Below are 144,179 nucleotides of genomic sequence, written 5' to 3' on the forward strand. Positions count from 1 at the left end.
ATGATTCAAATTAGCTGTAATTAGTGTTCAAGGAATTTTTGCACTCTCTTTTATTAGAACTAGAAAATGTTTATATGTGCACAGTGAACTGGCAAACCTAGGTTTGGAGCAACCTCTCCCACTAGCCAGCCTTGCGGGCTTGGACAAATCACACTCAGTATCTCTGAGCTTCCATTGTCCTTGCATTTCAGATGAGGGCACTTAGCCCACCTATATCACAAGTTGTTTCTTTCAGGCTCTGATAGTTCTAGTTCCAGGTTCTTTTAATTCCAAGATCAATGCATAAAATAACTTTCAGAGCTACTTTCTCAAGTTTCCAAACATTGCTGGAGAAAACGAGCTGACAAAACTCAAATTTATAAAAATTTGAAAAAGACAAAAACCACACCCATTGCTGAAGTAGGATAATCTCTAAAACAGACAGTTTAGTTGTGCCAAACAGGAGTCCCAAATAAACTTCTATAACTCTGAAGGGGAAAATACGGTGAGTCAGCTAGAAAGGAACACACACACACACACACACACACACACACACACACACAACAAGTGATTGGATTAAGTTAAAAGAAATCTATTCTTTCAGACTGAAATCCCCCTTATCCAAAATCTGTTTTTCAGGACAAGCAAATCTACTCCTTTCCACCAAAACCAATCTGATACTTCATAAACCAAAGTATAATTGTGAATGAGGAGAAGCTCAGTAATAATTTAGTCCTAAAACAAATAAACATTTTTGTTTTATAGGTGCTCCTTAATTTAGCAAAAAGCATATTCATGACTTTAGCATATATTCATGAATTTAACAAAGAGTATATCTATATATCTATATCTATATCTATGGCTAGGAATATTTACTTTTCCTTTATTTTTTCTTCAGAGAAACACAATTATTTATCAAATAACTACATGTCCATGATGCTTAACTTAAAAAGGGCTCAATTTTAACAGGTCAAGTGGGCTAAATGGAAAAACAGATTTCAACAAATTACACTCATGTACAAACGTTTAAGTTTCAGAAAGAATTTGCCTTTAAACACTGATGATCCTTGATATTTCTTTCTTTTTGAATGTTCATTGCATTTGCTGCCATAGAGGTTGAAATAAACCAAGATAAGTTAAAGAGGGAAACCATTTTCCCATTTCTCCCTGCTTTTGTTTAGATTATCATTCACATGTGTCACAAACTGAGAAAAGGATAGTGAAGAGTAGAAATGACCCAACAGGTTCCTTCACAGATACCCAAACAACTTACCTTCAGCAACACCCAAGTTTTTCCAGTTCTTCCACACTCTCCCATGTGCCTCCGGCAACTCCCATCAGCCCCTGGTCCTAATGACACCTCCTCTCTTGAAATAACCATCCTCAGGATATCCATTTGGCCAAGCAGGCTGGGGGAAAAGAGTCAGGTTTCCCTATATCTGGAAGTGTGCTTTTTCCTCTCCAGTTCAAACGTGTTAAGTAGAAGAAGGAAAGAAAAAAGAGAGAGGTGGAAGGCTTCAAATGGCAGGTTGGAATGTAATTAGTGTTTGTTGGTACAGATGTCTGTAGGTGTTACCACTTCAACAGTAAGTGGGATATGGGCATAGTGCCATCTTTAAGCACAGGGACAATGTTTATTATGGTGGAAAATGTGCCCTTCAAACAATGTATCCATTAAGAATCAATGTATCAAGTTCTAGTTTTATAAAAATCCTTTGAACCACAACATTTTCAAACTCATTAATGAACACATTTTGGAAAATGAGTTGGGTCTTGAGTATACACCAACATACATGAAATTTTGATGATAAACATAAATGAAGCGGATTTATTTTTTTCTTACTTGTCTTACTCCCTTGGAGAACATAAGACGGGTTCTACTATCATCGGTATGCTGATATCCCCTAACCTCTTTTTTCTGTGGCTTATTCAGGTAATTGCAGTACATTTTTCACTGAGTTGTAATGAATATTCAATGAGTCATTGTATGTAAAGCACTTCAAATATGAGTGTCATGAAGAAGACATTTGGTAAATGTAAACTCTTACTAATATTATAATCTTACCATCAATATAATTAAAACCAATATCCTTATTGTACAACCAAACTAGCTATTCTTTTGTAAGATCCTGTAAACAATTGCCACTATGCTTCCAAACTCTCAAGGCAAAAAAAAAAAGAAAGGAAAGGAAGAAAGAAAGAAAGAAAGAAAGACAACCTTCTTTCTTCATTAAGGTATTAATTTTTCTTTTTTATACTAGAAATATCCTATCTGTTCTATATTGCATAATTCGAAGCCACACATTTTGAAGGACATTTGTAAACTGGAAAGTGACCATGCACCCTGAAAAGTACATAATCTAGAGATCACATATTATAAAGCAAAGGCTGAAAAGTTGAGTAGATTTAGAGAAGAGAAGGGATGAAAAGGCACTTGATTATGGTCCATTGTAATTGAAGAACTACTACAGGAGGATAAATACATCCTGTGCTGTTTTGAAAAATCAGGCCAGGACCAATATGAAAAATGTATTTTAAAAGATAGCTATGTTCTCAGTATAGAGAGGGTGAGTTTGAAAGCTACATATGTTTATTTTGTGTGTGTTGATATTTTGAGGTACCTTTTGCCTTTGATTCTTGGCAAGTAATTTTAGCAAATGAATAATCCATCAGTTTATAAATAGATCAGGTTAAGTAGCAAAAAGAATAAATAACAAGGTAAACAAATTAGCATACATATATGCATTTTTTTCCTGCTTTGTTTTGCCTGTGGACATTCCATCATCCAGGTTGGTGTTTATTTGCTTTGAAACCAGAATCTTCTCTATCTCTCATCTGCTTGCCACCCACTGATAAAACATAGCCTTGTAAAGAGAAGAAGACTTGGTATAACCACATATCTGGTAAACGTGACCACATCTCCATATGGGTGTCTAGAGGAACAAGGAATTAGTATGCATTCAGAAGCATTGATCACATCCTGTAAGACTTCCTCAAATAGACGTCTTCTCTAAGCAAGTGTCCTGGAACCTCTCAGACAGCTCTTAGTGCCATTTGGACCAAGCCGTATTTTCTTGTTTACTTTCATAATCATCTCACTTCTTCTTGAACTCTGGAACTTCATGGTAATCTTTGAACTTTCTGGTGCAGCATATCAGACACAAAGAAGATGCTTATGGAGTGTCTGGGTGGCTCAGTCCAGTTAAGCATCCGACTTTTGGTTTTGGCTCAGGTCATGATCTCACTGTTGTAAGGTTGAGCCCCAAGTCAGGCTTGTGTTGAGCATGGAGCCTGCTTAAGATTCTCTCTCCCTCTCTCTCTCTCTCTCTCTCTCTCTCTCTCTCCCTTTCTGCCCTTCTCCCCCGCTCATGGTCTCTCTCTCTCACACACACACTAAACAAACAAACAAACAAACAAACAAACAAACAAATGTTTTTAAAAAGAAGATTAGTATTATTTGAATAAGTTTAACTGTGTATATAAGAACGAATAAAGAGAGCTATTTTCTGTATTTCATATTTTATTCTGCTTGTCATTGAACCCTCCGGTGCCTATTGCAGTGCCTGGTACTTAGAAGGGAATTGTTACACAGTCACTCTGTGTATGCGTGTGTATGTGTGTGTGCTTCCCCTTCATCCCAAGGCAATGAAGTCTTCTTTCTATCATCACATGTCACCTTCTACTAATGATGGGCTGATCGTTATGTGGAACAAGAAGGTCTACTTTTTCCACATAAATTCTACATTGTCCATGTAAGTTCTATTTCTCCCATGTAAGTTTAGAGTCCTGGAAAATAGTGTATGAAGAAAGTGAAATTCAGAGCACTGACACAATTTCTGAAAGCCAAATATGTGGTCATTGATGGAATCGTAATCAACACTGATGTACTCAGTCCATAATACCTTGTGCCTCTTTTCGCTTCCTTCCCTTTCCTATACATACTTCATGTCCTCAAATTTGGTGTGTTTCTTACTAAAAAGAAGTCATGTATTCCAAAGTAAAGTGAAGGTTCATAAAAATACCCAGTAAAGGTTTAGATTAAATGAGCCAAAATATCGAGGCACATTGTATCAAAACAGAAAATCCCAGAGAACAAATCAAGCAAGATGAGAATGGGAAGCCTGCAGAGCCTGGGAACTTTTATACTGCACTTAGAAAATGAATTGTATTAGTCAAAAAGTAAATGGTAGGATAGAAATGGCACAATGTACCAGATTATAGTATCTGTTAAAATCAATAATTGCATTAAAATTTCCCTCAGTAGACCAAGTTTACTAATTTAGTATCATAAAAACACTTTTTTTTTTTTTGCAAAAGGCTTGTGTAATTGGATGTCAGTTAAAATAGCACAGGTATGATTAGTTATACTTCCAATTTGTGGAGTGTTTTTCTCCTTTAAAAAAATTTTCAGAGCTTTCATGCAAACATAATTATCAAAGTGCCTATGTCACTGGTTCTGAACTTATTATCTAAAATTTCTGGAAGAAACAAGGAATTCTTTTCATCTGGATCCTGATTCAGCATGTTTATCTTATGTACTTTCAGTCACTGTGTTTCTGTTTACAGCATACGAGATACTCTCATCAGAACAAAGGTCCCAGCATTGATCAGTCAAGCCGCAGACTCTGGCAGCTGACTGAACAGCAGGAGCCAGAGTCCACTTGAATTGTTCACACTCTTAGAAGTCAAGTTCAGACTTGAGCCGCCTGAGGTTCCTTTTAACGCAGATTTGTCACAGCAGGCAGCTGACAGGATTTACCTGCAAGAACCAGAAACATGCACTGTGCCATCCAAAAGGCAGAAGTGGTGGATGGGGCTCACTTGTTGCAGCTCTTCTGGCATGACGGTGCGGAGTCTCTCTACCCTGCTGTATGGCTGAGGGACAATTGCCAGTGCCCCGATTGCTACCTGGATTCTGCAAAAGCACGGAAACTTCTCATCGAAGCTCTTGATGTGAACATTGGTATTAAAGGCTTGACGTTTGACAGAAAAAAGGTAATTATCTCTAAATTATCTCTCCTTTATCTCCCCAGTTCATTGAAGGGGCTACTGTCCAATAACTTAAAGAAGGGATTGTGTTTCATTTGATCATGTCTATAACTACACAGAGAACCATGTTTGTGTAGTGCTTGGGGCAAAGCAAGCATGCTCAGTAGATGGAAGCTTCTGTTATTGTTGTTCGTAGTTTTATCACTACTACTATTTTTAATAAAACTTACAGTATTGCTCATTATTCCTTCCGTGAAGGAATTTCGTGAACAGCCCTGAAGACACAATCAAACTATCTCTATAATAACAAGAGTGCTTCTGGGCCTCTGTTTATTCATCTGTAAAATAGGGAAACTGACAGAACTTGTTTGTAGAGATTACATGAGGATTCAGTGAGGTAATATGGGTAAAAATGTTTAACACAGTGTCCGGCATGCAGTGAACACTGAAAAACTTGTATCGATGACTGTAGTTTTAGTCAAATGAGTGAGTCGATATGCAAGGCTTGCTCTAGAACTCTGGAAAACAAGCCTCTCAAAACCACCAAGTAGATGTGACCACCAGCCTGTGTTTCTCTCTTCCAAAGTGACGAGGATAGTTCTCGGAAAAGCAAATGTGACAGCTAGCTCAAGGCTCTTCCCCCTCTTGTCTTTATCTGAACTGAAGGACTTTACTCCCAGGGTTCACCGCTTGCCAGCTGTGTGACCTTAGAAATATTTACTCAGACATTCCTCGCTTGGAAAATGTGAATAAGAGTAGTACCTTCTTTCTAGAGTTGTATGAGGACTAGAGGAGTTATGCCTGTAGTGTTCGTTACACAGGATGCACTCAGAGTGCTGTTGTCATTTATCATTATGATCTGCCTCCTCCTCATCATTTCCTCGTTCTGATACTCTTGGAAGGAATATTAAATTCAGTGATAGCTCACTTTAAGTCATCACAGAAATTTTGGAAACAACAGATTTAGGAGATACAGAACGAGAACTTCAGATCGAGTCACATTTTACTTTTTCTGTGATATTTAAGGGGCCTCAGAGCCCAGATGTATCACTTTGGCTTTCAGTTCTCCTGTCTTCCAAAAGAGTATTGTATGCATGTGAGTACATAAGTGAAAATAAAAATAAAGTAAAAAGTAAAAGAAGTAAGGGCTAGGTGGATCCCCTGCTTATCTTAAATTAACATTAAAAAACAGAGCAATAATGAACCAAAGTACATAGAAGCATAATATACATATAGGTGATATCTGCTTTCTGTGTTATAAGGTTTATATCACGTGGCCAAATGAGCATTACAGTGAATTTGAAGCTGACTGGCTGAAGAAAAGATGCTTTTCACAGCAGGCCAGAGAAAAACTCCAAAGAGAATTATTTTTGCCAGGTAACCTTGCCATGGTCTTCAATGTCTTTTAAAACTCCAATGGTAAGATATTTGCTCAGAAGCAAATATAAACCCTGGTGCCTTGGTTAAAACATTATTATAATTTAGGCAGGATGTTTAATGATTTACCAAACACAGATCATTTGGGTAGAGATGAAAGAAAATATAGAGGAGTTCTGGACATTCAAAAGAGGCAGAAAAAGGCAAAGTACAGAATACTGGTACCCTTGTCCTCTAATGTGAAACCTGGCACACGAGACATGAGACACTGAGTGTCCACGGCAAAGGAGAGGGATGAACCAAAGGCAGTCTCGCCCTTCTTAATTTTATCTAAAGCCAGAACAACACAAAACCAACCCAACAGGAACTCCTAACCTGGTATCCACAGATAAAATTATGTGATCCCGGAGCCCAGTGAAATTATGTGCACAGTGTTGAGTGTGCATGGGAGCATGTGTGTGTGTGCATGCATGTGCACAGCAAATCTGTGTGGGGAGAGTTCAATGGGTCTCAAGAGAATCTGTGACCACAAAAATGTTCCGAAAATCTGCAATAGTTGGAGTCGGTGGAAAAAGGCTTCATTCTTGAACTGAGAGACAGAATAAAAGAAGTACTTAATTCAGGTAGAAAGTTAATTATTTGCTCTCTGTATGTTTTGAATATTTGTATCATAAACTATGTGAGTCAAAGGCAGATTCTAAAAATATCATGATTCTTATATATTTAGTAGAACTTGACTTCTACAAATACACTAACAAGGCAATTATCCTTGAACTTTCTTTTCTACTGTTAACTAGATATATTGGACTGGCCCTGTTGAAATCTGTGACACCAAAACAGATTTCACCTGACTCCTTTCAGATCTGAAATTCTCAAACATGTATAATAGGTGGTTTTAAATGAGAGATTTGCAACAGTTTACTGGGTGTGGAGATGTTACTAATTAATTAGCTTGAACCACACAGTTTCACCTTGTTCTATGGTTATCAATAGTACATGAGGGCACCTGAATGGCTCAGTTGGTTAAGCGTCCAACTCTTGGTTTCCTTTCAGGTCATGGTCTTGTGGTTTCTTGAGTTCCAGCCCTGTGTCAGGCTCTGTGCTGGCAGCATGAAGCTGCTTAGGATTCTCTCTCTCTCTCTCTCTCTCTCTCTCTCTCTCTCTGCCCCTCCTCCACTTGCACTGTCTCTGCCTCTCTCAAATAAATAAACGAACTTAAAAAAAAAAATAGGGCATGATACTGTTCCCTTCCTGTTCAGGCATAGACCGGTGTTGTCAAGAACTAGGTTCCTCTGGGGCGCCTGGGTGGCTCAGTCGGTTAAGCATCCAACTCCGGCTCAGGTCATGATCTCACAGTCTGTGAGTTCAGCCCCGCGTCAGGCTCTGTGCTGACAGCTCGGAGCCCGGAGCCTGCTTCAGATTCTGTGTCTCCCTCTTTCTCTGCCGCTCCCCTGCTCATGCTCTCTCTCTGTCTCAAAAATAAATAAAACCATTAAAAAAAAAAAGAACTAGGTTCCTCCATGGCCTTATCTCATCATTCGGACAACTGTCAAGGTTTTGCTCTGGTGCTTTCTGTCTAAACCACCAGGAATTCACTGTCTTCTTTACGTAGGCCAGCTAGCTGGTGGAATCCAGATAGGTATCCAGAAAAAGATGTTTATCCTGCCTTTCCCCAGTGAGAGTACAGAGACTTCAAGGAGTCTCCAGTTACATAACCGAGTAGCAATTGTCTGGGTCAAACAGCAGTTTCACAAATGTATTATTATTTTTTATTTATTTTAGATTTCTTCTGGTACTCAAAATATTTTTCCTTCACTCTGCCCTAATTTTGTAATCCTGTTGGATTTTGCTTTCATTTCCTTCAAGTCCTTCTTTTGATTATTTCAGGGAATAAAAGCCAACTTTTTATTATTACAACTTAGGCTTTTAAGCATTGTAAAAAGACACAGCCACCCTCCTCCATTAATATTTCTTGATGAATGCATTTTTATAGCTTATATTTCTCAGTACTATCAGGCAGTAGCAAAGTGGAAATGATACTACACTCAGTTAAGTTGTGGAAAAACCCAGTCACACTGACAGCAGCAGTCATGAATAATATAAGGAGAACTGGCTGATATTTAGACACTGGAAAATACTTTAATGGTTTAAAACAAGATCAGATTTTTAAAATATATCCCCGAGCTGTGCAGTTGGTGGGGTAAAGGAGAAAGCAATGGGCCATTTTTGGAGTATTGCTTCTCTGGCTCTTTGCCTGTAGAATTTGACACCTTATTGAACTGCCATCACTTATTTTCAAACATTTATACTCCAGAACATGTAAACAAACTCTGTTACACTTGTGGAAAGATTTTGTTTTTCATCCTCAGTGGCCATGTTACCTCTTCTGCTCTTTCCTTAGAGTTAGAGAAGACTTTTAAAATCTGGCATCAAGATGCAAACCACTTTTCCTTGATCTTCCCTTGGCATTAGCTGTCAAATTCGAAAATGAAAAGACATGATGATCAGTCAGAAAAGACTCTTGTCAATGGACAGCCACAACTGGAAGGAAGATGTGGATAATAGTCATTCCATCATAAATTTTGATCCGGTTGCACATATATTGGGCATCTATTTTGTTCAGGAAGCTCCTTAAGGAAATACCAGGTTAAAAAAAAAAAAGACACCGATTCTGTCCTTGAGGATTTATCATGTCTAGGAAGGGGACCCTAGCCATGAAAAGAAATAAGTACAATCCATTATTTCAGTGCAAGAAAGCATGCAAAGAAGGTTAATCATAACACAGAGGAAGGAATCTGAAGAGACAAAAACAATCCTTGAAGCCAGCAATATGTGAGCTGGATTTTAAAGAATCAGTTTGTGAGGCAAAGACAGCAAGGAAATTCTTGACAGAGAAAAGGGCATGTAGAAAATCATGGAAGTGTGAAATAGCAGGGTAGCCTTAGGAAACACCAGTTAGTTTAATATTGGTGAAGTTAAAATCATTAAAGCCACAGGGAATAGGGAAGGTGCCTAACCATGAAGCGGCCTCAGTGCCCTACTAAGGAGCTCAGTCCAAAACCTTCCGCAAGGACATTTTCACAACATAGAAATCAGGTGTATTCCTTTCCATTCATTTCCCAGGCTGATTTTCTTCCTATACGGCCAGAGAAATGAGTTTAATATCTTTATAAGTTTAAGAAGTTTGCTTTATTTTCTTTCAGATGCATTTTACATATTCAGAGTTATATCCATTCTGATTTTGACCAAATGTATATAATTTCTCAAATGCTTACAAAGCTCGTGACTGTCTTCTTATCTTCCTCTTTCTGTGATTTTGCTTTCCCCTCCCCCAGTAGCCCCTTTGGTCCTTGGTTTCTATGTATCTTACAGAAGAGAGTGGAATGATTATATCTTTATCAGAAATGTTTGGTCATGGTCATCTGTATTGGGTAGACTGGAGTGGGGAGTGACAGGGAGGAGGGTAACCATAGCACAATCTAGAAATAGTCCTACAAAAAGCACTGAGAACTTAGCCTAGGGAAGTAGCAGAGATGATGGGGAAGAATTTGTATTTAAGAGAAACATATATTGACCTGTAGGACAAGAGGTTCCTGAACTTGTTCTCAATTCTCCACCAATTTAAAATCTGAAGCCTAGCGTGTAAATGTTTCCAGACAAATGCATGAACATTGAAAACTGTAATAAAACATTGGAAATATGAAGATTTTTATTAAGGTAATTGTATTTTAAGGGCTCTTGGATGGCTCCATTGGTTAAGCATCTTACTCTTGATTTTGGTTCAGGTCATGATCTCACAGTTCATGAGATGGAGCCCTGCATCAGGTTCTGCGCTGACAGTATTAAGCCTGCTTGAGATTCTCTCTCTCTGTCCCTCCCCAGCTGACACACAAGAGCAGGCTCTCTGTCTCTCCCTCTGTCTCAAAATAAATAAATAAACTAAAAAAATGTAATTGTATTTTAGCTTCCATGTCAAATTGAAATGATTATACATTAGGGGGCCTGGGTGGCTCAGTTGGTAAGCATCCAACTTCGGCTCAGGTCATGATCTCACAACTCGTGAGTTTGAGCCCTGCATTGGGCTCTGTGCTGACAGCTCAGAGCCTGGAGCCTGCTTCAGATTCTGTGTCTCCCTCTCTCTCTACCCTACTTGGCTTGAGCTCTGTCTTTCTCTCAAAAATAAATCAACATAAGAAAAAGAAATAATTATACACTAATTTTTGTGTTTAACTTCAAGATGCAAAATTCCCAGAATATAATTGATAAGACTGAAATGGGAAAAATCTATATATAGCATGACCTTTCATATATGAACCTAAATATTTGTTCTTTCCATTAACATTCAGTTTCAGAATGAGTACTCATTTTCCTACCTCTTTGAATTTGTACTGAAATATTTGTACACTATTCTCTGACTTTAATAATATTTGTTATTTCAAATTGAGGTTTAAAAGATTGTAATTTGAAGAAAATCTTTTTTTCAATGGAAGCAGGCCACTCACTTTTCTCAGCAGCCCAGGGACTGAGTACATTGCACAATCAGAAAAGAACATTTCCCCTCAATTTGATACAGCAGAGCAAGTCTTTACCTGTCTGTTTAACTAGTCCATAACTATCTGCCATCAGTCTATAGCCATCAGCCCCTCTTTTGTTTCAAAAGGAACATTCCACAAAAGGGAGTCAAAACTCTCTGTAACTGTCAGGACCCTGTAGAACCTCTATGCCTTTCACAAGGTGGGGGGGGGGAAGCAGAGCTCTCCTTTTCTTGTAGAAGGTCATGTGTTTCCTTGAAGATGAAGATTTTTTAAAAAATTTTTTTTTCAACGTTTATTTATTTTTTTGGGACAGAGAGAGACAGAGCACGAACGGGGGAGGGGCAGAGAGAGAGGGAGACACAGAATCGGAAACAGGCTCCAGGCTCTGAGCCATCAGCCCAGAGCCTGACGCGGGGCTCGAACTCGCCGACCGCGAGATCGTGACCTGGCTGAAGTCGGACGCTTAACCGACTGCGCCACCCAGGCGCCCCGATGAAGATTTTTATTATGGCACAAAGAACAGAGTAGGTCAGGTACAGAGGCTATTTTTACAGAGATTTGTCAAAAAAGCAAAGATCACTATTTTTTTACTCGGCAAGTAGTGAACACAATAAGTGTGTCTAACTCCCAACTGACAATTCACCCCGTCCCTAAATCTTGCCCCATAGTTTGGCTATTCCTGAACCCCCAGGGGTAGGAGTCTGCAGTGCAAGTCAGGGATGGAGTGAGGGTCTTTGCTTCATATATTACTTGGTAATTATAAAAAGGGCTGGGAGCTTGTTTCTTCAGGCTGCCTTAGAATGTCCCCACTGTATCTGGGCTGCCAGGTCAGTGGCTTCAGAACAGCTCTGTTAAAAAACAGCTGCATCAGAATGATCAGCCCACCACATCAGGTACCCAAATGCCTTTCCTTCCCAAAGAAAGACCTAGTCAACATTCCCTTCCTGCCCTTACCCAGGCTCACACTCTGACACACAGGTGGGAGACACACTCAAAGTCTTCATATGTTTAAGAAGAGTCTCTATTCTGTTTTGCCCATGGACCTACTGACTTTCAGAGAAATGTCTTTGGGATTTTTATAAAATGAATACAGGTGTCTTGAACGTCTGTGTACTTCACTTCATTTGTCCTCTGTGCCATATTGATGTCTTCCAATGTGTTCTCTGGATTACATACCATTTATTATCCCCCTTGATTTCTGCATTGTACCTGATAAATTTGGGCATCATGTCTAAAGTCCCTACATGGGATGGAGCTGCCCTTGTCCTGTCAGTGAGTACAAGACAGGAGCCTCCCTGCTTGAGAAGAGCCTGGTGCCCTAGACACAGCCAATGCCACTGGTCCGGACATTGTTCCCACAGTCTTCTGCCTAGTGTCAGTTTTCACTTCTGAACTTTAAGGTCTCCTTCCTTTCGCCTTTTCTTATCTCCATCCATACTTCCAGCAAGAAAACACATAATCACATCCTCAGAGATAAATATTCAAGATAAGTCTATTTTACAACTGGATATGTTACAGAACGTTTTTTAAAAGGCTGTATGTTCTTTTATGACTTTTAAAAATTCTTAGATAAGGGGTTCCTGGGTGGCTCAGTCGGTTAAGCATCCGATTTCGTCTCAGGTCATGATCTCACGGTTTGTTGGTTTGAGCCCCCAGTCGGGCTCTGTGCTGACAGCTCAGAGCCTGGAGCCTGCTTCGGATTCTGTGTCTCCTTCTATCTCTGCACACCCCGCACTCACCCTCTGTCTCTCTCTTGAAAATAGATAAATATAAAAAAAAATTCTTAGATAAAAAATACTAATTATATTCTTTTAAAAAAAAATCATTTTTTAGTTAGTTAACCACTTCGTAAAATGAAGCCTCCTTGCATCAGCTAATGTTAATGCTGAGGAGGACCTTAAAAAGCTGGTGTCTCAAAGCCTTGAAAAGGTCTGAGCATATATCTAAGAGCCTAAAGCAAATGCATCTTAAGAAAGAGTGATTACAGTCTATTTCCTTTTCATATTTTCTCCAAAATTAAGGAAAATATACTAATGTTTTTTACTCTTGGAAAAGGGATTTTCTGTTATTACACTAAAGTACATTTATTTCTTTTCTTCTTTTTTTTTTTCAAAGACAGTAAAAGTAGAGTGGACTTTCTTCAATAAGTGACAGCTTCAGTTTCTCACAAACTAGGCTTGTTTTTTTCTTATAGCCCAGGAGTGAATTTTATAACATATGGCAGTTGGACTGCAAATTTTGAATTTATAAATTTAGAAAATTCCAAATGGTGATAATTTCAAGAAGTGAAATTAGATTGCTTCATATGCCAGGCTCACTTTTGCCAAACCTACACATAAGTTATATACTTAACCTGTCCTCTTTGCTAGTGCCTACACATTGGAAGATTTGCCCATCAAAAAAAAAGATAGGGCAAATGACTAAAAAACTACTACTTCTCACTTCTGGTTCCACTTCGCTTCTTCAAGATGACAGAACGTTGAAACACAAAACATTAGTTTTGGGATAATAGATATCTTCATTATACTTAAATTTCTTCCTTGAAATATCATCACATTAAAAATCTATTAAATTATATTTAATTTCTCTATTAAATAAACATGAGAGCAATCACCTAGCATTCAGAATTTTAAAAATATTTTGAGAAATTAAATACCACACACAAAAAATTTCTTTTTTGAAATTCCAATCCCAAACTTTCAAATATGTCAGTGGAAAAAAATTTTATTGATGTTTTTTCAATTGTCTTATCCCTATAGGAAAAAAAAGATGTCAAAAAATGATGTTGCTATTTATACATTCTGTTAATTTGTCTAACTTCTAACTTAGTAAATTAAAAAATAATAATTTTTAAGCTCTACTCCATTCAGTGGATTCTTTAACTTTATTTATTTTGTCAAAATTTTGTATTTTTCTCAATCTGTAACTTTGGTCTTAATCAAAAGAGCAACATAGCACTAAAATATGAGTGCTCTTGACCCTATTAGGCCTTGTTAGGTCTGTGATTTTGAGCCACTTACTTTTCCATAGCCCCAAATCTTCATCTGTAGATAGAGATGGTACCTACTCACCTTCTTAAGTGGTGCCAGGTTGGGTGAAAAGCAATGTTGCACTTTATATATATACTCACTTCACCTTCACATTGTTCTCTCAAAAGCAGCTATAAATAACTAGAGAACATCCTTGAGAGGGGCTTGACCCTCTTGAACAGTACATCAGTTTACAAAAAGAAAGAAAAAGGAAAAGAAAAACAATGCAGAATTCTGTTATTGAAATTCTTTCTCCTTTTCTTCCACTGGCCATCAGGTTTCTATGCACATTGCCCACTTGCCCAGAGAAGACTGATACTCAACAGGTTATGGGGGAAGGAATTACATAGGTTGTCCCTCTTGCCAACAGCTTAGTTGGAGCTTTTTATTATCTCATGGCCTGCTTACTGAAACAACATGGCCTCTATTCACACCCACCTTTCACAGCCCTGCAAGGTGTTCTTCCTGATGCCTATCTTCATCTCCCTTCCCCCTTGCTCCAATGTCTCACTGCAGCACGATAAACTCTTAAGCCCACATCCCACAATCTGGTGCCCCTCCACATCCATGTAGATCCCTACTTTTGTCCAAGCTCTGACTGTTTCCTCCATCACTTATTCCATTCTTCCTGTCTGGACAGACTTCACCCATTCATTCTGCAAGACCCACCTCACATCCCAGTGAAGCCCTTTGCCAACAATTCCACCCTCTGTTTATATTATCCCTAAGCCAAATTACAAACTACAGATGAGAAGGAAAGCCCAGAAAATATACCTTATTTCCCCGGCAATACTAAAATGCAAGCCTGTAACATAACAATGGAAACCTACACATTTTTTAAAAACAGTTCTGTTAGAATTTGTCGAGACAGAAAATGAAGTGTGGTATGTTGAGACCACTCTTCACCTGTGAAACAACACTGTGTTACGTAATGAGAACTGGCTTTGGAGTCAGCAAAGCTGGCTTTGACTCTCTGCTGTATGACTTGACTTAGTTTCATAAATGACCTGAACTTCACTTTTTCCATATGTAAAAAACAAACAAACAAACAAACAAACAAACAAAAAACCATGGGCACCTGGTTGGTTCAGTTGGTTGTTCGTCTGACGTCGGCTCAGGTCATGTTCTCACGGTTGGTGGGTTCAGGCCCTGAATTGGGCTCTGTGCTGGCAGCTCAGAACCTGGAGCCTGCTTCCGAGTCTGTCTCTCCCTCTCTCTCTCTGCCCCTCCCCCACTTGCAGTCTGCCTCTCTCTCTCTCTCAAAATATAAATAAACATTTAAAAAATTTTAAACAAAACAAAACAAAAAGAAAGCAATAACTCTCAGTTTTGGAATGTGAAGAATAAATGATAAAATGTAAGTACTTGTTCCCTTTTTTCTCCAATTTAGTCAGCCATGAACATAGGAGCAGAGGTGTAGCAAAGAGTATTTGGGTAAGGACAGAAGGGGAAATAAACAATAGTGGCATGACAAAGTCTTATGCTTGAGTTCCCCTTACATAGAGAATAAGCATGTCTTATTCCTGACTAAACACATAAGAGTGGCTTGGAGGTGAACTGTTGCCATGAAAAGGATTTTAATCGCTCAGACATTGGTTTGAAGTCTGAGCCAAAATTTCATCTACCTGGCAGATAGTTTCATTTAAATAAATTTAAGGAAGACAGTGAAAAGACTGAGCAACTATCAACTTAATTCCAATCAGGGATGTAGAAATGTTTACTGAAGCTGAGGTGATCAGCGAAATTGGAAGAAAGTGGCTGTTATCTATTAGCTAAGGGTTGCTACAGATGAAAATGCCAGCCATTAGCAGATATATTATATTCCACGTACGACCTAGATCCTTTGATGAAAAAAAAAATCCCTGATCCAAACTAGCTACAATTTCATGACCATTGAAAAGTAGATAATCTCAAGGTGCCTGGGTGGCTCAGTCAGTTGAGCATCTGACTTTGGCTCAGGTCATGATCTCGTGGTTTGTGAGTTTGAGCCCCACGTCGGGCTCTGTGCTGACAGCTCAGAGCCTGGAGCCTGCTTCGGATTCTGTGTCTCCTTCTCTCTCTACCCCTTCCCCATTTGTGCTCTGTCTCTCTATCTCTCAAAAATAAATAAACATTAAAAAATTTTTTTAAATAAAAGTAGATAATCTCAGTAATGAAGATAAAGGGAAAGAATCTAAAGAGAACAATGTGTTCATACAGGAAAGAAGCACAGAATCTCTAAGCTCTATCTTCGATAGGACATAATAGGAGCTTCTAGCCCAGAATAAATTGATCAGGTCAAATAAACGATGGACAACCAAAAGGGAATTTATAAAGTGATTTCCTTGGAGCAATAAGGAAAAAATGAGGAAGCCAGCAGAAAGACAGCCCCCCTGATGGGAGCAGATGGTCTTACAGAATCCTGCTCCACTCTTTCCCATCTTAGTTGAGGCAACACCAGTTCTCTGGCAGCAGGATCACCCTTGACTCCTCTGTCTCTTTTACTACACACCCAATCTATCGAGAAAACCCATTAGCCCTATTATCAAAATAATCTAGAGTCCATCCACATCTCACTGCTTCCACTGCCAACCCTCTGTCTAAACCACCAACATCATACACCCTCTTCTTGCTCTATCTCTGCTCCTAGTCTTTCACCAATCTTCCTTCTTTACATTTTTAAAAGCACTGCTCTGTGTCAGGTGCTGAGCTCAGCACCTAATATTTATTGCTCTATTTAGTCCTAGCAACAACCTCACAAAGGCAGCATCATTATAACTATTTTACACAAGGGGAAAACGATAGAAATTAAATAGCTAGTCCAAAGTCAAAGAGACAATACATAGCGGAGTCAAGATTTGACTAAAGAGTATCTGTTCTATGAAATACCATTCTATCACTCTCACCTGTATGTATGGTGGCTGCGATTCAAGTGGGCTCCTATCTCTGTGTCACTGCAATTATTGCACTGAATGGTCATTATCTGTGTGTTTGACTCTCTTCCCCACTAGCCAGCTGGGGAATAACTAATCTTGGGAAATAACTAATATTAATAAAGATGTCATTTATTGAACACCTGCCATGTACTATGAATTCATTCAGCAAATATGTGTCTTCTATTTTTAGAACAGGTACTGTTCTAGGTGTTGGAGATGAAGTGGTGAACAAAACAGACAAAGACTCTGTCTATAGGGAGTTGACAGTCTGGTAGAGAAAGACAAGTTTACAAATATATATGTAATATATATGTATGTAATACACATTGGTAAATTTAAAAATATATCTACAACACATCACGTGCCATAAGGACATGGACACTGGCCGGTTGGTGCCTATGGTGGTGGAAATATTTGGAAGTTCTCTTCGGAGTTCTATTTTTCCACTGAAATAAAAGGCAAAGCTGACAGCTGAGCCTAAGTGGGAGGAGGGAGTGGAAGGTTTGAGGTTAGAGAATGTGAGAAATGATCAGCTGGTAAGAGAGTTAAGCAGACATTAGGGACATGCAACAAGATCAGTCATCGTGGTGTGTGTTCCTTCAGCCACGTTCACATCTGGCTGCTCTGGTTCGTGTGCAGATTTAATCAGGTACACCATGTTAAATTGTTCATAGATAGCATATCATTCAAATTTCATAAGAACCCTGCAGGTCATTTTCATCCTGTATTTTCCAGACGAAGTAATTGAGCTGAGAGAGTATATTACTTCCGTTTTTTTAAGTGTATTTACTTATTTTGACAGAGAGAGAGAGAGAGACAGGGCACAAGTGGGGGGGGGGGGAGCAGAGAGGGAGAGAGGGGATCAAAAGCAGGCTCTCATCAGCACAGAGCCTGACATGGGGCTTGAACCCATGAAATGTGAGACCATGACCCAAGCTGAAGTCGGATGCTTAACTGACTGAGCCACCCAAATGCCCTGAGAATGTATCACTTTCTGAAGTGCTTGCAGATGGGAAGTATCAGAATTCAGAATTGAATCCAGGTCTGTCACCTTCAGACCTCGAGCTATTAACTCTGATACAATGTCCCTATCAAATTAGACCTGTATCTTCATCTCTACATGTGCTTCACACATTCTCAGTGAGCTAGCTTCAGAAAATGAAGACATAACTGACAGACAATTTTTACACACTTGCGCTGACTGAAAAGTTGATTGGAGTTAACAGGGTTGAGACAGCCAAAAAGGATTCATTGAATTTGGGTCACATGAATCCAAATGTGGTAGTGAGCCCACCATGCAGATATGGGCCAGACCACATCTATAGTATTGCATCTGATTCAAGACACCAGTGCTGTTGGAGAGCATCAGCAAACTCAGAACACATCGTACATTGGAGAGCAGAGAGCCTAGGGGCAGGGCTCAGAAGCCATAAAACTTGAAAAACCTGGGGAATAAAAAAGCTATTTGGGCTTAGAAAAACTTAGCACAGTAGCTGTCTTTGTATGCATCTCCAAGACTGTCATATACTGTGTGATTATGGACCCCAGAATTAGCACCTAAAAGCAAGGTGACAAAGGTAGACTGTGCCTCAGCATAAAGAAGCAGCTTGTGACAGCTGGAGCCGTCTGGAACCAGTATGGGTTTCTCCACAGGAAGATACATGCAGTGTACATAATTGAAAGGGATCAAGATGGTTTTCCAGAACCTTTTCAGGCATGTCGGAGGGGACAGTCACAGCAAGAGTAGAGGGTAAAACTGAATTTTGGAATATCCGTAATCAAATTATTTGTGTGGCCTCCCAGCTCTGACATGTATGAGCTGTGAGATATTGCACAAATTATTGAAAATCCTTAGACCTGTCCCCTCATCAATAAAATGGGAATAATACTAGAACCTCTGTGATGGGGTTGTTGTAAGGATTATATGAATTAATCCATACAGAGTGCTTACGAGAGTGTCTGGAATCATAAGGGCTCGATAAACGTTAGCTCTATTTTCAAGTACTCTTCACACCCGGCCTTTTAGTGTCCCTGCCTGGTTTTATGTGTTCTTGGCTTCTCCAACTAGAAGGTCACTGTTGTCATAGGGCTGAGCATATAGAATATACCAGGTACCAGGTATCTAACGGTCCAAAACAAAAACGTATTTATCTCCTTTCAAGCAACATAAACTTGTGTAGAAGCATGTTTCATACATCCTTGGGGAGACTTTTCGAGTTTGGTGGGATTATCACCTAGGGAAAAGGTTTTATGGATTTCTCCATCTTTTAAAATTCTGAAGAGTACTCAGACACAGTCAACTTTCAGGGGTTGCTACCAGTCTCTAGTCCTCATTAGAAAACAAGCAAAAGGGAAAAAAAGGCAAAGGTTTGTTTAGGACACAGAACATATTAGTTTTCTGAAAATCTACTGGGTGCCAGCCTTGGGCTATATGCTGGGGCTGGGGGAGGGGAGAGAAGGGGGCAGTAGTGGTGAGGAAATAAACATATAGGACATGCTCTCTGTCCCTTGCAAGGAATTTGCAATCTAGTGAAAGAGAGAGAGAAGTCCTGCCTGACGGACCCTTGCTTACTTTTCCATTTAATCTGTTACCCTCCCCTTTGCTTGGGTTCTAGGCCCAGTAACTCTGAGCTCCCCCAACAAGATTAGAGATTCCCCCTCTTCCTACTGTCCCTCCCACTGGGATTCTTTTCTCCCTGCCCTTTGCATAACTGCCTTCTTTCACCCCCTGGGCTCTGACTTAAGTAACATCTCTTCTGTGAGACCTTCCTTAACTGCCAGGTCTAAAAATGCTCCCCATCCTGCTCCCAATAACTGTTTACCGGAAGACATTCACCCCGTTTGTTACCTCCATAGCACTTGCGACAATGTTTACTTTTAGGTGTTTGTTTGCTTCCTTGCTTAGCCACTTTTTCCCTCCCAAGGGCAGCAATCACATCTATTTTTATTCGCTAAATGTGATCTCTTTTGCATAGCTAGGCTTTCAACAAATATGTGTTGAATAAGTGGAAGCTTATTTCAGCATAATGTGGTAAGCACTGTGACTGAGGTGTGTTTTAATGCCAAGGGACCACAGAAGACAGACTTCGAGCCCATTCTTACAGACCCCAAAGGAGGGCATCGCAGAGTGCCCCGCCACAGACCCTCAGTGCTCTTATGCACGCCTGCCACCTTCTAGTGCACAACTGCCACCTTGACACTCTGCTAGAGGCCTTTCTCTGCCTGAGGAACATGCTTGGCTAACACACAGAGAAGGCCAGAAAGACCCAGAAGTGAATGCCTAGAGAAGCAGCCAATGAGGCGTGGCCATGGGTGGCCTGCACGCCCCAGCTTCCTTGCCCCTGGGTGGGACAACTGTGCAGTATCATCTACAGTATTGCCATGAGGGCCACCAGCTCCCTTAACCATTCATTGAAATGGTTTTCTGGGGCACCTGGGTGGTTCCTCAGTTGAGCGTTTGACTTGGGCTCAGGTCATGATCTCGTGGTTTGTGAGCCCAAGCCCCACGTCGGGTTCTGCACTGGTGATGTGGAGCCTGCTTGGGATATTCTCTCTTCCTCTTTGCTTCTCGCCTGCATGTTCTCTCTCTCTCTCTCTGTCTCCGTCTCTCTCAAAATAAATAAATACACTTAAAAATTTTTTTAGTGGTTTCCAGAGGCTTCCTTCTCTATCTTGCTTCCCCCTCTATTAGTTCTTCCACAGGATACCTCCTTAATACATTGCTTGCATTCAAATCCTCATCTCAGGTCAGCTTCTGGAAGATCTCAGTCTGAGAGGACAAGTGATCAGATTCTTGAGACCTGTCGAGTTCACCCGACAAGAAGTAAAATAATGTCTAAGGCGCAGGATCCCCTTAGCACAGAAAAGAGACTCGAAGTCCTAGTTCCACAGAGGTACTTTTCCTCTACTGGGGTCAGATTTTGGTTTTGGCTGGGCCCCTGACAGGTATTTACAGGAAAAGATAGTAAGAGTTTGACTGATCTTCAGCCTATTAGACGAGCTATTTCAGAGCCAAAAGCACAGGTCAGTGCAGGTGGACAGAAGGTTCTAAACTCCAAATAACACATTGCAACCCAGCATGCTGTACTCATGAATCTTTAACTAAAGAGCTTCTTTGTGTCTTTTCCTTTTTTTGAAATACAACTCAGGATCCAGGAATGCGATGCCTCCCTGTGAAAAGGAAACCTTGTACAAATGGTTCCTTGAAAGCCAGCATGGAGCTTGGTTCATAAATTTTATGATGTGTGAAGCACATGTTCAAGGAAGTATTTATTAGTAAGGCCATAAGTTAAATTAGAAAGGGTGGTTCATGCCTTAAATATTCCGTCATTTTCCATACCGTTTATGTATCCAGATCCAAGTGTGAAATTTAAATTTGCTTTTAATGTATTCACCTGACAAATGATTTACTCTAGTCAAACGTATTTTCTCCGGAGTCCCCTGTAGTTATGTTTTGTAGTTGGGAGAGACTGGGGAAACACTTTTAAACTGGGTTTTCAATGTTAAAGTTTCTGTGCAGATATCATGAAATGATTTTAGGTGGATTTATTGAAATGTGGTTCTCCCTGCAAAGTAGAGTATTTTATATCGTGGATGCTATGATGAATTTAGAAACTGGTTGGTCACCGTGTTATCTCTGAAAAATCACACTTAGCAGACTGAGTGTATGAGTGGCTCACAGTAGAACACAGGTTCTATAATGAGCTGTAGCCCCTGGTTGCTGATTTTTGTAAAGCACTTTCTAGGGCGTGCCAGGATGAGAGCTATAGTTGGAAAATTGTGAACTTTGCAGAACTTAAAAGGCATTGTAACCACCTTCTGATAGTCAACTCTTATAAATCTGAAATTGTGGAGGATATGCTATGCGTAGTCAGCCTTGCTTCCTACTGGAGTCCCAGTGTGAATATGGTTAATTTTATACATGTAAAGAGTAACAACATATTTACTGAAAGAACCTAAGTCATCCTGTGCTTTTAAAACAAAGAATAGTGTGTGTTTGCATGCGCAGCTGTGCATGTGTGTGGGTGATTCTGTAGTGGGAAAATGACTCCTGTAGAAACAAAAACTCATTAAAACATACTATAAATGTATAGAGATGTACATAGTGTGTGCCCTAAGGAGATCCTCCTTGAAACCACAAAGTAGTCAAAATGCGAACTCAAAGTTTTTAAAACATTTACATCTTGTGAAAATGTCTTTTTCAATCTCTATGTATTATATTTCCCTGATACACCATCACTGACATTCTCTGGAAAGTGATAATGGCCTTAAGTAAAAGCAAACCAGCATGGACCCCTGAAATGCACTGGCATACATTAAAGAAAGAAGCTAGCTGGTTTTTAATTCTTAGTTCATTTCACAAAAGATGGACAGCAATGTTGTAGTGTTGTGCCACAAAACCTACTCATCATGTTTTTTGCTGCATTTAAAATCGGGACTAGGAGCCAAAGTTTATCTTTAACTTTTTTTTTTTAATTCCAGCATAATTAGCACTCAGTGTTACATTCAGGGTTTACCTTTAAACACCAGTGCTTAAACAAGTTCAGACAACGTGGTCCTAATTGTAACATGCTTTCCTTTCTTTTTTATCTGGTAGATTTCCTTTATAAGGGACAGAATAAGCAATAGACATTCACACATCTGTTCTCTCATATGCGACAACAGCATTTTAAGGCATCACTTGTTTATTTTATGTGTAGTTGTTAAAATTACAGACTCTGGAATTCGTTGCCTGGATCTGACTAACCAGCTCTGCAAATCATTAGCTCTGCATGACTTGGATCTTTGCTCCCTCTTCTATAGTTTGGGAATGCTGAAAGCATCTATTGCATATTTATATTGTGGACATTAAAAGAAATAATATATGGGAAGCACCCAGCACTGTGCCCGCCATCTTGAAAGTACTCAGCAAATGTAGTAGCAGCACTGGTCTGCTATGTGCCAGGCACTGAACGAGGCTACTTGCATTATCTCACTGCGTGGTCAACAAATGACCTGCAAGGTAGATGTAACCATGGGCATTTTGTAACTCAAGAGGCGGCAGCTCAGAAAAGACACTAAGAAACTAGCTGGCAAGATGCAACCCAATGATGCAAACCCAGGCCCCTCTGCCTCTGTGTTCTTCCCCCTGTTCATGTCCTCTCTCACACGGTACCAGCTGCATGTGGGTGTTTAGCTGGTGGCTAACTAGCTGGTGGAAGTTCAGGAAGTGACCTCCTGAACCTGCTGGGACCTTTTCACTTGTAAAGTACCATGTGACTCCTAAGAAATCCCTGTGTCTGCAGAAACAGCCATGTTGACATCAAAGGGAGATGATTTCCAGTCTACAACTACTGCATGGGAACATTGACCCATTCCTCATTCTTCAGGTGGGGGCTTTGGGGTTGTTTTCTGTAATGTGCCATAGGTTCCCCCAGTTAGAAGATTGAGGCATTGCTCAGGATGATAATTGAGATAGTAAGATCTCATTCTGTCACTTGTTAGGAAGGTTTGCCTTCCTAAGGCAAACACTTTCTTCCAAAAATGAAGAAATCAAATGGATTAACTAGAGTTGGGTATTTCCTGAATGCAGTTGCTAATATCTGAGTTATTTCCCTTGGCAAAATGACATCTTTGCGTTCCGCCTCCTTTAGGAGAGCCTGGTTGCAAGCAAATTATTTTCTTCCCTTTGTTTTCCTTTCTGTTTCTTAAGTAAACATTTTTTATGAGCATTTGATCATGAGGGATTTGACTTTATCTGGTGTGGCATTATCATCAAAGGGTCTACATAAAATGCATCTTTTATGCATCCTATGACCACACCTTTCACTTTTTTGTCCCTATGGACTGTTTTTCTTGACTCCAAAGAATGATTTGGCCTCAGAGAAAGCTTCTTATCAAGTGAAGTAAGAGGAAGAAGTTGTACCTACCAAGGCAAACACTCCTCCCACCTCCAGAAATACGCATATGCTGTTCTAAGTCCATCATTCAGATTTTATCATTTATTTGGAGTTGAGCAATGCTACTTGGTGATTAAAACACACAATATTTCAGCATTATTTCCAAGCAGAGTCCAGGCAGAGAAGCCCTAAGGACATACAGATCAAGAGCTATCCACAAGTTAAACATTCCCTCAACACATGAGGTATAGTGAATACCTGTCATGGGTCAGGCAATGGTAGGCAGGAGGTATATAGTAGATTGGCATGTCTCCAGGGAAGAAAATCTGGTAGCCTGGGTATTCCTAATATGACTGAAATTCTGTAAATTCCATGATAAATCAAAGGTCAGCTCCAATGAACTAGCCCCTTCTCGGAGATTCTCATTTTATATAAACACAATGTAACCCCACCTGGTTTCTTTCTTTTCTTGTTCACAGAATGTCAGTACTGGGGCTCAGAGCTCCAGCTGCCTACACTGGATTTTGAAGATGTTTTAAAAAATGATGAACATGCATACAAGTGGCTCTCCAGCCTCAAGAAAGTAGGCATAGTACGACTCACAGGAGCATCTGACAAACGAGGAGAAGTTTTAAAACTTGGGAAAAGGATTGGTTTCCTTTACCTTACATTTTATGGGTGAGTCACCAAATAATCTGTATTCTGCCATTATATGTAAAGTTTGATATATTTCCCAGAAGGGGGACACTTTTGACTGGAGATACAAAATTTCCATAATGCCATGAACAGGAAGTCGGATGAGAAGGCGAATCTAAAAGTGGGATTTCCCTGAGAATAACTGAAATCTTAAGGGATCCTAAAAGCCCAAAGACATCAGACATCAAAGACAGGCTAGTGATGGATGGTGTGTTAGTTTGCTAGGGCTGCCCTAACAGAATACCATAGACTGGGTCGCTTAAACAACAGAAATTTATTTCCTCCCAGTTCTGAAAGCCAGAAGTCTAAGATCAAGGTGCTGGCAGGTTTGGTTTCCGTTGAGAGCTCTCTTTGTGAGTTGGAGATGGCCTTTCCTCTCTGTACCCGCATTGTTGGTGTCTCTTCCTTTTCTTATAAGGACACCAGTCCTGGTGAAGAAGAGCCCCAGCCTTACAACTTCATTTAACTTTATTCACCTCCTTAAAGGCTCTTTCTCCAAATACACTCATATTGGTGGTTAGGGCTTCACCATGGGATGTGGGGGAGGGCACAATTCATTTCACAGCAGGTGGGATGGAAGACTGTGTTTCTCCAAGATTTTTATAAATACTGAAAGTTCATTAAAGTTTTACCACCCAAGACTCAGTGCAAATTAAAGTAGGGCCCTGGGGAATTTAAAGCCGCCCACCAGATGTGTTAAAAAAAAAAAAAAAAAGATAAAAGTAACCTGCAGAAAATTAGGTCTATGCACTTCAGCAAGTAACAGGAAATGTAACTGACTTTAACTTTGAAACAAGAAGCTGTTTGCATAAGAATTACCTGGGAGGTAACATTAATTATGGATAAGAAACAACAGGAAACACTTAGGTGCAAGTGGGGATATTACTGTATTTCTAATCTGTAGGGTGAACCCTTCCTGTGATGTATACAATTACTCTTGGGCTCTGCTTGAGCAGAGCACATTGGGAGCGAAAAGAACCTTCAAAATCCAAAGGTTGCAAAACTGGTAGCACACAGACTGTATTCAGATATGTTTTATTTGGCCCACAGGATGTTGAAAGAAAATAGAATTTGTTGTCAACACTTAAAAACTGGGAGATTTTACATTAAATATGGATCTGACTTTTCTTGAAAAATCAAATCTGGCAACAACTGAGGCTAAATCCCTACATGGCAACCATCTGCTTGAAGGGAGCATGTTCTCACTCTCCAGTTGCACAAATTCCACCCCCCAACCCCACCCCCACCTCAGACGTACAAGGGCCCTGCCTGCCCTTGAGTTTGCCATCCCTAATCTAGAGTAAGATCCTCTTGCAAGACTCTACAGACACAGATAAACAGAGGATTCAAAAATATCCCACCACTTGCCCCCACTGATTTGATCAAGTTGATTCACAGCAGGGGAACCTGGGTTGCTCAGCTGGTCAAACGTCTGACTCTTGATTTCAGCTTAGGTCATGAACTCACAGGTTCATGAGTTTGAGCCCCATGTTGGGCTCTGTGCTGACAGCGTGGAGCCTGCTTGGGATTCTCTCCCTCCCTCTCTCTCTGTCCCTTCCCTGCTCTCTCTCTCTCTCTCTCTCTCTCTCAAAATAAATAAATAAACTTAAAAAAAAGTTGAATCATGGCAGAAGACTCTATCATGTTTAGGCTTAGAAGACCCAGCCTCCACCCCCACCCCAAGAATTTACTTCCACCATTAGCAAAATTACGTTAAGATTGTTCTCTCCCCTACATCTACAAGAATTTAAGTTGTTCTAGAGATTATATCAGTAACAAAATACAAAGGAAAGAGGTGGAAAAGCCTTGAAATTATTAAGAGCCTCAACCCAATATTTGTTCTTTTTTTAACGTTGATAATTTTCTGACACAGATATTATCCACCTGTACACCGATAAGGAAACTGAAGCTCAAAGAATTCAACTATAACCCAAGTTTTCACAGGTAGTAAAAAAAAAAAAAAACCAAAAAAACCAGAGTTATAACTGGGGTCTGTTTTATCCACAGGCTTCCTAATCCACCTCACTATTGATGATATAAAGCTAGAACATGCAAAGGATGCTTTTAGGCACCAGACATAAACAGAACACTTCAAACTAGATCTCTTCTATGTTCTTTTACTCAATTTTTATTTAGTGACAAGACACTTTTTGTATCTATGCAACCCATTTCATAATTGCACAACTGCAGCCAAATCGGGGGGGGGGGTGGTCTTTGTTATAGTTTTCTAATACTCACCCCCATCCCTCACATTTAGGGTCAGATTCTTTGTCCTGATTCATAACTTACATTTCGTTTTGTTTTGTTGTTACAAATCCTAAAAAGGCTTGATAATTTGGCCCCTGATCTAACATTGTGAAATTTATTGAAATAAATATTCAAAGTTGGTTGTCAAAAACAGATCAGACCTTCTGCTACTGTTACACTTTGTTTGTCCAAGACCTTTGCATCTAACCAGGCAGGGTTAGCCCTATTCCACCTCATCCTCTGTGCAGAGGTCACATCTGTCTCCTGAAGCTCTCAAGCTATACCACATGCTAAGAAATGCCTTTCTGCCCACCTCACTGCTACATCTACAACTGATTACCAAGATCTCTATTGTTGTTGTTGTTGTTGTTGTTGTTGTTGGTAATTTTTGATTCTTTACCTCAAGAACTTACAGAAGAGGACAGTTTTGCTATTGTTGCTTTGTTTGTATTTGTTTGCTTGTTTGCTTTTTATTAAGAGGATGAGAAAAGTAAGTGTTTTCCTCAAGTTATTTTCCTTTTCTGCTCCTTCCCACAATCATGTGGAAAGCGATATTAAAGTTTCTGTAACACGGGATTTAAAAGAAGGGATATTTAGAGCAATAATTCTCCACTGAGGTTGCACATTGGAATAACCAATTTAAAAAATGCTGACATTTGGGTCCAGTCTCCAGAGATTTTTCAAAACAGGATTTGATGTGATCTGAGTACCAGGACTTTTTAAAACTTTACAGGCGATTCTCATGTGTAGCAAAGGTGAAAACCTTTGGTTGAGAGCAGGGGTACTTTAAGAGAAGGCAGGTCTCTGTTGGCATAGAGTTTGGGTGCTTTCTATCCTCCCAACTCTCACAATTATGTACATGAAGTGGCATTTTTCATGTTCTTCTTTGTACTGTGGTAGTGCCTGGACATGACTTCTCTTTATAACAATCAGTAGTTGCCTTAAACATGGTCTCTCTTTTTCATAGCTTTGTTTCTCCACTGGCAAAGTGCCTTACTCTTGTTTGAAAAAGTAACTGGCAGGTGAGTGAGTGAATGGAATGAATAAATGAAGGCAATAAATAATGGAGAGAGGGGACTGCCAGAAATAGGAGAAGGATAGAGAAAGGAAAGCAGGGAGAGGAAGGTTAAAGGGCAACTTTGCATTCCGTGTAGATTTCTCAAAGATCCTGGTTTCTACTCTTGCTTAGATGCCAAAAATAATAATAGGGTGGTGCTACTTTAGACATGCCCTGCTTGGGAAATCCACCTAGCACTTTGCCATTCAAATAGGATTCCATCCAAATAGTTTAGAGAACTTGAATTGCATGGGTCTAAAGTAAGAATTATAAAATCTATTTTTCGTTCTTAGCTCTTCTCTCAATTGTTAAAGCGTTAGTGGGGTATATAAAAAAAACAGTAGATTCCAGCATTTTGCACAGTTTCAGCATATGGGAGGTAAGGAATAAATGCTTAATGATTGATGAACACCTGGATGTTTTAAAAAATACATATAGCAGCAGATAAATGCAATAATTATTCAGCACTTCATAATCCTAAAATTATGTTCAAATACTAAATCAAAATGGTAATAGCTTTGAGGTCAAAAGTATATGTCATTTCCACATCTATATTTTCTCAGATGCTTGTCATTATTTTGTTAGGTCAAATCCAAATCCTGTTTTTAAACCTTTAATTTGGATCAATATAGTTTTATAGAGTGGGGCCAAAAGCCTCATCTCATGTACCTGAACTTTCTCCCCAAATCAATAAAAATACCTTCCTGAATATTTTTTTCTAAATTTTTATTTAATCATTTAAAAAATTATGTATAATTAATATACAGTGTTATATTCATTTCAGGTGTGCAACATAAGCAATTCTATACATTACTCAATGTTCATCACAATAAGTGTACTCTTAATCCCCCTTATCTATTTCACGCTTCCCCACTCACCTCCCCTCTGGCAACCACCAGTTTTCCCTGAAAGGGCAAAATCATACTCCAAAAATATTCCTTTTCCAATTGGTGGAACAACGAAATAAATTGGCTAGGTCAGGGTTTTATTATTCACATCATATTTACATGTAATGGTGTGTGTGTGTGTGTGTGTGTGTGTGTGTGTGTGTGTGACACACACAAAGAAGGAAGGGATTCAGTGTCCATTTTTTAAAAATATTTACGACCAGTTTTGGGCACTAAGTAGGTATTCTGCTTGTAACTAGCAGCCAGGATAATCTTTGAAAATAAGGCTTGCATAGCTCATGGCCATTGTCACTGTCATTTTGAGCTCCTTGAAGGCTGAAATGGTGGCCTAATCACGGTTATATCTTCAGTACTAGCTCAGTGCCTGACATACAGTGATCACCCAGGAAATTTTAATAAAAGGGAAAGCATGCTAAGATATTGAGCAATTCATTTGGCCAAGATGACAAAAGTTCTTTCTTAGCATTGTCGGTATTTAGTTAGAAAATTAACCTTGTGAGCAATTCTGAGTGACCCTTCTTCATCAGGAAGTTAAGCAGAAGAGAATACAAATTTCAACCTTAGCTAACAAGACTGCCTTCTTTCCAGAATACAGTCCAGAAGTTTCAGCTTTTCTTCTTTCTAAGAATGCTTTATTTGCTGGCATAAGAAAGTTGCATTAACACATGTAGCAGGGATTAGACAAATAAGAATAATGAGGTGAAAATGAAAAATGTGTTTTTCTGAAACACCAACATAAGGAATAACATAGGCAGAGACAATGAAGAAAAGGGATAAAAGAAACTTAAGGATCTTGGTGGTAGTCAAATTTTATCTTGTGGAGACCAGCATGGAAGCTGCATAATTATTGAATAAAACTTATACAGTCACATGTTGTAGTGGAAATATTTAAATAAATACTTTGGAACACTTCATTCCAAAAATTAAGGGGAGAACTGAGGACTCAACACCCCACAGCATCTGTATTACATTACTGCCCAGAGAGCTGCCCATAGGACCAGTAGAGAATCAGAATTGAATCATGGCTCCATCACCGGCTATTTGTAGGGGAGAAGGTGATCTAAGCTTTTCATGTAATTTCCTGGAGCTCTATGATTCTCCTCTCCTGAGGACTTGCTTCTCTCTTACTACAGGACTATTTTAATACCTGGCATGCCCTTTGAAACCTTTAGATGAAAGTTTGCTGGAAAAATGTAAGAGGCTACAACTGCTGCCCAGTTCTTGCATACAGGCTTCATCAGATGAATAACATAATGTCAAGCCTAAAATGTTTCTAGTGGGATGTTTGTCAAATACACCAGCCAGGCCAGTTAAGAATTAACAATATTGAAATGGCCTCTGGGGAGTACAAGAATATATCCTTTCCAGCATTCACTGGATTTCTGCTAGCATTTCTGTAAGCCAGCCCAGCAGCATTTCACACATTCGGTTGTATTAAAGATTGAGGGTGTATGAGTGAAAAATATGATTACTCCTTGGCAGCTGGCCCCTTAGAAATCGCTCCTACCATTAGCACTCCCTCCAAACCTGACTTTGAAATAGCTACTTACTTGATACACATGTTACCAGAAAACATTTGTGAAGTGTGGGGACTAAACAGGGAAAGAAAACAAAACAAAACAAAACAAGTTTACCCATTTTGGTGAAGTTTCTAGCCAAGAAATTGCTGGAGAAAACCACATAGCCCTTCTTGAATTAAAATGGCTTCTGAGTTATGAAAAATCAACCTAAAAAGTAATTTAGACTTGGGAAGAAAACAAAGGAAACCTGTCTTAGTTCTGAAACTAGTTGTAGTGACTCCATCCTACTTGGTAAAAAATTCACACTGGGACTTCTTCGTGAGTTGTTTAGATTTAGTACTGACCATCATCGTGTTTAAGTAGAGGGGAGAGAACCTTTAAAATATGTATTCTTGTGAGCATTAGGGTTTCCCAAGCAAAGTAACAGTCTCTGTTCTCTGGGCCATTGTGAACCCCAGCTTATGTTATCAGCCAAGAGACAGTCCCTGGGGTTCCCTTTGTAATATTCAATTTCGCAGTAATTAAAGTTGCTGCCAACAAAACCACTTGAGTATGAGGTCATCTCATGAATGAAAGGAAAAATAATTTCTGTGTCTCATGCTCCCCTTGAAATCACTTGAGGAAATTTTGAGACCCTAACAAGCCACTTGCTTCTCCACAAGCACTGACCACCCCCCCCCCCCCCCCCCCCGGCCACATCCCTTACCTCCTTGGTTATCCCCTGAGTATCCAGGACAGGCAGCTAGTAATGGAACGGGGGAAAATAATTGTCTATGAAGCACCTTTTACATGCTAAGTATTGAACTCAATGCTTTAGAGTCATTATCTTGAATCTTTGCAATTCCAGTAAGAACCATTACTCCCATTTTAGAGATAAGGAAACTGAGACAGAAGAATCAGGCTTCAAACCCAGGTTTACCTGATTCAACACTCTGGAGTCTTTCCTTTGCACTGTACTCCTATGGCAGTTTACCCAGCATCCCCCCATAATTCCTAAGGCCGTAATAATGATTAACTAATTTCTAACTATCAAATGTGGCTTCTACTCATTTACAGCTCAGATGCAAGGGAATAATTTAACGGGGGTATATAGAAATTTGTCAAACTAAGTCATGACGACAGCACTGGAATATTTATTCCCATCCCCTCTATTAAAGTCCAATTATAGCCAACTGTTTATGCAAGGGGAAAGTGACAGTTAACAAGGAATCAGAGAACTTGTGGCAAGAAAAGATAAAGTTTATATTTTAATCTTTCACATCAAAAATTTAAACTAGCATCTAGATCTTGTTCTGATGAAATAAATTAAGCACAATTTGACCTAACACCCCCCCCCCCGCCAGAAAACCACTAAATGTGCTTAAGGTGGAATTCTCATAAACTTTTTTTTTTTTTGCAATGCATTGCATTCTTAGTTTTTCATGATGAAAGCCTTCAGAACCTTGGAGGAAATTGCTATAACGTTTTTCTCTATGTTTATAGAGGTACTTGTTACCTTTCTATCACTATCTGTCTTTATTTTTATTATTGGGAGTATTAACCTTTCAAAATAAATTAAAAATAAATTTCATTTCTCATGGTGAAATATAATACAGACATAGAAAAATCACACAAAACAAATGTATAGCTTAATAAAATTTTATAAGCCAAACACTCTTGAAACACCATGCAGGTCAAGAAATAGAACATTACCAGTCACTCCAGAACCCATCCACATACCCCAAAGGATCACAAACCCCTCTTTCTCCCCAAATTCTTTCCTGAAAAGTCTTTCCTGAAAGAAAAATTCTTTCCCCAAAAGCTCTCCTGAATTCTATGGTATTCACTATCTTGTTTTCCTGATAGAATATTATCACCAAAATGTGCAGTAGTTAACAATAGTTTCCCAATTTTTTAGATTTTTTTATATCTTTTTTTAAATTCTCTATTAGTTCTATTAGTAAATAAAATTTACTACTTAGCACCAGGGCCATGTGAACATATCTCTGTTCATTTGGGTTGTCTGAATCCCATTCTCTTGTAAATTCCTCAGGAAGGACCCATGAGAACAATATTCTCTAAATTCTTGCATGTTGACAGCAATTTAAGGTCTTTATACTTGAAAATCAGTTTGGCTAAATATGAAGTTCTTGGCTCACAGAATCTTTAATATGTCACTACGGTTTTATTGGTAATCTCATTTTCTTTTTCTTATGAATAATTTGATATTTTTACTTGGATGCCCAAAAGATTTTTCCCTTTAAAGACCAGTGATTTTACAGACTCTTTTAGTGTTGGTTGTTCTGGGACAACTCTTCCAGGCAATGTCTGGTTTGGTCTCTCAAAAAAAAAAAAAATTTTTTTTTTTTATTTCAAGATTTTTTTAAATCATAGCTCTTAATATTTGTCCTCTACTTTGTGTTTCTTCTTTTGAGGACTCTTATTATGTATATATTAAACCTTCTGTGCCTGTTCCTTTTAATGTATTACTTTCTCTCAAATCTTTATCTCTTGTCTTTTTTGATATTTATGTTTTTCTCCTTTTTATATTCTAATTATCCAAAGGTGTTATCTGTTGTGCTTATTCAATAGGGCATTTCTTCTAGCTTAGTTTTCATTTTTAATGATTTTTAAGACTTTTCCTTTCTGAATATATCATCCCATACTTGAGTTTCTATATCCGATTAGGTTACTTTTTCATACATTGTATCATTTCATCAATGTGTTCTGGACTCAACAGAAGTAGCTGTAAATAGAAAATAGAAATTAGAAATGGAAAAACTAGAATATTTTTTATCTTTGGAGGGCATGTCCTTCTGGTATGTATTATCTGTAGGTATGTTATTTTGCTACTCATTCTTTTCCTTTATTTAAAAAATTTCTTAATGTTTATTTTTGAGAGAGAGACAGAGAGAGAGCGCAAGCAGAGGAGGGGCAGAGAGAGAGGGAGACACAGAATCCAAAGCAGGCTCCAGGCTATGAGGTGTCAGCACAGAGCCGGATGTGGGGCTTGAACTCACGAGCAGGGAGATCATGACCTGAACCGAAGTCGGACACTTAACCGACTGAACCACCCAGGCACCCTTATGCATTCTTTTTCTTAAAATAACTTTATGACATTAAACCTTAATCATTTGATGTTGATAATTTTTATGTGAATTTTCCTTAATTATTAAAAGGAGATATGATTCAGAAACTTTTTGTTATGGTTTTAAGCTGTGTTTCTAAACTATGGCTAATAACATTCTAACATTCCCTGGTTTCTCTCCTTTACTTTTATCTGGAACTTCATTTTCCTTTGTCCTTACTGTCCCTGTACTGTTTAATTTGGAGTCTTTTTCTCAGAAGAAAGCTTTATGATTGGTGGCCAAATTATTCATAATTTAAATATACCTAAAACATATGACTTAGGTCAAGATTAAAGTTAATAGCCAGACAACCAGGAAAGTAACACAATTTACTGTTTTACAGTCCATGCCTTCATTCAACAAATATTTTTGGCAGTGGGTTAAATGCTATGAGATAAAGGGTATGTTTCAACTCAGTTCCCTAATGTAATGAGACTTTTTGTAAGACTTTACAGGACAACAAGGGAAGCAGAAATTTGAAGCAAAGCCAACAACAGCCACAGAGCAAACTCCATTCCAGCCCATATTGGACTTCTCTCACTTCCTCTGATAGGCCATGTTCTCTCCCTCCACTGGGCCTTTTCACATACTATTTCTTCCCCGCCCCCCCCCTTCCCACCCCACAATGATCTTTGCCCTTCTGGGTAAATCCTACTCAATCTTCAGGTCTCCACTTAATCTTCCCTTCTTTATTCTCATAAGACCTTGTACTTTAGCTTTGAAAGATAAATCACAATAATTTCCTTCCCCACAGACTGCACATTCCATGAGGTGCAGCAAGTACCATGTCTGTCCTTTTCACTCCCTCAATTCCTGGCCGTTGTGTGTATCTAACAAGTGATCGTGGAAAAATAAATATCTGAAGCTCTGCAGAGTGACTGCATCTGGGAAGTCATCTGTGCATGTGTCACAACTACAATTAGAAATATTACACAGTATATAATCTTTATTTGGATGACTATAAATTAGAAATTTAATTTTCTATGTTAAAACTTCAAAAAAAAATTAACGTGGGGCACCTGGGTGGCTCACTTGGTTAAGACACTGACTTTGGCTCAAGTCATGATCTCATGGTTTGTGGTGGGTTCAAGCCCCACATCAGGCTCTGTGCTGACAGCTCAGAGCATGGAGCCTGCTTTGGATTCTGTGTCTCCCTCTCTCTCTGCCCCTCCCCTGCTCGTGTTCTGTCTCTGTCTCTGTCTCTCTCTCTCAAAAATAAACATTTAAAAAATGAAAAAAAATTAACATATATGAGCATTATGTTTTAGATCCAACAGGACAAGTAATAATAATCAAAAGAAGGCATTCTTCTATTGCCTGAGGAGACCAGCTTGCAGTGGGTTGAGACTAGAGATTGTAGCTGTTGGTGATAATAAGTCCAGGTCGCACTGGTAGAGCATCTTTTCATATAAGTAGAACTTTAAAAAAGAAAAAGATTACTAATAAATCCAGCATGATATTCCAAGAGTGTGCCACTAACCAAAAGATTATAAAATCTGTCACCAATGCTATAAAGAACAAATCTAGCAAAAACAATATGTAAGCATTCTATACACACAAAAAGATTCAAATTTGTCATAAAACATGATGAAATATCATGAATATCTATGACTGGCCATCTAACTTGGATGGATCTAGTGAATTAGTATTCAAACCAAGCCCACAAAATAGTCTCGAAAAGTCACAATTTTAATGTTCAGAAGCTTCTGACAAAATCCTTAAATGGAAAATATAAAAGAAATTTCTTTTATCTGGAACTAAATTCCAGTATAGTTAACATGCAGTGCTATATGAGTTTCAGGTGTACAATATAGTGATTCAACAGTTCTATACATCACTCTGTGCTCATCCTGATAACTGTGTTCTTAATCCCCTTCACCTCTTTCACCCTCCCCCACTGGTAACCCCCAGTTTGTTCTCTGTAGTTAAGAGTCTGTGTTTGGTTTGTCCAATTCTGAGAATGACACAAGTAGCTCAGTGGAAATACATAGATTTGTTTAAAATAGAATCTCTGGCAAAAGCAGGATTGTGTGCATAGTTTCAATGACCTGTCCTTGCACAACACCAGGCAAGTCTATATCAATGGATTAAGATGCTATGCTGAGCCTACCTCTAGTTTTAGAGAAACCTGGTGCTTCATCTCTGCCTCAGTCATGATGGTTCCTGATAATCTGCTCGAGTTGTTTTACTTGGAAGAACACTGGAATCTATTTCTAATGAAAGATGCGTGTAAATACACCCTCATCTCACTAAGGTCCCACAAGTGAGCTTTTAAAACAGTTTCTCCACAGGCCAATGGGTCACATTTGCATTTATTTCTGCTGTGTTTTCCTTTGGATTTGAGAAGGATACATGAAAACTTAGGATCATAAACAATCAGCAGCAGCCTTCTTGGGCTGATTCATTTCTATACAGAGGTAGAAAGGTAGACCAAATGACATTTCTAGGATTTTTCCAGACTTATGCTATAACTATTATGAGAATGTTTTATGATTGGAATTGGCAAGCTCCTTTCCTGGGATTTATCATTACGTGCGCATATAGACTTTTAGGCTACACATCCCATACCGTGCCTAAGACACTTTAAGACTGAAAAATGTTTATCATCCTCTGCCAGTTAGCACAGAAGGCTGGAGAACAGCTTTGATGATGCCAAGTCACAGGCCCCATCCCTGTTCTACAGCCAGTTAATGTCAAACAAAGAAAAGATCTGTTCCCTGGCTAATGCGTTCACCTTGAATCTCAGCCAGCTCTTGGCTGCATGAATTTCAGTTAGTTTACCCCTGATCATAGGAGAAAACAGAAAAGGGAATGTAGGTGAATCAATGCAAAACCATCAACACTCTTGAAAAGAAAATCTAAATATAGTCATTTCCTACTCACAATGTCAAAAGCATCATCTTCTTAGAAGATATTATATATTCTACAATTTGATAAAACTCCTTTTTTAGCATCCTCAAGTCCTTTACTACATGTTGATTATTCTTGGAATGCTGATGGTGACAAGAGACAGAATCTATATTAGGTATGGGTCATAGAGTGACATGAATTCATAGAGAACATGTATTTCCTGGCTGTAGTCACTACAGTATAATGGATTGTCTGACTCATATTTGAAATGAATTGCAGCAGGCTATATATACTCCTCTTCTTTCACTGGGTCTCTTTCCAGCTTATGGCCACATATAGATGGTACTTTAAACTTTGCTGAAAGATTTACCAGCCTTTCCATTTTAAATTTTAATGGAAAAAATTAAAAAAAAAAAACCATGGAGCCAAATAGCTAGTTTCATCCTCAATCCCAGAACTTGGGGAAGAAATCCTACCTTTCACTTCACATTCCTCTTTCTAAAACACATCTCCCAGAAATTCACATTTCTTCTTTTCTTCGAGGTCTTCTGGAGCACCCCCCAAAGCATTATCCCTGCCATGATATTCTCCTGGCTCCCAATATCCTTACCTCTTTACCTTGCTTTATTTTCTTCATAGCACTCATCTCTGTTACTGCATTTGGTAATTACTTGTTTATTTGTCTCTCTTACTCCCTGTTTCCTGCTATATCTCTAATGCTAAAACTATGCCTAGAATAGAGTAGTTGTTCAACATATATTTATTGAAAAATGATTTGATAAATGTGAACATAAATTAATAAATAGACATTATAACAGCAATAAAATGATGTGCATATATAGTGACACAATTTTCACACCAGCTTTGGCTTATTTTAAAATACAGCTTGCTTCTAATTACACATGGCCTCAATCTTCCAAAGGAAAAGCCTTACAAAATATGAATATTGGTTTATTTTCTGGCCACAGAGTTGCAAGTAATCCTTAGTTCTTTTACTAACTGTCTTTTTAACTTTTAAGCCAATCTATTTTTTTTGTACTGGAGGTAAAATTGACATAACATAAAATTAACAATTTTAAAGTTAATTGACACAGTCCTGTGTCATTTAGTACATTGACAATGTTGTGAAGTCATTACCTCTATCTAGTTTTAATATATTTTCATCAATAGTATTATTTAAAAAAAAAAACTAATTATTCATCTTGGAGTGAGAGAAGACTAATCCATCACATTATAAAATGGTAAATAAAGTGAAGGAATCAAGTATTTACCTCATTATCGCTAAGTAAGCTATTACATAGAGTAACCAAATACTAGATGAAGGAAAGTAGATAGATCTTTTTAAGAGTATTCCAACTGATAAATAAAAAAGAAATTATTAATTTGGTATTTCACTATTTGAGACCCCCAATAACTTTAGTGGATCTAGCTACTGAGCATAAGTGTGTACAAACATCACAAAAAGAAAGACATCTCAAAATTCTGTATCTTGGAATAAAAGAGCACAATGTCATCTGTAGTTTCGCAAAAGAAAGAAAGTAGAGTTTGCCCAAGCCTCTGCACTTAATTGCCAATTTTCTAGAAACACAGAGGACAGGGAAACATGTTGAACTACACCATGATATGCAATCAGCAAAGACAAGACTGTGAGGAACTCTATAGGTCAAGTTCCCAAGTTCTTCAAACAATAAATTTTAAGAACAGGCTGGAGGGGAAACCTGACTAAGAGACTTGAAAGACTTAACAATTGTTGTTAATGGGAAATATTAAGCATAGTGTCTGATGGTGCATATGCAAGGGTAAAAATATACAGAAATGCAAAGAAATGATAAATACAGAAGTTATGGATGTAGTTACTTTGAAGAAGAGAGAGGAGAGATTCTGGTTGGAATAGGACATATAAGCTTAAAGTTATATTTCCTGATCTGAGTAATAGTTATCCGAGTGTAATTAAAAAGTTATAAAATAAAATAAAATAAAATAAAAATTAATTATGTTCCCTGTAGATCAGGAACAAGAGAAGAGTGCTGTTTTTCACCACTGCTATTCAATATTGTACTGGAAGTTTGGGGCAGGACAGTTAGGCAAGAAATAGAAATAAAGGTATACAAATGAGAAAGGAATAAGTATATTTATCTCTCTTCACAGATAGCATGATCCGATATATAGAAAACCCCATAGAATATGCATGCATATGTGCACACACACACACACACACACACACAAAGCTATTAGAGGTATTTAATGAATTCAGCAAGGTTTCAGAATATAAGACCAATACACAGAAATCAGTTGTGTTTATATACACTAGCAGTGAACAATCTGAGAAAGAAATTAAAAAAAATTTTCATTTACAATAACATCCAGAATAAAATACCTAGGAATCATTTTAACCAAGGAGGTGGAAGACTTGTAAAATGAAAGCTACAAAACACTGAAGGAAATTTAAAAAGACCTAATAAATTGAAAGACATCCCACATTCATGGACTGGAAGACAAAATATTAAGATGTGATTATTACCAAGGTAATCTACAGATTCAATGTAATGCTTACCAAAATTCCAGTAGCCTTCTTGTAGAAATGGAAAAGCAATGTTCAAATTCATATGAAATTGCAAGGGGCTCTGAATAGCCAAAACAATCCTAAAAAGACAAGAACAGGGGCGCCTGGGTGGCGCAGTCGGTTAAGCATCCGACTTCAGCCGGGTCACGATCTCGCGGTCCGGGAGTTCGAGCCCCGCGTCGGGCTCTGGGCTGATGGCTCGGAGCCTGGAGCCTGCTTCCGATTCTGTGTCTCCCTCTCTCTCTGCCCCTCCCCCTGTTCATGCTCTGTCTCTCTCTGTCCCAAAAATAAATAAACGTTGAAAAAAAAATTTAAAAAAAAAAAAAAAAAAAAAAAGAAAAAAAAAAACAAGAACAAAGTTGGAGGATTCATACTTCCTGATTTCAAAACTTACTACCAATCAAAAAAAAAACAATAAAAAACAAACAAACAAACAAAACTTACTACAAACCTACAGTAATCAAAATATTGTGGTGCGGAAATAAGAATAGACATATAGACTAATGGAACAGAACTGAGAGTCCAGAAGTAAGCCCACACATCCATGGCTAATTGATTTTTAACAAAGATGCTGAACCCTTTTAATGAGGAAAGAACAGTCCCTTCAAAAAATGGTGCTGAGACAACAGTATATGCACATGCAGAAGAATGAAGTTGGCCCCTTTTCTCACACACCATACAAAAATTAACTCAAAGAGATCAAGGACCTAGATATAAAACCATAAAATTCATTGAAGAAAACTTAGGATAAATATTCATGACCTTGGATTGGGAAATGGATTCTTAGAAACAACACCAAAAACACAACAACAAAAATAGATGAATTGGTCTTCATCAAAATTTAAAACTTTTGAGCATCAAATATCATTTCTAAGAAAGTAAAAAGACAATCTATAGAAGGGGTAAAAATAGTTGTAAATCATGTCTGTTAAGGGTCTCTAGTATCCAGGCTATATAAAGTACTCGTACAAATTTAAAAAAAAAAAAACAAAAACAAAACACAACACTCAATTAAAAAATGGGCAAAGGACTTGAACAAGCATTTCTCCAAAGTAAATATACAAACAGCCAACAAGCACATGAAAAGATGCTCAACATCATTAACCATTAGAAAATACACATCAAAACTATGAAATACCACTTTACACCTACTGAGATGGTTAAAAATAACAACAGAAGCAGCAAGAACAACAACAAAAACTAGAAAATGATAAGTGTTGATGAGGATGTGAAGAAATTGGAACCCTCACATACTGCTAGTGGGAAAGTAAAGTGGTCCAACCACTATGGAAAATAGTTTGGCAGCTCCCCAAAAACTTAAAGATAGATTTATGATATGGTGTTTGCCAGTGACTGAGAGAAGGGCAGAATGGAAAGAAAATTTGTAACGGGTAAGAGGTTTCAATGTGGAGTTATGGAAATGTTTTGAAACTAGATAAACAAAAGTAATGGTTACCAATGTTGTGAAATGTCCTAAGGGCCACTGAATTGTCCACTTTAATAGTTTATTTTGGGGTAGCTGCATGACTCAGTTGAGGATCTGACTCTTGATTTCAGCTCAGGTCATGATCTCACAGTTCATGGTATTAAGCCCCACTCCAGGCTCTGTGATGACAGCACGAAGCTGCTTGACATTCTCTCTCTCCATCTCTCTCTGCCCCCTCCCCTGCTCACTCAATCTCTCAAAATAAACTTAAAAAAAAACACACATAACATGGTTCATTTTATGTTCTGTGAATTTCACTTTAATAAATGCTTTTTAAATGCATTTAGCTATTAAAAAACATAACCTACAATAAACTCTGTGGGACAGACTAATGTGTAAATGTATTTTTCTTCGGAGAAGGGAAAAGAAGGGAGGAGATGCATATTCTGAAATGGTTACTTTGGACAAGGAAAGGTCGAGCTCTCTTCCTGGCTCACATCATTATGGTAATTATTTCATAAAATGAAAAGTTTCCATTTCCCCTATGTATCCAGTTCATTCTAACACATTTCCTCTGGCTTGGTGACAGCCTGTTTAAACATATGTTTCTTGTATTTTACAGACATACTTGGCAAGTGCAAGACAAAATTGACGCAAACAATGTGGCTTACACAACAGGGAAGCTAAGCTTTCACACTGATTATCCAGCCCTCCATCATCCACCTGGGGTAAGGTGAGCCTCAACATATTTTCCATAAGGGAGGCCAAGGACCAATATCCTTCTATATTTTGAGTCTACAAGTCCATATATTTCACTAACTAATCTGTCTTATGTAGATCTTCAAGCACAATCCAAACAAAATGTCTATACCTAAATCTTGAATAGCCTAACATTCCCAAGGGAGAGAAGATTTTCATGTATTTAAAAAAAATTTCTTTGTTTCTTTCTGGAAATAATTATTGGCACATTTTGCTTTGCCTAGACAAATTTTATGATAGCAGTGCATCTTGAGGTCTTTTTGCATATTTACTGTTCCCAGGAGACTTAAAAGAGAAAATAAAACCAGGGAATAAAATTGAGGGTTTTCCCATAAAGTCACATGGCCATCATTTGTATCAGTTAACGATTGCTGCATAAAAACCACTTCATAATTTAATGGCTTAAAAGAATAGCCATTTACTTAGCACATGTTTTTATAATTCAGGCTATGTCCAGCTGGACAGTTCTGCTGTTGGGCTGGCTAAGAACTGGTTGACCTGTGTGGAAAACCTAAGGTGTCTTGCCTCTGCTCTACTTAATCTGCTAGCCACCAGCAGGCTAGCCCAGGCTTATGCAAATTTTCAGAGAGCAAGCCAAAACATGAAGGCCTCTTGAGATCTACATTAGTCATCAGTGCAATGTCACCTCTGCCATGTTTTATTAATCTAAAGAAATCATAAGTTTAGCCTACCTTCAAAAGGTGAGGAAGTAAACCCCACCTTTTACGAGCTGCAAATACTCACTACAAAGGGATGGGAATACAAGAAGAATAACCATGGCTGTACAGTAAAACCTTGGATCGCAAGTAACTTGTTCTGCAACTGTTCTGCAAGATGAGCAAAGATTTCTAATAAATTTTAACTTGATAAACAAGCATGTCTTGCAATATGAGTAGTACGTGATGCCAAATGTCACATGACCACAAGTGAGCCAATGGTTCTTAAAATTCGCTTTGATATACAAGTGAGTTGGATTACAAGCATGTTTCTGGAATGAATTATGCTCGCAAACCAAGGTTTTACTGTATTTGGAAACCATCTACTCTCCCATGTATCGGATTGCTCCTCAAGGAGGGAGATGCTTAGCATGGAGCCACAAACCCTCCAGGACAATTTCTGGAAGGATGCTCTGCCACCGCATTTTTACAAAATTGCCATTCTACTAAACCAGCAACATATTTACAAAAGCATCATTTTGTTAAACCAAGATATAAATGGTCAGAATGATACCTTTGAAAGATATCTTGTTCCTATTTTTATAGCTAAATGAGATTAAATGAAATATCCACACAGAAATCTGTATCTTCAAAGGTAAGCAGAACTGGACATTTTGAGCAATTCTCTAGCCAGTGAAGGCAAAATGGGCCAAAATCAAAATTAATCTGTTTTTCTTCATCATGTTAACTGAACAAGTTTTCTCCGTGCCCTAGTTAACCCGTTTTCCTCGCCAGTGTTAACTAAGCTAGTTTTAGTATTTAATTTCACATGTTTTAAATTATTTTGTTGACTGTAAAACACCACATGATTTTTTTGGACAAAATGATGACAGTGATAGGAGTCCTATAGTCACCTTTTGGGTGGAGATGAGGGGCCAGTGAAGACACACAATGTGATTTGTTCTAAATGTTTCCCAGAGATTCGCTAAAACTTGGGATTAAAAGCCAAACTAATCAGCTCAGTTCATCAACCAAAGACAGGTTGGAGAAGTTGGATTACACTAGAAAACTAAAGATTCTATTTTAATTTTTAAATTATCTGCTAGTTTTTATGAGTTCAGGTTTTATTGCTGGGTTACAATTGAAAGCCTAAGGAAAGTCATTACATAATCACATTTTTAAGTGATTTACAAATATTCTTGAAGTATAATATAATGCTTGACATTTTCATAGCATTTTATACTTTTTCAAAGTATTTTTACTTATATTATTTTGATCCCTCCTAACATTCTATAAGGGAGATTATTATGCCTTTTTATGTTGGAATAATGAAATGAGGGTGAAATGACACACAGCAAGGTTAAATTATGCTTTCACAGGGTGACATCTGACTAATAGAACACTTGAAACTTAATCCAGGCCTCTGTATAGTTTTTCACCACACCATGCTGGTCTTGAGTTGGACTTTCTCATTACCATAATTGGTATAATGTGATGAGCATAGGCTTTGTCATACATTAAAAACTCGTCAAATACAGGAACTGAATCTTACACTTTTCTGTATCTTGAGATTAACCCAGCACCTTTCATGTAACAGAGACTTCATAGACAGGCTATAAAGAGGCAAAGAAACACTGCAGAGTTGTACCTGTCTCTGCCAGCAAGTGAAACATCCAAGGATAAAAGACCTGACAGAAGATTTTCAAATGAAAGATGATTCCTAAAATGTCTAGATTGTAGTACGGGAACAATTAGATTGTAGGCACCTGTTTGTGCTATTGTTCAAGTTTCCATTTTGAATCATTCAGGGGTCTTTGTACTAAAGTTTGAGGTTTTTTATGACATATAGAATAAGTCGCTTTTCTTTTCAGTGCAGATGAAATGATCTGAATAGTAAGTTACCTGTTGAAAGTGGAGTTTCATCAATTTGGATCATGTGGGGCAGAGATAAGGAGACACATCTTTAATGAAACGGATGTTCCTTTGCTCACTGTCTTTGGCCAAAAGTCACATGCTGCCATAAAGTAACATTTAGAAAGAAAATGTTTTTGGTCCTGAGTGACTTACATGAAATAAAATTGGATTTTATACACATCAGGCACCTATTCACCTTTTGAATTAGCCGTGGAAGTGTTGTCTGGCAGCATCAGTCATCTTTTTTCTTTCTTAAGATTGCATCTATGTAAAAGACATCGGTTGATCTGTTTTAAAGATTTATATTTGAAATATTCTGTGACTTCATATGGCGAAACCTAAGAGGATTGAAAGAACACTGATTCTCTCAAAGAGAGAGGTCTGTCATTATTTTGCCTTTTTAGAGTTTGGTAGACTTGAGGTTGGTGTCTTCATTTCTCCCTCGTTAATCATGCTGCTTGACCCTTCATAGCCCTGGTGATGAAATGGTTTTCTAAGATGACTTGGTCAGCTTATGTACATACTTTTTCAAGCCTACAGATTGGCATCAATTTAAAGGCAGAACCATTATTAATTTAGACTAGTGCTCCCCTAACATCAGAAAAAAAGGGCATTGTCAACCTGAAATGGGAATTTAAGTTTACAAAGCACATATATACACACACCACACAATACTGAATTATTAGGAGTCCTGTAAAGGGATTTCCTCTTTTATAGGAAAGGACTTGCTTTATGAAGATTTTGAAGCAAATAGATCAAGGTTTGAATGTCAGTGTTACCAGGTAGTAGCTACGTTCTTACTAGCTGCCCAGCTTTTTCACTTCTGGGTGTCAGTTTCTTCAACCATAAAATGGAGATGAAAGTATCAAATTCTAAAGACTGTTGTAAGGAATTGATAAACGTACAACTATAATTTGAGAACAAGTATGTATAAGATTTAAAATAGTGAGAAGATCTGTGCCTTTTGGGGAAAGAAAGCAGGATTTGTGTTCTGGATCTGCACTATCCCATACAGTAGTCACCAGCCATATGTGATCATTTAAATTTTAATTTATATTAAGATGAAATAAAATTTAAAATGCAGTTTCCTCAGTCACACTGACCACATTTCAAGTGCACAACAGCGATATGGGACTGGAGTCTACTGTATTGGGCAGTGCAGAAAGAACATTTCCATCACTGCGAAAGTTTGAATGGATAGCCCCGTTCTAGACCATCTATGGAAATAACCAAGCCAAATGGATATTTTTCCCACTCATGCTTCTCCTGGTCTTGATGTTTGATCATATTTGCCTCTTTCTTTCTACAAGAACTGTCAGACTTGATTTTTACTTTTATTTAAATTAGAATAAAGTTTTCACAGCTAAATAGTGTTCGTTTCTTTTAGCAGAAAAGCTGAGTCTAAATTAGGTATTCAAAATCACTCACATATGCTAACTTACCAAAAGGAGTCATATAAACTCCATTCAAAAAATGATATTTTAAAATTTTACTATTTTTTGCTTTTCAAAATAAATAATGTCAAACATTTCTCCCTAAATCTTAGTAAAAATAACTATCGTTTTGGTTTCTTATTCCCAGTGTTTCTTGGGGTTATTCATTCTCATAGCCCCACCTAACCTCCATTCTCTTTGTATCCTTATACCTGAACTGTCTCATTAAATTCTTAAGGAGTAACTTTCTCACTAACTCCCCCCTTTAAAAAAATTTATCCTACGTGCACCCCCAGACTAATATTCTTCAACTCAGTCTTGGCTACCTTACATCCATATTCACAAGCCTTTAACAATTCCCCTCTGTACCCAAGAGAAAGCCCAATATTCTTCATCTGACATTCAAGACGCCATGATGAGGGCTTCAGTTACCTTTTCAACTGGGTCTATTCTTTTCAGTCGTGACATTCTTTTCAGTCATGACCCCCTATTGCAGCCAAACATTTTGATATCCTGTTCAGCGTGCATTTTTGCATATCCATGATCACTGCATGTGATTTGCTTTCTCCATTCTGCTCTAGCTATCCAAAATCTTTTCAAAATTTTCTTTAATGTTTATTTTATTTTTGAGAGAGAGAGAGACAGAGCGCAAACAGGGGAGGAGCAGAGAGAGGGAGAAACAGTCTGAAGCAAGCTCCAGGCTCTGAGCTGTCAGCATAGAGCCCAACATGGGGCTTGAACCCACAAACTGTGAGATCATGACCTGAGCGGAAGTCAGGAGCCCAACCAACTGAGCCACCCAGGCGCCCCTCTAACTGTCCAAAATCTTATCCAGCCTCCTTTTCCCAGTTTAAATCCCACCACCTCTGTAAAGCCAATATGAAGTACATAAATATTCCAATATGAAGTGTTCACTCCCTGTAGCCATTATGATCTGTGCCTTTTGTTTACAAACGAAAATTATTATGCCTGTGTTCATGTCTCAAGCTGAAACAATGTTTGAACTATAGGGTGTTGATTAAAAGCAACTTTTTCTCTCCAATCCCTTTGCCTGCTGACACAAAAGAGATTTAAAAGTTTTGTTGACTTTAGTGCATTCGTATCTGTCTGAATCTTTAACAGTGTCAAAAAGTGTGTTTATCATTTTAAAAGACATTTCTCTATTTCTTTTCACAGGTTCAGCTTCTGCACTGCATAAAACAAACAGTCACGGGGGGTGATTCAGAAATTGTAGATGGGTTTAATGTATGCCGAAAGCTCAAGGAAAAAAATCCTCGAGCATTCCAGATTTTGTCTTCCACTTTCGTGGACTTTACAGACATTGGAGTGGATTACTGTGATTTCTCTGTACAATCCAAACACAAGATTATAGAGTAAGTACTATTTATACATTTCTCATAGCAGTTAAACAGCTGACTGCAAAAACTTCATTAACCTAAATGTAAAGCTTAAACAGAAGAGCTTTGATTAACTCCAGAGCTTTACTTTTTATTAACAGTTTAATCCAATTTTAGAGGGAAAAAGAAGAAAAAAGAATATTCTCATCATAAAAAAAATCTTGATCAAATTCCATGAAATCTCTTGCTAATTATATAAGAGAAATAACTAAGACTATATACACTTGATTTTTAAAAACATTTTTACATTTATTCATTTTGAGAGAGAGCAAGTGGGGGAGGGGCAGAGAGAGAGAGAGAGATTGAGAAAGAGAATCCCAAGCAGGCTCTGCACTGTCAGCACAGAGTCTGATGCGGGGCTCAAATGCATGAAATGCGAGACCATGACCTGAGCTGAAACCAAGTCAGATGCTTAACTGACTGAGCCACACAGGCGCCCCTACACTTGATTTTTTTATTTTAAATACAAGTCCTACAGAATTATAATCAGTTAGGATTGTACTAGTCAAAATCCTTTCAGCCAGAAGGGAAAGAATATAACTCAAATTAGGTAGATCCAACATCATCTGATGTTAAACAACATCATCTGATATTGATCTCTTTTTTCTTCATCTTATAGCTTTGCCGTCCTCTGTGTTGGCCTAATTTTCAAAGATGTCAATAGAAGCCCTACATTTTCATTGTTTTTAGAGCTGGTAATCACACACACAGAAAGTCCTCATTTCCCAATAGCTGTAACAAAACTACAACCCACTGCCCAATTTGTAATTAAGTCCATCCTTGAAGCAATCACCATGGCCAGGAAATCAGAAAATTCCAACTGGCCATTCTGGATTACGTGTTCATCTCTGGAGCAGAGTCAGTCTCACCTGAACCTCACGAGCTGATTAAAAAAACCAGCAATGTCTTCCTAAATCAATACCAACCAAAATCATATTTCCCTATATAGAAGATTTTGTTATTTTTTCATTTAACATTATTTCCTCATAATTTTTCCAAGGATTTACTTACAAAGGCCACAAATTTATCCTTTTATTTAAGAATTGTCTTACCTTGTGTTTCTAAGATAGGATTTATTTAATCAAATCTCAGTTCATGAATTTGGGGGTGTTTCCAATTTTAGAGTTGAGTCTGTGTTCTTTTAGGAGAAACAGACAAATAATATGACAGTTAAGTCACTGAATAACCAAATCCCCAATATCCTAACTCATCTCTCTTGTATAAACATGTGACCTTCATTTATTCATCCAACAAGTTTTTATTAAAGGCAGCCACTCTTCTTGGTAGTTGGGATACATCCGTGGACAAAACAAAGATTCCTGCCCTCATGTAGTTTCAAGTCTAATGGGGGAAGAGAAAATTAGAGATTTGAAAACAAACGAGTGAATTGCAATGATCATTAAAACATTTTTTAAGTACTTAAGAAAACAGGTGTAGTAGGGTAGAATAAGGGGAATCTGCAGAACCAAAGACTTAGGGATGATGGAACTTGCATAAATGTGGTGAGGAAAAGCTTTACTGAGTAGGTGATAGTTGAGCAAAAACTTAGAGGAGTAAAGGAGTTTGCTCAGAAGAGGAGCCGTTTCCAGAAACAGCTAGAGCAAATGTCCTAAAGACCTTAAGAACACATCTGATGTGTTCAAGGGACAGCAAGGAGGCCCGCATGGAGCAATGTTAAGAGAGGAGGTCAGATGGGAGCTAAGCTCATGTAGAGCCTTGTTATCCATTGTTTAAAAACATATTGCCTTTCCCTCTTAGTGAAATAGGGAGCTGCTGCAAGATTTTGACCAGAAGAGAGACACTTATACTTAGATAAATTTATGTATATTTTGAATGGATCACCCTGGCTGCTGTGCTGAATACAGTGGAGAAGGGCAAAGGCAGGAACAGGAAGACCAGTCAGGAAGCTGTTGCAGGACAGCAGGCTGGAGGTGAGGGTAACTTGAACATGAGTGACCATATGGTGGTAGTGGCAGTGTGGAGAAGTGTCTGCTTATGGATGTATTTTGCAGGTTGAAACAGCATATTTTCCTGACAGATTGGATGAAGGGTTTCAGAGAAAGACAGCCATCAAAAATAAATTGTAGTTCAGAATAACGTTCTCTGAGTGGTCTGGTCATCACAGTGGGAGAGAGAAGAAATGACTGTTGGAGTCTTAGTTTTTTTTTTTTTTAATTTTTTTTTCAACGTTTATTTATTTTTGGGACAGAGAGAGACAGAGCATGAACGGGGGAGGGGCAGAGAGAGAGGGAGACACAGAATCGGAAACAGGCTCCAGGCTCTGAGCCATCAGCCCAGAGCCTGACGGGGGGGCTCGAACTTATGGACCGCGAGATCGTGACCTGGCTGAAGTCAGACGCTTAACCGACTGCGCCACCCAGGCGCCCCTGGAGTCTTAGTTTTAACAGGTCGGTTTTAACTATTCAAAAATTGCCTTAAAAACCCATAACAGATTTTAGTTTTGTTGTGAATATAATTGCAGGCTAGAGAATGGAGGCAAAACAAACAAAAGAACAAATAACCCTTAGTAAGTAAGTGACGTTAGTTGAGTGTATGTCATCTGAATCGCAATTTGGCTTTGTTGTTTTTTATAGTAAAATTCCAGAATTTGGCCATTTTCAAGGTCTTGGGGATATCCCTTGGGAATATCAAGTGAATAACATTAATCCACTTAAAAATGTATTTTTAACAACAGGAGGTGAAACAAATAGGGTTTTCAATTAATTGAGGAACTTTGTCTATGGAGTGTTTGGATTAATTTAATTTTCCTCACGGTTAAATTTTTAACTCTTTCGAGATGTATATGTTCTATCTAGTACAAAAAGATCTCGGAGGCTGCTGGCAGAGTTAGGTGCAAGGCAATATAATAACAAATAAACAAATAAACTAGGAAAAAAATCATAAGGATCAGATTAAGCTACACCAGTGCATCCTAATGATTACAAGTTCAGTCGCATGAACACCATTCCCACTCCTTGGCTTGTTAGTGTGGTGATCATGCTCTAGTGACTTAGACTTGCTAAGCTGTCTCTTCTGGTAAAAAGGGAGTAATTTTAGTGCCTACCACACATAATCGAAGTGGGAATTATAGAGACAATGGATAGACTGCTTTATCACAGTGCCTGGCTCTGAAAAGGGCAGAATAAATTTTAGCTAGCCAAAATTCTAGAAAGTCCAACACATCTACTCATTGATAGATTTCAGTTTCAGCTGTGAGTTTCTATAGACCAAAGTAAGGAGGGAACATAAACAATTCCCAAGATTCAACATAGTTCTAAGTGAGAAATAAATTGTTCTTGCAGATCCTAATAAAATGTGATGTGGTGGGCAATACCACAATGACTTACCCACAACAAATTCAAAAAATTCCATCAAATATCACATCTGTCAATGAGACTGACTATTGTAACTAATGAGGAGTATTCATGGCACCACCTCTGAGTGCGGGAGATGATTCTCTGAGTCCTTTCACTGGGCTCTTTTATTGGCATCACTGATGACATTTTGCTTTTGCTGATCTGTAGTCGCCATGATGCTGGTTTACGTTTAAATGTTTACCTTTTACATATCGCTAGTCTATAGCCAGTTACTCCTCATCAATGGGGGCCTTTTACACTTCCTCAGCATGTAACCCTGAATTGGGACCTCCCTTTCATTCTGTGGTGGCATGCAGAATTTCCTGCTTACTGTGACATTTTAGGTTGATCTTCAAGATGTCAACCAATCATCTCCTCTAACATTGTTCAATCGTTAGAATAATGTCTTCTCTAGACTCATAATTAAGTTTGCTTTCTGTTTCCCCTCATGTCATTGCTAAAAATGCTAAATAATGAATTTGTGTCTTTTTTTAGACAGAGTAAACACCAGGCGAATGAAAAGAGACAGAGAGAAAGAGACAATATTGATTATTATTATCTATATATGTGAAATAAAGAAATGAAAGTGTAATACAATGGTCCATGGGCATACAGTTCTGATTTTTCTTAAATTAATGAGTCACAAAATTCCTTTCACTGATAGGTGAGGATACACACATGGACTCTAAAAGGGAGAGCCCATTGCTAGCACAACCATTTCCATCAAGGAATTACAGTGTTAGTGAAAAAGAAACAGATCACCAGACTGGCTTGGGTGGAAGACGTCCAAGAAGGTTCAAAGTTGTGACATCCTTTCAGTGACACAGAGGATGGCACAAAGGGTGTTATCATTGTATGTACCAAGAATAAAACTGGGAGAGAGGAGGGAAAGAGGATCAGGGGCAATTCTCAAAGATAGGAATAAAAGACAAAATGTTCTCAGAAACTTTGAAAGGGTCTGAAACACGCAATGTAAACTCGAACAGGGAAATTGAAAGGTCAAGAACTGCCCTTTGTGCCACTCAAACCTGGAGGTCTACAGTCTTCTGCTGATGGACCTTTTCCTTGATTCTCTGTTCATAAAGCTGCAACCTGCAAGCCACAGAATATTCTTTACCTGTGTGGAGAGGATGGGGGAAGGAAGAAGGTCTCTCCTTGCCTATTCAGTCATATCTGTTTTTTTTTTAATTTATTTATTTTAAAAAAAGTTTTTTAATGTTTATTCATTTTTGAGAGACAGAGAGAGCACGTTAGCGGGGGAGGGGCAGAGAGGGAGGGAGACACAGAATCCGAAGCAGGCTCCAGGCTCTGAGCTGTCAGCACACAGCCCAACGCGGGGCTCGATCTCATGAACTGAACTGTGAGATCGTGACCTGAGCTGTAGTAGGATGCCCAACTGACTGACCCACCCAGCACTCCTGTTTTTTAATCAGTATATGTAAATTCTCATTTTAAGAGCCCAAGAGCCTTACTGAAAACCAATTCCTTTCTTTCACTTTTTTCCCCAGTGTGGGTCCAATAGGTAATTTTCTATCACTATCAAAAAGCAAAGAGTTGCAGCTAATGACCCATTCTTAGAGTTTACCATTACAATTGCCTTTGGCTAAAAGGATTAAATATTAATCTGAGTCACAAAGCACAGGGACCCAGAGAGCTACAATTTGGATACTATAGGCAGTCACATTTTCCTCCTGTACCCTGATTTGTTGTTAACAGTTCACTCTGTGTGATTGGTCAGCTAAGTGTGATCTAGACCCCAAAGCAGTGTCACCAAGCTCTGGCACACATGCTAGTCTGTTTGGTTTGACCCATCAGGTCTGGGTCCCAGTTACATATAGGCTCATAGTACCACCTCCCGGGCTGGCCCAGGAACACCCCTCCATACTTGGCCACCTTCCTTGCCCACCTTCAGTTTTCATCCATCCTTCCTATTTCTATATAAACAAATGAGAGAGTTGGTCAATGCTTTAGGACTAGCTGAAAGTTCACCTTCCCAAAAAACTTAAAAAAAAATCTCTTCCTTTTGCTTCTGTGTCTAGACAATGCTCATGTTGTGCCAATTCTAACCAGAATAGCTTAAATGCAGAAATAATGGTATCGATTCTTATATCAAAAGTAGTATTATCTTACATTGTCATGATCATGATTCATATTCTAAGGAAGGATAGAGTGATCACAATATACTATCTCCAAAATACTAAAAAGACCTTGGTACTGTCCCAAGACACTTAAAAAATATAGAGAGTAGCATATGCAGTGAGTATTTATTAACTGCCTATTATGTCCAGGCTCGCTGAGAATACAACACTAAATGAGTTAGAGTATTGGTCTTCTAGAAGCCTATATACTATAAGCCTATATACTATATACTATATACTATATACTATATACTTCTATATACTAGAAGCCTATATACTATATACTATACTATACACTATAAGATAAATAGTGTATAGAGAGATACAAAGAACATATCTTAGGCTAGATTCTTCTTTTCACTGTGTCTTAGTTTCCCTATCTATAAACTAAGGATGGAGGGGCGCCTGCGTGGCTTGGTCTGTTAAGCGTCCGACTTCGGCTCAGGTCATGATCTCACAGTCCATGAGTTCGAGCCCCGCATCGGGCTCTGTGCTGACAGCTCAGAGCCTGGAGCCTGTTTCAGATTCTGTGTCTCCCTCTCTCTGCCCCTCCCCTGTTCATGCTCTGTCTCTCTCTGTCTCAAAAATAAACATTAAAAAAAATTTTAAAAAACTAAAAAAATAAAAAAAATAAACAAAGGATGGAATTAGAACAGTGCATTTCAAACTTTTAGAAAATAGATTTTTCTTCCCAGTCATGCTTCAATAAAATCATACTTAAAAACCTTTAAGTGGTTGACCCATGAACTTGTAACATAAAAATATTCTAATACATAAAAGCTACTATTTTAAAGAATGAAGAATGAATTCATTTTCCTAAACATAAAAAAAAACAACTTTTTAACTGGAATCTTTCAGTAACATTTATTTTAAATTAATTTGAAACATTCAGGCACTTATGTAGTAAGATTTCAAAAAACACCTGCTAAATGGATCTCCAAAATAAACAGATGCTCAACATCACTAATATTCAGGGAAATGCAAACCAGAACCACAGTGAGATGTTACATCACACCTGTCAGAATGGCTAAAATCAAAAGCATAAGATACGATAAGTGTTGGTGAGGATGTGGAGAAAAGGGAACCCTCATGCACTGTTGGTGGGAATGCAAACTGGTGCAGCCACTGTGAAAAACACCGTGAAGCTTCCTCAAAAAATTAAAAATAGAACTAACATATGATCCAGTAATTCCACTACTGAATATTTACCCAAAGAAATACAAAAACATTAATACACTGCATCCCAGTGTTTATTGCAGCATTACTTAAAATAGCCAAAATATGGAAGCAGCCCAGGTGTGATAAAGAGGTGATATATGTGTGTATATATAATGGAGTATTTCTCAGCCACAAAAAAGAATGCTATCTTGCCATTTGCAACATAGATAGAGCTAGAGAGAGCACAATGCTAAGCAAAATAAGTCAGAGAAAGACAAATACTATCTGATTTCACTCCTATGTAGAATTTAAGAAACAAAACAAAGGGGAAAAAAAAGAAAGACAAACCAAGAAACAGACTCTTGGCTATAAAGAACAAATTGCTATTACCAGAGGAGGGGTGAAATAAGTGAGGGGGTTTAAGAGCGTACATATTTTGAGGCACCTGCATGGCTCAGTTGGTTAAGCGTCTGACTTTGTATCGGGTCATGATCTCACAGTTCATGAGTTCAAGTCCCACATTGGGCTTTGTACTAACGTGCGGAGCCTGCATGGGATTCTCTCTCCCTCTCTCTCTGGCCCTCCCCTGCTTGTGCACACTCTCCCTCTCTCTTTCTCTCCCTCTCTCTCTCTCTCTCAGAGTGAATAAGTAAACTTAAAAAAAAAGAGTACACGTATCTTGATGAGCACTATGTACAGAAGTGTTGAATCACTATATCATACACCTGAAATTAATAGAACACTGTATAACTATACTGGATTTAAAATTAAAAGAAAAAAACTTAAATGAATGGATAAACAGCAAATGACTATACTGTACCACAGATAACCTCAATACCTTCTGTACATGTTTCTGGATTCATTAATACTGTATTTCAGACACATCTCCCAAGACAAATTGACCCTCAGAAATGTAAATAAATACTTCATGGCTTATATATTTTAACTTTTTTCTCTTTAAAAAATAGATTAGATGATAAAGACCAAGTGATCCGCATCAACTTCAATAATGCAACCAGAGACACTGTATTTGATGTACCTGTTGAAAGAGTTCAGCCTTTTTATGCTGCTCTGAAGGAGTTTGTTGACCTCATGAACTGTAAAGAATACAAGGTTACTTTCAAGATGAATCCAGGTCAGTGAACACATTTTCTCAAACTCAACACAGGGATTTTCTTCAACCTTAACCATTTAGAGCAAGATCTAGAGCAGTTTCTCTCATATATGGCATGTGGAACACTTATAACAATCTTTGCGAGAAGCCAGCTGGGTTAAATAGCAGACTCCTGGCCCCAACCACTGCTCTATTGCCTCTTCAGACTAAAAAATATTCTTTTCTTTTTCAAAATATTTATGTATTTTTGGGAGAGTGCAAGCGGGGGAGGGACAGAGAGAGGGGGACAGAGGATCCCAAGCCGGCTTTGCACTGGCAGGCTGACAGCAGCAAGCTGGATGTGGGGCTCAAACTCACGAAGCACGAGACCACGACCTAGGCCGAAGTCAGACATTCAACTGCCTGAGCCACCCAGGCTCCCCTAAAAATATTCATTTCTAGCAGACTCATAGGTAATCTTTAATCACACCAAAATTTAATAACCTCCAACCTAAAGAATAAATACATGAGAGAGAAGCTATAAACCAAATGAAATCTCACTTCTGATGTCAAGACTGATGACTTAGGTTTTCTATCCTGATAGCCCGTCAATACAAACTGAGTCTTAATTCTTCTATCCTGGAAAACAAATGAAATTATCCCTATGATTCTCTCTAAAGTAGAGGATTAATGTTTACTCATTTAGCTTATTTGCTCTGGCAGAGATAGTGCTACCTGAAATGAAGTGTACTTGAAGTAGTCCAGCCACGGACACCTGGGTGGCTCGGTCAGTTAAGCATCTGACTTCGGCTCAGGTCAGGATCTCACAGCTCCTGGGTTAGAGCTCTGTGCTGACACCTCAGAGCCTGGAGCCTGCTTCGGATTCTGTGTCTCCCTCTCTCTCTGCCCCTCCCCTGCTCATGATCTGTCTCTCTCTGTCTCTCAAAAATAAATAAACTTTAAAACAATTTTTTTGAAGTAGTCCGGCTACTTGAAATAAAGGAATAGAGAGCATGGTGTTTGTTCTGGACCACCTTGACTCAGTGAAGTGATCTCAAACTTGAGGCTTTTGATATCTATCATAAAAAACAGAATTTCTCTCTGCTGTTGATTTGGCTGAGGGGAAGATTCTAATCATAATTAGCTTTTTAATTGATCTTTGGCATAATAAAGTAATATTGGAAACCTCTATAAATCCACTGATAGGCAGTCACAACAGGTTGATTTTAAGAGCACTAACATATAAAATGGAAATATCATGAGAGAAAAATACCAAAAAATAGAAGTTGGAATTGAAGCTCTACCATTTAATGGCTGTGTAGTTTTAGGCAAATCCCTCAACTTCCTGGAGCCTCAGTTTTCTCAAATGAAAAGAAGGAACTAACACCCTTTTCAGTATTTTTATGAGGCTCAGAAATAATGTACACAAAATACTAGGAACATAGAAGACAGACCAAGTCACTATCCTTATAATTATCTGAAGCTGTTAAACTGGAAAGAAATATTTCTTTTTTTTTTCCCAATATATGAAATTTATTGTGAAATTGGTTTGGAAAGAAATATTTCTAAGTAAGAGCTAAATAACAACCACAAAGAGCAATTCAAAGTTTTACACAAAGATAATATTTTAGGGGCATCTGTGTGGCTCAGTCGGTTGAGTGTCTGACTCTTGATTTGGGCTCAGGTTCAAGATCTCAGGGTCGTGGAATTGATGGAGCCCCTCATCTGGCTCTGTGCTGACGGTGCAGACCCTGCTTGGGATTCTTTGTCTCTGCCCCTCCCCCGCTCATGTGTGCATGTGTGTGTGCACTCTCTCTCTCTCAAAATAAATAAATAAACATTTTTTTAAAGATAACATTTTAGGTAAAAATTATAAAAGTGTCTACAGAAGCCTGGACTATAAATGTCAAAAGGTCTAAAGCAGTTTGCATTCAATGATCTGATTGGGTGAAAAAATGAATGTACAATTTTCAGTCAGAGAAAGACAAATACCATATGATTTCACTTGTATGTGGAATTGAAGAAACAAAACAGAAGAACATAGGGGGAAAGAGAGAAGAAGACTCTCAACTAGAGAGAACAAAATGAGTGTTGCTGGAGGGGAGGTGGGTGGGGCGCCAGGTTAAGTAGGTGATGCAGATTAAGGAGGGCACTTGTGATGAGCACCAGGTATTATATGGAAGTGATGAATCACTAAATTCTATTCCTGAAACCAATATTATGATATATGTTAACTTTTTCATTTTTATTTAAATAAAAACTTGAAACAAATAAAACAAACATCAAAAACAACAGGAAAAAAAGAAACATACTATTTCTTAATGTGAACAAAGTATCTATGTTATTTTGCATTTTATATTTTCTAGCTCTGCAAATCATTGAAACACATGATTATTCATATTGAAAAAATGTTTTGTCTAGGTGATGTGATTACTTTTGATAACTGGCGCTTACTTCATGGCCGACGTAGCTATGAAGCAGGAACTGAGATATCCCGCCATCTGGAAGGAGCTTATGCCGACTGGGATGTAGTAATGTCAAGGCTTCGTATCTTAAGGCAGTGTATCCAGAACACAAACTGAATCTCCTGTCCACAATTTCAGTAAGATTCCAATGAGTGTATTTTGTAAGATATGTCAAGGTTGTCTTCACAGACTATGATCTATGTCATTTACATATTAATTTCTTTCATGAACATGCCCTCTTTATCAGAAGGGTTTTCCTTTTCTCATAATCATATACAATGCCAACATTTTAGATATTTTAGCAGTGTTTCTTCCTTTCCAAATAAAGCATTTCTTCTGCTCTATTGCATATATGATCTAATTTCTTTTGCCAGTATATGAGAGGCTCCAGAATGCCTACAAATAGTTTTGTATCAAATAAAACTTTTTCAAATAAATCCCTTTTTAAATAAAGCTTTTGTTTCAAATAAAGCTTGTGTTTCAAATAAAACTTGTCTCAAATAAAACATGTTCCTTCTCTGTTTTCTGTACAGTCTCAATTTTCATGACTGCATGTGACTGTCCTTAGCATGATTGGGGTAAGGCTTCATATTTTTGAAGATCTGTTTTATTCACTTTTATTATAGATTTCTGTTATCCAGGTTTTCAGACCTCAACAACCTCTGATCCAAACATTTTCTTTAACAACTAAATTATGACACCAAACCTAAACATGTCAAATGAAGGGGAAATCTAGTCTGCCTATGTTTCTCTTGCCCTGAGTCAGCACTCCTAAGGATTGCCAGTATAGCTTACACCTGTCTGTGAATCAGTTCTCATTCCTTGCCTTCAACTAATAACTAGGAAAGGTCTAACTAAAGTGCATGCAACACTCATACACAGATACAGTGTCTGCTAATCTCGGGACAGCTTCCCCTGCTGGTCTTGCCTTCCTGTATGGTCACTCCTTGTCCCCAGTGGTGGAACACAGATGTCATGGCTAGCCATGGAAATGCCACTTATGTTGAGACCAGTCCTTTCCCTACCGCTGCTGAAAGGGGAGCCTCAGCATTACCATTTGCTGAAATCAATACATAGATTTTTAGTCTATATTGTTGGGGACCTAACCAGGCTTCCTATTTGGAAAGTGTTAATGACTGTCAACACCATAGAACTCCACCTGTTGCATTAAGACCAAGTGAAAGAGGATACCTGGGTAGCTCAGTTGGTTGAGCATTGGACTTCAGATCAGGTCATGATCTCACAGTTCATGAGTTTGAGCCCCACATCGGGCTCATTGCTGTCAGTGAGAGCCTGCTTCAGATCCTCCGTCTCCCTCTCTCTCTCTCTCTCTGCCCCTCCTCCACTCACATGCACATACTCTCCCCCCCCATCTCTCCAAAATGAATAAACATTAGAAAAAAAAAAAAGAACAAGTGAAAGTACTACTTCCATCCATGTGTTCCTTCTACTTCACACTCACAGGGTGTCCACGGCACTGGAAGGCTAGATCACAGGTGCTGTGAGCCCTTGTCACAACTCCCCACTGGTTCTCCAAACTCTGGTTTTGAGTCCACATCAACAGCCTAGACTCCGCTTTCCCTGACAACACTGTCTTTTTCTGGGGCCTTCATTGTCTTTTCCTATCATGTGGTCTTGATCAGGGCTACAGTAATATATCACATATGATTAATGTCTTTGAACTTCAAAAGAAATGGGTTGGGTTTTCAATCCCATCTCTCTTAAGACACTCCTAGAATGAAAACAGTCGAGCTCAATAGAGCCATGGCCTGATTCTATGAATAATTCTAAATTATTCTGAAAATAATTTTCTGGAGTGACCCTGGCTTCATTCATTTACAGCATCTAAACCCCAGGTACTGCCAGGCTAATGTGATTTTTTTTAATGTTTGTTTGTTTGCTTGCTTGTTTATTATTTTGAGAGAGAAAGAGAGAAGGGAGAGAGAGAATCCCAAACAGACTCCATGCTGTCAGTGCAGAACCAGACGCAGGGCTTTATCTCACGAACTGTGAGATCATGACCTGAGCGGAAATCAAGAGTCAGACGTTTAACCTACTGAGCCACCCAGGAGCACCTAACATGACTTATTATACTTTAATTCATTCAGCTGATATTTATCACATACCTGCTATATATCATGCACTCTGCTAGAGTTAGGACACAGAAGGACTTGAGATGTGACTGTTTATAGTCTGGTAGGGAAACAGATAAGGATATAGATGATGAAGTGCTATATTAACAGAATGGTTCATAGGAAGGCAACAGAGCCAGACTGGGTTGATTAATCAAAGCTTCAGTCTGAGTTAAATGGGTATTAATCATAGTTTTTCAGGCAAAAAAGGGAGCATAACTCTCCAAGTCAAAGGGCAGAAGAGGCACAAAGAACTGAGAGTGAACAGAGCGCATGTATTGACTAAAAGTGAAAAATCATGGAATAGCAGTGGTGTAAATTCTGGGATTGGATGCCTAAATTCAAACTATAATGATGACAATCAGTTAACTATGTGTATGTGAACAAATAATATCTTCCCTTAAACCCTAGTTTTTCTATCTACAAATGACACTAGTAACGGTTCTTGTCCCATTAACTTTTTATGAGGATTAAATGAAAATTCATGTAAAGTATTTTCCCAAACTTCTCAAATGATAAGTCAGCATGGTGTGTATGTGTGTTTGTGTGTGTGTGTGTGTGTGTGTGTGTGTGTGTGTGTGTGTGTGTGTTTACCACATCTTTTCTGGCTTTTTAAGTTTTTATTGTAATTTCAGTTAACATATTAGTTATATTAGTTTCAGGTGTACAATACAGTGATTCAGCACTTCAATACATCACTCGCTGCTCATCACAACAAGTACTCTCTTTAATCCCCATCACCTATTCAACCCATCCGCCTGCCCACTTCCCCTATGGTATAGTTTGTTCTCTATGGTTAAGGGTCTGTTTCTTGATTTGTGTCTCTCTCTTTTTTCCTTTGATCATTTGTTTTGTTTCTTAAATTCCACATATGAATGAAATGATATGGTGTTTGTCTTTCTCTGACTGATGTATTTTGCTTAGCATTATACTCTCTAGCTCTATCCATGTCATTGCAACTGGCAAGATTTCACTCTTTTTTATGGCTGAATATATATATATATGTACATATATATATACACACACATATATACATATATATACATATATATACACATATATATGTACATATATACATATATATACACATATATATACACATATATATGTACATATGTATATATATATATCACATCTTCTTTGTATACTTATACTATGTATACTTAGGCTGCTTCCATACCTTGGCTATTGTAAATAATGCCATTATAAACATAGAGGTGCACATATCCCTCTGAATTAGTATTCTTGTATTATTTAGGTAAATACCCAATAGTGCGATTGGTGGATCATAGAGTGGTTCTATTTTTAACTTTTTGAGGACCCTCCATACTGTTTTCCGCAGTGGCTGTATTAGTTTACATTCCCACCAACAGTGCATGAGGGTTCCTTTTCCTCCACAACCTTGCTGACACCTGCTATTTCTTGTGTTTTTGATTTTAGCCATTGTGGCAGATGTGAGGTGATATCTCATTGAGGTTTTGATTTGAATTTCCCTGATGGTAAGTGATGTTGAGCATCTTTTCATGTGTCTGTTAGCCATCTGTATGTCTTCTTTGGAGAAATGTCTGTTCGTGTCTTTTGCCTTTTTTTAAAAATTGCATTATTTGGCTTTTGGGTGTTGAGTTTTGAGTTATTCATATATTTTGAATACTAGCCCTTTATCAGATATGTCATTTGTAAATACTTTTTCCCATCCAGTAGGTTGCCTTTTAGTTTTGCTAATTGTTTCCTTCTCTATGAAAAAGCTTTTTATTTTGGTGTAGTCCCAATAGTTTATTTTTGCTTTTGTTTCTTTTGCCTCAGGGAACATATCTAGAAAGAAGTTGCTATGGCTGATGTCAAAGGAGTTACTATCTATGTCTTCTGTTAGGATTTTTATGATTTCAGCTATCATATTTAGCCCTTTAATTTATTTTTAATTTATTTTTGTGTATGGTGTAAAAAATTATCCAGTTTATTTCTTTTGCATGTTGCTATCCAGTTTTTCCAACACCATTGTTGAAGAGACTTTTTCCCATTGCATAGTCTTTCCTGCTTTGTCAAAGATTAATTGACCATATAGTTGTGGGATTATTTCTGGGTCTTCTATTCTGTTCCATTGATCTATGTGTCTATTTTTGTGCCAGTACCATACTGTCTTGATCACGACAGCCTTGGAATATAACTTGCAGTCTGGAATTGCGATGCCTCCAGCTTTGTTTTTCTTTTTCAAGGTTGCTTTGGCCCTTTGGCCTTTAGTGATTCCATACAAATTTTAGAGTCGTTTGTTCTAGTTCTGTGAATGTGTGTGTGTGTTTTAATATAACTTCCTAGACTCATTCCTTAAATATCATAATTCAGCGGGTCTTGGATAAGGCCCAGGAACTGTTAGTTTTATCAAGGATCCGGGGTGATATGCCTCATCAGAGAAGTTTGAGAAATACTGATGTAAAGCATTTAGCATATTTTCTAACTGAAAGTAAGTATTCAACAGATGGTAACTATTATTAGTTAAAATAACAGAGGCTGTAGAAGAAGAGCATAGGTTAGGGTAAGAAGAGATATATGAAGCTGGATGCAGGGACAGGACCAAGTCATGAAATGTTGAAATGTATGTTGCAATAAAGATCTGATTTTTTTTTTAATTTTTTTTCAACATTTATTTATTTTTGGGACAGAGAGAGACAGAGCATGAACGGGGGTGGGGCAGAGAGAGAGGGAGACACAGAATCGGAAACAGGCTCCAGGCTCTGAGCCATCAGCCCAGAGCCTGACGCGGGGCTCGAACTCACGGACCGCGAGATCGTGACCTGGCTGAAATTGGACGCTTAACCAACTGCGCCACCCAGGTGCCCCAAGATCTGATATTTTATCTTGAAACCAGTGAGGAGCCATTTAAAGGTTTTTAAGCAATAAAGTGCCTTTATCAAATATTGATTAGTTAAAGATCCATTTGGCTACATTGTGGGGGGAATTGTAAATGAGCAAGACTAGAGGCCATAAATCCACTTATGAGGTTGTAAATCTACTTACTGCAAGAAGCCGGATGAGAAATTAGAAAGGATTGAATGAGGATTCTTGGAAGAGGGACAAGGAGAGGAGAGATATTAAGAAGCCAAATCTAGAAGACTGAGGAACTTTATGTGCCGTGGGATGCATCAAGGAGGGAGATGTCTAGGATGTCTCCTGGGTTGCTACTTGGGAGAGATACATTAACAGTGATTCCAAGTACAAGGAGAGAAAAACCACAACAGCAGAAGCAAGCTTGTGGACAAGAAAACAAATCCAGTTTTGAACGGACTGAATTTGAATTGCCCCTGAGTTAGTCCACTTGGCAGCTGAATGTATATATACACACACAGCTCAGGATAGACCCTGGGATTGGAGCGCTCCACTTGGAAAGTATATAGATGGTGGATGAAATCATCACTTGTTTTCCCGGAGACATTTAGCGATTGTGACCAAGGTCACAAGCCTCATGGTAGAATGATAAGCTAATGATACTGGCCTAGTTTGTGGAATCAGTTACACTCCAAACATAAAGAATCTGCAGTGGCTTATATTCAAACTCAGCTAGACCTCTTACATATCATATTTTGTTGCTAGAAGACAGCATTCCAAGGCAGCACCCCATGGCCTAGATGTTTCCTTCTCTGTCAAAAATCATTTCTGCCCTGGAAAGGAAGGACAGAAGGATTGGATGCGGTTGCAACAATTTCTGAAGTGTTATATAGGACATGACATATTATGGGCTACGGCAGCTGGTGCCGACTAAGGATGATTGGGTTTCCTGGATATAATAGTCTAAAGATTTGACTTTCCCCCAAACTCATAATAGATCTGAGGTAACTTGGATTGGAATTTACCCGTATTTGGCAGTGGGGATTCTTACTTTCTGTTCCATTGCTCTGATTTGACTTGGAGAATATTAGCTGCTTGGCTGGTTAATCGGAATAAGTTCACAGATCACTAGAATGACAGGTCACAAAGTATCTTCACTGGTCTCTCATTGCTCCCTCTAGCCAACCACTAAAAGGTGAGCAAGAGAATATTGGTACAGGGAATTTATGCAAAAGAAGGAATTCTATGGAGAAACTGATGGACGCTGAGGGTAATTTCACTGTTCAAGAATTTAAACTAAGAAATAATAGATATTTTATAGGCAAAAAAATATCCCTTTATGATAAATATTATTTTGAGGACAAATTTGAGCTGAAATCTCTTGCAATGAAAATGTGATTTGGTTGGACTGAATAGCTTGGAGCATACCTCTCTATCTCTACAGCTGCCTGGAATACTCTTCCCCACTGCCTTTTAAGTCTAGAAAATTCCTCCTCCTCCTTCAAACTTCAGGTTAAATTTCACCTTCCTTGTGAAATCTTTCCTGATTTCCTGCTTAAGCACCCTTTTCCTCCTGGCTCCCACTGAGGCTTACATACAAGTTTGTATATTTACCCACTCATTCTAGTGATATTCATGAGCATGATTATGCACCAGACATTAGTCAGTGCACTGGTAAGACAGGGGTGAGCAAGATGGACATAAGGGCTCTCTTAGAGCTGATGGTCTAGTGGGAATATCAGGCATTGATCAAATAATCACAGAAATAAATAATTTTGAATTACAGCAAATGCTAGAGGGGGGAAGTCCAAGAAGCTACAGGAGCATAAAATAAGAGGACAGGACTAATATGAAGAAAGTGTGACTCAGGGAAGGCTTCACTGAGGAAGCAGCTTTTGAGCTGTTTGATGAAAAATGATACGCAATGATGGTACTTTGGCCTCAATTAACAGAAACTCTAAATCCAGCAATAAGGAAATTTTTTATCTCACAAAACATGAAGTCCAGAAGCCCTCTCACATTTTATACCTCTAGTCCCACCTCTGTGTAGTTATCTTGGCTCTGTCTTCCTTCATATGTGTGCTTCATCCACTGGGAAAGCTGGTGGAATGACTACGGAAGTTCCAGGCCTTGTGTTCAGACATGACTTTTCTTACGTCTTTCTTGGAAGAATAGAAACCTTTCCTAGAACCCCTCTGACAGGCTTCTCCTCATGCCTTCTCAATAAGAATTAGGTCAAATACACTCTCCTAAACTAACTATTGGCAAAAGGAAATGGTATATCCATGACAATGGACCTTCCCTTGGGCTGGAGAAGTGGTTTCTATCACTGGTGCACATGGCTGTGTAGAGAAGGAGTGAATAACTAAAACCTCGGAATGGAGATGAAGGTTAAATGGTGTGTGGGCAACCACCAGTGTCTACAGTAGAGAGGTGAGACTTGTCTAGGTGAAGGGGTAAGGGAGAGTATGCCTCTCAGAGCAAATAGAGTAAGAACTCTCACATGGAAGGCAGCATGGTGCCCATGAAGAAATAAAGAGCCATGAGTCTAGAAGCTAGGTAGCCAACCAACAGTGTCCAATATATTGTAAACTCTTTAAGCAGAGACATTTTCATTTGTGTCTCCCCAGTGCCTAAATGTTTGTGGAATAAATGAGGGGAACTATGGTAGTTGCTTCTTTGAGTACTCTTCTTCACATCCTCGATGAAATCAGGTCACGTCCTCAAGATCTCAGTCACCCAAAAAAGTCTCAATTTTTTGTGTGAGGCAGGACCTCATTGCTTTCCCCTCCTCTACTGTGTAACACATTTTATCTAGGTACATACCAAATTTTAGCCTCAAAAGCTTTCCCAGCCTCTACCAGAATCAGTCTGTTCACCATTTAAAATACTCTGACAGGGAACTTCCAGTTTCTAGTCCAACATGGACTGGAAACTTCGAAGTCCTTGCTCCATCCTCACAGCAAGTAAAAAAGGTAAATAAACTGAAAACTCAACACCTCTTTTTAGATCCATCAGACAAGTGATGTCATAGAGGAAACCACTTCCCTGAAAAATGTACAGACAGAAGACAAATACAGAGAATCACAACTTGCCAGAGTAGAAACTTCCACAGGAACCAGTACCAAGATAGGAAGACCTGAACTATAACTGGCAAACTGCTGAAGGCTCAAGATGGACAAGCCTAAGAGATAAAACCACCAGGGACACCCAGTCATAGGAATGACCTGTTACTTTTGTGAGGTTTACCTCCAGGAGCCCTGCCTGGTCCACATAGTGAACACCAGAAAAAATAAATAAATTCCTCTTGTCCCCACAGGGTGAAGGAAAGTGAACTGTACTGAAATGTGCCAATGTATTCTGTTCTTCTGAAAAAGAACCACCTTCTAGATAAATTATTTTACCAGTGCTTAATCTGCTGGGACTATGTGAAAGCCTAAACCTACTTGGAAGATATAAATATACTACTCTAGACCTTCTCAGTCATCCTGGACCACCTAAAGAGGAGAACAAATTGGGAAGCAGTGAAGTTCACAGTCCATGGGCACAAGCTCACCAAACAACTGAGACCTAATCATGGAATTATAGAACACTTACCCTCCCGTTTATACTTTATCACTACCTTATTAAAGGCAAATTTACCACAGTTCTTTTTACCTCATAAATCATGTTCACCTTTCAACAAAAAATTACAAGACTTACTAAAAGAAAGAAAGAAAGAAAGAAAGAAAGAAAGAAAGAAAGAAAGAAAGAAAAACAGAGTTTGAAGAGACTGAACAAGTCTCAGAACTAGAGTCAGAGATGGCAGGTATGTTGGAATTATCAGACCAGGAATTCTAAAGAACTATGATTAACATGCTAAGATCTTTAATAGGAAAGTAGATAGCATGCAACAACAAATGGATAATATAAGAAGGAAGGGGGAAATTCTAAGCAAGAATAAAAAAGAAATGCTAGAGATCAAAAACAGCCGTAACAGAAATGAAGAATGTCATTGATGGGCTTATAAGTAGAGTGGATACACCTGAGGAAAAACTATCTGAGCTTGAGAATATGAAAATAGAAATTTCCAAAAATGAAAAGCAAAGAGAAAAAAGACTGAAAAAAAAATAGAACAGAATACCTAAGGACAATGAGACAGCTAGAACTTGAATGTAATACAAGTAGGTAGCACTGAGTGTTTTTCATGGGTTTTTTTCCCATGCTTTTCAGTATTAACATGCTGATATCATATGCCAGTAATTATAAATGCAAGGGGTCTTCCACTCTCTTTCATGGGCTCCTAGGTCCAGGGTTTTGACTTTAGGGATTTCATAAACACCCTGAAATTATATGTAAAAGTACATGCGTATTTGTGTGTGTGTGTGATATGTGTGTGCACATTTTCCTGAGTCAAAGGGTCAGAATCCCAACAGATTTTCATAAGTAATATGTATCCCCTAAAAAGAAAACAACTATTCTTTTATTTTTAAGTGGGAATGTAAATTGGCACCATCACTATAGAAAAGTGTCAAGGTTCCTCAAAATTTAAAAATAGAACTACCATAGGATTCAATAATTCCACTTCTGGGTATCTATGCAAAGAAAATAAAAACAGTATATCAAAGACATCTGCACTCCCATGGTCACTGCAGTACTATTTACAATAGCCAAAGTATGGAAACAACATAAGAGTCCATGAATGGATGAACAGATAAGGATGATCCACATATATCATATATATCCACATATATCATAATATATAATAATGTATAAAAACTATCATACAGGGGTTCCTGAGTGGCTCAGTCAGCTGAGTGTCTGACTCTTGATTTTGGCTCATGTCATGATCTCACAGTTTCATGGGTTTGAGCCCCATGTAAGGCTCTGAGCTGACAACTCAGAGATTCTCCCCCTCTCTCTGCCCCTCCCCTACTGGCACTCTGCCTTTCTCTCTCAAAATAAGTAAATAAGCTTAAAAAAATTTTTTTTAACCTATACTGTATATGGGGCACCTGGGTGGCTCAGTCAGTTGAGCATCCAACTTCAGCTCAGGTCATGATCTCACCATTCCTGAGTCTGAGCCCAGTGTTGGGCTCTGTGCTGACAGCTCAGAGCCTGGAGCCTGCTTCAGATTCTGTGTCTCCCTCTTTCTCTGCCCTTTCCCCACTCACACTCTCTTTCTTTCAAAAATAAACATTTAAAAATTGTTTTAAAAGCTATAAGGTATAATATTCTGTTGCATTTATATAGTATGTATAAACATGTATGTGTGTGTGTATATATATATATATATATATATATATGCACAACACAATATTATGTAGCCATGAGAAAGAAGGAAATCCTGCCACTTGTGATAGCATGAATGGATCTTGAGGGCCATGACTTGAAATAAGTCAGAAAAGAAAGACAAATACTGTGTGATCTCATTTATATGTGGAATCTAAAAAGACCAAATTCATAGAAATAGAAAGTGGTTACCAGGGGCCAGAGGATGGGGGAAATGGGGAGACATTGGTCAAAGGGTACAAACTTCCAGGTAGAAGATGAATAAGTTCTGGGGATCTCATGACTATCCTATGACTATACATAACAATATTGTATGATGTACTTGCAATTTACTGGGAGATCCTATCTTAAATATTCTTACCACAAAAAGAAATGGCAATTATGTGACATAATAAAAGTGTTAGTTAACACTATGATAGTAATCATCTTGCAATACATAAATCCATCAAATCAAAATACTGTATATCTTAAATTTATACAATAGTATATGTCAATTATATCTCAATAAAGCTGAGAAAAAACAATGTACAATAAGTATACTGTGAACAGATTTGGAATTTCATTTCTGTTAAAACTGTCATATTTTTTTCTAATTCCATTCTAGTTTTAATTATTTGAAAAAAAACAGATGGAGTTAGAAGATGTTATTAAGGAAGATATTTCTTGCTTAAATTCTATGTGCTTGTTGCAAGCATTTAATTAAATATTTGAGTAACATTAAATGTCATTTCTTTTGAGGAAAAAGGATCATTTTTTCCCTAGCTTTTATTATAGAATTTTTGCCTGATAATCACTGATGGTTGATTTTTCAGAAATTGCTTTATAAGTTTGAACTTTTTTTCTCCCAGAAATAATGAAATAATCATTTGCATGATATTACAATAAACACTTCGATTTATAAGACAGAGAAGTCTTTTATTTATTGAGTTTGAGAGAGAGAGAGAGAGAGAGAAGGAAAGAGAAAGAGAGAGAGAGAGAGAGCTTGTGAGCAAGGGAGAGGGGCAGAAGGAGAGAGAGAGAGAATCTTAAGCAGATTCCATGTTCAGTGCAGAGCCTGATGCAGGGCTCGAACCCATGAAAGTGTGAGATCGTGACCTGAGCCAAAATCAAGAGTCGGATGCTGGGATTATGACCAGAGCCAAAATCAAGAGTTGGACACTTAACCCACTGAGCCACCCAGGCACCCAGAGAAAATGGTCTTAAATAGTATTTAATTAACTGTTTCCCAAAGGATCATGACAATACCATTAATAGTGGGCAAAATTATTTTGGAGCTTCAGGAATAGACTTTTAAATTTTTTAATTGTTACATGTTTTATAGTTAGGACTTTCTAATTATAATAAGTGATGATTGGTTTTCCATTTATGGTAATGGTATAAAACTTTTTAAAAAATAAACCTTAACCTAAGAGAAAAATATTCCTAATAGTGTAGGTGATACTGTTTTTAAGGTGATACTCCATTGACCAAAGTTTGGAAAACGCTGATCATTTTATGAACAAGCAAACAGAATGGAGAAGAGAAATTACTTTCCATGACCATATATAGTGAGTGACAGAGCCAGAAGTCAAACACAAGTTTGGGTTTCTAGTTCAGTTCTCTTTCCACTTTTCTATGCTATGAATATTTCAATTTCAAGCGGAATTAGGTTGGCTACTTGCTATTTCCAAATGTTTGACCAATGGCTTTACTTTACACTTCAAGGGAAGTTATCCTAGAATTGATTCAGAAACAAAAGTGAAAAGACACAAAGGTCATTTGAGGATTTAATAAACATGAGAATCTAAATCGGTATAAGAGCTCTCAAATTATGGAGTGCGGGTGGGAAACAATCTGGAACCTTGTTTAATTAAAATGCTGACTCCTGATATACTTCCATTTGGTTCCAGTGGGCTAGATCTACAAATCTTTTTTTTTTCTTAATTTACATCCAAGTTAGTTAGCATATAGTGCAACAATGATTTCAGGAGTAGAGTTCTTAATGTCCCTTACCCATTTAGCCCATCCCCCCTCCCAGAACCCCTCCGGTAACCCTCTGTTTGTTCTCCATATTTAAGATTCTCTTATGTTTTGTCCCCCTCCCTGTTTTTATATTATTTTTGCTTCCCTTCCCTTGTGTTCATCTGTTCTGTGTCTTTAAAGTTCTCATACTAGTGAAGTTGTATGATATTTGTCTTTCTCTGTAGGTCTACAAATCTTGACATTTAACAAGCATCCCAGGGATGTGGCTGCAGGTGCCCCATGGACCACATTTGGAGGAACAATGTTCTGATCACCAAATGAAGTGTTCCAGTCCTGACAAAAAAGGCCTCAGGGACCTTTTACAGCCATGAACTGCTGCATTCTCCTTACTCAAGACTTCCTTTCTTTTCCTTTGGTACATCAGTAGCAAAAAGAGGCATCCTAGAGACGGTCTTCTTACTCTATTGTATATTACTAGGAGTCAGCAACTACAGAGTGCCATCAGCCCTGGGAAGTCATATTTCTTCCTCAGCTTGTTGCCCACCACACACTGTCCTTACAAACTTCCCTGGAAGCATTTACCATCATTATAATCAAAGGGTTTTCTGCATAATTAATTATCTGGGACCTTTTTTCTACCCTGGACATTGTTATATTCACAATACGCAGCATACTTGGGAGTCAGGAAATTCTCAATGAACAGTTATTGATTAAACAAGCAAAGTATCACCTTTGGGTATAGATTTTTTTTCTTTTGAAAATAATTCAAATTCCACATTTGGTAGGTAGAAGAGAAGAAGTTTTTTCCTTCTTTTTATATTTGGAGAAAGTGGTATTTCCAATGGTCATCCTGTGATGTGTCCAGGAAGATGCTGGTTATAAATGTTCTCAAATTGCTTAAATGAATATAATGAGAAAACATTTACAATGAGTGCAAAAAGGGTGCTTTTGGCTTATTTATGTATGAGGTAAGCAGTGGCCCTGCTTAAGCTTTACATTCTCAGGAAGCCATGTGGAAACAATCACTGTCAATGATGCTTGATGAACCCAAATACTGCTATGATTTCCCTCCAAGAAATATCAGAATGCTGACCCAGCTGCATAGTGTCCATTATATATTTAAAGAGATAAATCACAAGGTTTCCCCTTTAATACATTTATGCAAAATTACAGATCTTACCACCAGAGTTGTTCTGGGTTAAATCATACACAGAGAGACCTAATTCCTCAGCTGGTGGTGGGGAAAAGTGTAGAGAAGATGCAATGCATATAGATATGTGGTTTCATAGTAAGACATAAACCACAGCATTTTCATTTTAATACACTGGGGCAAAATTGCAGTCCTACTTTGTTTTGAGTTAAGTCATGCATAGAGAGACCTATTTCTTGGACCAGGTGGGGCAGGGCCAGATGGGAAAAAAAAGATGCAATGGATATAAATATGCACATAAAAAGAAAACTTATTTAGTGGTTTCTATTTTTCCCCTACAGAATTTGCTTTCAAATTTTAGGCAGTGTCTTTGAAATACTGGATTCAACAAGGATTCAAATGAAACTCTGATGAAAGCTAACATTTAACAACCCATGGAAAGTCCTGTATTCTTTTCTTGGATACAACCGAAAGTATTGGTGGTGATGAATAATGTACCTTCTTTCCCATGAACCAAAGGAAGACCTGATCTCAAGTCTGAAATCCACATCTGAAACCATCACCAAGCTGTTCCCTATTGGGATGATCTGCTGAAGAAATTGAACAAAGATCCAACTGGAAAATTCTTTTTCTTTCAATGTTTATTTATTTTTGAGAAAGAGAGAAAGAATGGGTGGAGGGGGCAGGAACAGAGAGAGAGAGAGAGAGAGAGAGAGAGAACAGGGTCCAAAGTGGGCCCTGCCCTGACAGCAGAGAGCCCAAAGGGGGCTCGAACTCACAAACCATGAGATCATGACCTGAGCTGAAGTTGGATGCTTAACTGACTGAGCCACCCGGGCGCCCCAACTGGAAACCTCTTAAGACTACCTAAGATGCCATTTGCTTTCCTTTGGCAGCAACCATCAATTATGTCGCCTTTTAAGATGATCTTTAAAAACAGTATGGTATTTAAAAAGGAAAATAGAAAAGAGTATGATTTACCTGTCTAATAAGCCAACCAAACCAGACTACTCTTACACTGGATGCTGATTTCTAGCAAATTTTACCTTTTATATTTTGGCATACACAAAAAGTGATTCGACAAGTATTTCCAATTAAGATAGGGAGCCATAGCCAGCACTGGTGACTCTGGATAGGTGTCTCATCCTCGGTGACAAAATGAATCCTGAGAGTAACGACAGCAGAACAGCTAGTGAACAAGAGCTTAACAACAAAGCCATTTGTTTAATGGCTTTAATCCATTGATTATGGTATTGGTGCTGAAATAGCCAAACAAATCAGTGAAATGAAATACAGAATCCAGAAATAAAACCTACCGTGTAAAAGAATTTATTGTATGACAAATATGGTATGTCAATTCTTAAGTAAAAGGATGAATTATTTATTATGTGATAATGACATAGTGGGCTATGCTTCTGAAAAAATAAAAATAGAAATCTCCCCATCCTAATCTTACACCATCCATAAAAATAAATTACAGACGCATGAATGACTTCCATTTTTTTAAAAGAATAAAATCCTGAAGATAAACTAGGAGACTGCATGTACAATCTGCACTAAAAACCCAAAAGTTATAAAATAGAAATTATAGCCATTTGACTATACAGAACAATTTTTGCAACGTTTTTGTCTGAGTACAAACCAGCAGGGGCTGCTGCTGGCTCCCTGCCAAATGTCAAACCTGATAAAACCACAGGCATAAGTGTGAAATATGGATTCCCAGAATCATCAAGAAAACATGAGAAACCCTAGAGAGAACAATGGCTGTCTTGACCAGGTTATGTAGGAAATGGGTAAATGCGACATGGGCCGGAAATGATCTGGAAAGCAGTGAAGAGATAAACTGAAGAAAATCTTTTTAATTCTCTTCTTGTCTTAGGCTTGTTAACCTTGGGGAAAGCATGTCCCATTCTTTTCAGCACCCAAATCAACAATGATAGCCAGAGCCATGGGAGTCAGCTAGGTAAAATCAAGGCGGTTCAAAAGGCTTAACAAGGTGAAGAATTGTAAAGAATGGATACCACTGCCCAGATCCTACCCTTCCACTTCCAAAATCCCCAGGATTGGCAATATTACAAGCTATAGCAATCACCTCCTCACCATGCTATTTTTTCCTAAGAGTTAAAAGAGAAGTTATCTGGCGGAGTGACAGTAAATGAGAATGATCAGCAGTAGTGCTGTGGTTTCTCCCCTCCTTAACACTTGCTGAGGTGGACAGAAACCAGGGCCTGGCCTTGGCCCTTAATTAATACTCATTTCCAGAGTAATGGTTACCTTTAGGGCAATGTGATCTCACACCACAAAATAACAAGTCACCTAAGGATACAACCACTATGAAAGAGAGGCAGCAGGTAAAGAACCAGCAAGAATGGAGGGGCCAATGATTTAAAATAAACATGAAAATGTATCATTAAGGAGATAAGGAAAGATAATAGTAATATGAGGCAATAATAAAAATTTATTAAAATTTTTATTACATATTTATTTAAATATTTATTTAAATATTAATTTTATTAAATTTATTTAAAAAGGAAGACAACAGATGTGAAAAACACAGTTGTTGAAATAGAATATAATATACGAGACAAACAGCCAGATGAATTCAGCTAAGAATGGATTAGGAAATTCATCATTAGGGAGATTAGATTAAGCAAAAAGACAATATAGTAAATTAAAAAAATAATAAAATAGGATGGCAAAAATCAGCCTCAATATAACCAAAATTCTAAAAATAAATGGGAGCCAGCTTGAAGGGATTCCATTGAGCAAATATGGAACAATTTGAGCATCAAATAAAAGACTTTAGCTACAGAATGTATAAAGAATAATTCCAGAGTCAATACTAATATAAAGAAGTAGATGGAGTTGAATGGAAATCTCCACCTTTCAGTAGAATAACTGTGAACAATGTAGAAGAGATAACGGAGTTAAACTGCTATGGTAGTAATGACTAATTCAGCTAAAAATCATTAATGAATATTGAAACTAGTGGGTGAAATTTGTTGAGGAACAGGATATTTACATAGTCTCAAGGTAGCTGCCCACCAAATACTTATTAATTACTTATTAATATAATTATTTATTAATGAATAAGTACAAAGTACTTATTAGTGAACTTTAATGTAGAGAAATCTTGCAGACACCATCTTAACCAACTAATAAAAGTCAACATCAAAAGTGGTGGTTCAAATAGACACCATCCACTTCCTTATAGGAAGAAGAACAACACAGCATCATTGTGCTATTCTTGCCAAAGGAAAAAAGTGTATAATATTTATCTAAACATGGAAAAGCATCAGATAACCCAAACTGAAGAACATGCTACAAAGTAACTTGCCAGTACCGCTCAAAAACATCAAGGTCATGAATGACAAAGAAAAAAAATGAGAAACTCTTCCTGGTTAAAGAAGACTAAAAAGATATGACAACTAAATGCAGCAGGTGATCCTAGATCCTAGAGAAAAAAAAAAATGGATGTGCTTACAAAGACTTTGTTGAGACAATGAACCAAAATTTAAGTGGGGTCTGGATTTGAATAGTAGTGTTATATTGATATTATTTGATTCTAACAATTGTCCAATGGTTTTGTAGGAGAGAGTTCTTCAAGTATTCAAGAGCAATAAGGCATTACACCTGCAATTTATTCTTTCTCTAAAGTTTGAGAAATAGCAATACAATAATAAAAATTATAGGTTAAATATGTGGAGGTGGAAGAAAGAAAAGGCAAATATAATAAATATATTTATTATAAATATACAATGTTAACTTTCAGAGAATCTGAGTTAAAATTATACAAAAATCCTTTTTACTATTGCAAATTTTCAGTAAGTTTGAAAGGAGAAAGGAAAGAATTTTTAAGATGGTGGTAATAATATCTACCTTGTGGATTTAGATAACATGTGTAAAGTGCTTAGTGCTGTAACTCATGCATAAAAGGTGCCCAATAAATGAGAAATATTCTACAACCTGGAACTCTCAAAATATACCTATGCAGTGGCTCTAATGGGCTTTAGAAAAAGTTTTCTGACGTTTTATTTTTCTTTAAGTTTCTTTTTTTAATTTTTATTTTTTTCTTTTTCTTTTTTTTTAAATATAATCTATTGTCAAGGTGGCTAACATTCAGTGTATACCGTGTGCTCTTGGTTTAGGGGGTAGATTCCCGTGATTCATCACTTATTTTTCTTTAACTTTCAAGGATATTGTAGCATGCAGGAATATTTCAATATCCAGGAATCTTCCAGAGCTTCTTAAATCCATAAAAGGTGTTGACTTTCACCTTTTATCCAAAGGTTTAGTAAAAGTAAGAATTCTACTGATCACCTACATCAATATAGAGGATATTCCCAAATTCCATCTCACTGGACACTTATAATGACTATGTATGAAGTTAAAAGTAATATTGCCATTTTACACATAAGAACTGAGAACAACAAAAGTGTTAAATGATTTATATATAATAAATAGTGGGACACAATCCCAATTGCGATTCTAAATCTAGCACTTTTTTCTACTTAGAATGAATGCTACCATATTATTCAGCATAACAGAATCCTATATGATTCAAACAAATCAGTTTCCCTGAGATCAATAAGATCTTGCCAAAACAAGATTGGCAATACCAATTAGAGGAAGCAATTTAAAAGAAAACTTAGGATGTATAAGAATAAATAAATCTAGCAACAAAGGTGAACAGTTCAGATAAAAAACAATGTTAACTCTACTATGGCACTTCAAAACACCTAAACAATGTAGAGATACCATGGTCCTGGGTAGAAAAGTTCAGTGTTATAAATATGTCATTTCTGGGGGCGCCTGGGTGGCGCAGTCGGTTAAGCGTCCGACTTCAGCCAGGTCACGATCTCGCGGTCCGTGAGTTCGAGCCCCGCGTCAGGCTCTGGGCTGATGGCTCAGAGCCTGGAGCCTGTTTCCGATTCTGTGTCTCCCTCTCTCTCTGCCCCTCCCCCGTTCATGCTCTGTCTCTCTCTGTCCCAAAAATAAATAAACGTTAAAAAAAAAAAATAAAAAAAATATGTCATTTCTGTTCCAGTTAATTAATTCATAATAAAATGAAACTAGGACCATAATTCCAACTGGATCATTTATGAACTATGACAAGATATTCTAAAATTTATGTAAAAGATAAAATATGTAATAATGGCAAAGAACATTAAAAACAGAGTAAAGAAAGAACAAGGACTGTCTACCCTATCAGATGTCAAAGCAAACTATGTTGTAGTAACAGAAACCATGGTATTGGCACAAGAATAGATGACTCTATCGTGATATAAGGTAGAGTCCAGAAACATATGATTTTATTTATTATAAAAGTGACATTTCATGTCAATAGGGAAAGATATTCTTTCCAATATTAGAAAACTATTGGACATCCATTTTGAAAGCATTAATTTCAGACTGTCCCCATCACAAGACCTCACTGTCTACATGAAAATGAACTTCAGATAGACTTTGGAGTTGGTAGAAATGCACAAAATATGAACATATAATAAGAACTATCAGAGAGCATTTTATAATTAGGGAGTAGGGAAGACTTCATTCACAAAATATGAAACCTAGAAGATAAAGGGAAGATTGGGTCTCACAAAAGTGTAAAACTTCTATACAACAAACATCAACATAAATGAAGACAAAAATCAGATGATGGACTGAAAGAAAATATTCACACAATATTTAACAAGTGATAATATATAGTAAACATATAAAACTACAAATTATTTTTTAAATAACAACTCAGCTTCAGAAAGCTGCTCCATTTCTTTTCCTACTGTAAGAGATGCTCCTTCATTGTTCCTCTGTGTAGCCCTCTGTCAAAAGTTATTTCACTTTGCATTGTATTTATCTTATATTTGTAATCTCCTTTAGATGATGGAGCTACCAAAAGTGAGAGAAACTAGCATAAACTGAGTACCTCCAATGTGAAAGTCACTGCTTAGCATTCCACATTCTGCTTTTCAATTATTTCTTAGCATGTAAAGAAACAGACAGTAAATATCTTGCCCACAGTCATTGAGTGACTAAGGTGGAGGGTCACTGTACTAACCCAGTCTTTCTACTCCAAAGTCTGTATTTCAGCTCCAATGTCTTGTGACTCAATGCTCCCAGAACCTGCTACAGGAGCTAGTAAACGCTTGAAAAAAAGAAATGAAAAACATAATGTAGTCAAATTGGAGGGAAGAGACATTTCTCTATGGTGGAGTAAGCCCTATAAAAAGATGGTTCTCTAAAAGATGACCATAAACATGGGTACACAGGAGGAAAAAAGAAAAGCTACTTGAGGTCTCTGGAGAGTGAAAAAGACAGGCAAATTTTGAAGGGATATCAAAGCCTGGGAGAAGAGATTGGAATAGGATGAGTTTTTCCATTTCTGCTTCTTTGGCCTGTGTACAAGTTGCAGTCACAATGTGATGCAGGGCAACTAACCTTCTGTTAGAAATGCCTCCATCCTGCTCACCTGATGATCTGAGTGGTGGACCCCAGAGAAACCCCAGGCACCAGAAAGTGAAGAAGCAATCTCAGATGGGAGAAGTCTAAAGAAGGAGGGGGGCCCAAATTATGCATAAGAACTCTGAATTACATGTGCTGGGCACATTCAAACAAGTCACCTAGAACTGAAAGAATTAAGTTGAGATTTAAACTTGCACCACAGTTAACACAGACTCTCCAGTTTGAGTTTCACCCAAGTCAGTTGCCTGCTAGAACAAAAATATCAACACTCTTTGGAGGATTAGAACAGTATGCAGGGTCCTGACACACAAATTGAGAATCCAAAATTATTCAAATGTGAAGAACTAGGAAATGTATAGCATATGGGTCATTTCAGTCCAAAAGGAGAAAAGAGAGAACGGAAAAATATATATATTTGAAGAAAGAATACTGAAAAATTCCTAAATATAGTGAAAGATACATATACTGATCCAGAGATCACAGCAAACACTAAACAGAAAAAAGTATGAATAAAAATCATATCTAGACATATCATAGTCAAACTGCTGAAACCAAAGATGAAGAGAAAACATTGAAAGCAACCATAGATAAACATATTACATAAAGGGACATGAGTTACTCAAATAATAAACTTCTTATCAAAAATTATGAGGACCAAAAAAGAACAGTAGAACCACATCTTTATGTTGCTAAAAGACACTGTCAACATAGAACTCTATATCCAATGAACATATCCTTCAAGAATGAAAGTGAAATAGTGCACTTTGATATAAAATAAACTAAGAGAATAGCTTGCCAGCGAATCCACATAAGAAATACTAAAAGACGTTCTTCAGTCTAAACAGATTTGATAGCATAGATAAACATAGGTGTTTAAGAATGAGCAAAAAATATCCAAAATTGTAAAAATAGTAAGTTAAAAAAAATAAGTTTTTCTTAATGTCTTTAAAAGAGACATACATGTTGAAGCAAATATTGTCATGATCATTAATTTTATGTGTCAGCTTGACTGAGCTCAGGGTGTCCAGACAACTAGTAAAATATTATTTCTGGTTGAGTCTGTGAAGGTATCTCTGGAAGAGAATTTTCAGGGCAGCAAAAGTTTTCTGTGTGATACTCCAGTGGCAGATTATACATTTGTCAAAACCCATAGAATATACAACACCAGGAGTGAGCCCTGATGTAAACTATGGACTTTGAATGATGATGAGTCCATGTCAGTTCATGGATTATAAGAAATGTACCACTTGTGGTATAGGAGGTTGCTCATGTGTAAGTATGGGGAATGGACAGTAATTCTTTGTACTCTCAGCTCCATTTTCCTGTTGAACCTGAAACTTCTCTAAAAACATTTAGTTTGTTAATTAGAAAAAACCAAAAATCAACTGTCTACAAGAGCACATTGACATGTTCAGCACATCTATTCTATGGCTATGGATCTAATGGAAAGACAAAGACAGAGGGCTCTAGTATTGCTCAATTACCAAAAGGATTTACTTTTGAATATTTTTTTCTCTCTGAAGAGATGCTAAGTTGAATCCAACTATTTAAATGAAAAAGAATTTGGACTGAATCAAAAACCAAATTGTACTTGGATATGTTTTTAACAGTTTCCATCATAAATGCAACCCTTAACCTCTCCTTATTTTCTATTTTGGGAATTCTAGGCAGAGAAGGGTATTTAGGCTACTGTATAGTCATCAGTGCTTACTCACATGAGAATAAGGAAGAGGAGGAAGAGAAGGAAGTGGGGGAGGAGGAGGAGAAAGGATGGGGAAGAGGGAGAACTGAGGGAGGAGAAAACACTTTTACATATTCTCTTTTTATAACTGTGCCTTCTGCTTCTATGGCAGATTATACTTTGATAGTCTAAAAATGACCATTTTACTGCTATCAGATCCTGTCCTTATGGGAGAGGGATTATTCATGGTATTTGGGGTTAGAACGAAATAGAGGCCAAATGTCAATTTTGCCATGTGCCTTATCGACATTGCCCTGTCAGGAAATCTCTTTGTGCAGAATCACAGTAAATGAAACCAGTATGTGTTGCATTTTACAGGGTTTGCAAAATTCATTTTGAAGAAAGAAAGAAAGAAAGAAAGAAAGAAAGAAAGAAAGAAAGAAAGAACAGAAGGAAGGAAGGAAGGAAGGAAGGAAGGAAGGAAGGAAGGAAACATAACTCTTAATAGAATCAGAATGTAAAAGGGTTTTGTGTGTGTGTGTGGTTTTATGTGATCTTAAATGCCACAGAGAACTATCTGGACCTAAAATAGAGGAGAAAGATATCAGACTAGAGGACTCCACATTTAATACATATTTAATACATATTTAATATTTATACATATTTAATACATATTTAATACATACAGAAATGCTGGCAGTATGACCAAAAAAATGACTTAGTACATATTTACATCCCCCTTTCAAGCCCCCTGGGCTGGACTTGCATAAAACAAAATGGTTCCCTTGATACAGAGATGCCTGCCAGTCCTGCTAAAGGGGTCTTCTCTTTCCTGGGATGCCTAAGTCATTTACTAGGCAATTAAAAGAAGGTTCCAGACATAAGCCAGAAGGTATGATCCCCAGCCAAGTTAATTTCACATCTTCTCCCCTCTCCACACTTGCTTCTCTACCTTGTCTCCTAACTGAGTGAAGAGTTCCATCAGCCACCCCCTCACCCAAGCCCCATGAGAAATCCATGCCTTTCCCTCTCCTTCAGTGTCAGCATCTATCATTCACCTAATCCCTTTGCTTCCACATCTAAAATCAAGTTGGATTATGTGCACTGGCCCTCCATTCCCATTGCAACTCTCCAACTAGAGGCCTCCTCATCTCTTTCCTACACTAATGTAGTACTCTCCTCCTTAGCCTCCCTCTAATCTTAGAGGGACGTGTCCTGTCTACTCTGCCCTTGACAGCTAGATCAACTTCCAATACACAAATCCAGCTGATTCTCAGCCGCTATGTACCCATATTGCCATGACAGTTATTGGAGTGGTTATTACCTACACCACTTGTTAAATATTGAGTGTCATCCCCATTCTAATCCTGTCACTTTCCTCCTTAAAACAATTCTCTTTTGATTATCTTTAAAATTTATTGCCTTCAGAATATAGTCCAACTGCTTAGCAATGCAAGTAAGGTAAGATAATTTCCTAAAATATCAATATTTGTTATCACCATCTCCACATAATACCTTTTCTAAACTAGTAACCAAACTTTGTGATTTCTTGCCTTAGGGATTCTGATGAGAAAAAAATTAGAAGTGTTAAGTGTTTTGTAAATATCTAAACCTTTTGAAGACAATAGATTATGTTAGACTGTCTGGAAGATAAGGGAAAGAGAGAAGTTATGAGGTCATAGGAAACAATTGTAAGACATTGCAGGGAAGGAAGACATTTGTTAACAGTAGAGACCCAAGCCCTGCCTCAACAGTACAGCAGGAAGATGGAGAGATGTTGGATGGGAAGGCAGATTGGCCTCTCCAGGGAATCTAGGTCCTAAACACTAGAGTTGCCACCTCAACAAAAATTCTCATGAGTGATCAAAATGGCAAACCTGCAGAGACCATGAAGACAATGGGTTCTTCATGACAACCACTATGGACAGATGACTGATACTGTAAAGGGCCTCTCTAAAAACATGACCTTGGGAACATGAGACCTTCCAAGAATAACCAAAGGCATCTTATATTTCCTATGACACATCTTATTATAGTCAAAGTAGTTACCATTTTTTTAGCTGTCAGCCCAGAGGATGGCAAACTTTCTCTGTAGAGGGCCAGATAGTAAATATTTTAGCCCCAAATTGCAACCTATTCAGTCTGTTGTAGCCACTCAACTCCACCGTTGTAGCACAAAATGGCCAAGGACAATATGTGAGTAAATGGATATGGCAGTATTTCACTAAAATTTTATTTACAGGGATGCCTAGGTGCCTCAATCAGTTGAGCGTCTGACTTCAGCCCAGGTCATGATCTCACGGTTCATGAGTTCAAGCCCTGCATCGGACTTGCTGATTGTCAGTGCAGAACCCACTTTGGATCCTCTGTCCATCCTCCCCTTCTGCCCCTCCCCTACTGATGCTCTCTCTCTCTCTCAAAAATGAATAAACATTTTTAAAAAATTAAAACAAAAATAAAAAAACTTTATTTACCAACATAAGTAGTGGATGAGACTTGGCCTAAGGGGCAGAATTTGCCAGGCTCTTGTCCATCATATTGAACTAGTCACTAAGGTCAAAACCGCATCTTTCCAAATTCAGCAAAACTTTGTTGAGAAGTTACCATCCTCACCTCAGAAAATTGGCATCAGCATTGAGTAGTAAATAATACAAAATCTGAGCTCTAAGGTAGCTTAGATTCTAGCATGTGGGGAGACGATAAATAAACATACTCAGTAAAATCTGGGAGTAATCAGTCTTATTCACCAATGAGGTCCTATTCCCCAGCCTAGTGTTCAGTACTCAATAAGTACTGAGTATACAATCACTCAACGAGCATGTCTGGTACTAAAAGTTTTATAGTCAACCTTCAGCTCTGTTCTTCTCAAGTAACCAGAGGCCTAAGTTGCCGAGAACTGCAAGAGAAAGTGGAAGTCCCATGGTTGGCCCTAAAGCAACTGGCTCAATCACTCATTCTTTAATGAAGTCTCGAGGCAGTGCCTGCCTTCAGCTCCCAGCAGGAGAGGTGAGGACCAGGAGCTGAAGAGCAGGCATTTTCAATGTGGGTGCTTCTGCGAGACACTGTGCCTTGCCATCTCCTGACATGACAGGGGATAGAAGCTTGTGGTAATGACCCCCCCAAAGATGTTATTCATTTTTGAGAGAGAGACACAGAGCATGAGCAGGGGGAGGGGCAGAGAGAGAGAGGGAGACACAGAATCCAAAGCAAGGTCCGGGCTCCGAGCTGCCAGCACAGAGCCTAACAAGGGGCTCGACCCCACGAACCACGAGATCATGACCTGAGCCAGTCGGACTCTTAACCAACTGAGCCACCCTGGTGCCCCAAGATGTCCACGTCTTATTCCCCCGAATCTGTGAATGTGTTAGCTTGCGTGACAAACGAGATTTTGCAGCTCTGATTAATTTAAGGATTTTGAGATGAGATTATCCTGGATTGTCCAAGTGGACCCCGTGTAATCACAAAGGCTCCTATAAGAGCAAAGCAGGAGGGTTAGAAGAGAAAGTTCTCATGGGAAATAGAAATGGAAAAGGGGGAGATTTGGAGACACTACCTTGCTGGAAGATGGAGAAACCAGAAACCAAAAAAGGCAGGGACATCCCAGAAGCTAGAAAAGACAAGAAATGTACTCTCCCCTAGAAGCTCCAAAAGGAATTCACCCTGCCAATACGTTGATTTTAGCCCCATACGATTCATTTCAGGCTTCTGACCTCCAGAACTGTAAGATCATAAATCTGTGTTGTTTTAAGCCACTCAGTTTGTGGAGATTTGTTGCAGCAGCAATAGGAAATGACTACAATCCCTCACTCCAGAACTGGCAGGAGTGAAGAGGCCTGAAGGCCCCTGGGTCTTACTACAGATGCCCTGACCCGCAGCCAGCTCTGTGCTTGGGCCCCTTTTCTGGGGACAGCTTTTCCTAGCACCACCTGAGAGGCTGAGAGCATGGTCTACTCTACAACGTTCTTCCCCCTTTTGGAGTTTTCTCCATCTGCTCCAGCCACGGGTTCTGCAGGTCTCTTCTCCCCTCCCCTCCTCTGCATCAGCCTTGAGTCACCCCAGGCCAACAGGGCTTCCTGTGTCCTTGATGAGAAACCACTGTTCTTGGACACATCTCAGCTGTGCAGTTTAGCTCGCTGCAACCGAACTAGTCAGCGCAGGGAATGGATCCCAAGTGAGCCAACTGATCATCAGGCACATCAGGCAAACTTGTGTCAATTCCCAAATTTCAGGTGCAAGCAAAAGGATTGTTTAAGAAGGTGCCGAAGGTAGGATCTTTAATTGGACAGTCTTCCTAATCAGACAGCATTGCCAAAAAAGGTCCCTATGCCTCCATCTAATCCACCCCCATCACTGAAATTATAGTGTTTACTTCAGCATAGGCTCTAGTTCGCAAAACTATACAAAGGAGAATGGACTAGATTGTCCTTCTCAGGAACCAACTACTGTACCATGATCTGTGATCTAAATAGGCCTCAGAAAAGGGTTCTCTTCATAGATTTAAGCTGCATTCTGGCATTAATCCCGTAGAACCGAAGGCCCTCTGCCCTAGAGTTCTTTCCGGAGTCCAGCGAGCCTCTAGAATTTACAGGTCTGGCTTAGCCAGTAAGACCAAGATTATTTTCGCATGACAGGGCGAGACAAAGAACTCTTAATGCTGCCAAGCCTTCATCCAATCTTCAGCTGATTTAGTTTTTATAAATCAAACCTGTACTTACTTTCATCTCTTTTTAGCTTGATTTATTCTTTGAATCTTTTATTCCTTTCATTTTTACTCTTTTGTTGTATTTACTCTGTATTTTTATTATTCATACTGCTTTCTTGTCTTCTTTCTCTTTAGGGATTTATCACTATTTAATTTTATTTGATTATTTTATCCTGTTTTTATAATTTTTGTTGTTTTAATATTCTTTTTTGTTTTCTACTCAGGTTATTTTTTGTTGTTGTTGTTGTTTTATCTGTTCTGCTTATCTAACTTACATCGTTGGAAAGAGTAAGGACATTATCTGCAGGAGTAACACACAGTCCAAGCAAGAAAGTGTACAATGTTTTCTCCTCCAGGGACCTACCAGTTTGTTCTACGGGTAATTTCTGAAATGTTAGTAAGAGTTACTAGCAGTCTACTTCTCAGGGAGAATTAACATGAAGTACAATATAGAGTCTCACTGAGAACTAGGGGCTTAAGTTCTCCTACTGGGGAGACAAAGTGTCTACAAGGACGTACTAAAGGGAGTAAGAGGTGAGAGGCTCCGTCTTCCCCTCAGAGGCACTGCTGGGAAGCTGATTCCACAAAGAACACTCTGAGTCTGACTGTTCCAAGGACTTTCTTTGGAAAAGCACATCTGATTATTTGTTTTTAGCACTTATCATGGGGCATCAGGGTGGCTCAGTCAGTTAAGCATCCAACTCTTGATTTCAGCTCAGGTCATGATCTCATGGTTCATGGGATCGAACCCCACATCAGGCTCTGCTCTGACAATATGGAGACTGCTTGCGATTCTCTCTCTCTCCCTCTCTCTCTCTCTGCCCCTCCCCAACTTACACTCTCTCTCTTAAAATAAATAACAACAAACTTAATAATAATAAACTAAACTATTAGTTTAGTTTATATAAAAATAATACTTATTTAAAATATAAAAGATATTAAAATATATTTATATTTATATATTTATATATTTAAATGTTTAAATATTTATATTTATATTTAAAATATAAAAAAATACTTATTTACTGATCAACAAACTAGTTCTATTGTATTACTGGATCTACAAAATAGATTTCATTTTAAAACAATTTTTAATTTGCTTTAAAAAGTTAAAATGACATATGTCTGTGTACATTGAACAGCTCTTAACTCTTCTTTAAATGAACATTAAAAAAAATGAACAGTGGGCACCTGGGTGGTTCAGTCAGTTAAGCATCTGACTCTTGATTTCAGCTTAGGTCATGATCTCACGGTTCTTGAGTTTGAGTGCCCCCTTAGGCTCTGCCCCTCCCCTGCTCGCTCTCTTTCTCTGAAAATAAATAAGTAAAACATTAAAAAAAAAAAAAAAAAGAAAATGAGCAGAGTATTTTTGGAACATATACCTGTGTCTAGTCCTGTGTCACTGGTATGCTACTGAATGCTTTGTTTTATGTAATATTATCTTTAAGTTTTTCATAAAATTGTCTGCAAACTTCAAAATTACATTTTTATGGTTAATAACTTGATACCTTTAACTGACTCGTCTTAGTAGACTATTATATATTTAATTTAAAAACACCTTCTCAGGGTGTCTGGGTGGCTCAGTTGGTTAAGTGTCCAACTTCGGCTCAGGTCACGATCTCACAGTTTGTGGGTTCAAGCCCCATGTCAGGCTCTGTGCTGACAGCTCAGAGCCTGGAACCTGCTTTGGATTCTGTGTTTCCCTCTCTTGGTGCTCCTCCCCCACTCATTCTCTGTCGCTCTCTCAAAAAATAATAAACATAAAAACAATTTAAGGGGCACCTGGGTGGCTCAGTGGGTTAAGCATCAGACTTTGGCTCAGGTCATGATCTCAAATCTCATGGGTTTGAGCCCCATGTGGGGCTCTGTGCTAACATCTCAGAACCTGGAGCCTGCTTCAGATTCTGTGTGTGTGTCTCTCTCTCTGCCCCTCCCCTGCACACTCTGTCTCTCTCTCAAAAATAAATAAACATTAAAAAAAAAAATACCTTTTCTGCAGGTGCTGAGTTTCTTAGAAAACTGCGAGCAAGATCTGCTAAATAGAAGATATTAGCTTTTTTCTATATTTTCTTGGATTTAAGTGTATAAAAATTCAGCCCAAATGTGCCCAAAGATATTCTCTTTTGGCTTTTATTTAAAATATCTTTATTTAGCTCAACGTCACTCCTTATCAGGGAAATACAAATCAAAACCACACTCAGGTATCACCTCACGCCAGTCAGAGTGGCCAAAATGAACAAATCAGGAGACTATAGATGCTGGAGAGGATGTGGAGAAATGGGAACCCTCTTGCACTGTTGGTGGGAATGCAAATTGGTGCAGCCACTCTGGAAAACAGTGTGGAGCTTCCTCAGAAAATTAAAAATAGATCTACCCTATGACCCAGCAGTAGCACTGCTAGGAATTTACCCAAGGGATACAGGAGTGCTGATGCATAGGGGCACTTCTACCCCAATGTTTATAGCAGCACTCTCAACAATAGCCAAATTACAGAAAGAGCCTAAATGTCCATCAACTGATGAATGGATAAAGAAATTGTGGTTTATATACACAATGGAGTACTACATGGCAAAGAGAAAGGATGAAATATGGCCCTTTGTAGCAACGTGGATGGAACTGGAGAGTGTGATGCTAAGTGAAATAAGCCATACAGAGAAAGACAGATACCATATGGTTTCACTCTTATGTGGATCCTGAGAAACTTAACAGAAACCCATGGGGGAGGGGAAGGAAAAAAAAAAGAGGTTAGAGTGGGAGAGAGCCAAAGCATAAGAGACTCTTAAAAACTGAGAACAAACTGAGGGTTGATGGGGGGTGGGAGGGAAGGGAGGGTGGGTGATGGGTATTGAGGAGGGCACCTTTTGGGATGAGCACTGGGTGTTGTATGGTAACCAATTTGACAATAAATTTCATATATTGAAAAAATAATAATAAAAAAATAAAACTCTAAAAAAATAAAATAAAATATCTTTATTTAATAAGTATTTTATTATAAGGCAACAGTTATCCAAAAAATTATATAATTATTTTAAATATGTCACAAAATTTGGATGCTAAAAATTGTAGGCCTTCTTGTTTTCATCCCATTTTGGAATAGAATATAAACATACCTAAGTAAAATCAGAAGCCCCATCAAAAGACTCTTCCCTATGAAAGAGATATTCCAAGCATTATTTACTCCCTCCCATACTTTGTCTTTTATTTGAAGTGTTCAGTCCTCAGCAGGCCCTGACTTCCTACTTTTACCTCCCAGCAACTTAAGACCATCAGCAACTCTGCTTCTCCTTCATCCTCTTAGATACACCTTCCTATTGCCTTCTCCCTCACCTGGCCCCTCTCCTCCTCTCTACTCTCTCCATGCTGGTTTCCTCCCTTTTAGCAAAAACAGAAACATAGCAGGAAACCACAGCTCTAGCTCCATAGGACTTCCTGGCTACAATACTCAAAAGCAACTGACAGTAGTTTCCATAGCCCATCCTAATTCCTGGAAGAAAACACTGGATTGGTCTTACTTGGTGAGATGTTCCCCTGTTGTACTTTTCCTGGACACATTTGCCCTTTCTCTGCTTTGCTCCATACCCAGGGGCCTGGCCCCTATAGGAAGTATTTCCCAGGGTCCCTGTCAGCTGGCTTCTGGTGAATTTGGCCAATGGAAGGCATTATTGAAAGACTGGAGAGAGTCAGTGAAGGGGAAAGCAGGGGTACCTCCCCCTGTTGCTCTGCAAGGGTGGTGTCTCAGGGAGGGAATGCGTCTTTCCCGTGGCTCCAGTTCCTGCTGTCAGGGCTTCTCTGGTTCCAGGCTCTGCTGGGTGATCCTGGCCGCTGGGTTCAGGTCAAACCACCTTCTCCCTTGTCTCTCCAAGCCCAGAGGTAGTAAGGGCTTCTTGCTATTGTTAGTCCTGGGTTGCCTTCTTGCCCTCTTGAGCTTTGCAGCTCTTCCATCACTTGTATAACCAATTACCTGTATTAAATTTCCTGTGTTTTGAATACTAAAAAATAGTTTAGGCTATCCTGGGATATCCCGCTGGAATCACCTGGTCTAGTCATCTGGGATGGTAGGCCAATGTTGTACTCTTCCTCATCTTGACCAAGGGGTAGAAGCAAGCAGGCAAAGTGATAAACATGGACCCTGCTACTGACTGTAATAAATGCAGAGCTAAAGGGGGAGCTAACAGAGCATCAAAGACCCTGGAAAGAAACAAAGGTCTTCAGCCCCCAATTTTCTTTCAGCCACTTGACCTTGGTCAACCTAGCCAAGAGGGATTCAGAGGCTACTTGGTATCCAGATTTCCCAAGGCTAACATTGGTGTAACCTAATTCTCCATCTGGCTTAGCTAGGAACAAATCATTCTTTGTCAAGTGCAAAGTTGCTGCTTCTTTACACACAAAGGGAAACAGGCAAACCCTGTGAATTGTCAGTTCACTCATAAATCTCAAGCGTGAAGCTTTTTGTTGGCAAAAATGTCAAATATTTGTGAGTTCATAGCTCATTAAATCGATCTATCATATGTTTAAATTAATGGAGTTTTATTTGCAGAATAAATGCACACTTGCTTCTAGTAATCCTTGTAATAAAAATAAAATCTGTCCCAAGTTCCTTAGCTATGGGGTAATTGGTATCAGTCAGAAAAACTCAACCCCCAGAAAGAGAAGTTAGCTAGCTCCAGATTTGTCAAGGTTTATTTATTGCCCTCTTTGCACTCCAAACCCATACTGGGAGAATTACCTGTATTTGCAAGGTTTTCTTTCAAGGAACAAAAAGCTCTTCACAGGACAGGCAGGACTTAAAGTTCATGAAATGGAAAAAAAAAAAAAGACAACAACACGGGCTGTTCAGGCATTCAAAGGGAAAGAATCATTGGAAAAGTAAACACTCCTATAGTGGTCAAGGCGTAATAAACCATGTGGCACCAAATGACCCGTATTTGGGGCAATTCCTGAGTAAGAAAATGGAGAAAGCAGTTTGAAAGTGTGTTCCACAAGAAGACAAGATTGTAAAGGCTTTTAGATAAACTGGGGGTTCACCTGGCGCCCCCCCAGCACACATTTTCATCTAGAGGAGAAAACGAGTGCAAACTGGAGTGCCCGATCCCAGTGTGTTCTTTAGGCAGGAACTCCATCTAGTGGTTTTCACTAGAAATTACCCCACAGTCTTTACACACACCATTTCCTTTCACAGACTTGATGAAGATAGAGAAACAATTTCCTCTTGTTGCTGGCAAGGTTTGCTCTGAGCCCACTGAACCTGGTCCCTCTGTCACCAAGAACTGTAGATTTCTTAGCCTCCAGATTTTGCTGTGTCTTCTCCAATCATGGAGGTCTCATATACAATTTATTTCATTGCACATAGAAGAAAAGGAAAAATGATTCCTAATGACCAAGAGAAACAAAGGTGTGTGTGTGTGTGTGTGTGTGTGTGTGTGTGCGTGTGCGCGCGCGCATGTGTGTATGTGTGTCAGGTTTCAGGTATGCTGAGAAAGCCCAGTTGTAGAATAGAGTGGGCGATGGCATTTGCCAAAGGAGGGGATATAGGATACATCTCAGTAAGAACAACAGGAGAATGAATGGATGGACAATGAGAAAAGCTGATGCACACACAGGCTTGCAAGCATGGTGCGTCACAGGACTGGGAGGAAGAGTATGACCAAAATGAGACAAATATCAATCAGGATATTTAGTTCCTGGCCCTCAACGAGTGACCTCAGGTGGCCAGAGCTCCCTGCTCCTATCAGCATGTGACTTTGATTAAGTACTTCCCCATATGAGCTTCTGACATTCGTTATCAGTGTATTTTAAAGTTCCTTTGACCACATATACCTTTGTGGTTCTGATAAGTGCTATGGACCTTCTTCTCCCATTTTATATGTAATTTTTCACACAATTTTGATGGTTTAAGGATGTCTCCAAAACCCATCACCAACCTCTAGGTTCACTATCCCATCAATACCAGGCTTGTGACAATTCTTAGTACTGGTAGTCTTCCCCATTCTTTAAAATTTCCTTACATTCACTCATCAATGTTTTCTAGTCCGTTCTTTCCATGCTTTTGCACATCACACAATACCACTGACTCTGCTTCCCCATGACTGTGGTTCCCTTTTGTGTTTCCCATTATTCATTTGTGTCATTTCTCTCTACGTGCTTCTTTTATCTGACACGTTTCCTTTCAGCTACACTGAGAGCAAACAGCGTTTTTAAAGGAAATCTTTATGCCCCTCAAGGGAGAATCAGAAAACATGACCCAGGAAAGCAGACGAATGATAGTGAGTAGCAAAGGAGTTCTAAAAATCCATGAGCATGTGAAAATTAATGGAGAGAGATTCAGAAAATTACCAGTTAAAGGCCTGTCAGTTTTAAGGCAACAGATTCCTACTTTTATGAGCTTACTATTTTCAAATGCTAGAAATCTTAGCAGCATAGCTGTGGTGATTGTGTGTGGCAGGATTTTTTTTTCCCCAAAGAAGACCAAAACAATAGCTCTCATGCCAGAGACTCTTGCTAAATGTAACATTGGCTCTCTTCCCATTGAAAGGCGAGTCTATGTCCCTTTTCCTTGAATCTGAGTGGTCTAGGACTTACTTAGCACCAATAGAATGGAGTGGAAGTAAATTCCAAAGCTAGGTCAGAAAGGGTGAGGTTCCTTCTTCTTTGTTCACTGAAGTGTCTGCCCTGGGACCCTCAGTTACCCTGTAAGCAGTCCACCGATTCTGAGGCTGCCATGCTATGAAGGAACCAAACTAGGTCACATGGAGAAGCCCTGAGGCTATACAAAGAGAGATATCCGGCTGGTCCCCAGATGCTATAGACACCTACTGCTCTAGTACAGCCACTAATTGACTAAAATTGAATGAATGACTCTGGAGCCATCCATCAGAACTTTTCCCCAAATCATTAATTCACAGAAACCAAGAGAGATAATAAAATAATTGTCCTTTTGGACCACTAAATTTTGGAGGAATTTCTCACACAGCAGTAGACAGTGTAACAGAATGAAAGACTTAAAGCAATACCGAACAAGGCAGGAATCATTCACATGGGAGCACTACTGTGGGATCACCCCGCATCATGCTGTACATAAACACGTGCTCAGATCTTCTGCTGGTTCCCCTAAGCAGGGTTCCTTCTGGAGTATTCTCAAGCTCTAGTAAACACTCTCTTTTCATTGACCCTGGCTTGATATTATGATACTATGCCCTGACCTATAGGGCCTCCCTAACCAACTCAATTCTGTTTCATTTAACAGATATGAACATAGCAGAAGTATTTGAATCAAAATCTAATGGCTCACCTATCACCCCCACCTTGGTTTCCTCTTTTTTTATATACTTCTCTTCTCAAATTTTCTATTAAAGTTAATGTAGTCATATGGCTTACACAAGTTGTAACAAAACAGAAGCTAATTATCTTAATTTACTATTTTTACACTTTCGACATTTTATCATTTATTATTTTATTTTGATATTTATTATTTATTATGACCATTTTTGACATATTTTATGAGTATAGTTGACAATAGTACATTAGTTTCAGATGTACAACTTAGTGATTTGACAAGTTATACATTCTGCTATGTTCACCACAAAGATAGCTACCCTTTGTCTCATTACATTGCTATTACAACATTGTTGATTGTATTCCTTATGCTCTGCTTTTTATTCCCGTGACTTACTTATCCCATAACTGAAAGCCTGTATCTCTCTCTTCCCTTCATCCGTTTTGCCCAACACCTCACTCCCTCTCCTCTGGCAACCATCAGTTTGTTCTCTGTATTTATAGTTTGGATTCTGCTTTTTGTTTACTCATTTTTAAGATTCCATTTATGAATGGAATCTAGTATTTGTCTTCCTCAGTCTTATTTATTTCAATTCCACTTAGCATAATACCCTTTAGGTCCATCCATGTTGTCCCAAAGACACTATCTCAACCTTTTTTATGACTGTGTAATTTTATACACACACATACACATTTTTTTTTATCTACTCCTCTATTGATGGAAATTTAGGTTGCTTCCATGTCTTTGGATATTGTAAGCAATACTACAATAAACACAGAGGTGCATGTATCGTCTCAAGTTAGTGCTTTCATTTTCCCTGGGTAAAAACAGAATAGGAAATTGTTGGATCATATGATATTTCTATTTTTAATTTTTTTTCGAAACCTCCATACTGTTGTCCACAAGGGCTACACCAAGTTACATTCCTATCAAGAGTGCACAGTCATCCTTTTCTCCACATCCTCACCAACATTTGTTGTTTCTTGTCTTCTTGATTTTAGCCATTCTGATGGGTGTGAGGTAATATCTCGTTGTTTTGATGTGCATTTCCCTGTTGATGAGTGATGCTGAGCATCTCTTCATGTATCTGTTGACCATTTGTAGGTCTTCTTTGGAGAAATGTTTATTGGTTTCTAGTACCATTCTTCAATAAAAGAAACTAGGGCTCCTTGGTGAAATGGACAATTCCAGAGCTAGTGCAGGGAAAATACAAAGTGAATCTGGAGAATCTTGCAATGCCAAAAAGTAAAGAAGTGCTCACAAAACAAAATAATAGAGGCACACCAAAGGTAAACAGGAGTCAACTTGAAAAAGTTCCCAGTGGAGAAGGAACAGTTTGAGGAACAAAGTAACATAATGCAGTAACCTCATTTTACCGCCCTGCACTTCTGTGTTTCACAGCCCATTGACTTTTTTACAAATTGAAGCTGTGTGTCACCCCTGAGTTAAGCAAGTCTATCAGCACCATGTTTCCAACAGCATGTTCACTCTATGTCTCTGTGTCACATTTTGGTAATTCTTGCAATATTTCAAACTTTTTCATTATTACATTTGTTATGGTCCTCTGTGATCAGTGATTATAACTCACTGAAAGCTCAGATGATGGCTATCATTTTTTAGCAATAATTTTTTAACTTAAGGTACATACATAGTTTTTAAAAGACAATGCTGTGCATATTTAATAAACTACACTATAGAATAAACATAACTTTTATATACACTGAGAAACCAAAAAGTTGATTTGACTTGATTTATTGCAATATTTGCTTTACTGTGGTAGTCTGGAATCGAACCCTCAATATCTTTGAGATATGCCTGTATCCGATTATTATCCAAAGTACAAAATAAATATTTATGAATCCCCCTTTATATATGATAGTTATATCATCTGTAATATACATAATAATTGCTTGCATATAGTACTTACTATGTCATAGGTCCTGTTCTAAACATTTTATAAATATTAACTATTGTCATCCTTATAGCATTCTGTGGGGTAGATACTAATGTTATAATCATTTTACAGACAAAAAACTCGAAGTTCGTCATATTAAGGCACAAATAGAAAAGGATACTATTTATACAGCACATTTTAGGCATTGGCAACCATAAGAAATCATCTTTGGGGGACCAATCACCATAGGCTCTGTCTAGCCACCAAAGAGGTAGGGACATTAGTGTACCCTTCCAAGGCACAACAAGAGGCTCAGCTGTCATTTCCTCTGTGTCCCACAACCTGGGCCTTAAACCTAGATCTAATACTCCACAATCTCTGTTCTCTGCCTTACAGTCCAAATAGTAAATGCCAGCACTACCATAACAATTGTGCTGAGGTTATATTAAGATTGTACAATTATACCAAGATTCAACGTAAAGTCTCAAAAGTTGCACGAAGTCTCTACGGGCCCTAAGGAAAATGTAGTTGCTAACCTATTAAGTAAAAAATAAGTAAGGTATTTGCCCGAACAAGAGATCTGGAACAACCTGCTCAATGGAGAGGCACAGAAAAACCTCTCAAGCAGAACCCATTAACCTGAACTCTCTGTTCCCAGAATTTTAGCTGAGTTCCACTTCTAGGGAAAGAAACACACAAGGGACAAGCTGAATATTTGTTCTTTTGAACTGAAAGAAAAATCTCAACATCTAGGGGTTTCCTGGGGTCATAACAAATTCAAGGTCCATCCTCCCCCCGCCCGCCCCCCACGTTATTAAAACAAAGAATAATGGCACTATGGGACAGAGTGCAGACAACACAGTGCAGAGGGGGTAGCATATTAGCCACAAAGCACCTGCTGTGTGCTAAGAACTGTGCTGCGCACCATCCCTTTATTGTTTTTCATAGCAATCTTTTGGAGAAAAGTATTATTAATGCCATTTCACATATGTAAGTGATGAGTCACTAAATTCTACTCCTGAAAGCAAGATTACACTATATGTCAACTAAAATTTAAATAAAAATTTTTAAAAATATATCATTTTGCATGGGAACACAAGGTTCACAGAGGTGAAATAGTTTGCCTACTGTCACACAGCTAATAAGGGATGAATATTGTATTTGGATCCAACTGTGACTGGTCCCAAAGCCCTTGTCTCTGTTTGTAAAACCACAATCAAGGAAGGGTAGTTAAAGGTATTGGCAGACCCCTGAGCTCTGGAGAAGTTTAGTCCTTAAAACCAGAGAGCCAGAAAGGACCTCATGGCTCTATGACAGAATGTGGTTCCCAAACTCCATGCATGTAAGTGGGACCAATCCCAAACTGAAAGTGGGTGGCCATCCCCCTAAGTAGTGATGGTAGCTCATCAGAAAATAGCTAAGTAGAGAGATGTCAGAGAATCCATCATAGATTACTAGATTATAGACACAGGCTTCCTATCTCAAGGAAAGTAGAGAGTTTCATTGACATTCCCCCACTCTCCCCTAACTATAACCTAACGTTTATACGTTGCTTACTGTGAGCAAGGCACTTTCCTGCTTTTTCCCATTTAATTCTCACACCATCCCTATGAGGGAGATAACCACTATTATCTCCAATTCATAATGAGAATGAGAACTAAATTGCTTAAGTAACTAACATAATATCAGAAACTCAGGGTAGAACCAGACACTCAGATTCTAGAACACAAGTTCTTAACTGCTAAGAGAAAAAGAACAAATTTCAAATATTGAGGTTCAACCCATATTATTCAGGCTATTTAGAATATTAAGTTTTATTGCCATTATAATACTGAATTTTTGTTTTACTCTGATGATGAATTTCATCAGCATTGAGTTCCACTGCCATATTTTTGAAGTTTAGTGTAACTACAATACTTGACTGGTCATTAATACTATATTGTATGTGGAGGACCTGGGTGGCTCAGTTGGCTAAGTGTCCAACTTCGGTGCAGGTCATGAGCTCACAGTTCATGAGTTCAAGCCCCACATTGGGCTCTGTGCTGACAGCTCAGAACCTGGAGCCTGCTTCAGATTCTGTGTCTCCCTCTCTCTCTGCCCCTCCCCTGCTCATGCTCTGTCTTTCTCTGTCTCTCAAAAAATGAATAAATGTTTAAAAATTAATACTATATTGTACATATTTTTAATAATGGATTTTATTATTATTATTATTTTATAATGATATTATTATGTATAATTATCATTATTACAGTTCTAGGTTTTATCATTGCTGCCATGTTTCATGTTTTCATAATAGTTTAACGGCCTGGGTAGAGATGGAAAAAAAGTGACAATCATGATTTTAAAACAATCTCATGTTTGCAAATGCCAAATTAAGAATGAGTAAATGTAGCATGCTGTGGCTAATGCTGCAAATTGGTTTACTCAACACCTGTTCAAAAACTCTTTTTGTGTGCCTTCTGTACTAGAACTTCTAGAAAATGGGAAAAACTACATTTCCCAGAATCATTTGCAGCTGGGATATTCATGACTTACACTCTGTGAAAAAACACATCCTCTCAATCCCAGGAAAGCACACATGACACAAGATGACAAGATGACACAAGACACCACATGATGTACACTCCACAAGACAGGGTCTTCTGGGGCACTCAGCTCTTCTGGGTAGCTATGAGTAAGTTTCTGGCATCACAGGTGATAAGAGCTGGACATCTCTGACAATAGGATTTCTTCTAGTTGACTTTATATATCAGTTGGGGGTTTCCACTTGCCATAGTCTTCTAGCTGCATAGCATCAAAACATGTTCCCTGGCCCTCACTTAAGTTTAATAAACTTATTCATGTCCCATAATAAATCCCTTTCCTAGAGTGGATTTTGTTATTTATAATTAAGAATGTTGACTAATACACACCCTTCTGCTACCTGACAGATCTGTGAAGTAGGAGAGAATATTTATAGGTTATTGAGTTTGAACTATCTCCTAATGTGAGAGAACTTTTTTACAGTAATTTTGACATTCAGCCTCCTTTTTATTCCTTCTAGGGAAAGGGGGTTCATTTTTGCCACTTAAAATCCTTTGCAGTTTATGATGCCTTCATCTGGCATTCCCTAAAGGCTCTTTTGCAGGAAAGTTTTTGCATGCACACATTTAGGATTCTGTGACTGAATAAATTTGAGGAATAAATGCTGGGCTAAATAAAGTTACATAGATACTGGAGAATTTCTCAAAGCTTTTCATTTATTAAGGTTCATAGATAATCTTCAAGAAGTAGATAAACTGTGCAATTGTTTCCCATACATTTTACCAAATGTTTTTCTTTCGTGGTTGATCTCCAAGAATTGCTGTTACACAAGATATCTTTTATGGTAGTTGCCTTAAATTAATGAATTACCAGAAGAATTTCAGCTTCAAGATAGACAAATGGAGAGGTTGTTTGGAAGTCAAAGGTCATTCATCCCCCTCAGATAACATCACAGAAAAAGACACCAGCTCCTCAGTCTTGAGATCAGTCCTTTTTTTCTATCAATCTCAACTTAAGAGGAACTCTGTGGGGATTATCTGAGCTGCTGCCTCTGTTCTGATGTTCCAGGTATCTACTGATGCCTTACGCATCACTCTGAAAATTTGTGTAACAAAAATAGTATGGAGAGTTCCTATATACCCATTATCTGGTTCCACTAACGTTAACTTCCTACACATCCTTATTACATCATCGAGGCTAACATGGTATGATACTATTAACTAAATGGCAGACATTATCGAACTTCACCAGGTGATCTACTAATGATATTTTTCTATCCCAAGATCCTAGCCAGGATTCCACATTGTGTTTAGTTGTTTCCTCTTATTCTCTTCTAGCCTATAAGAGTTCATCAGCCCTGTCTTTCATGGTCTTGACACTTTGGAGAAGTACTAGTCAGTTATTTAGTAGAACACTTTTCAATTTGGTTCTAAGTGGTGTTTTCTCCAGTTCTATAATTGGAATGAGGTTATAGTCAAACTACTCACATGGTATCTGGCTTCTAAGAAGGAAGAGAAGAAGCTGCTTGTCCTCTGAAAGACTGCAGAACAACACTTCAGATTCTATTGGTCAAAGCGAGGCAGAGAGCCAGCAAGATTCAAGGGGAAGGGCAAGAGATTCCACCTCTGGATATGAGAGGCAGATTGACCTACAAGAATAGAAGTAATAGATGGTGGTCATCTTTGAAGACCATCTACCACGCCAGGGTTTTCAAAAATACTTTACAAATATCCTCAACAAGACAACCAGGAATCCTCAGAATCTGTCACTATCATACTGAACATGTTTAACTATCTGAAACTTCTTTAAAATAGGGTTAATGGTACATAATTTGCCTGCTTCATAGGTTGTGGTAGCCATGGACGATTGCTGCGAAGATCTCTCTTACTAAAGAGGAAAACTGCCAGGAGGACAGTTAGCTAGCAGCTTCCAGATGCCACATTTTGACCATCTATGATAGCATTTATGCCAGGACCACACCCTCTCCAGGCTGCTCCTAGCCAGTGACTGAGTATGGTAGTGGAACTAGAACTACACATTTTCTGCTTTGTCACAGGATTTTTCTAGCAAGCACTCTGTTCAGGAGCTCCCCATCAGCCCAGTAGAGACATACCCAGAGCTATATTGCAGTCTGAGCCTCTTCCCACCTGTCTCCTTCCTCCTCTGGTTCTTCCAGGGATGTCAGACCTATATTGTACATGAAGGCTCTCCCTGACTATCCCTGTTCTCTTTCCCCTTCATCGTTCACATGCATGTCCCTCAGTAAATCTCTCACGCTTCTAATTTCATCTTGCCATCTGCTCCCAGGAGGACCTGACTTGACACACAGAATGCTGTGAGGATCAGTGAGATTCATGGATGCAAACAGCCTTCGAAAACGATAGCAAGAAGAAGAAGTCTTAGGTGTTATCATTGGGAAAACATACAGGGGAAAATTGCTTTATACAACTCAATAGCCTTTTAGAACTCATGACATTGCTACTCCATTCATTAATTAATATTGATATTCTTTTTGTTGTTGTTCAAAGAATATTGGTATCCTTAATGATAGCACTCAGTTGAAAAAGATTAGATTATATTTTTAGGCCCCGGAATAAAGATGTCTAAATTTATATTGAATTGAAAGAGTTTCTCATCTAAAAGAGAATTCAGTTCCTAAAGGGATCAGTTTCAGTTAGCTGGAATATTCATTCAAGGTCAAAAGCTAAGGGTCTTTCTGTGTTTGAACTTCTCCCTGGGACACAACTTTTTCCTGGGGAATTGGGGAAGAGCTGGCCATCCTGGATTAGCAGTCTCTGTGGCTGAAGCCCCCACCAAAAGTTGCCAAGTTCTCCCACGTAGCAGGAGCCAGAGTCCTCTACAGCCTCTTCCTTGGATCTGCTCCTGTCCAATCTATTTTACGCTTGGCAGCAAAGGTTATCATTCTTCTGCTTGATATCCTTATTAGCTTAACTGAGACTAAGATAAAGTCAAAATGCCTTAAGATGTTTGGACTGGCCACAAGCTATCACTTGCTCACCTCACCCTGCTCCCTGCAACACACAACTCTCTCTCTCTCTCTCTCTCTCTCTCTCTCTCTCTCTCTCTCTCTGCTTCAGCCATATTTCACCATCCTTAGAGATGCACATTTCACATCACAGCAGCCCCCAAGATTGGGATATATCTGAAAATCATTGTAGAACAGGCAACAGTTGTTAACTAATGGTTCTGGCCTTGCATGCACAAACATGAAAAGCACCAGCTTCAAAACCATCTGAACTTGTGTTCGCTTGGAAGAAAATCCCAGAAGCAACAGTGGACCACCTTTTAACTCCTAGGTACCAAGTGTTATGAGAAGGTTGTGGGTGAGGTGGTGAATCTGAAGCATTTAGCAACATCACCCAAGGAGACTCGAAAGTAGGCTACTTCCAGATATGCAATCCCAACCTAAGACCCCACCCCCAGTGCCTCTCAGTTCTTCCATGAATTCTTTTAAGAAATGCTGCATCACCAATGGTCTTGACCTTATTGTGTGGAAATGCTTCACATCAATACATCTGATTTAAAAATACCTTTCAAGGGACGCCTGGGTGGCTCAGTGGGTTAAGCGTCCAACTTGAGCTCAAATCATGAACTTGTGGTTGGTGCCCACCCGCGTTGGGCACTATGCTGACAGCTCAGAGCCTGGAGCCTGTTTCAGATTCTGTGTCTCCCTCTCTCTTTGCCCCTCCCCATTCACACTCTGTATCTCTCTCTCTCAAAAATAAATAAACATTAAAAAAATACCTTTCAAAAGAATCTGACTCTAAAAGTTTTAGGAAGACTGGAAGTAAATTATTTTACATATATATTATTTTGCTCTATTTGATAGAGTGCTATTTGATAAAATATATGTCCAGTTAAGAATTTTAAAAATGCAGAGCCTGGGAAGATGGCAGAGTAGAAGGGTCCTAAGAATTTTTTTAAAAGTCTCTTTCAAATAGTATTTAAACCCTAAGTTATAAGAAAACCTTATGCCATATTTAACTGGTAGGTTTTTCTTGTTCTCGGGAGTATATAAAATAAGGGCTTATCTTAAAATCAACGGGTCTCCAAGTAGATGAGATACAGTAGAGCCACTTTATTCTCTTGCTGTCTCTGATCTCTGGGCATTCACGTGTTCTGCTCTCACTCTCTAGAACACTCTTTCTCTCTTTGCCTGGTTAACTCCTATTCCTCCCCTGGGTTTTAGCTTATTATCATTTCTAAGAAGTCTTCCTTAACCCCTTCCACCCTCAAACTATTGAGTTACCCCTGCTGTACACACCCCCAGTAGCCCATATGCAAATCTAGTAATTATCATCCTTATTGTGACTGTATAATTTTCTGTGTCCTCCACAGGCTAAAAACTTCTTGAAAACAGGGAACTCCTTTGTCTTGCTCACTTTACCTGCCATAGTTGGCACTACATGAATATTCATCAGTGAATAAATTAGCAAATGAGTGTCTATATTGCTCAGCATGTAAGTAAATTCATTCAATTTGGAATGGCAAAGCAACAAGAATTTTATCTCACAGATGGGTAAACTGAGGCACAGAGAGTAAGAGGCTGGTTAGTGACCTAACCAAAACTTAAATTTCCTAAGCCCTCATGAAATAGTGACACCTAATATTTATTGGGCATTTACTATGTGCCCAGCAACTGTTCTGACCTCAGTATATGTATAGTCTCACCTGACTCTGTCAATAACTCTGTTAGGTGGGTGTTACTAGCAGCCTCATTTTATGGAGAGGGAAATTGAGAGGCAGAGTGGTCAATACAATTTCCTAAGATAACAGAGCGAGTATGTGGCACAGCCCAGATACAAACCCAAGCAGACTCCAGAGGACTTTCCAAAGCATTAGAAGTGGTGGTAAAATGAAGCAGAATATTTAGCAACAGTAAAAACTATTAATTCCTAGCAGATCAATGTTTAAGAATGTGTTTGCAAGCTGACCCAAGACAAATAGCTTTATTTCAGTGGCTACTGATACCAACAAAAATGGTTAGGTCTAACATAGTTGCAAAGGCACTCTAACACAAGATAGGAGCCCCTCAGTTTGACACAGCCAACTCTTCGTGTAGCTATAAAGTCCTGGGTGAAGAAATTAATCCGTTTCTTCACTAGTTAAAAAAGGGTGATGCAAAGCAAATGAATGCTTAAAATCCTCTGATAGGGTCTGTCACTTTATCTCAAAGCAATTAACCGCTACACCAAGTGGGAGAAATCACCAACGATTACTATCCTATGCCAAATATTGAATTCGAGGATGTAACTTAAACTCCAGTGTTTGTTCTACAAAATTCAAATAATGTTTGGCAAGGTGAAGGGCTCTTGATCCTCCTCCTAAAAGCACAGAGTTTTAATTCCAGCCATGGGCTTTTTTTCCCTTCCTGCTCTTGTCAATGTTTGCCTTCGTGGGGAGAGGGAAGCCCAGACTTGTGTTGACCGAGTTTGATGGGTGGGGAAAAGTACATACCCGGAGGGGGGAATAGTGCTTAACAAGAAACAGGGCATCAGACTGACTCATTCTAAACTAGGCCTCCCTCACTGGTGCTTTGTTTCAACACTAGATCAGAGGCGCGTGCAGAGACTTGCTGAAGTTAAACACTATCAGAAAAGCTCCAGCCCGCCTGTGTTGGGGAGGAAAACAAGATCCTCGCCAGGAGGGTGTGAGCGCCATGGGCTACTGAGACAAGCTGGAGACGATGCCCGGGCTCCAGGGAGTAACCAGCCCTCACTCTTCAGGGTCACAGGGCTGCTAAAACTATTCATATTCATCCACACTTTTGGGAAATACTTTTCTAATAGGCAGTGGTACCCATTTTCTTTTTCTTTTTCTTTTTCTTTTTTTTTTTTTGTAGGGAGTGAAAGTCATTTTCAAGCTGTGGCTCCAAAGCTGTATTTCTATTCCAAGGTATCCAATATTTTCAGGCTTCATGATTGCCCTTTGAGCTAGATAAATTTGGGTGAATCTCTCAACCTCATGAAGGCTGAGTTCCCTCGCCTATAAAACGAAAATAATAATGTCCACATGTGAGGATTTGAGATAACAATAATGCTTAGCATACAGTATGCTCAATGAGACACAGCTCTTTTGTGACTCCTTTCATGAAGAGCAGCCTCAGGTCAATCATTTTTTGATCCTCTAAAACCAATCAAACTTGGGGAGGAAGCTCTTCTACTAAAAGATTTTCTAAAAGATAGTTTTCCTGTGGCTTAGGAAATACCTCTTGTTCACACAATTATGACCAAAAAAGAAATTTTTTAATAGGTGGACAGAGATACAGAGAAATTTCATTCCCAATTAAGATGTATTCATTCAATAAATATTTAAAGACACCAGACTTCGAATAGGGTAATACTTCCTCTTAAAGCACTTTTGGGACACCTGCATGGCTCAGTTGGTCAAGTGTCCAACTTCAGCTGAGGTCATGATCTCAAGGTCTGTGAGTTCAAACCCCACGTTAGGCTCTGTGCTGACAGCTTGGAACCTGGAGCCTGCTTCAGTTTTGTGTTTCCCTCTCTCTCTGCCCCTCCCCCACTCCTACTCTGTCTCTTTCTCTCAAAAATAAATAAACATTAAAAAATATTTTTAATAAATAAAATAAAGCACTTATAGTTCACTTTGTTTTCTTCACCCAGATTCATCCATTTGATCCTTGGCCATACTCTGTGGGGATAGACAGGGAACCTTATTTACCTGTTATAGGTGGGAGTGAAAGACATACAGAGTGGTAGCATGAGTCCTGTAAGATCAGAGTCCTTGATATCAGACAGACCTGGGTTTGAGGCCTGGGTTTGGCACCAGCTATGTATCTCTTTGAGCAAGTTACCTTTCTGCATCTCACTTTCCTCAACTGTGAAATTGGAATAATATTCCTATGGCACAGAATTATTGTGAGGATTCAGTGAAGGAGAACAGGTAAGGTACTTATGACATACAGTCCCTAACCCACAGCTTAGCCCATTCTCAGTTAGTGACCATCCGGTCATTATTATAGTTTTTATTATTGTTCAAAGCCATCAAGCTGAAATAGCAGAATTGGGACGAAAACCCTTGTTTGCTGAATTAATTCCAATCCAATATTTGTTGCCATGCCAATAGTTTCCAAACATTGCAAAGCATGGAAATCCCTCTTTGGGAAAAACAGCATTTAATGCATCACACGAGTATGTGATATGGCAGAAGAGCTCTTGTGAGAGCTGGAGGACGGGGCTGAAGTCTCTACCTCCCACTGCCATAGACAAGGTCTCTCCAAACCCCCCACTCCATTACTACCAAGTTGACTACCTGCAGTCATCATTGCTTGAGTTCACCAGGGACGTGATCTCAAAATGCTAACAGAGCATTTGGGCAACACTGTTTCCATGTGCTTTGTTGTTAATATCATTTGTGCCTTCTCCTACTTGTCTTGCCCTGCTCCTCATTTCCTATCAATCCCTTGGTCCTCTAACCATCACCTGTTTTCTGGCTCATGCACTCCATCAATTTTACCAGTTCCTGACTGTTTGCTAGGACCAGAGCCCTCCCATTTTGCTCTGCCAACCAGAACCTGTGTCCTCCTGGTTCATGGAGCTTCATCCACTTCCCCGCCTGTAGAAGAAGGATTGTTCCCGCCCCTTTCCTCATACCATGCAAACCTCTGTCACCCCTTTCTAGCTACTTCCCTCACCTTTCAAGAGAGGAAGAGTTACTAATCTTACTGATCAAAATTCTAGGTCATTTTTTTTTTAATTTTTTTTTTCAACGTTTATTTATTTTTGGGACAGAGAGAGACAGAGCATGAACGGGGGAGGGGCAGAGACAGAGGGAGACACAGAATCGGAAACAGGCTCCAGGCTCTGAGCCATCAGCCCAGAGCCCGACGCGGGGCTCGAACTCACGGACCGCGAGTTCGTGACCTGGCTGAAGTCGGACGCTTAACCGACTGCGCCACCCAGGCGCCCCTCTAGGTCATTTTTCATGTCACATTTTCTGTGGGATCAGATTACTGTATGTTAAAGGTACAAACCCATTACCTTCTCCGTGTGGTTGGGAGACTGTATCTCCATATGCATGCCTAAGCATGCTGGCCTTTGTCATTCTATATAATAGAGCTGGTCAGAAGGATTCAGACTCAACTCTTTGAGACTTAAAGCCCAACTTAGGCTTCAAGCTAAAGTCAGCACTTTCCCCAGAACTCCACATGGAGGATTATTGGGTACTTTCAGGGCTAATTAGATTCCCATTTAGCTGTAATTCCTCCTTGACTCTATTTCCACTGGAAAATCGATTGGGAGGAGGAATGACTGGTAGAGCAGATCTAAATTTTTCCAGGTCCCTGGACATAAAACTATTAAACATCCCACCTCAGGGAACCTGGGCAGCTCAGTCAGTTAAGCATCTGACTATTGGTTTCAGCTCAGGTCACAATCTCACGGTTCTTGAGTTCAAGCCCCACATTGGGCTCTACGCGGACAGTGCGGAGCCTGCTTGGGATTCTCTCTCTCCCCTCTCCCTCTGCCCCTCCCCACCTGGCTCTCTCTGTCTTTCTCTCAAAAATAAAAAAATAAAAATAAAAACATAAAAAAAATTAAAAATCCCACCTCAATTTATAACCCTTTTTTATGCCTGGTCCCTTTCCTCTGCTTCTAGCCATTCACAGATCCTTCACCTTACACTCATCCTCTGGTGAAACAGAACTTTGTGGACATCCCAGCTTATGCTCCCCTGAGCCCTGAGCCCAGAATGCCTTTCCTGCCTTTTTTCTGTCTCAATCCTACTGTCCTTCAAAGCCGACCACAAATCCCTTCTCTACCTGAAGTCTTCCATTATCCTATTGGAAAAAGTTCTCCCTCTGGCTCATATAGCACTTAATGTTTCATTCAGTTATAGCTCTTACTTCATTCTGCCTCATATTTCAAAAAGTTGTTTGCAACAGTTCAGACTTTCCCACAAGACTGGAAGCAAGTCAAAAGCAAGGAGCCTGGTTTAGTCATTTCTGATACCCTTTAACCTCTACCACTGTGCTTTGCAAACCGTGGCTGCACATATTACAGTTTGGGAGCCCTATAATGTCCCAACAGACCTGAGCAGAAGAACCATTTATATTACCATATATATAATTAGTATAATGATACATATTAGAATAGTGCATCTGTTGTTTGCAAAGGACAATTGTGTGTGTATCCATGTGCTGCTTGACCAGTACATGGACTAGTGGTCAGGTCGAATTGTTAAAGAACCCAGTATTAGAAATTCTAGCAGCAATGGACATCTCGCGGGCCTCATAAATGGAAAACGCTCTGCCAGGAGCAAGAAGGAACTCATCAGGAAGGAACTCATCTTTGGCCTGCTTGTGAGTTCACTTATTTTCCTGTTTTCTTCTCTTTTTTAATTACAAACAAGCTGCCTCACATGTTTTTCCCTTTTCTGTTACTGGAACGCACAGTCCGTGAGCTCTGAGTGTTGGTCCGAACACTGACACAGGAAGTGCTGGCCATCAAGGCTGGGCCTGGGTTCCCGAGGCAGGCTGAGGGATTCCAACCCCTCAGGCCAACAGTCAGACTTCATTATGAGTTGCTGCCTCTCTCAGAAGATCTGGCAGGGCTTCTAGGAGGCAGTGGAAAGGGCACAGAGTGTGGAGACTAAAGATTCCATTCTAGTTTTAGCCCAGTCACTGGCTTCTTACACAACCTTGTGCAAGTTGCTTAACTTCTCCAAACCTCAGTTTCTTCATCGGTAAACTGGGACTGGTGAGGCTTAAATGGGTTCTTCTGAAAAGGCAGGTATGGAAGTATTTTGTACACTCTGGCTCTCTGGAGAATAAGGTGCTGTCGTTCTCATATGTCAAACAACTTTGTCTGCTAAAGGGACAAGGGTGTCTCTTCCACAGATAAAGTTGTCATAGCCCAGTTTGGGGTGAAAGGTAAGTAATCACTACTAACAGAACTGGGAAGAAGAGGTCAGTATTGAAGTCCCCTCTTGGGGGATTCACTAAAAATAAAAGCTTAATGACTGGAAAATATTCCCTTTTGTAAATAAGCTGTTGCTCTTTCCCCCCTCTTCTCCAAGACTCTCTTTCATCATTAGATTGTCTCTAAGGATAGAAACTCCAAGCAAAAAGAGCCCTGCCTCTGGGTACCTCTGGAGAGACTGGTATGTTGCTGTTGGCTCCCCTGCCAAGGATCTTCTGTCAAGTTCAGTTAAGGAGGCCCAGGACAATGAAGTCATGTTACCACCTGACATTGCCTTACTTGCTGTACACAGGCAGGTCTGTGGAGCCAGCAGCCCACAGCTGTGTTTACAACCCCACATCAGCCTTGTTAATTAAGGAATTCTGAGCTGCTGCTCACACTGGATAGGCTTCTGCAGCATGACATGGTGACAGGTTATCCTGCAGGAGTGGCCCATGGCATCTGGGCACTGTTAATTAAAGGTATAGCAGAGAATGTTGTGGGGATGGGTAGAAAGGTGGCTGAGAGAATAGAGGGCAAGATATAGGCATGAGGGCTAATCATTGGCTGCTTCCATTCTGGTACTCACTAATCAAGTTCAAAGAGGCCCTCAGCTTTGGTTTCTGTGACTCAGAAAAAACTGGCTCCCAAATTACAGATGTACAGCACATTTTAGATTAAATGCCATACAAAGTGTCCCTGAAGATGTGAGCTAAAATTATAGCCACTTCCACTGAAATATTCATTTCCTGGATTGTAAGGTGTCCCAATAAACCTGATCAGAAAGGTGTCAAGAGGCAGCTACCAAATCCCATGGCAGTTCTAAGGGAGAAAAGAAGGTATCTCATTTTCTAAGAAATTTTGCTTCATAAGGCTCCGTCCTTGGAAGCTCTAAAATGGGAAGCAGGAGAATTGAACTAGAAAATGACTTCGGTCTTCCTAGTTTTACTCTCTGGAAATAGAAGTGTCTACTTGTGTGATTGTAATTGCAAAGGAATTACATCCTCAAACCAGATTGCTCTGTGTGGCTAGAATCTAACAAAACATGATGGAATAGAATCACTATCAAAATATTCATGAAGTTTTAGAAGATTACCATAAACAAAAAACTTTCATTGTCATAAGAGAAGAGATTGCTCCTGTTTGGGGCATGTAATTGATCTAACGAGGTTTTTGTGAGTACCTAATAGAACAAAAGCCTGCAATACCAGATGCCTCATGAGCATGGAAGAACCCAAAGTTCTGGATTCTGATTCTGGCTCCAGCCCAGCCAGCTGTGTAACCTTGGACTACTCCCCTGCCTGTCCAGTCTTCTTCACCTTCTTCATCTGCACAAAGATAGTAACAACACCCGGTCTGACTTCTTCCAGGGCTGGTGATTTCTAACAAAGGATGGATGGGAGACTCATTTGCCAGCATGAAGCATGAGTATGATGGAGAATATTCCATTCTAGGGAAGAGTTTCAAAAGTTTCACCGTTGTTGTCATTGTTGTGTTTCTCCTTATAAGGAGAAGCCTTTAGAGCCCTTTGTTTCAAAACATACTTTGTTTCAAAACATGGTTTTTAAAACATATTGTTTGATTTTGTTCCCTTTTATAATGTCTGGTGGGATGGGGCAGATAGATACTAAAGAGTTCCATCCAAAATGTGATTTACAAAGACAGTTAAGGAATACCATTCTTTAAAAATGTTATTTTAAAAAGAAAAATGAAGGAAATGTTAGCCTCATAAAGGGAATATGAGTAAGCATTACATGAGGTAGAGCACATACCAAGTGATAATTTAACTCAAGACATCAGATTCAGTGTCTAGGAAGTAAGCTCAGTACACAGTATCACACTTGAAAGAGCATAGACATGAATATATTTATATATTCCTAGAGTAATTGAGAATCTTAACATTTATATGAGAAATTGCCTTTTCTATGGACTCACAGAATTTAATATTGTCTTTACAGCTGGGAAACAAAGAAAGAAAAAAAGCTACTAAAACCCAATTATGAAAGGCACACCGAATGAAAGAAACCAGTCTCAAAAGTGACACACAGTATGGTTCCATTTATGTGACATTCCCAAAAACACAAACTACAGACCTTCCTTGACTCAGGATGGGGTTACTTCCTGATAAACCCACTGTAAGTTGAACATATCGTAGCTCAAAAATGCACTTTAATGCACCTACCCTACCAAACATCATAGCTTCGACTAGTCTAATTTAACGTGTTCGGAACACTTAAGTTAGCCTATAGTTGGGTGCGGTCATCTAGTACAAAGCCTATTTTATAATAAAGTGTGGAATATCTCAGGTAATTTATTGAATACTATACTTAAAGTGAAAAACAGAAAAGTTGTATGGGTACTGGATGGTTGTAACTAAATTGATGGTCACGTGGCTGACCAGTTGCTGAGGCTCACGGCCCAGCCCAGCATCACCAGAGAGGATCGTACCCCATACAACTAGCCCAGCAAAAGATCCAAATTGAAAATTCAAAGTACAGTTTCCACTGAATGTGTTGCTTTCTCATCATCATAAGGTTAAAAATTCATAAATCAAAGCATCATAAATTGGGAACCATCTAGAAGGTGACAGAGAATACATCAGTGATCACCAGGGATTCAGGATTAGGGGCAGAGTGTGCCTGTAGAGAAACAGCATGAGAAAGTTTTTTATGATGATTGAATGGTATTGCATCCTGTGATGATAGTTCATAAATCTGTACATGTGTTAAAATTCATAGGACTGTACAGCAAAAATAAGTCCATTTTACTGTATGATCATTTGAAAATACAATTTTTAAAAGGGAGAAAAGAAACACATAATGTCATGGAATCAATGCAGCAGAATGCAGGCCCTGTCACCTGAAATGCCACATTTACAAATGTTTGTGTAAACAAGCTTTATAGCAGCATACAAGTTACCTCAGGCTTTGATTATGATGAAGATTCTCATTCAATAGGTCTGGAATGGGGCCTGAGTTTCTGCGTTTCTATAAAACTCCCAAGTGATGCCCTTGCTTCTGTGACTGCAGACAATACTGTAGAACGTGTAAGCTTTGTAGAATTTAGCTCATTTGGAGCAATTATGGCAATTATGTGACGTCACATCAACTGCCCCCATCCCTTACCCATAGCAGAGATCACTAGTTGTTCAGACACATATTCCTCCTGAGTTGAGATACAACCATGGGATGTAGCACTATGCAGGGCAGATGCTACTCCACAGGAATAATTATGTGACCTGACACCTGTTGGTCACCCTTGAGCTTAAGTGCCAATGTGAGTCCCATCCATCAACATTACAAAGAAATCCACTGAGAAAACCCACCTCCTGTCTCAGGCCTTAGTGTCCTAGCTGCAAAACTCTGTGTCCTAGACAAATTAGCCACAGCTAATTATAGATGTATCTTTCCTTCCAGCACAGATAAGCAAGCTTGTCTTTCTACCTAGGCTGTAAATGGCTTGAGGGAAGAGATGTATCATTTACTTCTTTTAGTAACACCTTAATATCCTTTGAGCCTCAGTTTCCTCATCTACACAATAAGGATAATTATATGATCTCATAAGGTTGTTGTGAGAATTAATAAGAAATAAATGGGACGCACTTAGAATAGTGCTCCGCAAAGAGTAAGGCTCAGTAATTGAACACTGTTATCATTATCCCCAATAATGCCCAACACAGTGTCATGCCCATGACAAATGTTCAAAAACTACTGCTATAGGGAACACAAGAAGCAGAGTTGTACAAGCACTGAACTGGGAGTCAGAAGATAGAGGCTATGATACAGACCTGTCCCTTTATCTCTTGAACTTAATTTCTTAGGTGTAATGAAAACTTGGATAAATTATTTTTATGATTAATTTCAGTTATGATATTCTGGCTATTGATAACATTACAATAACACTCTTCCACAGCATTATAGCATTTTTGAAAAATCTGTGTAGAATCCTAAGTATCCAGTTGAGACCAAAAGAAAAGCCTTGTGTAATACTTCCAAAATCTATTTTAAGCAAAAATTCAGGTCTCCGTTTTCACTGAGTTATTGGTCTTCTACCACTGGAGGGCGTGCAGTGTTTGGTTGTAAAATATCCTCCTGGGTTTTTGGCTCTCTGGCTCACCACTTCAATTTCAATCAAATTGGAATCAGAGAATTAAGGAAACCATCTCCTTTGTTTGATAGAGTTAACAGATGAAGTGCAGCTCCAAGAGATTATATGAATTGGCAAAGTCAACAGAGAATTTTACTTACTCAGCCTGAGGCTATTTCTATTATCTTTTCCCCCCTTTAATATTAGCCCCACTCACACCACAACCTCTCAGCTCAGTTTTGAACCCATCTCTTCTCCTATTCCTGCACATGGCTTCTCCAACTTCGTCTTTTTCACAAATCTCCAGCAGAAACTACAGGCTGGTCCTTTTGAATGTGACCTAGTATGTTGAGTGGATTTAGTTCATCAACAGCCAGAATCCATTTACTGGGCTCTAAATGATCTGCTTCTTTCTTGATCTGGGATATGAATGGTGCAAAAGATGGAAGAACGATGCTTTCCAGCCATCCAGTTTTTACTGAAACTCTAGTGTCCGCTAAACACAAGGTATAGGGGAGTACCAGGGAAATGAGACATAGTCCCATCCTTTAAAGAGCTCCCAAACTAATTAGGGTGACTAAATATGGAATGGGAGGGAAGGGACACAGAGAATGACAAACAATGAAGGAACTTTCAAAATAAAATATTAAAAGTAGAGATTTCCTCTCTATTGCTACATGTGGCCAATTGATGACAGTTATATTGAAAGCAATTGGGAGGTCTCTTCCTAACTTAAAATGAGTGTTGTGATCAATTATTCATGTTTTCCATGGGCACAGAATGGAATAAGATATATAGGTACTCACCAACTCTGATTTGCAATCCAGTCCTCACTTTTTTTTTCTCTTTGGGGAAACTAAAGCTGAGAGAAGGAAGAGGACCTGGTCAAAGTCATTCAGCTAAGTGACAAGGAGTAAGTTTTCAGATCATGGAAGCCTTGAGACAAATCAATCCAGCAGTGGTGAGTGGACAGAAGACAAGCATGTGCATGCTTTGTGTTCTGAAAGCTGTGGCTGGTTCCCCTACCTGGTTGGTTCTCCCGGCTGGTTCAGCTAGATATTCTGGCACACTAGGTCTCTCCTTCTAAAAATATCCCATGATTTCTTCTTTTTTCAGTTTGTTCTTGTGCACTTATTGCTACCTATAAAAGAATATATGCAATACACACAATTAGCAATGCTTAAAATATGATACACATCCATAATCTACCCCTAATTTAAGAAACAGAAGTTACTTGTGTGCCCTCTCTCATGATGCCTCTCTCTTTCCCTGCCGAGAATAATCTACTATCTTCAATTTTGCTTTTTCCCTCATTCCCTTTGTTTCTCTTCAGAGCTTTACTGTATATGTATATATCCTTGGACATTGCATTTTTTTGTTGTTGTTTCACTTGTTTTTAAGTGCCATGCAAATGGAATCATCAGTTTTTATTCTTCTGCAGTTTGATTTTTTCACCCCAAATTATATTTTAATGATTTCCAAAGTTGTAGTCCACTCATCTTCACCACTATACAGTATTCCATTGTGTGGATGTACCACAATTATTTATCCATTCTATTGTTGATTAATAATAATCTCAAGATATTCATTTCATTGAATAATTTCATTATTGTTGTTGACAATAATTCCACCATGAACATTTTTTGCATATTTCCTGCTACAAGCATACAACAATTTCTCTAGAGTGGTAATTCTCAATCAGGGCAAATTTGCCCCTTAGGTGACATTTGTCAATCTCTGGATACCTTTTTTTGTTGTTGTCACAACCAGGGGAATGGGTAGGAGACAGAAAGCTGATACTGGCTAGTGGATAGGAGTTAAAAATGCCAATAAACAGCCTAAAATGCACAGTAAAGCTCTGAACAAAAATAAAAATCATCCGGCCCCAAATGTTATTAATACCAAAGTTGAAAAAAAACCTGTTCTAGAGGGTATACTTAAAGTGAAGTTGCTGAATTATAAATATGCTTATCTTTAAGTTTCAAGATAGCATCAGATTGTTCACTAAAGCAATTGCACCAATTTCTCCACCAATCAGCAGTTTTTATGTCTCATTAGTCCACTTTTATTTAAGAAAGAGAGCACAAGTAGGGGAGAGGGGAACAGGGAGAGAGAGACAGACAGACAGACAGACAGACAGAGACAGAGAGAGAGAGAGAGAGAGAGAGAGAATCTTAAGCAGGCTCCACACTCAGTGCAGAGCCCAACACAGGGCTCGATCCCACAACCCTGGGATCATGACCTGAGCTGAAATCAAGAGTCTGATGTTCAACTCACTGAGCCACCCAGGCACCCCTCACTACTCCACACCTTATGCAACACTTGGTAGTCACATTTTTTTAAATATTGGCCAATCTAGTTGGAATACAATAGATAGCATACAATATTGACTATTAATGAGATTGAGTATGACTGTTGGTCATTTGTTTCCTCTTCTATGAATTGCTTGTTCATGTAATTTGCCCATTTCTCTTTTAACTGTTTGTTTGCATTTGTGATATAGCTTTGCAGAGGTTATTTTCTGTATGAATCCTTTGATAGTTTGCTATGTCGCAAATATCTTTTCCCAATTAGAAATCTGTCTTTTTTTAATGGGTCCTTTGAAGAACGTAAGTTAATTTTAATGTGGTAGAATGTATCTCTTTTCTTTTACCTTAAGTACTTTTTGAATCTTATTTATTTAAGAAATCCTTTTCTCCCCTATGTCCTATGTTTTCTTGTAAACATTTGAAGGTTTTGCTTTTTTACATTTAATGTCATCTGGAATTTATTTGGTCTCTGGTATAGGTGTTATGGAATCTTTCAGAACTGTCCTATAGCCTCCTTTTTCCAAGGCACTCAAAAATGCCTTCCCTTAGGACAGGGAAAGTCTTTTAACCATGGGCTTTACCTGAGGACTTTAGGGTAAGAAGAATTTAAGTAGCCTCCTCCCTCCCCTACTCAGTTGGAGGCCTCATTAAATCAGCATACTGTGAGGAATGAGAACACTGATTCCAGACCATCTCTGGAACTTTCCCATGACCTTTTTAGTTCTTTGGTTCCTCTCTACACCCTTCAAGTTCAGCATCTCTCTCCATTCTGGCAAATATGCTCCTGCCAAAGTGCTAGAGACTTACCACTCAAAATCTAAGAAATCCTGCTTTCTTAGAGGACTCTAGGAAGAGAAGGAAAAATTTATTTATAAATGTCAGAACCCTAGGCATGGATGGAGACACTGGGGATATGTCAAGAGGGTTCAGCCAGACCCACCTCAGAAAAAGTAGAGGCTGCTGCCTACTTGTAAGGAGGGAGGCCCAGCTCTCCACATGTCTTGTGACTGCAGAAGAGGCTGTGACAATTGAGCCTACAGCTCCAGCTGTCAGTTCTCAGTGGTTTGCAGTAGAAGCCAGAAGCAGAGATGGAATTGAGGAAAGTGCTGAGTGGTATGCTGGAGTCAGTAGCACAGGCTCCCAAGAGCTAACTTTGCACAACTTTTCCCCACTTGCATTCAGTGACATTACCTTGGCAGCATGAAATTGACCACTGTGGGAGAATTTGCAGCACACAATTGGTAAACACTAAACTCCAGGCTTCTCCCTCCCACCCAGAGCCAAGTGTTAATCGTTTACCAACACACCGCTGAAAGCACTGCAACTCTACTCAGTTGTGACCCTGGGTTACCAAATCTCCAGTGATTATCTCTGTCCCTGGGACAACCCCAAGTCCAAGGCAGTGTATGGGTTTCTAGCCAACCTTTGTTCCTTCAGGGAACAAAAGAGAGCCATATTTTTCCCTTGAGAAAGTAGCACCCAGCTTTCAAGCCCTGTGTTTTCTGTGTGTCTACTTATAAGGAGGGGCCTTACTATAGAATTCTTCCCTGGACTTTGCTTCCTTTAGCTCTGTTAGTACCATGATGAATTATGCTTAGGAGCTTGGGGTTATTACCTCAGAAGAGGAGGTGGTTATTTGTGAAATTCCTATACTCTTCTCAAAATAAATCTGGGCCATACTCCAATAGTGGTGTGTTTGTTTGTTTGTTTTGAAGGGAGCTTATTCAAACGTCTGTATGTTAGCAGGAAGAATATCTAGCACAGAGGAGATTCTCTAGCTTAGACACTAACTCCATGTACAACCTTGGGGAAGTCACTTTCTGTCTCCAAGCCTCAATTTTCTCAGCTTCAATTTTCTCAGCTTTCAGGTGTGATTAGACTAAATTAGATTAACGATTTCCCAATTATTTTTGGCATTGAAACCCTTTTAAGTAATATGCAACCTTGGGTCCAATTCCAATATATAAGAGAGATGAGTGTGGGGGGGGGGGGTACCATGGCTAACGGTAAAATTGAATTAAAGGGTTTTCCATTTGAGGGGAGGAAAAAGAATCTAAAAGGATGATTGTAAACACTAGAAATGTAACCAGATGCAAAAACTGTTTTCCAGAATTCTTTCTGGCAATACAGCATGTTATTGGAAAAAACAATATGGAAAACACAAGAGATGGGAGTGAGACCTCCCTCCCCACCACAAGGTGTACTTCCCTTAAATTAAGGGTTTCAACACAAAAATAAATTCAAAATGGATGGAAGACCTAAATGCGAGACAGGAAACTATTGAAATCCTAGAGGAGAACACAGGCAGCAACCTCTTTGACCTTGGCTGGAGCAACTTCTTACTAGACACGTCACTAGAGGCAAGGGAAACGATAGCAAAAATGAACTTTTGGGACTTCATCAAGATAAAGGCTTCTGCACAGCAAAGGAATCAATCAACAAAGCTAAAAGGCAGCCTAGAGAATGAGAGAAGATATTTGCAAGTGACATATCTGTTAAAGGATTAGTATCAAAAATCTATAAAGAACTTATCAGACTCAACACCCAAAAAACAAATAATCCAGTTAAGAAATGAGCAGAAGACATGAATAGACACTTTTCCAAAGAAGATATCCAGATGGCTAACAGATGCATAAAAATATGCTCAATATTACTCATCATCAGGGAAATACAAATCAAAACCACATTGAGATAGCACTTCACACCTGTTAGAATGGCTAAAATTAACAACACAAGAAACAATAGGTGTTGGTGAGGATGCAGAGAAAGGGAAGCCCTCTTGCACTGTTGGTGGGAATGCAATCTGGCGTAGCCACTCTGAGAAACAGTGTGGAGTTTCCTCAAAAAGTGAAAAATAAACTACTCTATGATCCAGCAATTGTACTACTAGGTATTTACCAAAAGATACAAAAATACAGATTCAAAGGGGTATATGCACCCCAATGTTTATAGCAGCATTATCAACAATAGCCAAACTATGGAGAGAAACCAAATGTTCATCAACTGATGAATGGATAAAGGAAATGTGGTAAATATATACAATGGAATATTACCCAGCCATCCAAAAAGAATGAAATCTTGTCATTTGCAATGACATGAATGGAGCTAGAGTGTATTATGCTAAGCAAAATCAGTTAGACAAATACCATATGATTTCACTCATATGTGGAATTTAAGAAACAAAACAGATGAACATATGGGAAGGGAAAAAGAGAGAGAGAGAGGAAAACAAACCATAAGAGACTCTTGATGATAGAGAACAAACTGAGGGTTGATGGAGGAAAGTGGGTGGGAAGTGGGTTAAATGGGTGATGGGCATTAAGGAGGACATTTGTGTTGAGCACTGGATGCTATATGTAAGCGATGAGTAACTAAATTCTGCTCCTGAAAACAATATTACACTATATGTTAGCTACCTAGAAGTTAAATAAAAATTTGAAAAATAAAAAAATAAAATTGATTAGCTTATAAAATTAATTAATTAACTAATTAATTAATTAAGGGTTTAAAAGTGCTAAACTACTTCCTAAACTGTATAGGGCCTGTGACATTGGGTTTTATTTGACTAGCCACTTAGTAAGTTTGGGGTCAGAGCTGTATTTCTTGTAACAATAGAAGAGAGGCTAACTATCATTACCTCCTATATTACCCAAAAGGCAAGGCTCTCTTTCACCTCTAAATGGTGAACAAAAATGTAAAGATACTCTCTTTAAAGGAATGCAACATTATCAGCCTGTCCAGGATGTCCCAGACCTTGATCAAGACCTGGTTGAAAGGAAGGCCAGAGAGGTATAGATTTCCACCTGTCCAGTCCTCTGTTGTCTCTGACCAGCCCTTCTCTCCTTCATCTGAACTCTATGGCTTTATACATTCTATGTTGAAAAGACTGGACACTAAGCCTTTGCCAGATCAGATGCTCTATTTCAGCTCCTCCCTAGTTCAAGCTACCATACCTTCTTTCTTGCCTGGATCTCTACAGCAATAGCTTCCTAATAGAGTTCCATGTCCTTGCTCTGTGTACCTCAATCCATTCTCCTCATTCTCCTCAGTATGTTCTTTTAATATAAACCATGATACTCCTTTGCTCTAACCCCTCAATGGCTTCCCATTGCACTTAGAACAAAATCTAAGACCTTTATCATTGGCCTTCAAGCCTCTGATCAATCTATTCCCTGCTTATTTCTCTAAACATGTTGTCTACCATGTTCTCTTTTCCCTCACTAAGCTCCAGCCACATGGACTTTCTTTTCCTTCCTCAAACTTGCTGAGGTCTTTGTAGTTGCAGCTTTGTGAGCCTGGTATGTCCCCTTCCCAGATCTGTATGGTTGCCTCCTTCTTATCTCACTACAAATATCATCTTCTCAGAGAGATCTTTTTTGATTGCACAGTAAAATTCCATCCATTCCAAATACAGGCATTCTTCCCTGACAAGGCATTCTCTATCACAGAATTCTGCTATGTTTTTCTTCCCATCTCTTATCACTAACTGAAATTATATCATTTTCTGTTTGCTTGTTCATTTTCTGTGCTTTCTTCTAGGAAGTATACGCAATGAGGTCAGGGACTCTGTCTGCTTCACTCTAACCTGTGTCTCTAGCATTCAGCATAATGCCTGGCATATGGTAGACACTCAATAAAGATTTGTTGAACAAATGAATTAATTTAGTGTTGTTGAATGTCTTGATGTAAATGGTGGCACCAGAATCCAACATCCAGGCCTGTCTTGGATGCTCATAAAAGCTACATTTTCTTATTTTCTTATGTTGCAATGGAAGGGTTCTGATTGGTACTTATACTCTTATCTCCTGAGGGAGATGTTAACTTCACCCTGAACTGACGAGAAGTTCTCTTTGAATGCTCTGCACAACAAGTAAAACCACCCACGTCCTTAACTCTTTTCCTTCCCATGTGTCTTATTTTCTTGACTTGAAGGATGCTGGGGAAAAGTCTGGGACCTAATCAGAGAAACTATGTTGTCCTCCATAAATAAAGCTACTCTACAGGGAAAGTTCCAGCATGTGGTCTCATTCACTTAACTCCAGTGCTATGCTCTCTCTCTCTCTCTGTGAGCTGTCCCCTATTCTCTCTGTCTCTCCAACTCCAACATGCATTCCTCTGATGTGCTGCAGTGATTGCCAAAGATCTCTTAATCTCCTTTGGATAGAATCTCCTGTTCTATTTCAGTCTTCAGATTTTTTTTTTCAACCTCAAAGAAAGCCTAAATTGGGTAAAGCAGGTTTGCTCAGCCTATTTTCAAATTCACCTGAAGGGAAATCTTGGTATCAATCACATAAGAAGATGATACTCTCCTTCCCTTGTTCTTAAAGAGAATTTCATTTCCTGGTCTGAATCCCAAAAGCACAACCTGGCCTTTAAAGCTTAATACAACCTTTGGTTTTTCTCTAAATTCCCCTTTTGGATCTGTTTTCAAAAGAGTCTATTAACTGACAATGAAAAAAGTGCCTAATAATTCTGTTGTGACCATAAAGACAATCTATTCTGCCCTGTCTGCACTGCTTTAGGTCCTGCAAAGAATGTTCCCTCAATTAACTCCCTTCCTTAACTATGATGCATGTTGCTACTAAGAAATTTGTATTCTGTATGAGGTGTCAACTAGATTTCAATTGGATAAGGAATTCTGACTTCTTCAAGTCCTGCCCCCACCATATTAATAACCTAGCCATTTTATTATTTTTTATTTTTTTAATGTTTATTTATTTTTGAGAGTGAGAGAGACTGAGCGCAAGTGGGAGAGGAGCAGAGAGAGAGGAGACACAGAATCTGAAGCAGGCTCCAGGCTCTGAGCTGTCAGCACAGAGCCGGATGTGGGGCTCAAACCCACAAACTGAGATCATGACCTGAGTCGAAATTAGATGCTTAACCAACTGAGCCACCCAGGCGCCACCCCCAGCCATTTTAAAAAGGAATGTAAAACAGCTTTTATGCTCTACAAGCTAACAGAAAACTCTAAAGATTTGCCCAATATATGTCCTGTGACCTTCCCAAGTTCTCTCATCTTGAGACTACTCATGGCATATGATTTTCCCTGGTAAATGCATATTTCACCTTACTTCATCCAAACTGATATAACTGGCCACTCCCTCCTTTTTGATACATTTTTCCTTTAGTTTCCATTCTGGTAGCTTCATCTCAGTTTCCTTTATTGGTTCTGCCTCCTCTACTAGACTGGTAGTATTGGAGTCCTCAAGGCACAGTGGTGAGTCTTTTTCTTCCCGTTTGACATTTTAATCACAAGGGCTTTTATTCATTCCCAAAGCTTCAAAGACCATCCATATGCCAATGATTCTCATATTTATATCTCCATTTCAGATAGCTCTTTTGACCCCCTAATCCATTCCTCTAGCTGCTTATTGCATGCCTGTGCTTGGATTTCTGCTTAATGTATCCATATTAAACACTTGATTATCTTCTTCAAGCTTCTACTCTGGCAGTCTTCTCTATTTCAACAAATGTCACCATTATCTATCCAGTTGCTCAAGCCAGGAAACCTGAGTCATCCTTGACTCTTATTTCTCCCTCACCATCCCACATCCAATCCATCACCAAATCCCATAATTCCAAAATATTTCTAAAATCCATTCACTTTTCTACATCACCATTGCCACCCACCCAAGTCTAAGATGCCATGGCCTCTTCAGGTCCCTCCCAATGCATTAACTATACAAATATTAATTACAAAAAGCAGCCAGGGTGATTCTTTAAAATTATACATCAGCTCCTGTCACTCTCTGGCTCTAATCGCTTTGAATTGTAAGAAAACCCCAGATCCTTTGCAAGGCTCACAAAGCACACTGTGACCTGGTAATGACACCTCTCCAGCCTCATCTGCCACTCTCCTGGCACTCACTTTGCCCGGCCACACTGTCCTTTCTGTTCCTTGAAATGTATCAACATAATACAGAGAAACCTTAATGAACTAGAATGTCCTGGGTGAACTGAGGAATAAGCAAAACAAGTTTTTCCTTTGTTTTCAGTTGAAAGTCTTTCCTGAAAGTATGCATCTACTGTGGTGCTCTGGAAGTCAAAGTTAGCAAAATTGACAGTAATACTTTGTAAACTGAAAATCTGATAGAGCGTTGGCATTGTTTTTCACCAGTAACAACTTCACCAGTTACTGCTCAGGGTAGTGGGTGAAGATGAAAAACATACAGAAATGAATCTTTAGTGTTTTCACAAAATTCACCAGGATTGGCTATTTGCTATTATTGGTATTGCACTTTTGAGAGAAATTATGCTATTTACCTAGCAGACTACGAATTGGCCTCTTGCTCTTAACAGTATAGAGAGAGGTTCTCAGTTAACATGCACGTTCATCGATCTTACTCAGTCAAGATCTCCTTCACCTGTATATGTATGAGAACTAGTGCGAGCACCTCTGGGTTGTAGGCAAGTTATTTAGCTTTTCTAGCCCTCAGTTTCCTTATCTGTGAAAGGGGATGATAAAATCAAGGTTGTTGTTAAGTCTATATGAAAGCATTTCAAACAGTAAGCCCTTAAGTTGATACTTATTATTAGCAAGCAGGGAGGGGGTATTCATAAGTAAATCTCCCCCTTTATATTTGACCTCATTTTCTCCCAAACCAAGACTATCTCGCTTTGCTATTACCAATTGTTAAGATTTTAGGCTCATAAGTACTATATAAATTCCTTTCCTAGAAGTATAGTTAGACTTTCCAAAATAGACATTCCACGGTTAGGCAGTGGTTAGGAAGACCCTATTCATGCCACAATGGCCATGCTTTGGCGCCTTGCAAATTCCTCTTTCTGGACATAGATGCTTTTGAAACAGTACATCGTTATCTCAAGGCCTTGCCCCTGTGTTTTAGATAAGCTGGGACTTTCCATCAATCTTCTTTCGCACTCATGGTAAACATCATCTCTCTCAGAGTACGCCTTGTCTCTCTTGTAGGGCTCCAAACAAGTCAGATGTTCAAACAGAAGGCTCCTGACACTGCCATGAAGAACGATGGCTCTCGGAGTGGCTTTCTATGTTACACCAGATTTGAAGGCCAAAGGGTCAGCTTGGGCAACTCAAGTCCTCCATCAATAATTCCAGCCAGGACAGGATCATCAATTCCCTTCATCTCAGCCAAGACCTATGATCACTCCATCGGAGGCTGAACCAATGGCCCTGGATAATCTAACATTCTTTCCCTTACTAGATTAGCCTCAAAAAGAACATGATGGGCCTATCCAAAGCCAGCAGGATTTAAAGAAATTTGGATAGTTTCCAGCTGTACATAGAAAACAACACCATCATAGTATGGGAGATAAATAATGCAGGGGAGAGATAGATCCCTTTGGGAAAATTTATTGAATATTTTTAAGGAGAGATGGTATAGGGATTTAAATGTCTAATGCAAGAAAAGAAAATCATGTGGATATTCCTTTAAGTTCCATAATTAAGCTATACCTCAAACCTTTATAAACAATTTAGTTATAAAACAACCTAATGTAAAACATGGCCCTTCCATTTCTATAAATGAGAGATTTATGCTAGCAAATTATAGGCCATTGACCAAACACAAGCTGACTGCATCAGAAATTCTTGAATATAATGATTATGTCACTTGTGTTTTCATTAACATTCATTTTTAAACAAAAAAAAATCAATAAAACTCCTGGTCAATGTGTAAGACACTGTAAGACCAATTAGTAAAAATTATATGTACCAAAAGAGTCATGGATATACCTACCTGGTTTTAGTTACTAAGGGGGAAAGTGCAAACATGTAAAACAAAAAAATATAGTCTATAGCTCTAGAATAATTTCAAAGAGAGATATGTAAAGAAAACCATGGGTGCCTGGGTGGCTGAGTCGGTTAAGTGTCTGACTCTTGACCTCGGCTCAGGTCATGATCCCACGGTTGGTGAGTTCAAGCCCCATATCAGGCTCTGTGCTGACAGTGTGGAGCCTGCTTGGGATTCTCTGTCTTATGTCTCTCTGCCCCTACCCCACTAGTGCTTTCTCTCTCCCTCTCAAAAATAAATAAATTTAAAATAATAATAATAATAAAGGAAACCAGTTGTCATCTGCTCAGCAACACCAGTACAATACATACTACCCTGGGATTCATTCTGTATTGGTGACAATGTGAAAGAGATGTGATATGTCACCAGGAGATTTCTGTCCTGACAACAGATTACTGGGTCACTGAATCTTGTGTGTGTGCCTCATTTTGTTATGGTAAAGTAATCTAAAAGGGAACGATAATTTTTTATAAGGTTTGTGCTTAGAAGGAATCTTCTTTGTACCTTTCAAAAAACTTACATATCTGTTATTTTATGTCACCTTTCCTCCAGGATCCAGGCAGAGACCTGCCTGTGAACTGTAAGATAAGAATGAGGCTCCAGGGGCGCCTGGGTGGCGCAGTCGGTTAAGCGTCCGACTTCAGCCAGGTCACGATCTCGCGGTCCGTGAGTTCGAGCCCCGCGTCAGGCTCTGGGCTGATGGCTCGGAGCCTGGAGCCTGTTTCCGATTCTGTGTCTCCCTCTCTCTCTGCCCCTCCCCCGTTCATGTTCTGTCTCTCTGTCCCAAAAATGAATAAACTTTGAAAAAAAAAAATTAAAAAAAAAAAAAAAAAAAAAAAAAAAAAAGAATGAGGCTCCAGGTTTTGTTCAAAGGGACCCAGTCTAGTCACGTGTCCTGTTGGAGGTCAGAGTTTTGTGGCTCTTGAGGTGCCTTCTACATTATCCCAAAGAACGCGAGACAAGGACACAGACACCAGAATGTAACATAATTATGGGATTGCTATAATTTTCATGTTGTTTCCAATAGTTCAAGCAGAAAGGCAAAAAAAAAATGCTCAAAGGAAACTTTGCTTCAGAAAAGGACTCGAAAAACTGTGCTCGAGCTTTCAATTTCCCTTCTTTCTCCCATCACCTCTTTCCCTCCTTTCCTTCCTTTGGTTTGCCCTTTCTCCACGAATACCCATATCTTTAAATCTGTTAGATTTTCAAACATAACATCCTTTGCAGAACTGAATTGATGTGTTTATTTATCCTTAACCAGAATTCAATGTGTAGTATTTAATTTCCCAAGAAAGAATCAGACTATTATTCATTTAATATTTTAAATTGATGAATTTGAAATACATATAGAAAAATGTGAGTGTTTTTATTTTTTAAAAATCTACATTAGTAAGTTTTTTCCAAAATTAGTTTCCACTTTTTTTTTTTTGGTCCCAGAGCAGAAAAAAATAAAAAGGAATATGCAATTAATTTTGCATTATGAGGTCAACGCCACTCTGTTTTATCCTTAAACCCCTCCAGGTTTCTATATGAACATCAACACAACAAGAAAATCCCTCTTTCCCTGCAATTTTCAATTTTAAGAAGTAAAAATAATGCATGCAGACACAGAAAACCATGTACTGTCTCAACTCTCTCTTCTGGCTTTCCAAAGGAAGCAAAAGCAGAAGGTTGACAAAGAGGAGAGGGAGTAGGAGGAGAGAGCACCAGAATGGTTTTCAAAAAAATCAAATCTAGTGGTGCCTGGGTGGTTCAGTCAGTTAAGCGTCATACTCTTGATTTCAGCTTAGGTCATGACTTCATGGTTCATGGGTTCAAGCCCCTGGGTTGGACTCTGCACTATCAGTGCAGAGCCTGCTTGGGATTCTCTTTCTCTCCCTCTCTCTCTGTTCCTCCCCCACTTGTGCTCTCTCTCTCTCGCTCTCGCTCTCTCTCTCTCTCTCTCTCTCAGGATAAATAGGTAAACTTAAAACTTTTTTTTTTTATTTAAAAAATTAAAAGCCTGCCTGTCTATTCACACCCAACAGAAAAGCCCAACCCCTTAGAGGGAAATTCAGGAGCCCCACACTTATCCCTGATGCTTATCTTCAGCTACCCCAGCCTGTCAACATCTCTCCACACACACTCTGCTCTTTCAGGTCGGTCCCCCCACCATACAGTGGGGTTCCCACAGACAAGGGCTAGTCATCGCATCTGTATTCTTGCCAGCTTGCAGAATGCTTCACTCATATTCTTGCCCATGAGTGTTTTTTAAAATGAGTTCTCCAACTTTGTCAGTTTTTCTTTTTATACTACTTGTTAGTAGGTTGAGAAGTCACTCTGTATAGGCTAAAGCCTTGGGGAAATGTATAGTCATGGACAAAATGTAAGTTAGTATAACTTAGAATTGAAATATATATTTTCAGAAGGGGAGCTGCCGCTCGTGGCCTGGCAACTTCTGAAAATGTATTCTAAATAAATAAGCCTATATTCCTGCAAGCAAGTTTATCACAGAAATGTTTATAGGATCAAAATGTTATAAAAAAAATCAGAGTGCCCAACAATGAGAGATTCATGAACTAAATTATAGCTTATTCATACTAAGGAATGGAATGGAATCTAATCTATAACCCAGCATCAGGAAGAGTGTATACTCAATAAAGGTGGGGCAGTGAAAGGTAAATGAAAAGGAAGCTTTGGCAGCTTTGAATGGATGGCAATGTTATATTGATAAATTTTAAAATGTAGTCTGCTTGCTGCAATCAAATTTTTGAACAAAGAAATAGATTTTATTCCTTGAAAATGCCTAAAAGAGCATATGATTATTTTCAATTAGTTGGGTAGCTATGAGCATATTAAATAAAAAAAAAAAGACAGTGTGAAGTCAGGTAAACACTGCACCTTAATAGGAACATATCAAAGTGCCCTCTGCAAGCTTCCATCTGAATGAAGCAATCCAGGAAATGGCCATTAGCACAATGTCTTATAGCTTGCAATCCTAGCCATGTCACTGCGACAACCCAGGTATATGCTAGAAGACTCCCCACCAGGGAAAGCTGTAACAAACACCCTGTTACAGAAGCAATAACAGTCCTTCTATCAGCTAAAAAGAACAAAGAATTTTATTGCCTTCCCCCCCCCACAGACTCTTCCTTTTATTACTGCATACATTCACCATCCCCATGCCCCCAGCCCAATCATTTCTCTCAAGCGAGAATTAAACTGTTTTTCTACATCCTACCTCCAATCCCATCTTAATGGGGTTAGCTTGAAACCCATTCATCAACCTGAAAAATCTCAGCTAGAACATCTTACAAACACACAGGAAAAGATAAACAGAAAACTGAATTACACTTTCTTGGACATTTCAACTCCCAGTGGGTTTTCAAATTCCATTTTAGGTCATTATTGGGTAGCTGCATTGATTCACAATGAACCAGTCACCCTGATGGCTTCAGACAGAGCTCTCAGTCTGCAAGAATGAAGATGTTATCACCAAGAAAGTGAAGGGCTTAGGAGACAGCTGGTTGCTTTTACAGGAACTGACGTATCTGGAAGGAGACTCAGCCTGGCTTCTGAATATAAACAGGAATTAGTCAGGTAGAAGCAGAACAAATAAGCACAGTGATTGAGAAATCTTTTCCAAAGAGCAGGCCCCTGTGAAGGAGGGAGGAGGACCAGCACCCAAATCTTTCCTGAGGTTTCTGCCAGATTCAGAGTTAGGGGCAGGAGGACAGGTTTGCAATAGTGGTTCAGCCACCTCACAAGAGTTATGTGCTGGGCAAGTTACAGAATTCTCTGAGCCTCAGTTTTCCTGCCAGGAAAATGGGTGCAATAACACCCACCTCACAGAGTCATTGGGAATAATTAGAGCTAATATAAGAACTCATAGTACCTAGCACACTGTGAATACTAAATAAATGGTTGGTATTATTATTTGAGAAGGAGAAGAGAAACCAGGAGAGATACTGGAAACATTTTGGGGGAAGAGAAGATTTCCAAATTTCTCTTTTAATTTCAGATCATCTCACATCCAACCAGAGTAGAAACACCAGCTGATCTCACTCTCTCCATCCAGCTAGAGGTCAGTGTTACTCCAGTCTCCTTGAGGAAGAAAGCAAGGATACTACAGCTTATTTTTAGAGAATCTATCTGCCTTCTCAGCCTCATGCACTTGGGTGTCTTTTCCTACCATTTTCAGGATGGGTTCACCATCATCAGTAAGCATCTCCATGTCATCAGAAAATTTAATCAAACACCCACTCGTGGCTGTGCTTTGAGGGATTTTGAGGCATGGCTTTAAAAAAAGGGGGGGGGGGGAAGGGATTAAAGAGAACAAGAACTACCAGTTGAAACTGGCATTCTTCACGGATTGTGCATTTGAGTTATTGGAGCTTAATCATAAACCCATCATTTGGAAATGCAAAACTCATTGATGTTCAGGAGCCTGACATTTTGCAGCATGCCTACTCCCTGCCAAAGGAGATCTCACTTGCTTGAATGAGGGAAGAAGGGAGACCAAGGTTGCTTCCAGGGGCCTCCCTGGGTCATTTTCCATCACTTTGCATGCCAGCACAATCTCTTTCTCTCTCTCTGTCTGTGTCTCTGTTTCTCTCTGCTTCTGTCTTTCCTTCTTTCTTTCTCTCTGTCTCTCTGTCTCTTTCTCTTTCTCTCTCTCTCTCTCTCTCTCTCTCTCTCACACACACACACACACACACACACACACACACACACACACACAGAGTTCTCAATGAGAATGATAAAAGCAATGGCTAAAGCAAAGTGACAAATAGCCTTCCTGGAGCAAAAGGCTCACTGGCCTGGAAGCAATCTCAGACATCATGTCCCCTATCTGTCTGATAAGATTTCATCTAAAATCCTTCCTGGCTGAATGAAGATCAGGCCAGTCTAAAAGATCACCATAAACTCGATCCTCTCACATTCATTCATTCATTTATTCATTCATCCCAACAACAGACATTTATTAAACACTAATAATAACAATCATAAACGTTTACATGTATTAATCCCCTACTAGGCACCAAGGATAATGGTGGGCAAATCAGGAAAAGCATAAGGCCTTCCATAGGAGGATGATATTAAAAAAATAACTTATAAATGAAAAATTTAAATTACAACTTCTAGAAAGAGCTGTGAAGGAAAGGCTCAGATAGTTATAACATGTCCAAGGTAGAGAACTGACTTTATGTGGAGAATACCTTGGTTTGTTCAGGGAACTGATCACGTACTCAGGGCGGGTGGAACAAGAGTGTAGAGAGGTGGGTAGGGGCTGACAATACTGGCCTCATTAAGAACAAAAAAGATTGGTCTCCATCCTGAGCAGGGGGAAGACACTGAAGACTATCCATGGAAATAAATCTTAAAATAAGGCAGACAGCCTATGACTAATTATAACCACTTCATGACAGCTTCAACCTCTGCAGTCCAGGGCTATAGAGTTAGACCCCCTTAAAGCTAAACAGTTTCAGGGCACCTGGGTGGCTCAGCCAGTTGAGCGTCTGACTCTTAATTTTGGCTCAGGTCCATGACCTCATGGTTCACGGGATCAAGCCTGGTGTCGAGGATTCTGCTTGAGATTCTCTTTCTCTCCTCTCTCTCTGCCTCTGCCCCCACCCCACGTTCTCTCTTTCTCAAAATAAATAAATAAACATTTGAAAAATAAAAGCCAAACAGTGTCACAGAGAGATAACATTCTTTATGAATTCCTCAAGCCAGACACCATTTCTCAGAGGCCACTTGTGGCCTACAATCATTTGAATCTGACACTCTTATTGAATTTCCCCTGACCTCCACTCCACGCCTGACCCTGTACTGGCAGCTGGAGAGAGGCAAGTAGTCAAAATAAGACAGAGATAAATAATCCAAATCCAAGGCAAAATAGTACAGGTGCTATAAAAGAGGTGCTCAAATACAGCAACAAGGGAAGCAGAGTTTGACCAAAAGATGTAGGATGCAGACCCCGGGTCCAAGTTGTGAGTATGCCACTTATTAGCCCTGGGACCCTGGACAGGTCACCTCTATGAATCTAAGTTATTTTGATGCCCAAAGAGTGAGTTCTGTACATTTAAAAGACTACTGAGAAATTTATCTTGGATTTATAAGTTAATTAATTTATTAAAGTTACACATCTACTTTCTTCTTAGGTTTACATTCCACTTACAAATCTTATTGTTCTACTTAGAAGTGGAGCAAATTTCATCCATCACTTTTTTTATTAATTTTTGTTAAGGTGGTTTTATTAAAGTACAGGGAGAGGATCCATGGGCAGAAGGAGCTGCCTTTTTTTAGGCACGTTTGAAGAGCCTTGAACCAATGCTTGGTTAAGATTGCAAACGTAGGTCATTGAATCTCTTCAAATAGTTTAGATTACATTTATAAATTCAATTTTCACTTTAAGCACATCAATTGTCTGATCAACAAGTGTTCCCAAACATTGAATCCAATAAAGTCTGTTTCTAAGTATGATTGACATCAATTTCCACTTCAAGTTGTGAGTGTCAATAATTTGTCAGTTATACAGTTTAAATTAGAATTATAAGAATATCATTTTAATAGGCCAAATTTTCTTAAAATTGCAAACATATAGAAATATGAAATAAATATGGCCAGACTTTCTTAATATAAAAATATTTATACTATGGTTTTGATTATTTCAGACATGCATATATGTAATCTAAACCTCCAGGAAATGTAAGATGCTTGCCCAGGAAGAAAGACAATAATCATCCCTGCTAGCTGAAATGACCTTATACAGAGCTATTGGGGCTGGGCAATTTGGAAATTCAGGCTTCCTGGGTGGTGCTCTTTACAAAAACTAAAAAAACTATTAAATCATCTCAAGAAGTAGAGGGAGTTGCCATCTCAGCATTCTTGGGATTACTAGTGATCAGAGATTTTGCTAACCTTGATGTGACATCCCGAACTCTATTTATAAAGGTTATGTCAATGATTCTGTGACTTCAAAGGGGGGCATGGTCACATCCTGGGGACTCAAGTTCTATGTGCCTTGTGATTCTGCCTCATAAATGTCTACTCACAAATGTCTGCAACTCCAACTCCTGACCTCTTAATTATATTATGCATTTTCTTTGGCTCTTAGGATCTCTGCATGTATTTTCCATCAAATATTACAGATTTTTGAATGTAATAGAATCCAAATTTATGTGAATGTGTTTTCTAACTCTTGACCAAATGCTTCATTCTTTGGCTACTGAATTTTAGAGATCTAACATGATTTTATCTGACTTGTAGTCACAAATTATGAGCCAATCTACTAACAACCTCTGTCTCTGGCCTCTGTGTCTCCGTTCTTGGAGTCATAGAGTTGCAAAAAATTAAATGAAAAAAAGCACATGAAAGTCACTTTGTGACCCATGGAGCACTGAACAAATATGAGGGCCTAGCAGATATCAAAGCATGACATAGATGATAATAGATAGATAGATAGATAGATAGATAGATAGATAGATAGATGAGAGAGAAAGGGAGAGAGAGAGTGAATAAAGTGCACCATGAGAACATGGGGAAAGGAGTGATGCCCCCAACTGGACATTCAAGGAGACCTTCACTACTCTCAGGGGAACATTAAGATGGACCCTGATGAATGGATGCGATTTTATCTGACTGGTAGTAATGATGAGGAAGACTGAAAAAGTCCATGTGGAAATCTTTACAAAAGGCATTCAGCATAAAGCCAGCACTGAGTTTCAGGAAAGAGTCAAGGTTTCTCTTGGTATGCAATATTCTTTTATCCACCACCTCTCTGATCCTCCTAGATTTCTCATTTTCTACATTTTAATGCAGCTTTAATTCCGGGTCTTTATTACCTAACACTTCTCTTACAGCGTAGAAAATGCTCCAAAAGAATGCTGAGGGAAGCCCAGAGTAGGCTGATAATGTCCAAATCACTAGCACTGTCCAACATGAGGGTTTCTCATGACCTCAGATGCGAGGACTTTTTGTGAGTGGATAAACTAGTAAAATTCATATGCAAGTAGAGTAGTCATAAGTGAGAACCATCCAAGCAACTATTGCAAATGTGTAATGATGCTTTGGGGAACACTCAAACTCCAATACAGATGATTCAGGTATCCAAGCCTTTTTCATTTCTTGAGGGTCATAGCAATTTTTTAAAAGAAATGCCAAAAACGGGGCGCCTGGGTGGCGCAGTCGGTTGGGCGTCCGACTTCAGCCAGGTCACGATCTCGCGGTCCGTGAGTTCGAGCCCCGCGTCGGGCTCTGGGCTGATGGCTCAGAGCCTGGAGCCTGCTTCCGATTCTGTGTCTCCCTCTCTCTCTGCCCCTCCCCCGTTCATGCTCTGTCTCTCTCTGTCCCAAAATAAATAAACATTGAAAAAAAAAATTAAAAAAAAAAAAAAAAAAAAAAAAGAAAAAAAAAAGAAATGCCAAAAGCTTTTTTAAAAAAATTATGACGTGCAAAATGCTTATAGTTAACAAAGTTAGACTTTTATTTTTTTAAAAAAATTTTTAATGTTTTTATTTATTTTTGAGACAGAGAGAGACAGAGTATGAGCAGGGGAGGGGCAGAGAGAGAGGGAGACACAGAATCTGAAGCAAGCTCCAGGCTCAGAGCTGTCAGCACAGAGCCCCACGTGGGGCTCAAACTCACAGACTGTGAGATCGTGACCTGAGCCAAAATCGGACACTTAACCAACTGAGCCACCCAAGTGCCCCAAAAAAGTTAGACTTTTAATGCTCAGTTGGTGGCGCATGGGGCTCTCATTCTTGGGGTCTTGAGTTCAAGCCCACATTTGGCCTATAGCTTACTTAAAAAAAAACAAATATAAAATAAAATAATAAAATAAAATTTGATACCATTATGCTCTTCAAAGATTCATTATTGGATTTATATATTAATTTAGAGTGTACAGGTGTTGTGGGTCAGTAATGGGACATAAGTTTAAAGATGTGTACTGAATATCTTCCCCTTTCAATCCTATGTGTACTTTTCTAGATCATATAAAAAACCCAACTTTGAAAGTTTCCAGGCTCTGTGACACTCAAAGCTAAATGACCGCCCTTGCTCCCAAGGACCACCCCCCCAACTCTGATAAACCCTAAGCAAAACTTTCGAAGCCCAGGAATTTAATAAGTAGAAATATTATTCATTTGTAACTGATGCAAGCATTGTTCATATGTTTAGTGAAGTTTAATTAACTTCCATATTTACGAAGAAAGTGATCAACAGCTTCCTGGGAGCTCTGTGCACCCTGGTGAGTTTGGGACCAATGAACAGGCTTCCCTTTGTGGTGAACAGGCAGGGAGCTGCCATCACACTGAGGGATCCCCTCAGTTTCTCCATAAGAAAGTAATTTCTCTAGAGCCATCCAAAGTCTTCAGAGAACAACACCTTAACTTGCTTGCCTTAGGGATGGACACTAGCTGCCAAGAGTCCTGGTATAAGAATGGAGAGGTACCTATCCTGAAAACAGACAGACTTGCCATTAAATGCCTTGTTTTCAACACCACCTCTTACTCCTACTCCTTAAGCTTTTTTTGTTTTACTTCCTCATCTTTGTCCAGGTTCCAGAAGAAATATGAGCCTCCTCTTGAGCTGAGGTGCCTGAACTATAGTTTCCTGTCTCTTGTATCTTCAGTCTGTCTTCCACCTTCCAGAGAGGTGTTCTGCCTCACCAGGAATGCACATTCCCAGATATTTCATGACTAGTGTGTTCTCAGCATTCAGGTCTTAGCTTAAATATCACCTCCTTGGGAAGGAAACCATCCCATTTAACTCTCCATCCCCAGCCCCTCTGCCTTGTCACCCTGCCTTCTGGTCTTCAGATGGCATTTATCACTGTCTATAATTATCTTGCTCATTTATTTACTGCTGTCTTTATCCCTTAGCAGAATTCAAGTTCCAGGAGAACTTAGATCCTATCTGTCAAGTTTTGAATTGTGTCATCAGATTTTAGGCACCTAGCAAATAATTGGCATTCAGTAAATATTAGTGAAATGAATAAAATTACTCATTTATTTAAACAACAAATGTTCACTAAAAGCACATTAGGTGCCCAGAGTTGTGCCCATAAAGGAGAATTTCATCCATTTGTGTAAAATGTGTCCTTGCTTCTGTACCACTTTCTGCCACTCTCTCCCCTCAACCCCCGCAAATAGACACACACAGGCTGCCTTGTGCCCTGTGGCCCAAAGAAAAGGAACCCAAAGATAGAGTGACCCTGTCCTCGTGGCCAACTGCAATCAGAGCGGGCCCTGGCAGCTGGCCAGACAATGGAGGCCGAATGTTTCCTGGGCCGGCCCAGCCTAGTAAATATTCAGCTGCAATAAAAGCACGGTCCAGTGAGCAATTAGAGAAAGAGGCCAGGTGTCCCTGGAGGAGCTGGATCCTATTTACAGGAACATACAGAGGCTGGCTAGGACATAGCCCTCCTCCTCAGCCTTGACTTTATCACAGCAAACAGGCCCAACCAAGAGCTTTCGTCCGGACCGTTGCAGCTGGCTGGAAAATGAGTATGATAGTAAACACATGTTGCTTGGTCTGTGCCCTGACAAGTCAGATTACCTGCCTCAGACACACACAGGGGCTTTGCAGTGAGGCAACCTGGAAATTAAGCTCTCTGAACGTACACTAGGTCACTGTTGGTGTTTGTTGGGGGTCCCAGAATGTCTTGCAGTCATATGGAACAAAATATCTTGTATTTATTTTATTGTCCCCTCTTCCAGAGGAGCTAACATCAGCCTTGTTCTTGTCAAGGAGCCCAAACATTCTCATCCAAAGGCTGTATTTACAAATGAAGCGGGATGGCCATAAAACTGATGACCTTGCTGCTTCTGGAATCTCATAAAAAGTTTCCAAGCTGCTCCTCCCCGGAGCAAATAAGGGTGTTGCAGTTGCTAGTCCCCTGGCAGGGTTCCAGCTGGGGCTATTACATTCCTCCCGCATCAGTTTTCCTCTGAGCTCCAAATGCAGACTTGTCTGCTTGGCAGGGGCTTAACTGGAGATGCTGCTGCACTCGGAATATTCAAACCCAAAGGTGGAGGCAACACAGAAAAAAAAAAGAGAGAGAGAGAAGGGAGAAAAGAGGCAATATTGATCAAGAAGCAGTTATGTGCCGGGCACGAAGCAAAGGATTTTGCATTAACTTCCTCATTTAAGCTTTATAACTTATTCATAGGCTATCCGCAAGCTTTGACCCATGTGCTTTGACCCATGTATTGAAAACATGGTAGATATGGCTCATTTTGTGAGGGTCATTTGGATACTGTTTAATATAATATATTTTTGGGGGGCGCCTGGGTGGCTCAGTTGGTTGAACGGCCGACATTGGCTCAGGTCATGATCTCACAGTTTGTGAGTGCGAGCCCCACGTCAGGCTCTGTGCTAACAGCTCGGAGCCTGGAACCTGCTTTGGATTCTATGTCTCCCCATCTCTATACCCCTCCCCTTCTCATGCTCTATGTCTCTCTGTCTCTCAATAATAAATAAACATTAAAAACTTTTTTTAATAAAATATTTTTTTTTCCCAACATCCTGTGCTATGGAAGCGGCCAGGTAATTCAAACGAGGTCACTGAGAGGCAGTGGATGTGTATGGGTGGGGCTTCTGGAAAGCTATTATCTCACTGATAAAATGGCACACCTAGTATGTGCCTTTTGCCCTTTCTCACTCTTCCTTCTTTGAATGAGGAGGTGAAACTTAGAGGAGCGGCACCTATCTTATGATCAAAAAAGATGAAAGATGGTAAAGCAGTAAGAAGTAAAAAGCCTGGGGTATGGATGGCAACATGGAAATGCTTCCTCAAACCCCATCTATGTGTGCTCATGCTTCTTGTTACCATGAGAAAACAGGCCCCTTCCTTGTGATGTTAGATCGACTCTAAGAGGTCCCCATAATCACCATCTACTGGTGAGCATGTCTTTGTGTGACTCACTCCCTTTGAATATGAGTGACTTGCTTTTAGCCAATGAAATACAGCAAAGGTGATGGGATGTCACTCTCATGATTACGTTAAGTTACATAAGGCTTCATCCTCTTAGCAGACTTGCTCTAGAGATTCTCCTTGCTGACTTAGTAAGGTAGGCAGCCATGTTACAAGAGCCCATAGGCCAAAGAGCTACAGGTGACCTCTGAGAACTGTGGGAAGTGCCTGCAAACTGCAAGAGGCTCCTAGGAACTCTGAGAAGCCGGTAGGAGCTGACAGTGGCCTCTAGTCAGCAAAAGCCAGGACCCTACAGTCCTGCAGCTGCAAGGTAATATATTCTGCCGACAACCTGAATGAGCTGGGAAGTGGATTCTTCCCCAGCCAAGCCACCAGATGAGAATGCAGCCCAGCTAACACCTTCACTACAGCCCTGTGGGCCCTAAGCAGAGGACCCAGCCAATCCATGCCCAGATTCTTGATTCACAAGAACTGTGAGATAATAAATGCAGGCTGTTTTAAGCCACTAAATTTGTGGCAGTTTCTTATGCAGCAATAAAATCTCTAATATGATCATTTACACTGCTCTGGTCAGCTTTCTGTTATGGGCAGATACAGCTGGTAGATACACAGATGAGCATTTATGGAGACCTTCTGAAAGTATTGAGAGATGGGAGTTGGTTCTTAGAGAAGGTTGAAGAGCAAGGGTTGTTGGCAGAGCAAGAGAAAGCCAAGGTCCTAAATTATTCTTCAAATAGAACTGATATTCTCATTCAAAAGGTTTTTTTTAGCCACTGACTGTTTAGCTGCTTCTCAAAATATCATAGTGATTAAGGACTAGAAAAAAAGAAAATTTTCTAAATGACCCTTTGGGGTAACTCTTTGACTGAATTAAAGGCGGGAGAACAAACAATATATTCCTCTTCCACTAAAGGTTTTAGTTTTGCTGGAGGTAATTTTGTAATTGGAAACTAACAGTACCAACTGGCATCCCTTGAGCACTTAACTATGTACGAAGTGCTATGTTGAGCCCTTTACCTGGACTCCCTCTTTGTGTTCACAGCCATCCTACAAGCCAGGAATGATTATTACTCCCACGTGACAGATGAGAACACTGAGATTCAGAGAGGTTAAGAGACAGGTCGGTAGGCAGTCTGGCTCCATACCTAGCATGTTTAAACACTGTGCTATTCATTGTTTGTAAAAGATGCAAAACAGAGAAAAATGGTAGTAAGAAGGTGAGGAACCCTTTTTTCCATTCTCTAGACACCTGGGAACAAGCATGAATGATTTTTTTAGCTCTTCCCTAACAACACAGAGATTAGACTGCGTATACAAATATGTATCCTGCATCTTTGTTTTTTTCAGCAAACGTGCCATTCACAGTTTCTCATGCTATTCAAAGCTCCCTCTGAGCATAGGATGCCTCATATTCCATCATCTGGATGTGCCATAATTTACTAAGTCCTTCCTTCTCCTAATACAATTTGAGATGCTTTCCACTTAAGACTATTAAAGGGGTGCCTGAGTGGCTCAGTCAGTTAAACATCCGACTCTTGGTTTTGGAACAGGTCATGATCTCACAGTTCATGAGTTCGAGCCCTGCATCAGGCTCCACACTGACAGTGCAGAGCCTGCTTGGAATTCTCTCTCCCTCTCTCTCTCTCTCTGCCCTTCCCTTGCTTGCTTTCTATCTCTATCTCTCAAAATAAATAAACATTTTTAAAAAGACTATTTTGAATAAAGCTGCAATTAATATCTTTGTGCATAATGTTTTTTCCACATTTTGAGTTTAAGGTAGAATCCTTCAAGAAGTGTGACTAAATCATAAAGGATGGGTATACTTCAGGCTACTGATACCCCATGTCTAGTTGGCTCTAGCTCAAAGATGCCACTGTGAGACTTTGGAAATGAGAGAAGAGAGATATATCTCCTGAGTGGGAAAGGCCCCTCCTTTGAACATTCCTGGGGGTTAGTTTCTTCAAAAGTGACATGAGGGGCTATTCACCTTTAGTTTGGAGGCCAGATTTTTATTGTCATCTGGAGTACAGTGCTTCTTCCAGAAGCTATAAAATTCAAGCCTGATATTTGGTAAACTTCCCTGGTGTTTGTGTGTCATAAACTGTCTCATGGCCACAGCCTCAGCCCTTTTTATATGTTCCTAAATAAACACCAGGGCCTGCACACTGCCTCTGGTATGAGCAGATCCCCGCTATCTCCCAGACTTTTTGTTCTCATTGGTACCCACCAGATCTCTCATTTTTTCCAGATGTTCAAAAGAACAAAATGTCTCTAACCTCACAGGCACAAAAATATGCTTCGTTATTGAGGTAAAATAACTGAAAGTTTAAAAAAAAAATTCAGCATGGTGGCCAAGTTACCCAGGAAACCAGTTTTTCATCCTCTCTGCCACAGACATGTTTTTGATTGAGGTGATGGGCCAGATATTGGAATGGAAAGGAACCTTAGGCACCTAATAATCAATAGCTAACATTTGCTGAACACCGACCATGTGCCAGGCACTGGACTAAGCACGTTGCATAGACTGTTTCCTTTAGCCTCAGCACAATGCTATCAGCTTGATAGACTTATTATCTCCATTTTCCAGATGGGAAAATGAAGGTACAGAAAAGTAATAACTTTCCAAGGTCATAGAGCTATTCAGCCATATCATTAAAGCCAGAAGAGATCTCAGGGACCAAGGTGGCCTCAAATTCAGCTCTGGGTCTGCAGGGACAACTGTGGGGGAAAGAGCTGTCCAAGAAGGGAGAGCCAGAGAGAAAAGCTCCTAACCACCCCACATTTCTTCCCCTTTCATGGCAGGTAGAATAATCCCCCCCACCAAGATGTCCAATGCTCTAATCCCCAGAGCCTGTTATATGTTTCCTTACGTGACCAAAGGGACTTTACAGGTGTGATTAAGTGAAGGACCTTGAGACAAGGAGATTATGCAGAATTACCCAAGTGGGTCCAATCTAATCACACAGGGCCCTACAAAATGAAGAATCGTTCCCAGCTGCATTCTGAGGGAGCTGTGATTATAGGATAATAGTCAGAGAGGTGCAACATCACTAGCCTTGAAGATAGAAGGGCCATGAGCCCTTCAGCCCTCAAAGCTGAAAGAGGCAGCAAAACGGATGTCCCCCTAGAGCCTCCAGAAAGGAATGCAGCCCAGTCAAAATCTTGATTTTCACCCAGGGAAACCTCTCTGACTTCTAACTCCCAGAACTGTACCGTAACAGATCCGTGTTGTTTGAAGCCACTAACGTTATGGTAATTTGCTGCAGTAGCAACAGAAACCTAGAATATCCCTGCTTCTGTCAGTCCCTCTACTATTACATGTTTGTGCTCAGACTTAGTGGGATATCTCAGTTGGGAAATAAAGCGAAGAGGAATTTTCCAGTTAAAAGAAAGAAAAAGTTGAAAGTGAATTCTTCTATCTCTTCTTTTTGTTTTGTTTCAGAGGAAAAATGTTGGTGCCCAGAGAGAGATGTGCTTTGCCCTTGATCACACAGCTGCAGGGCAACTGGCCCAGTGTTCACTACAGCCCCCACTCAAGCACTCAGAGATCTCCTCCTCTGGCCCAGGGCTGCAACTGGGGGCCCTGCCACATGATCCAGCACTACATAGGTGATGAACAACTTTTGTCACTCAGCCATTCGACAAGTATCTATCAGGACAGAGCAGGCACTGCAGCAGCAATGGCAATGAACAGGTGCACAGGGGGAAGCCCACAAGTGACACAGAGCGACTATCACTCTGTGATAAGCCGAGTGTGAAAAAGCACAGAGGAAGGCTGCCTTGCCTAGTCCTGGGTGCTAGGAAAGCATTCCAGAGGAAATGACACCTAAGTGTGTGTTGGGGGGGGGGGGGGGGGGGAAGGGGGGCTGAAGGATGAGTGAAAGTTAGCCAGACACACAAGGGAAAGAAGGGAGTTCTGTATGGAAGGATAGCAGCACAAAGGTGAGGAGAGAAGAAAGGGCAGCTTCCACAAGTTGAGAATGTATGGAAATGGGATTCAAAGAGAAGGGGGTGGAGAGAGGCGGGACTGGAGAAGAAAGCCAGAGTGAGTACAAAGAGCCTTGTGAGCGAAGTTAAAAATTCACCTGAGTTTACCTTCTATGAACACTCATTACTTGTTGACAATGGGAGGCCATGGAAGGTCTCTCTGATGCAGACTGATACCAAGCACAGGGCCAGGACAGAGCAGGGACACAATAAATATCTACTGACTCTGACTTTAGTGTAGCGATTCATATAGTCAAGGTATGTGCCAAGTGCGTTGGGAGCAAGGAGGTGGGACTGTCTAGGTCTGCTTGAGGGGATGGAAGGGTCACAGAGCCAAGGAAGACCTGGGACTTGAAGGGTGAGTATCTTCTTTAAGCATTCCCTGACAATCTTTGGAATCCATCACAGTTCTATTGACTTTCCTGCTGTGAAAATTCTGCAAATTCACACCTCTCTCTGGGGTTTTAATTTTGTACTAATGATGTGTCTGTCTTCAGAGTGTAACGCTTTACTAGCATTCTAAGGGCATATGGCAGAAACCATTCCCTGCTCCCAGTAAACTTCTTCCTTGCCAAAAGAACATCAGTTTTCTTCAAGATAGCAAGGTGTCCAAACCTGGGGGGGTTGAGCCATAATGGGTCTAAGTCTGACATACCTATTCCATTAACATTTGTCAGCCACTCGCTTTCCCAGACTTCCTGGCAGCTAATGTGACACAGTTCTGATTAATAATATTCTAGTCAATTGCACATAAGTGTAAGTCAGCTAGGAAAGCTTCTGAGATATTTTTGTTCCTTCACTGATAAAACAGCATAATCATTCCAGGAAAAGGACACTTTGCCACACCACACCCTTACCCCCAACACCCTTCTTCCTTTAAATACAGTTGTGATGTCTGGAGGTGTGGCAGCCCTCTTGCAGCCATGAGGTAACCAGGAGAAGAATCAATGATCTACCTACTCTAGAGGATGGAAAAGTCCCTGGCATCTTGATGGCACTATTGAGCTGCCATTCTCACTTTAGACTACTTACCTCTAGACTTCCTGTAATGTGAGATAAGCAAACATATTTATTACTTAGGCCACTATCACTCAGATTTTGTGTTACATGTTGCCAAATATATCCTAAATTATATAGTTGTTTTCAGAAAGAGGACACCTTTCTTCTCACCAGAATTATGAAGCTCTAAGACTGTTAACAAAGTGATAGTCAGTGATCAACTAGATACATGAAGATCTAAGATATCGTTTCTCCAACCCCAGAAGCAGAAAACCTTCTTCCTCCAATCCTCTCTTCCCAACAATGACTCTTCCTTGGCTGGGAGGAGATATTTACTCTTCTGATTTCATGCCTCCAAATATCACCCACTGCTTCCTTGCCATTTTCATTTGGCTAGGTCTTTGTTTAAGGTGGTCCCTCTGGAGGGTCTGGCTGCTTAGGAGAGTTGAAACTGTCAAAACTCAGAGTCAGATTCTCCTTGGCAATTGCAAAGGTAGGCTGTCACCAGCCATATCAACAGTCACAGCAGAAAGAGAGCTATTTATTCATCTAAGACCTTCATGACTCACAGTCTAAACATTCTGTGAACCCTTCTCTGGCAAGTCATACCCTGCCCCAGTCTCTGGAGAGAGTGCTTCCCACCCAGAGCCACTTCAACACAACAGACTCTTGGCTTTCGGCTGCTAATCTTTGGGCTGCACAAGTGGTCATATTATTAATGACTCTGAGTCCTATTGCTGTGCCTCTGCCTAACTGTATCCTCTTCAGAATACAACCCACTCCTCATATGACAAGAGTTCAAGTCTCTCCAGCTTTTGGTGACGCCCCCATTTTTAAATACCCCCTTGTTTGTCAGTGTCAATCAGGAATCAAAGAATCTACCATACCCGGGTGGGTCTGCCCACTTCCAAATGTGAAAGAGATGGAAGAAAGGAGCTCTGGCCTTTCAGAATTTTAGGCATGAGTCTTTAATGAGAATTTTTCATCTTTGATTTAAACTTCTACTCAGTCCCAACTTATACAGTGAATATGACTATCCCCTTTGGAGTAAGGAAATCCTCAAGTGTTTATGACACAATTCATGGAATGTTTTACTCTTTACCAACTCCTCACATGTGTGGACACAACTGAGTTGCTACTTCCCTCAGGAAGTCTACCCTGATCTCATTAGGTGGTGTTCCATTTAGGAATCCTTGCAACACCTGCTACTTCCTTGATGAGAGAGCTAATCATACTGGCAATCGCCTACTACTCATGTGAGTCACCCCCTGGAATTGCAAGGTCTGTGAAAGCAGGGTCTATCTCATGTCACCACCATATAGAACATTCCCTAATGTGTAATAGGTACCTCAGGTAATTAGGTAGTAAGGAGCAAATCAGGTAGAGAGAAGTGACCACCTTCTTCAACTTGAAAGACAACAAAACTGGCTTTCAGGCCCCTAAACTTGGAAAGGAGGATGATGGACAGGACTGACCAAGGGGATATTTCTGATGTTCTATCCATCTGCGTTCATGAATATATCAACACCTTGAGAACATGGCCACATCTTACACTTTTTTCTCCAAAAAAGGGGAGTCTAATCTTCCCTCCCACCTCTAAGTAGTTATCAGTGCATTGCTTGAGGTGTTCTATTTGCATAACAACCCACAAGACCTTGAATAAAATGTTATAAAGACACTGGTACAGACAGGCTTCCTCCAGAGTCCTGGAACAAATGCTGTAGAATATAAATAAATAGGCATCAACAAGGAAGACTTCTCAATGGGCAAGGACACTATTCAATGGAAGGAAAAATTTGAAGTTCCAAGGCTCTGTCCTGAAATGCCATTAATTATCAGTGGATTGGCCATAGATTTGAGAGGGACCCTGTATGGTTCTACTCAAGGGTTCTTTAGCCTAAACTAAAAAATCTTGTCCCCACCTCCCTTGAAACCCCAACACTGGTCAGGGAAGCTCTCCTCAGAAGCAGGTGGCCAAAGGTGGTGGAGGGAAAGAAGGCAAACCAGCCCTTTGCCATGAAACCATAAGAGGGGAGAAATAGCCAGCAAAATTTTCTGGCTACCAGTCAGACCATAAGAGCCTTGTAGGATCCCACCAGGGAAGAAGAAAGCCTATGGAAGAGGAAGTTCAGAAGCCCAGAAAACATGTAATGAGAAAAAGCCAAGGAGTCAGAAATCACTGGTCCAGCCCTCCTGTTTTCTCTTTGACCAACTAGTTAGTTACTTCATATTCCTGGCATCTACATTCATCATCTATAAGATGGAAAAAATAGGTCCTAGGCTTGCTATAGATATTTAAGAGGATTGCATATTCACAGCTCCTGACCCACAGTAAGTGTTCAATACATACAAACATTATTATCGCCCCCTAGGTAGAGGCTAAGAACCAAAGTCAGTTTTACTTCCTGTTACAGTGTGATTCTCCTACCCCACCTGAATGTTTACCCCCAGGCTGGTGTGGCCAGGGAATTCCAGATTTTATCTGGCTGTCTTCCAGTGCTGAATGCACTCCCTGAACCCCATCTCCACCCTCTGTCTTTAACACCTGGCACTCTCACACACCATATACCTTCTTTTTCATAAATTCAGGTCATATATCTCTACCTTGGCTTATCTAGAAACTTCCTTCCTTGGATCTTAACCTTCTCCAGATCCAATCCAGCTTTTCATTTTTTTAAGTGTAATCCTTATCCCTCCTAACCTCATTGGACTTTGCATCTGGACTCTCTGGCGAATGACTCCAAATAGCCATCATGGACTCTGGCTTGTGCTTATCTGCCAGCTCTCCCGGCTTCCTGCTTCCTGGCTTCCTAACACCAAGACTTGTCCAGTCTTCACATTCCTAAACCAGACCCACAGCCACCTAATCAGCTGGTTTCCTGGTTGAACAACCAAAGCCCTGGGTTCAGGAAGCTGGCATAGAAATGGTGCCCAGATACACAGAATCTAGGTACACAGAATGCAATGGTCTCACACTGATGTCCATTTATAACTCATTGCTGGAATGGGGCTGTGTCTCTACCCTCAACAAGTCTAACAGCCTCATAAAAAATGGTTATCTGCCTCAGATCAAAGGGCAAGGAAATTGCTCTCTGATAGACAAATACGAATGTGGAAGTGAATCTGAAAACTACCAATTACCCTGACCTGAAAGAGTTTCAACATAAAATGTAGCTCATCTGAAGAACCCAGAACACAAAAATCCCAAACCAGTTTCAGGATGTGATTGAACTAATAAATTTAATAAATTTCTTGAATTGATTAAAGTTGATTAAATTATTGGTTAAGTAAATTCATCTTCTTGGGACCACGATAAAGAGGGGAGGCAAGAAAGTCATTGCACACCCACCATGTGCCAGACATTTTCTCACGTAATCCATACAACACTCTGTAACCCTGACAGTGCTATTTCTCAGGTGAGCTATGAAACTCAGATCAGATTAGTATCATTTAGGCTGAGAGTCACACATCTAGAGGCTGAGTCTGGATTCAAATCCATATCTGTCTCCAAGTCCGGGGCCTCAGCACTCCCATTCCCTGCAACCTAGCCATAAACATGAAAGCTTCACCTTCCAGAGAGCACAGTTACCACACAGACCTCTTTTCTCCCTGTGGCAGCCACTTCCCCCTTCTTCCCGCTGAAGACCGCTGAAATCCTGGCCAGCCAGCAAGCAATGGGGCTTTTTTTCTTCTCCAAGCCCTCCCCTACCCATGCACTCCCTACCTGGAAAGAAAGTGTAATAGAGCACAGTGACTAAAATGGATTCCAGAGCCAGGCAGCCTGAGTTCAAATCCTGGCTCCACTGCTTATCAGTCATGTGACTCTGAGCAAGGTGTTTAGCTTTTCTGTACTTCAGTGTCCTCATCTAAAATAGTAGCAATAACGGACACTTGGGTGGCTCCCAAGTCAGACTTCGGCTCAGGTCATGATCTCTCGCCTCATGAGTTCAAGCCCCGGGTTGGGCTCTCTGCTGTCAGCACAGAGCCCATTTCAGACCCCCTCTCTCCTTCTTCCTCTATGCCCCTTCCCTGCTTGTGCTCTCTCAAAAATAAATAAGCATTTAAAATAAATAAATCAATGGGGTTCCTGGGTGGCTCTGTCGGTTGGGCGTCCGACTTCGGCTCGGGTCATGATCTCACGGTTTGTGGGTTCAAGCCCCACGTCGGGCTCTGTGCTGACAGCTCGGAGCCTGGAGCCTGCTTTGGATTCTGTGTCTCCTTCCTGCTCATGCTCTGTCTTTCTCTCTCTCTCTCTCTCAAAAATAAACATTAGGAAAAAATGTTTTAAATAAATAAAAATAAAAACAAAACAGTGGCGATAGTAGTGATCTACCCCCCAGGCTGCTGTGAAGACCAGCAGAACTCAGACAAGTGCTGACACATAGGAAATGCTCAATAAGCTCTAGGGACTGTTACTAAAAGTCAATTTTACAACACTTTGATGAGGTTTTATTCAATGTCATTGGAAAAATGAAGGAACTGAGGCAGGGAACAGTTATTATCATGCCCACTGTCACATAGCTCATGGGGTCAAGGCTGTGATCAAAAAGAAAGGTCCCCCATTTCCTCATCCAGGGCTCCTCCTGCTCGCTGAACCAAGAGGCAGAAGAAGAGAGAGATTAAGTAAGCTGTTCACGCAAGGGCAACCTCTCCCCGCAGTTTGCGCTGTCATACCGAGCACAATGAAGTCACCACAAACATCCATGTATTTATAAACCTACAACGTTAACCTCTTCACTTAAAAGCCTCTTGGAAACTGGCTGGTCAAAAGCGTTTCAGATTCTGTCAGAGAAACAAGCTCACACTGACATCTTGTCTCCATATGCCTTTAAAACCTGTTCAGAGCCCCCTAATCCCTCACCGAGGGACATTCCCCCACACTCCATTCTTCTAAAGTTTCCACCGTTGGGTGTGGATATTCTCTGAAAGCTCTCTCTTTTGAAAAATTCCCGTGCTTTGAGTCACGGCAAAATCTAAGGGAAGTGAATGCTGCCAAAGGTTTCAACATTTACATAAGCTCTTAATCAGCCCTCGGGTTCATTACAGTGTGATGTGTCGATTGCACTGCTGTCCAGGCAAAGGAATGGGGTGTCAGGGTCTGCTGTTTTGACTTAGAGAATGCAGAGGCACTTTGGAAAATCGTGCTCTGTGTGAGTGGTGGTTGAGCTTTAGGAAACAGGTTCCAGCTTCTCCCATTTTGTTTTTAATTTTCTTAACTCTTTAACTTTTGGTATTGTTTTATTTATTTTCCGCTTCTCCCCTTTTTAAGAGTTTAATCTTGTGCTGCATTCTTGTTTCTTCATTTAGTACATATGTATTGGCTTCTTGTTAGGAAAGCCATACTAAGGGCCAGAGACACAATAATGAGTAAAACAGATATGATCTCTGGCTTCATGGATCTTATACTCTAGATGAGGCAACAGGTACTAATCAAAATGAAGAGTGGTGTCAGGGTGCATAGCAGGGGAACGTGTGCCTGACCACATCTGGGTCAGGGAAGGCTTCCCTAGTAAATGATGTTTCTTTCACCTGTGACCTGAAGGTTTGGCAGTGGAATCTCCAGGCAGAGTACACAGAAATAGGATAGAAGAAGTGAAGAGAGAGCAGGAAAGATGAAGACAGGAGATGAAGCCCGTGAATTAAACACATCTTTATTCTAGAATAATGGGAAGCCACTGAGAGGTTGTAGCCACCATATCCAAGGGCTCACCATCCTGGCTATTATAAGATATTCTTCCTTGTATTATTTCTCTTTTATACCAACTGTGTTAATAGCTATTATTTTTCTAACCTTGTATTTTCTATGTTATTTATGCTGACATATATTATCTCAGTTAATCCTATAAATTGACCCTATAAGAAATGGACTATCATTATACCCTTTTTACAGATAAGAAAAGTGAGGCTTGAAAAGAGAAAATTATTTGCCCAAGGTCACACAGATGAGATGTGACGAGACGAGATGAGATTAGAATCTGGGTCTCTTTAATTCCAAATCCAAGTGTTTAACAGCAGGAAATATTGCAAGTTCCCTGCAGGCAGGAGCTGAGCCTTTCTGATTTTGCTTGGTTTACTAGTGCCTGGCCCATGATCGGAGCCCACTATAGGTGTGTGGAACTGCTCACTTCTCCCACCTCCCTGCCCGTCCCCCACCTGATCATAGCTGACACCTCTATAACTCCGCATGCCAGGTACACTCGATGTGTACTAGCTCACTTTCATTGTTATCACAACCTTTGAAGCAGATACTATTCTTTGCATCCTCTCCATTTCGTAGACAAGAAAAGTGAGTTACAGAAAGGTGAATAGCTTGGCAGATGACCCATAGTCATAAGTGGCCCGGCAAGGATTCCAACCCAGGCAGGCTGGGGTATGCCAGCTGTGACCACTAGATGCTACTATTTCTCCTGCTCTCCCACCATGTGGGCCTTCTTGACGCTTCTTGGAAAACATGCATTCTTCCACCTCCAGCCTTCACAGATGCCAATATCTTCCTATACTCTCTCCTACCGCACAGCCTAACTTCATCTTCCCTTGGTCTGTCCTGTCCATCCTCCAGGACTCTTGGTCAGGGTCTGCTGGCCTTGCTGCTCTTGTCCCTGATGGCCCTCACTTGTCCCTCCCAGCACTCACCACATAAACCAAGTATGTCAACTGCTGGTTCACCTGTCTGTCTCCCCACACTGGGCGGGGCCTGCATTGCCGAGTCCTTGCTGCAGCCACAATGCTTGGAACTTGGCAGGAGCTCTATCCTTACTATGAAATGAGCAGATAAACACATAAGTCAGTAAGTGAATGCTGAATAATTCTTTTCTGGACCCCGTTGTGCTTGGCAACTACCACGTCTCATTCCATGCTGTTGAGTGAATAACTGAGTGTATAGTTTCATTCCAGAATGTATTTTTTCCTTTAGCTTCTCCCCCACCCCCCACTTTTCTCCCTGTTTAAAAATCCCAAAAAGACATGACAGAAGCACAAAGATCAAGGATCAGGCAGTTGGTTTACCAGAATAGTAAAGAAAAGAGAGAACCTGGAATTTTTCCTCCGGCTTCAATGTAGAAAAAATGTCTATATCCCAAGGTCTGTCCTAGACTCTGGAGCACTGCTCTTGCTGTCCTCTTGTCCCTCCCCAAACAGTAGGCCTAAGGGCTCTGCCTGGAGGGCTGGAGGCCCTGCAAAGAGCAAGGAAGCTGACTGAGCTGTGATTGTTCCTGAGCTGTGGGGACAGTGGCTGTTCTGGGCATTTCAGGAAGTACTTGCTCTAAGAGGCCCTTCCAGCTATTGTCTTTGGGGCCAGGCCTTTTGGGCTGGCCCCGGGACAGGGTGCCCCCTCCAGGCCAAAGGTCTGCCTAGGGCTCAGGGGGCAGGAAGGTAAAACAGGGTCAGTACTCAACCAGGAAGGGGCCTTGGGCTCAAGCTTCTCTTTTCTTTAGGCCATTAGCGCCAGGAGCCAGGTGCCTCTGCACTTATTTGTCTCCTCTGGCCATGCACATATTGATTAAAGATAAGCCAGTCTCTCCGGGTGATAGGTGTCCGGACCAGCGAGAACTAGCTGGTGCCATGGAAGGCACGTGGACTTTGGAGTGGAGGCCCGAGGCTTGAACGCTGGCTCTGCCCCTCCCTCTGCCCTGGGACACTTCTGAATCTCCTCTTCCTCTTCCTCTGCCAGAGAAGAGATATAATCACCGGCTTGAGAGGCCATGAGGATGAGCCGAATAAGATTGATGAACCTGTCAGGTACACAATAGCAGTGGGAAAAGCCTGGTTTCCTTCCTTCTCTCGAGCAGCTGGACGAGGGAGGGCGGCGTGGGGATGTGGTCGGGCGGCAGATGTCACGTCTCACTGCATTTCTGC

At 39.5% G+C, this 144,179-nt stretch overlaps 1 protein-coding gene across 1 annotated transcript; it reads left to right on the plus strand.

Moving 5' to 3' along the window:
• The first annotated feature begins 4,631 nt into the window (after positions 1-4,631).
• Positions 4,632-56,951, plus strand: BBOX1 (gamma-butyrobetaine hydroxylase 1). Its single transcript, XM_047878696.1, has 7 exons — positions 4,632-4,974; positions 6,231-6,345; positions 24,182-24,380; positions 40,699-40,804; positions 46,015-46,211; positions 53,856-54,022; positions 56,402-56,951. The coding sequence occupies exons 1-7, from the start codon at positions 4,756-4,758 to the stop codon at positions 56,560-56,562; spliced, it is 1,164 nt and encodes a 387-aa protein (XP_047734652.1). The 5' UTR covers positions 4,632-4,755; the 3' UTR covers positions 56,563-56,951.
• Positions 56,952-144,179: the final 87,228 nt, after the last annotated feature.

Source organism: Prionailurus viverrinus, chromosome D1, assembly GCF_022837055.1.
Source record: "Prionailurus viverrinus isolate Anna chromosome D1, UM_Priviv_1.0, whole genome shotgun sequence".
NCBI lineage: Eukaryota > Metazoa > Chordata > Mammalia > Carnivora > Felidae > Prionailurus > Prionailurus viverrinus.

Coding starts and splice junctions, on each gene's coding strand:
- BBOX1 (XM_047878696.1), top strand. CDS start 4,756: ATGCACTGTGCCATCCAAAAGGCAGAAGTGGTGGATGGGGCTCACTTG. Junction 6,346..24,181: donor AAGAGAATTATTTTTGCCAG/GTAACCTTGCCA, acceptor TCTTGTTCACAG/AATGTCAGTACTGGGGCTCA. Junction 46,212..53,855: donor TCCAAACACAAGATTATAGA/GTAAGTACTATT, acceptor TTTAAAAAATAG/ATTAGATGATAAAGACCAAG.